The sequence below is a fragment of the Protopterus annectens genome, chromosome 5.part1 (assembly GCF_019279795.1).
Source record: "Protopterus annectens isolate FY-2018-M chromosome 5.part1, PAN1.0, whole genome shotgun sequence".
Taxonomy (NCBI): Eukaryota; Metazoa; Chordata; order Ceratodontiformes; family Protopteridae; genus Protopterus; species Protopterus annectens.
In genome coordinates, this window is record NC_056736.1 from 478,396,392 (window position 1) to 478,540,570 (window position 144,179).

The following is a 144,179-nucleotide window of genomic DNA, read 5'->3' on the forward strand; positions in this document are numbered from 1 at the left end:
TGTATTGTGGAGGTTCATTGGTGTGAGAGTTCAAATCCAGACTTGCGTAAACATTTTTTTCATGTGTACTAACATATATTTTGTAGTGTTTATTTTATAGATTTCTTTTCTATTTTTTTAATACCACTACTTGAAGGTGTGCAGCTTAATGCAAAGATGGGAAATGGATAAATACAATAAATGTCATGTAATGTACTTACCAATACAGCAACTACACTGTGAATCACCTGTGTGTGTAACACATCTGCTAAACACATTGATCCACACAGCATATACTATCTGTAGATCATGTTCAAGTCCCACCCTTGTATTTTAAGGATGAAACCTAATAAACAATGCTCACAAGGCTAAAACAAGTTTAGCTTTGCTTGTCTCATTTATGAGATGGTTACCATCATGCAAACCTGTACTAATGGCCCACAAACTTAGCAGACAGAACACTTGAAGACAGGATGGAGACATTCTCAATTTCAAGAAGGATACATTGTTGCATCTTTTGCTTTCTATCATGCTTCACTGCAGTTAGTAATCTACCCCAACACCTGCAGGTCTTGAACACCTGCAGAGAGGAAGCAGACAGTAGACAATTTGTAATGGATACATTATATCAAGTATGTTGGGCAATGTGCAAACATGGTAAGTGATGCTGCATGGCAGTTAACACACAGAAGTTAATATTGAATAGGAAAATATGAAACTGTTATTTAGCTATTTCACTGGCAGCAGATTTGAGTGTAGGGCTGCAATACAGGTGATTCTGTGTTCTAATGCATGAAAATCCAAATATTTTTACTGCTGTTCCATTTCAATTTATATTAAATATCACATAAAAGCAATTAAAGATAATCATAAATAACAATAAGTATGTATAGCAGTGGAGCTCATAGAATTATATGTTTGACTGAGGGTATACTGACTACTATGCTTCTATAATTATAATTGTGCTATCTGGCCTTGGATGGCCTTCAGACTTCAATAAGACTCATACACACATGAATGTATTAACTAAAACCTTGTCAGGTCACACACATACATGGTTAACCCCTCAATCTGTCATACATATATATATATATATATATATATATATATATATATATAAAAAATTAATAAATATGTCTGAGAAGCACGTCTGTAGCAAGGATGAAAAATCACCGCTATGGAAGAACATGTTTTATCTATTACTCATAGGTTTGAAACCCACATTGTAAAAATCAATTCTAACAGTGTATAAAGCCAAACCAAAAATGTGTCAGGTCATGACATTTTTGCCCCCAGTACCTTCCTGCAAAATTAAATCACCTAACAGTTACAGCAGCAAACAACCCTCAGTCTAATGCCAAGTTGTCACATTAACCTTCCAGTTTACAAAACCACTTTCCTCTCTGTTTTCCACTGCTACTGCTCTCCACTTAACAGTGAGAAAATGTGGTTGGCATCATTGTTTGGGTTTGTAGACTACCAGTAAACATGATAACAGGCATTGGTGGGAAATCATTCTTAGCTATTGCCATTCTCCCTGGTTGGACATGTATGGTAGTAGAAGAGAAGGCACCCAATTTAGGGTGCATATGTAGGGTGTTGAGGAGTCCAGAATTTTCACTGGACTCCTTGTAAAGTGCCACAGCCAAAGGTTTTTGCAGGGGAAACTATACCAGCTCCCAGTACAAGTCTGAGGTTTGGAATAGTCTGGCCCAGGCTCTCTCCAATATGACTGACATTCCACACACCAGGGAACAGCATAGGCATCATTTTAATGACCTGAAAAGGCATAAGAGGGATACACTCAACCAGTGACTGGATGAGTTCAGGACTGCTGACATCTTACAGTTGTGGAAGTATACTGATAAAGAGAATTTATAGTAGATAGAAAGCTGCATGTAGGCAAGACTAGTATGCATAATGCTCTTCTCTTTTTCTCTTTTGTTAATTTCACAAACAATGCAAAGATTATGGTGAATACAGAGGCCCATGCTGAGCATCTAGTCAGATTGAGGAAAGCAGGGGGTATGTATGTAGCACAAACGATGTATTATTTTACCTTTTTAATTTTTGTTTCTTTTCAATACAGTTGTAGCAAAGTAAGCATGCATATCCTAATTGTAAATTCAAGCTTACATGTTTCAGTCTGTAGCACAAGCCAACTGCAGGCATCAAGTCTAAAACTGTATTCAGACATTGTGCATTCAAATGCCACAAGTATCAAACATGAAATAGTAAAATCTTTTAAAAATATTACATAAAAATAATTTCTACACAGGTGGCATAAATGCCCTGCTGTTAACTTAATCTGTATAGTTGGACCAAGCATATGTGGAATATATGCACATTGCAAGGATTACTTTGAGCAATCCTTACTTATAGTTTGTAGTTCTTAAGTAGTATACTAAAATGTAAAAGTTCAAATAAAATTCTTTATTATTCTGATAATGCATTGTATGCCACATATGATGGTACTAATTTTATCTCTTTTATTTTTGTCTCATCCCAACTCTTATCACACTTTCTTTTTTAATATGTCATCAAAACATTTTCATGTCATCCATCTCATAAAATCACAAAATGCTTTACAGCACATGGAGGTAGATTAACCCGAGTGGCTCATCCTGCCCCCACTCCACTGGCTCCAGCACCGACTGCCCTGCACTATCTGCACTCTCAAGTAGCACTACCCCAGAAGCTGTTGCTGTGTTACCTCTGGGAGTACTGGCAGAGTTGGGGATTTTTCCACCTACAAGGAGATGTCAGGGTTGGTGCGCATGGTCATACATACCACAAGTGGTGCATGCCTGCACTGGATGGAGAAGCTGATGTCCCTTATGGTCCATAGCAAAAGACATCAAGCAGTCCATCAGCCAGCAGAGTAAGGGGGCAGTGCTGACAGTCCTGCAGGTGAGAACTAGATTTTCACTGTCCCCATGTTTGCAAACCATGGGCATCTGTTGTCACCTCCCAAACCCCAATCATGGTGTCCACAACCTTTTGTGTCCCTCACCATCCCTGTGTCTTGTCTTGTTTGTCCTATTTGTTTGCATCTGCTTCCTCACCTACCCTACGTACTTGACCCAGAAATACCTATGTCCCCTCACCAACATTCCTCTCTTATTGACATTAATAAAGTGTGTACCTGTCCTACAAAAAAAAAAAATCATCCCATACATAGCTCTCCACTTTGCACATGTCTTTTTGACACACTTGATATGGTCCAATTGGCTATACAAAAATGCTTGCACTGTTATCACCCTATTTGTTGGGGTGAGAGTTCAAATTTAACTTAAATTTTGTACCATATTTTCATGTTACACTGTTGAAGAAGTGTATAGCTGTTGTTCATTCCTACCTCCATCCTGCACATTCCTATATTTCTTTCCCTTTGTTCTTCCCCTGCTTCCCCCCTATTTCACCACTTTCCTCTCTATCCATTTTAACATCTTTAATGTGGTCAAAAAATGGAATTGCACACAACACACATAAGTAAAAAAAATAGCAATGGATCCCTTCATTTTTGTCCTCTTTGTGTGGAGTTTGACATCACTCACCAATGCCAAGCAACACTGAATGGTTCTTCAATGTTGTAGTTACCTCTGTGCAATGCACCTTAAACAGACTGTGCTACAGTAGCACACAGGGCATATATAGTAAAGAATTATTTCATTGCACTATACATACATATGTAAAACTATTACATATACCAGGATTCAAGCTCTATATCATCTGGGCTCCTAAAGAAATGTGTCAGTGCATTTACACTTGCTGCAACAGAATCAGATAAGTAGCAGGTGTGTTTCAAACACTCAGTACTCCAAACTCTCATAATTTTATCACTGAGGCTCATGTCTGCTTACTGCTTAACTATGCACAAACAGGGAAAGCAATAGAAATGTGTATCTTGCATGAGCAAATACTTTGCCTTTGATCGTGCAAACCAGCTGCTTGGTGGTATGCTATGGAAAGTGCACAATAGCATGTATTACTTATGTTTATTGTCCATTTTGTCTTCATCCCATGAAAGTACATATAGAAAATGCAAACAAAGGGAAGGTAATTTTTAAGGAAAGAAAACATATTTATCTTGGAGCTATCTGTTACCTTCACCCATGCATTTCAAACTTTATCTCTTAGTACTTGTTCACAAATAAATCAACTAAACTACAAAAATAAATAGATGATTTCTTATATACTATGCACATCTTTATAATGGAAATAACTTTCAGATTTTCCAGTACTTGTAGCAATGTGGACAGCTGTTTTCATTTTGTTTATAAAGCTGTCTCTTAAAATATACCTGCACATTGGAAACACAGCACCATATTCAGCACTTTGCACACATCAGTCTGGTGACATGCATAAGTAATATCTCGACCGCTGTACATGGCTAGATATCCTGACATCTTCCCGCAAACAGTTAATGATGATGTAATTCACTATTAACTGTCCTGCAGCCTTACAAAAGTCAGACTTGTGCCATGGCATTTGTGTTAAATGCTGTATTCTCAAATCTTTATGCTTAGGTAGTGGTTCTAATCTCACTGCAGTCAATTGGTGTGTGTGTGTGTGTGTGTGTGTGTGTGTGTGTGTGTGTGTGTGTGTGTGTGTGTGTGTGTGTGTGTGTGTGTGTGTGTGTGTGTGTGTGTGTGTGTGTGAGTGTGTGTATCTAGTCAATAGACCATAGTTGTGTATCCTGCAGTCATCACTACAATCATAAAGAGTCATCACTACAATCATAAAGAGTACTAATATTTTAACAGCTGATAAGGCCTACAGATTAATTTCATACAGGTCTCCCAACATCTTCTATCACATCCGATGATGTCAGCCACTATAAATTGTCCTGCAGCCTTGTAAAAGTTAGACTTGTGACATGGCACTTGCATTAAGTACTGAAATCTCTAGTCTATACACTTAGGTAGGGGTTCTTATATAAACTGGTGTGTGTGCGTGTGTTTGTGCACTTGCTCAAGATTAGAGTGAGCATTTTACACCAGCATATGGGATACTGCTATTACCATCTTCATCTCAGTAGACACTGCGGATGTCATCGCTTATAAAGTGTTATGTGACACTCTTCAAGTCTGGCTCATGTGTGGCACTTATGTTAAATGGTGAGTTCTTAAGTTGGTGTACTTAGATAGGTGGGGGTTTCTATTCTCACTACCATCAGCTGGTGTGTGAGTTTGTGCACTTGCTCAACATTAGACAGAGTTTTTACACCAGCATGTGGGATACTGCTATTACTTTCTTCCTCTCACCAGACTCTGCTGATGTAATCATCTATAAATTATTATTCAACACTATAAAACCTAGAATTGTGATATGGTACTTGCGTTAACTACTGTGCTCTGTAAATAAGCAGTTTTTTGAATGATATGTGAGCCCACAACTATGCCCAACATTCTGCCAAACATCTCATTGTAATATACAATGATTATGTCATCCTGTGTATTCAAGACAAACTTGTGCTGTGGCAGTAACATTAAACTACTGTGTTTGCAATCTGCTTTAACTACATATATAGGTGTTCTAATCTGACAGCAAGCTACTTGCATGTCTATACATACAACTATCACTTATGAGACAAGGTTAGTAGGCTAGCGGTTTTATAGCCCTTACAAGCCTAATTATGTTCATCCCAAGTAGCCCCAATTGTCCTTATTAGGTGGATGTAATTATCCCCAGTTGTCCTTGTTAGGTGGATGTAATTCACAGAGTGAGTCTGTGGTCAACACCAACTACCCCTGTCCATTAAGGACATGGGTTCCACCTCCAGGGTGATTTTGCAGTCTCCTATCCATTTGTTTAGGTTGTGCATGAATAGGGTCAGTGAGACACTCTGCTTCATGTGATTTGGAAGTTTATTCCAGAGGAGTGGCTGTCTCTCAAGCATGTTTTTTAATCTCACAGGATAGGCTAAGATACCAAGAGTGACTGACTCTTGTGTCATTAGATTTTCAGATGTGCAGCATTTAAATCAGAGCAGGGTCTAAGACTGCCCTGTATGCCAGGCAACAGTCACCCTCAGAAGCCAATACAATACAGAGTACAGTGATAGGACTTTCAGTCTATCCATGTACTCCATGGCATAACTTTGAGGCCCTGTATTTTATTGTTCAGAAACCCCTGTGGTCTCTTCAGCTGTTGCAGGTGTCTGGTGAGGTACATACAATAGGGAACATTGTACTGTAAAAATGTTTACCTTAGGGTCGAGTACAGTGGTGTTATATCATCCTCAGACCTGGATGCAATGCCCTTACATATGAGATGCATGATGTAGAAGGCTTTCCTTCCCACTGTGGAAACTTGGTGGTTGAAGTTCAGATTGCTATCTATCTGTGTTCCTAGGACCTGTGGGTTGGAGCTTAGGGGTGGGGTGTTGTTAATACTGCAATTAACAAGGAATTATTTCGCCAAAGGCAATAATAATGGCACTTTTTTGCATTTAGTTGTAGACCGTGGTTTTAGCACCAATCATTTGTCTGTGTTAGCCCCTCCTGTAATACGTTAACATCATTGGTAAACTCAATGATTGTATCCAATTTGCAAGCATCAGCAAATATGTTAAACCAAAGGCTGTCTACTGTAGCCTGGAATTCCAAAAAATACATTCTGAACAGTAAAGGCCACAGCACAGATCCTTGTGGTATGCCACTGGTGACGGCTTTAGTGGTAGAGGTTAATTCGTCAACTTTGACAGTGTGTGTCTGTTGGTAAGCCAATTGGCTATCCATCTAGTGACATAAGAGTTGATCCCCAGCTGGGAGAGTTCCTCAATGATACTTGAGTGGGAGATTGTGTCAAAAGCCATGGCCAGGTCAAGATAGGTATCATGTACTGTTTTACCTTCAGCCAGTTTTTTAGTGACTTTCTCAAAGAAGTCTACTAGGCTTAATAAGCATGCTTGACCCTTAGCAAAGCCAAATCAGTTTGTATCTATAATTTTAATGCCATCTACGTCTTTGTAGATAATTCCCATGATGATACTTTTTATGCCTTTGCAGATGAGACTGGTTAAACTTAGGGTACTATAGTTTCCAGGCTTGGTTGATGGCCCCCCCTTTGTGCAAGAGTATTACTGTTGCTGTTTTCCATGCAGCTGGAACAAAGGTAGTTCTCAGGCTATGGTTAAACAGGATGCTAACTGAGTCTGCTATGTCCTGTTTTAGATTGCTTAGTAAGCAACCTGGGATGTTATCTGGTACCACTGAGGCCAAAATTTTAGCCTTGGAGTGTGCAGATATGACCTGATCTCTACAGATGCTTGGCATAGGGCTGTTGTCAGGTATGCTTTGAGCTATGGACTGTGGGTCGGGGGGGTGAATTTTGCACTATATCTGTCTGTTAGCAGATTGGCAATTTCCTCCCACACAGCTTCATGTTTAGACTCCTAGCATTAAGCAGCAGAACCTTGAGTTTGCCTCCAGTGAATTTTTTTAAGTCTGAACATTTGTTGCTTTGACATTGCCTGAAAAAGGCACTATGGGAGAGGCAAGTGACTTTGTCAGTATTTGACAGCTTAGAGGACAAAGGTGCAGATAATTTCTGGCAAAGCAATGTGGCCTGTCAATCATCTCATTCCAGGCTGAGAGATACTGGATCCCAGTGGATTGATTCCAGCAGCTAAGCCAATTGTTGATGTCAGTCATTTCTTGTTTATATTGTGGCATCATCCTGGGTGACAGTACATTTTCCATATACATTCAATGTGCAGCCCATACTGTATCATGTTGATATGTCATTAGTATTCATTCTACAACTCTCTTCATTGACATGCCCTAACCTACTGTACATTATCATGTTTCACCTGTCCTATTTCCCGGTGCTCATTCCTACAATTCATCTGTATGTTCGTATTCAATATACACACTTACCCTGACTGTTTATTTATAATGTAGTCTATGCACTCTTGTATCATTTACCCAACTTTTGTTCAGTATGCCTGAAACAGGTTTCCACACAACTCTGTACTGTATACACTCTCATGTAATGTGTTGGAACTATATGCATTGCTTTATTAATAACCCTGGTAATCACTGTGGCATTTTGTGCAAATATACAGACCTAGTTTGCCCGTAGATAAACAGGTTTACATGTCTGCTGCTGTCTGTCTTGCCTTACATAATTTCCCGGTGGGCAACATTGTTACTAGCCATGAAACCACATTTATTTACATTTAAACATGGTGCACGGTATGCATATGGAATTAGCACTGCTGCAAACACCTCAAAAATGTAAACTCTGTGTAGGTTTCATGCTAAGCCTATGTGGAGTTTATTGAATACCCAGGCCTGTCTGTTTTCTTTTCTTTTCTCTGTTTTTCTTCCCATACATTTTTATATTTATTATATCATTTCTATTGGTCTTTCCTGTATGTTTCTGATAACTCAAAATGATTGCATGAATGCACCTAAATGCACCACTGTTTTTTCTTTTTTCTTTCTTTTTTTTTTTACTTCAAACCACCTTCTTTTTGTTATAAAGTACCTCTCATTGTCTCCCAGCATACAGCCTTGAATACCAAATGAATCTAGAAATGTCTAATAACTTTTTTTTTCATTGCAGTGGAACCATAACCCTCTAAATATGCTACTTTCGTAATACATAAATATTTAACGTGTCCTTTTTAGAAAAGATAACTAAAACATTTTCCACGTTCTAACACTTTTATTTATTCCAGTATTTCTCTCTGCTAAATTGTTATACCTTCATATTTACCAAATTTTGCTCCTAAAATTTGTATTTCCTTTCATGTGACATATATTACATTCATTTACTTTTTTATCTTACCAAAACCCTAGCACTTCATTTTGTTTATCTGTAGACCAAACTATAGCAGCTATTAGATCCTTTATACAATCTCACTCAGCCATCCCTTGTTTCTACCATTAGAATGAAATAATCTACATATGTCATACATATTGGTAATATAACATTTCATTCTATTTTTTATCTTACCTCCCTCATTTCATGCCTACATGTCCGTAGAACTTCTTGTATTACCAATACAAATAAGCAATGTTCTTTGGAATGGACATCACTGTTTTACTCCTCTCAAAATATTTATTTTTCCCATCCATCCATTTATCATAATGTGTGCCCATGAATTTTCATAAGATATATCTATAACAGTAATGTTTTTTATACACTATCCCTGTAAAATCTGCCACATTGTTTTATGGCTCACTTTATCAAAAGCTTTAGCTACATCACCTGCTATCAGTTCCATTTCTTTATTTTCTTTCTGTATCATTTCTACTACCTATTTCACTGTAATTGTTACCTCTCTTCCTTATATACAATAGAGCCCTTTCCCTATTCCCTCATCCAATAATTTCTTCATCTTTCTTCTATAATTTCATAAATATGTTATAGACAGTATTCCCTAGTGTTATACACCTCCATTTTTTTATGTTTTCTTTCAACCTTTTTCCATATAAATTTTATCACTGCACTACATGTATTGTCTTCTATTATACAGTAATTCAGCCATTCATTTAATATTAAAAAAAATCTCTTTCATCTTTATTAATTTCTTTAAAATACTCATAGTTTATATCATCCAATCCTGGTGTAGATTCATGCATATCTTATTTTATCACATTCTCTATTTCTTTTATTGTTTATCATTTTTTAAAGCAATGCTTTACTTTTTATATTTTTTTCGTTTTCCATCTTTCTTGCCACCCATTTCATCTTTTTTCACACATTTTCTCTACAAAATCCTCTACCGCCTCCATAATATCTTCCTGTCTGTATTTCATATCTCCTTTGATCCAAAATAACATCCATTGTTCTTACCTTCATTTTTTCTTATTTGCTAAAGAAAGGGAACCTCTTATTTCTTTCTTTGCAGAAAATAAATTATTTGCTTATATAACATAATTTTTACTTTTTCTCCTTTATTTTCAAACATGTAGTTTTCTATTTTATCACTTTTTTGTTTTAGCTCTTTCTCATTATTTTGTAAAATGTCTTTATATTTTATTGTATTCTTTTTATATTATTTTTTCCACTTCTAAATATATTTTATACCTCTTATACATTAACTACCATTGTGTCCATTTTTTTATAAAATGGTCTCATTGTCATATAATTTTCCAGTAATATTTCTTTCTCTCTTAACCATTCTTCCTCCTTGTTAATCTCTCAATCTCTTTATCAGTTTTCCATCCATTGTTATTTTTCTGCCTTTCCATACTCTAGCCAATATTTTTCCATGATCTGAAAACTCTGCTAACTCTAGTCCCTATTATTTCTTTTTTGTCTTTAGAATAAACTGTATAACCAATTTCAGTCTTAAAATGTCACCTTTTATATGTCCAGTCTCTAGGTCCTGCTTTTAAAGCTTCACATTTTATTAATTTGCTGAACTTTTTATTGTTCTGTGTTATATCCTCCTTTCTTTCCTTGGTTTACAGCTAAAATCTCCAACCATCACTACTGACATATTTAGAAACATTTTTTTTAAATTCTTCAAACAACTGTTTTCAATCTGTCATATTAGTATGTGCATAAATCAATATAAATCTTATACATTTTCGTCATTCTCATACTACTATCCTTCCTGGTACTACTGTTACACATAGTATTCTTGTTTCTTCATTTTTGTAAGAATTATTTTTCCAGGATATGTCTCATTTCCTACTACTCCCACCTCATACTGCCCATATTAGTTTCATTTTCTCTTCTTCATTAGTTCTATCTAGAACCATTTTTATTTTTTACACAATTCCACCACCACTAAACTGTTTATAACATTCTGAATGCTTTTTATAATTAATTGTAAAATTCTTATATCCTCCCTTAACTTTTTTTGTAAGTATTTTACTAATAGAACTTATCTTTTCTTTCCCTTCTCTTAGGTCTGCAACCAATTGATTTTTCACTCTCTTGTTTTTCTCCTGTCTCCATTTCTCTTTCCTATTCACCTTATAAAATTGCTAATCTGTTCCCTTTCTGTATATAAATAATACTGCTTTGAATTGTTATTCTTCTCTCTCTCCTCATTGTTTAAATTTTCTTCAGTATCACCTTCTCCTATACCACCTTCTCTTTCATCATCTTCCATAGTAATATATTGCAGTGTTTGCCTTTCTTCTGAGCTTCTCTTTTCTCTATTCTTTTATTTTCTAATAAGGGACAGTCAGAATATAATTGTCCATTTTTTTATATGTTTTACCAACAGGCTTACAGTTTTATACTATATGTATCCTCTCCCCTCATTAATCACATTCTCTTTTGATAAAGTCATGTGCTAAATTATTTTCATCCTCAGAGAAACAATATGCTTTAGGTTGCCCCAGTATCCAACAGTTTCTTACCATTCACAGTTACTATATTTGACATATGTGGAATTTTCCTATCCTAAACTTCCATTGTTACCCCATACTTCCCAACCCCCAATCCATGCATTTCTTTCATTATGTATATATATATATATATATATATATATATATATATATATTTTTTTTTTTTTTTTTACTTTGTATACTTTACTATATCATGAAAGAAAAACAGCTTTAACTCATGCTCATTCATATTTAAAATCCTAAATTGCACATTTATTTTATTTGTACTTGTAGTCCTAAGCTCTGAAATAAATAGTCATTCCATGGCACTACTGTATTTATTTTTTCAGTCTCAGTCATAATTGTTCCAGCAAGTTAAAGCTTGTAAATGTCACATAACAAAATTTTTGTCTCCCAAATGAATTAATGCTCTTATACTTTTCATGTAAAACCTTAGTGACAAAATAATACTGTCTGTAATACCATGCCAGTTGTCACTGCTGTGGTTTTAGCTTTTATTCTTACCACTGGTTGCCTTCTCTGTGGCTGTTGCAAAACTGCAACTCTTTTATCCCTGTTCATTTCCTTTGTACATTCTTCCTTCCCTTGCTTCATTTGTATGACTTCTTTCTTGTAATAAAATACTCTGCTGCAGAGGTAAACTCTTAAAACTGGCTACTTTACCAAATGGGAATACCTGCAGTGTTGTCCTGTTAACAGCTGTTGCTCCTGTTTCCATAAATTCAGTTTGTTCCTCCTGTAATACTCTCTCTACAATGTCACTCCATAACTCTTCCTCTCCTTCCTAACTTTCTGCATGGTTCATCAAATCTACTAGTTCTTGTGTTCCCAGTCCTTCATTTTCTGCAAACAGGATTACAGTATGTTGCAAAATATCCCTTCTCCCCAACAGTAACAGCCATCCAGTGTCATCTACCAGCTCTTGGGAGTGCTTCACTTTCTTTCTTCCAAAACTTAGGGGCTATTTCCTTTCTTAGTATGAATACTACTTCAGGTCTCTCCTGAAAAGAAGCCAGTTGTATGATATAACTAAGCTGGTCAACAAAGCATAAATAAATAAAATAAAAATAAATGTATGCAAAATATAAACCAAAATGCTCATTGAGCAACTTTACCTGACAGCTAATGGCAATTAAATGTTGTCCTGTTTGACTTACTTTAAATAAAAATGTGTACTTCTCAGCACCTCCAAAGTTTAGAAGATTGATAAATGGCTCTCAACAAGAACTCCTTTAACCCCCCCCAATATATATATATATATATATATATATATATAAATATACAAATTTAAAGGAATCAAACTGGAAAATCATGATGCAGTGTAAGTCTACAAGCTATAAACAAAGAAATCTGAAATTAATATACACACACCAGTTAAATATTGCCCTACTCTACTTAACTTAATTTATCTTGAATAGTTTTTTTTGATAAAATGCTACTTCTCAGCCATCCCACATTCCCACACTTCACACAGAATTTATTCTTTTGCAGTGAAAGAATGCAACATAAAGAACTGGTTATGGCCCCGATAAAAATATTTAAATGCCAAGAACAAAATAAAGTAAACCAATAACTTCCATATAAAAGAAATTACAATAAAACTATAGCAAAAATGTGAAACAATGTTAAGTTTTCAAACTATAAACCAAGAAATTCAAAATAAATACAGAGATGTTTTACCTGGCAGCTCACACAGATTAGACATTTCTCATGTGCACCTTAAATAAAAAATATACTTCTCAGGTCCTCCCACTAGTCAGTTAAAGCCACATTTTAAGGAAAATAGTGCAACTTAAACATTTACTAACTTGACCCTAACAAAACAACATTCTATCATTTTAAGAAAAAGCAAATTTAATGCAAAATAAACCATACTAAGAGAGGACCAAAAGATAAGAAACAATGTAAGTATTACAAAGTATAAACCATTGGTGGTATTCAGAAACGTTAAACATTAAACCATGAGCCTTTTTCACTAAGATTCATGGGATGACAATTCATTAAAGCTTACACAGAGCTAATCTCCATGAAAGCATAGTGTCACAGCTCGAACATAGCGTTGGGAGCCTTTGAGAGCCAGGAAACAGTGTTGGGGGCATGCTTGAGCCTCTCAGCACTGTTCAACAATGGACGTGCTCGTGGTGTGTAAATCACCTCATTTCCTGGTGAAAACCATGCAAATGAGGTGATTTACCAATCCAGGAAGCAAACAGGCATCCATGTAGTAGCCGTGTCTTCTGCATAAAAAATGTATGCGGGAACTGTCCATTTACAACACTGCAAAAAAAAAAAAAAAAAACGGGGCTATGACAGCTCAAAGTAAAACATGTATTACTTGCATCAGGCATGCCAATGGCCAAAACTATGGCCATTGGCATGTAAAACTGATGCAAAATATAAAAAGTCAAAGGTTAATTTTACGTGCACATATGCTATGTGCAAGTGGAAAGCAGGGGCGCCCAAGCATGGGATCTGACAAAATATAAAATTAAAATAATTAAAGGGGGTTATTTAAGCTAAAAGTAAATTCCCCATTATACTGGCCAGCATGCAGACTCATACTATGACTAGTAACAGTGGTTGGGAAGGACATAGGCCCTCCTGTAGTGCTGTAACTCGGGTAAAGGTAATTAGGTGTATGCAAATTAGCTAAGTTTACTGAATAGCAAAATGGGCTACTATGTCTGCAGGTACCTAACTGTGTAGGGGCTATAATGCAGTGGTGTAAGTAGAAGCAGCAACCGACATGAAAAGGTATTGTGTCATGCTTGGTGTAAACACATTGGAGTTTATAAGTCCAGACAAATGCAGTACTAAAAGTGGAGCAAAAGGCCAGAAATAGGGATAGTTTTTAAATATTGCTCTTACAAACTTAGAAAGTTGATAGAATGACAGGTTTATATATATATATATATATATATATATATATATATATATATGTATGTATATATTTAAAATGGTTGTATTTTCCCACTGCATTTGTATCATGAAAGAGTTATATAGAAATGTATAGGTGAAAATTTGGACAGCTCTGTTAGCTTAGTGGTTAGAGTTCTGGCTTTGCATACAGTAGTTCATGGTTTGAATATCAAGATAGGCCATTCAGCTTTCACATGACAAAGCATTGTTAAATAATTGTATTTTATTTAATGATGTACTAATTGATATTTGTTAACCAGGGTAGTATAGCTGGTCCAAATTTCCAGTGTCAGTGGATATATGATGTAAACTTACCCATGTAAACACAAGTGTCCCATACAGTACAGTCACAGCCCAAGCTAATGTAATCAAAGCACATAGGGAAGTCATATAATGTAAAACATATACAATTAATAATATGTCAGTTATGACTAATTAATGCCCAATTAGTACATTTCCTTAAATGAAAACTTTGCCATTTTGAGCTTTGCTTAAAAGTTTAATTCTAAGCATAATTCAGCCCAGCTAAGTGGGTTTGTGCACCGCTAAGCACTGCTCAGCATTTCTGAAACCAGCTAAGCACAGCTAAACAAGGGGGTGAGTCTGAGGCTGCTTAGCTATGCTTAGCTAGTTTCAGAAAGGCTGAGCTTGCTTGTGTTCAGGGGAGGGCCCTTTCTACTCAGCAATGCTCCCATTAGATGCAACAGTTTTAAAGGCTTAAAACTGGAGGAAATAGAGAAAAAAAGAAATAGCAGACAAAAGGCAGTCAACTATAAATGACTAATAAGGCCTCTGCCACTTGCAGTGGCCCATTCAAACCCCTCAATAATGTAGCTGGCAGGAGGAAAGTATCATAGTCAGCCATTCACACAGGCAGCATCTGTAGCACACCAGTATAATGTATGCAAACACCCTTCAATCTGATTTTCTCACATACTCAGCACCACTGGAGTACACACTTAGGAATTTTAACTGACAAAATGATAGGGGCTGCTGCTGCTTTGCTACATCTCTATGTGCTATGGACTGAGGGTGGAGATGATGATGATCCTGGCAACCAGCCCAAACTGCAGAGGAGAAGAGTGTTCAGACCCAGGGTAAGCTTTCAGGGGCTACATGAGCTGGAGATAGAGCACTACAGGGTGGACAGGGACATACTTCAGCAGCTCACAAAGCTCTGCTTCCCTCACCTCAGACCCAGAACCAACAGAGGGAACCCATCCCAGTGGAAACAAAGGTATGTGTAACCTTTAGAATACTTGCAACAGGTATTTCTCAAAGACCTACTGGGGACATCATGTGGGTGTCACAGGCATACACATCCAGGGTACTTCACCAGTTCTTGGATGTCATGCTAAGACATGACAGTGTTCACATATATTTCTCCAGCACCCCTGAGGAGAGGACCAGCAATATGCATCTCTTCCACCATGTAGTAAACTACCAAGAGGTACTGGGTGCCATAGATTGCATGCATGTCCACATCAAAGCACCACTCAGTGAAGAGGGTAGAGTCTATGTCAACCACAAGGGCTATCACTTCATCAGCTGCCAGATTGTGTACAATGCCCAGGCCATTATCATCAGTGTGTGTGCTGGCAGCCCTGGCAGTTATCATGACTCCCACATCTGGCACTCCTCACAGCTGTGCCAGCCATTTGCCAGGGGGGACATCCCATATGGCCATCTTGTGGGGGATGCTGGCTATGCACTGACACACACACACACACACACACACACACACACACACACACACACACACACACACACACACACACACACATTGAAGAATGACATGAGGCACATGCACAAACTAGGAACATCATAGAACATTTGTTTAGGATGCTCAAGTCAGGGTTACACAGTCTTGACATATCAGGTGGAGCCCTGCAGTACTCTCCAGCCACATGTGCTAACATGTTCATAGTATGTGCCATGCTACACAGTATGATCCTGCAGAAACAGCTGCAGCAGGAACCTCACAGGGAAGGGACACACAGCCCCTTACCAGTGCCAAGGTCACCACAAGTACAGGGGGACTTGGAGGAGGAACCCCCTCAACCTGTCCCTGTAGGCAGACATAGGCATGCCCAGTACTTGTATGCACAATAAAAAGGATACCACACACATCACACTATCTATACCTTACCATGTGTAGGCTGTGTAGTGTGCATCTGACAGACTCAGCCCTGAAGCATTGTCCTTGCAACTGCTACTGCTACAAGGTAAGTCACCCTTCTTAACAATAAATGAATGGTGTAGAACTATGTGGTAGCATATATATGGTATTGCTGCATGTATGCATTGGAATGGAATGGATTACTGGGATAGCAGCAAACAATGGACAGCTATGTGGGACAACAGGCATACACTGTCAGGTTCTGCCCACCACACAATATGCAGTAAGCCCTGTGCCAGCAAAATACCCTGCACTGTGTGAGGGGTTTACAAACAGCAGGGTCAAAGGACAAATGCATGGATATCAATGTTAGAGTCCCATACATAGGTACAAACCTCCAACAGCAGTAAAGCTGTACAAAGCCATCAAGAAATGTGTGGCAAAGGCTCAAAAATAGGCACATGCCATAAAGATTGCTCTTACAAACATCGAACGTTGATGCAATAACAACTGTTACAGTAACATGACTTCTCTGTAATACGGGCAAGAAGTCTGAAACTCAAATGACTGTCATAACTTTCTAACTTCAATCTTAAATGATCTCACTAATATTTGGCACACAACCATATGTGTAATGAAAAATGGAACCAAAATATGAGTCAAACATCTGGCATCTAGACAGTCAGTGAAGATGTGTACAGTTGAACTGTATGACCCCCCCCCCAACGGACCTGTGTTCACATAGAACTGCAGTAACATGTAGGTTTGTCAGGTAATAGCACCAGATCACATATTCCCAGGCCTGCCACCATCAACTTGATACCTTGTTCCAGTTCTACAATATTCAAGGGTCGATGTGCTCTGTATGTTTGTGGTTAATAGTGTCAGGAAGTACACAACACTTACTGGTGGCTGTTGAGACCTACTGGTCTAACTATCGGACTGTGTTTGTCATGGTCCATGGTTCCAGACTGACCATGGCAACAAATTTGCCTGTCAGCTACACCTACAGTAGGGGTTATACAGACTGTCCAGAAGAAATATATGTTACTGCAGGAAAGCTGGATGGTAGAAGGACAAGGGGCCACACATATGGATTGTACACAGCTCTGAGTAGCGTACATGTTGCCTAGTACAACAGTAAGGTGGGACAGGTCAGTGTACTGCCAGGATATAAAGTTTTCCACATTACTGTGTCAGTCATGACAACAAGTCAGTGGGCACCATCCATGGAGAGAGAGAGAGAGAGACAGACACTCTGAAAACCATAGAGTGATGTACTCGTAGAGACATTTGAACAAAAATTGTAAGCAGTGGCATGTGCAAGTACTTTGATGAGCTCCATTGTGTAATAGTAGTGATGTATGGGTTATAAACTCACATCACCCACCTTGTGTGTGTTTCTGTATCATTTAAACTTACATCTGTATACACACTCACCAAATAGGCCTATGTCTGTGTAATAGTCACCCATTAGTGGTTCTGATACCAGTGTCCTCCACAACAGTGACCTATCTGTCAGAGATACTGATGTCATCCACCCCAACAACAGTGGCAGACACTCTTCAAATGCATAAAGGTTGTGGAGCATGCAATAAGTATGTAGCACTATAATTCATGCAACTAGATAGGTAGGGGTTCTACTGTCAGTACTGGCAACTGTGTATCGTAGTCTGTGTGTGTTTGTAGGTTATACCATTTTGTGGCCTTTCCACCCAGCAACCCCCCCATTGCCTTACTTTACAAGGGCTGCTGATGTCATTCACCTTAGAAGCACCTTTGGACACTCCTCGGCCATCTAAGCTTTGTGGTGCTTGGAATATGTATGTAGCACTATAGTACATATAACTAGATAGATAGGGGTTCTTCTCTCAATACTGCCAACTGTGTGTATATGTGGGTGTCTGCATCTGAGTCTGTCTGTCTGTGTGTGTTTGAAGGTTATACCATTTTGAGGCTTGTTCCACCCAGTAAACCCCCCATTGCCCTACTTTACATGGGCTGCTGATGTCATTCACCTTAGAAGCACCTTCAGCCATAAAAGCGTTGTGGCATTTATGATAACTGAGTAGTGCTATAGTACATACAACTAGATAGGTAGGTTTTCAAATCTGGCAACTGTAGTACTGTATATATATATATATATATATATATATATATATATATATATATATATATATATATATATATATATATATATATATATATATTTGTGTGTGTGATGGTTATACCATTTAGTGTGTCTGTTCCACCCTGTTAACTCTCCCACTGGCAACCTATTCAGGGCCTACAGATGTCATCCACCTTAGAAGCAAACTTACACATTTTATAAATCAATACCACTGTTGGGCATGCAATACCTATATCAATATGTAGTGTAGTTAACTAGATAGGTAGGTCTTCTAAACACAAGAGTGCCCCTCTGTGTGCATGTGTGTTTCAAGTCATGTCCACATTCAGCACTGTGTGTGTGTGGGTGAGATGGTTTTAACGTTATTAGGGCCTTGCAACCCCCAGTGGCAATTCTTACACCACCTGCATATGTCGACTACCTGAATAGTAGTGGCAGACACACCTACACTATATGGGTTCTGTGGTGCTTGCGTCATGTATATAGCAGCCACATAGGTAAAACTAGCCAGCTAAGGGTTGTACTCCCAACAATGGTAGTACATGGTTGGTGTGTGTGTCTATGTATATCCCCTTGCAGTGGTGTGACTGTGTTAGAGCCACCAGCATACCTTTCAAACCATCATAGAAGGACACCTGGATAAAGCCATACAGAAGAGTTGCACAAAGGCCAAATATTAGGCTCAATCTTTACATACTGCCATGACACACATAAAAAGTAGACAGTATAGCAGCCTGTGCATTAGCAAGCATCCCATGAAGGTTATGTGTTCTGACCTGACAATATACATTATCATTCTTTATTGTTACTCTGTCATGTTTTGCCACATATGTTCCAAAAAACACAATGTCATGGGGATTGGAACAAACATATGTGGCAAACATTTTGCAACAATATATAGAGGAGAGAGGTATTGCCATGTGTCCCACCCTGCAGGTTGCAGTCCATGTTTGGCCAGGTGTCACCTGTGATGACACAAGCAATACAGAGGTCTCCAAAGTGTAGGGCAACAAACATACCCTTAACAGTGTCTACTAGTTGTATAAAGCAATTGTTTCACATCAGAAGCACCTGAATGTTATGAAAAAATAGCATATGCAAAGGTAATGTGACTCCAAGAAGCTGTCATATTAGCAAACTTAGGGATGTTCTGTCAGTTGCACTTCCTGTGGGTATGACATGTCCTAGCAACTGTCACGGTACTGCAAGTCATGTAACACAGTCCACATTTGATAAGATGGTGAACCCAATCTGTGTTGCATATGTGTGTGCAATATGTAGACCTGTGGAGGTCCTGTGATTAGTTGCTGCACCCAATGACCCATACGTGTGTAGGCATGAATGCTAACGGCCACCACTCACATATATAGGTACTGTCCAAGGCTGTGTCCATTGTATGTAGTGTCCTGTCTGTCACAGACACAAAAACTGCCTTTAACACACTGCTATGGGGTCATACAGTGGGTATGGAATGGTGCCAACATCCTGGACTTAAGCTGAATGCAGACAACAGCACCATCATAAACCTGGCCACACTATGTCTCACATCAAGGGCTACACCATTAACACACAGACAGTGTTGACAGACCTGGGTACTCAGGAGGATAACACTGTTACATTCAGGCAAGTAGTGGCAGTGGTCAGAAAAGGCTTGTACATGCTTTACACATTGGTAAAGGGACTGCATCCAGGCAAAATGTGGACATTACCTCTGTTAAGTCCTCGGTCATTTCTACAATACATAGGCTGCCCCATATATGTGAGCATAACTCTGTAGATATTACCAGCACAACAGGCCAAAATCAAATATGAGACAGCAAAATTATCTGCTGAATAAAGATGTTTGTCTACCACAGGCTGCCCTTTTTCAGGAAAGCACACCCCATTCATGTCAAACACAGTATCATGCAAACCGTACTCACCTGCATCAAGGTTGAGGCAGGTGACACACTCCACCATATTGCATATGCACAGCTGTCCATCACAAACCGGTACTGTCATGAGTCTGTCACAGTACCTGTAGGTGTTCCTGGCATGACATGTACAGTCCTGGACTATTTGTAGTGAGACAGGAGTGAGCACACTGATTATGTAGCCTAGGTAAATATGTGCCTAGCCTTAAACAGCATTCTTCTGTCACCCAGACAGATGGCATAATCCAAATCATGAAATGGTTGGCATGTTCCTGGCATGACATGCACAGTCCTGGACTATTTGCAGTGAGACAAGAGTGAGCAAGGTGCAGGGTTTGAGTCACACAAGAGATAATTGGCTAGGCTTACAATGGCTCACAAGGGCAGTTAGCCTAGTACTAACCTATGAACCTATGAACCTATGAGGTAGGTATGTGCCTAGCCTTAAATAGCATTCTACTGTCACCCAGACAGATGGCATAATCCAATCATGAAATGGTTGGCCTTAACATGTGACCCTTTCGTCATGTGATTTTCCCTGTGTACCAGTACCTATGATTGTGGGATGATATGATAACCAGACCACAATGCTCTGCAAGTGATGGCCTCCATCTGTCTTCACAGGTCTTCATGGGTCTGGCACTGGTTGTCAGCAGCCACATAGTGACCCCATTAGTAATTCTGGTGAGGTAATCAATACCAACATACAACTGTCAGTGTGGCACACATTGAAGGCCATGCTGCTAGACAGTAGAGATGTATACATGACTCAGACCTCAATGCAGGCATTCTTAACCCTGGGAACTGCAGACATCTGTGCAGTCATGCACACCATAGTTCACAGCTGCAGAGAGCACCCCAGCCTTACCTGGCCAAACATCATATCATACATTCAGAACATAAAAGGGAAGAAGGTAATGGCATGGGACATGGTGTTTCAGTAAATATGAGATGCATAAACACCTCCACGCTGTACAGCCAGTAAGATGCATTGGGAACACTGCATGGGTAGTTCACCACTGACAGAACACACCTATGCAGATGACAGCTAGCTGCGAGCCACCACATGTGACCAGTAATCCTATTCTGCCTATATGGACATCATCAACTGTATTAGGAGTCATGTCTGTACCCTGGACCTGCGTCACTTCAATTACTGTAACATGCATTGTAAGGCATGCCCATGACAGCACACAACTGCCCAGAGAGATGCCATCAGTCCCATTACAAATACCTCAGTGCAACCAGGGGCTAACCCACATGAGTTGAAGGTGTAGTGCAGTTTACAATACACAACAGAGGTTACCACTGCAGCATACGTACAATGTCATCATCTATGACAACACTAACATCAAGTGGTCACATTTGCACTCACCATCTCCTACAATACATGTCTAGCTACTGTCAGCCATGCATACACCTCCAATGTGTAGTACATCCTCCTGAAGGCTCTATACACAGCCCCAACACCTCATCAAAGACTGGCAGCAATAGGCACACATGCACACAAGTGCTATATGTGCATTTCAATTCATGGGTGAAGTATACTATACACTACAGGCATGCACCTTCATCTGCTAGGATATGTACACCTGTCTGGTAGACATCTGCAATACACACTGTCCATAACAAGGAGAATATACCACTATCTGACACAAAGTAGGTTAAGTTGCCCATTCTGAAACAATGTCTCTATAGCATGTACATGAAAATGGGATCAGTACTGCACACCTGCACCACAAACAGTGAGCTTACTTTTTCTAAATCCACTACAGACAGTCCTTCCCTCCTACTGTACATATGTCTGCGACAGCACAGGGTGCACCTGCATCTGCTCACTTGTGGTGGTCATGGACACTAGCTATACCAGTGCTGTTGGTATGGTATACTGGATGGCTGACACAGTCAGTGTAGGTGCCACCCCCTTTCTTACCCATCAGTACATCATGATGTCAACACAAACTCACCCATCACCTAAATGTGGATAACAGTTCAACACTGTTAGCTGAACGTCATGGTGTACATCTGCCATGAGACACAACCATATCACAGGGTGCATCCTACATGGGCCAAACCATAACCTTGTAACACCATAGGGTACTGTATTCAAAGGAGGGATGCCCACTGCCATTGTCCCTGCCATTTGATTGACGAGTACTGTCACCTCTCCAGAGTATGGTGTGGTGTACACCACTCAGTCACATGATACAACAAGCAGCCTATCTATGCTGTTTTGCAAGGCCATGGCACAGTTTATACTGGTCTTCATTAACCATGACATTAGTGACCTGCACACCCTCCATCACGTACAGTTAGGCATTGTCCAGGAAGGGGTCATGTCTGTTACACTCGGTTGACCTGTATGACACAGTCACTATATGCATGAATGAGGGGGTGACACTACAAACCACCTACCTTGACCTGGACAAACCTTATGATGTCATAACCCACCTACCCATTATAGATATAACACTTCCATGTATACATCACACCATATGTTATCATAGGGGTAGCACAGTGGTGCGCAGACATGACCCACCTATGCCACATAGGAGAATCCTCCCAAGCGGTTTACCCATATCTTGCAGAGTAACCTGTTGTTCTGTGTACTGCCCTCTGTTATGTGTGATGTACACACCTGAGGTGCAGGGAACACTCATTACCCCATGTAAAACCATGTCTGCAGATGACTGCATGCTGTGTGCTGTCACCAGATTCAGTAATGATGTGGATATCAGACTAGGAGGGTCTCACACAGATAGATGACTGTTAACAGACACATGGACTCAAGCCGCATACCACAACATCCATTATCAACCCCTTTGAGGAAAGTGATATCCACACATATTATCACAGTACTAAATACATCCTAGGCACCCAATCGGTCGTGAGGGATCTGTGGACTCAGGTGTATGGCACCAAGACCTATCACTACAAGGTTGCACCTGTTGTACGGTAATGCTGCTACATGACCCAAGGCATACATATGGGCATGCCATCAGGGGACATGGGGTGTAAACATCCCTGTATTCCTCCCAATAAGGCTCTGTTTTGTCTATGATTCCCTGTTCATCAATCACATTACACAGCACAAGCAGCAGCTGGGCGACATCAATGAGTTTTTCCACCAGGCAATACCAGGGCCTCAAACATCTACTATAGAATGATAACCTATAAGCCCAACAGTCTACCTGGTGTCATACATAATCCAGAGGGGTGAGTTCAGTGTGGCATGCAAGGCAATCACAGAAACCACAATGATGGGAATACTGCACAGGTGCAACTCATGCCCCAATATGTTAACACACACACATGCCATCAACCCAGTGTGTGACAGCAACTGTGCTTGTTGGCAGCTCGGATGTGTGTACCACGCACTCACCCTGCTGTGGAATGGTCACCCTGTCCATATCAGGCAGGTTAGCTGTTAACACCATTGCAGGTGGAACCTGCATCAATGGATGGTTAACTCCACATACACCCTTGGGATAGCACCTGTGTCCCTATTGGATTGGGGTAGCAGGTACTGGCATACATGTACTTGGGCTAACTGCCAGCCTAGGAATATGGGTGCTCAGGGCCCATATGCCATGTAATGTCATATGGTCCAGCGATACCAGTTATGGCCTGGTGCTGTGACAGAATTTGTTGTTATGTGTCCACACCCATCACTGCAATTGACTGTTGTGTGTCTCCTTTGGGCAACATTACAGTAGCATGTCATCGGGACTACTTCCAAGAAATATGTGAGAGCTACTACAGGTGCCCAAGAACATACCAGCAACACCTGTACTACACAATAACAGAGGCCACTGTATATCTGGTGTGGGGTATTCTCCTGGTAGGTGTCCGATATATGCTGTACCCATATGTCTGTGGAATGTTTACATGTGCCTGATAGATGTAGACCTCCTGCCAGACTAGATGTAGACCCCCTGCCAGACAAATGTGGATCTCTACACGGCAGTTGGGCAATACATGACGGTTGTCCCCAATGTTCAGGGAATGTGCGTGTGACATGCCACACCCCCAGAACATATCATTGGTACATTAATATCTGCTACTTTAATCATTCCCCTACATTGTATGGCCCCTATGTGCCCGCTGCTGCTGAGGCTGAGCCAGTGTTTCCCCAATACTACTGCCTATGACCTGCTGTCCTGCAGCAGGGAGTCACCAGGAATGCTAGTAATAGGTGTCAGGCAATGTGATACAGCTGTGGAGTACACAGGACCTAGGAAGACTACATCAGGAATGTTCATGAACATCAGGAGAATCCTTGAACTAAGCCTGTATGACATTCAGACACTGAGAGGGGCTCAGGGGCTCACTGACAGCACATGATGTGATATGCCAGCTGTATGAACCACTACTTACTGTCACTATTGTACAACAGACAATCCAGTATCAGTGATACGTGAGTTGACCATTGCTATGGTGACTCAGGGGCCAGAGGTGTGGTATATATCAATGCTGGCATAGCCGTAAGTGATGGCCATAAGTGCTGGACAGCAGAATAACAGCAACATGTCATTACATTAAATGTTGTTGAAACCTACCTTTGAGATTTCTATATCCCAAGTCTGCATCCCTCCATCAGCATTCAGTTATATGTGTAATTGTGTGACACACCTGGTATACTGCTGTACTCCTTTGTGGAAGAAGTCAAGTGGTGGTGGTCTCCCAGGAAATGGCAACCTGTGTTCAAGAAGAAGGTGTCAGTGCTGTTTACCATAGGCAGTTGCTTGCCTGTTGTAGGTAATGATCAGGAACAGGTGATTGCCTGTGCAGCAGTCAGTGACTCCCACTTGCTACTAGCATCCCAAACAGCTGGGTTGCGTTATCATTAACCAATGGCATGGGAATACAGTGCTATAATGAAGGGCTTCATGTAGGCCTCTCCACTTTTCCTGGCCTGTGAGTAGGATATTATTGAGGTGTGGGAGCTACAGCATCATAAAGGGTATGTAGTGATACTGTCCAATGTATGGATTGTTGTGTTATTTCCACAGTGCTTCACGATATGTGTTCCCATTGTTAACAGACCTTCAGATTGTGTAGTAGTGTACTGTTCAACAATGTGTGTTGGGGTCAGTGAGCTGACAGGCAGATGTGTGTGTGTCATATATCCTATCTGGATGGGCATGCTGCTGCAATTGATGCTGGTATATCAGCTGTGTATGTTTGTAGGGGAAGACTGCGACCCTTGTCTCTGTCACCTGAGAATTCCCCCACCAACACTTTATGTATGGTTGCATTGTGGATGTCCTGTTCTAGGTGTTTGGCAAGTATGTTAGATTTGTAGCTGTTAGCCAGACAGACTGCTGCATGTGTAGCAGGCCACAGCTGCTGGATTCTGGCCAGGAATCCTGTGGTGACATTGGGGTACTGCATGCTTTATATGTCAGTGAGGGGACAGTGTCAGCTCTTGTGTCACAACATGGCCAGGGTGTGTGTACCCATAACAGTCCAGGTGTGGTATGAGCTTCAGGTATGTATGTTAAGTAGTAGTCTCATTCGGTGAGTGGTAGGGGACATTTAGGACACATGTACATATTTCTGACATGTATCCCACCCTCAAGGCCTTTGATGTGCTCCTGTGGGTGGCAGTGACTATGCTGTCAGCAACCATTTCTCCTGTGTATTAGTATTTATTTCTATGTAGTATTGCAAGCATGTAAATGTTGTGCAATACACTGGACTGTGAGTGTTCTGATGTGAGACATGCTAGGAATGTAACAGACAGAGTTGCTAAGCCATTATTATGGGAGGTGTATTTGCAGGATATATGTGCATGCATACTGTGTGTTACACAGGAGTGGCATGGACATGTGTGTTTGGATGTCTATGGCATGTGATACTGACCTGCATGTCATGAGTTTGTAAGGTCAATCTGCACTGACCTGTTAGTACTTCAGCACACAGAATCGGTTTGACGACAACCATACCATAAGTAGGTGTTGACATTCTGCAACAGTCTGTGCATTTGTCAGGTGTACCTGATATCATAGGCATCCTGTACATCCATCAGCATTTATTTGACTGTTTAGTGGGTTGGTGTCTGCATCACAGGCCAAAGTAAGCTGTCATGTATGCCATTATATGTGGAAGTTGTGTCACTGGGATTGGGTTGTCTTGGTATAAACACCAGTAATTCCCCAGAGGTGTGATGTCCTACTGGTGAATTGCACTGAGCTTTGGTTCAGATGTTTCAGGTTTCTATATTTGGTGAAGGTGTATATTATCCCTATTGTTACATCACTGTGACTTATGATATATGTATAGGAATGGGGGTAATTCCCTACAGCTTAGTTGTCATAGTGGTGTGTTGCTCCGACTCTGATTCAGAGGGTCCTGGAGTTAATACCTGGTAGGGGTGTAGTTTTTCCCCTAATGCTACATCATTGTACTGCAAGTTATAATTTAAAAATGAGCACTAAATGTCCACAGCTGATTTGGCCTAGTGGTGCATTGCTCTGACTTTGATGCAGAGGGTCTTGGGTTCAATACTTGCTAGGGGTATACATTTTCCCTAATGTTACATCACTGCACACCATGATATATCTTAAAATAAACACTAAATACCCACAGGAGATTTGACATACTGGTGCAATGTTTTGACATTGGTGCAGAAGGTCCTAGGTTTGAGGCTTGCCAGGTCTGGTTATTTTGTTGCTGCGCTTAGCTTCACATAGTTAGCTAATTACTGATTAAATATATACAAAAGTATTCTAACATATTATTCAGTAATGCTACTTCATTCATAGGTGCATCTATTTTATTATATCTCCTAAACGTATGCATTTAACTACATTATCTGTTCCTGTAACTGTAATAGTTTTGGACACTTGTGTGTAACTGGGAATTTTACACTCGGGTCTCCACTGTAAATGGGCTTCTGGCGAATCTGGACCACTGCAGTTAACATACTGTAATATATACAAAACAAATTAAACATTTACAACATTTCCCTATAACGTGTAAAAAGCCGAATGGTCACTATTCGACCCTTGCACCTAATGTATAAGTGCTGGTGCCCTAATCATTCAGCCAGTGAGGATCTGCTGATAGACTGCTGTATATACCTCTTATTTCATTTAAGCATTGCTGAGCACCATGCCACGCTGTGCAAAACTGCTCAGCTATGTTTAAACTTGACCTTTTTTACAAACATTAAATGCATCCGGTTTATATTTTTGATGCCTGGCATGTGTTCCTTGCAAATGTCAGTAACTACATCGGTAAATAAAAGTAACATTAATATAAAAATGTAAAATTAACATTAATATAAACATGCTTTCAATGTAGATGCTGAATGGCCTGTCTTGTTATTAAGCTATAATGCCAACCCTCTACCCGTCATACATACTCCTCAGGGGTTATGTCACTGTGGCATGCATGGCAATCACAGACCTCATATTGCTGTCACTGCTGCACAACTGCAAGCCATGCTCCACTGTGGTAACACACACACACACACACACACACACACACACACACACACACACACACACACACACACACACACACACACACACACACACACACACACACACACACACACCCTGGGCTGCTTTGTGGAGAGCTCACATGTGTATCACACACAAGCAACCTGCAGTGGAATGGGCATCCTGTCCACATCAGGCAGGGTAGCTAACTAAACCTTTGCAGGCGTAACCTGGACAGCTGGATGGTTAAAAGCACATACGCCCTTGGACTTCCACCTGCATCACTGTTGGATGGAGACATCAGCTGCTGCCTTGCATATGCATGTGCTAACATGTGGACTAGGCATATGTATGCTCACAGCCCATAGCCTAGTAACCTGAGATGGCACCAGGACTAGCACACATGGGCTGACTGTTGTGATAGACTGTGTTGTTATGTGTCCACAGACATCACTGCCATCAACTGGTGGGTGTCCACTATGGGCAACGTTACTATAATATGTCATCCAGCTTACATCTGACAAATAGGTGAGTGATACTACAGGTGCATGTGGACATTCCAGGAACATCTGGGGTACACAATAACAGAGAGCAGTGCATATGTGCTGCAAAGTGACCTCCTCATAGTTGTCTGACATTTGCAGTACCCAGATGTTTGCAAATTGGGTACATGTGCCTGATAGATGAAGACCCCCCCCCTGCCAGACAAATGTGTATTCCTGCAAACCATGTGGACAATGCATGATGGTTGTCCACAGAGTTTGGGGAATGTGTCTGTGACATGCCAGATCCCTGGGGACACAGTAATGGTACATGAATATCTGGTACTGTATTCATTCCCTTACATTGCATGCACAGTATGTATGTATGTACTGCTGCTCAGCCAGAACCAGCATCCCCCCACTACTAGTACCTATAACCTGCTGTCCTGTTTCAGGGGCTCACCAGGTATGCTAGCCATAGGTGTCAGGCATTCAGATATAGGTGTGGGGTACACACTGACCTAGCCAGAATATGTAAGGAAGGATCAGGGAGTCCTGGACAATCTGGGAAATAATCCTGTATGACATTGGCAGATTGAGACAGGCCCAAGGATGGTACATGATGTGATTTGCCAGCTGTATCCACCAGTACATACTGTCAGTGTGATACCCCCTCACTGGCCCAGTAATCTAGGAGCCTCAATCATCACTACTATCACCAGTGAGAGACATACAGAATGGGAGGATGATGAATATACACACAGTAAAGTACAATTACCCTTTAGAGCACACAGAGATCACAGTCAGTCTGGGGCTCATTTCTCCCTCTCTCTCTAGATCCCCAATAAGACTCCCCTCTGGCACAGCTACGATGGTTAACATTCCAGCAGAGCACCTAAGCCAAAATATCCATCACCCTCTCTGTCCGACCTGTTTTTTGTGTCCCTACCCAAGTAGCTGACACACACATTTTGAAATTTGATTAATGAATTACACACACACACACACACACACACACACACACACACACACACACACACACACACACACACACACACACACACACACACACACACACACACATACACACACTCATGGGAAAGGCTGGCACAGGTTTACCAGCTATGGTCACTTTTGACCAAACTTAAACATAGTTCTGACTGCCACAATCCAGCTTTTTATCAGCTACTGTAAGGCCCTTACCAAAGGGTGATGAATCCTACTGTGTGATGTGCCTATTAGCCAAATGGTAAGTGTGACCAAGACTGAGCCTATTGGTGTGGGCTATACAGTGTTACCAAATGCACATGCAAGTACTCTAAGAGCTTACTTAGTTCTATACAGACCAGACACAATTACAAGGTTTAGCTATACTTAATACTAACTAATAAAGAAACAATACAATACTCAATCAATACAGTAACTACAGAGTTCAGACTCACAGGGAATAATTTTAGACAACATTGCAGGACAGTCTGAAATAATTACAGCAAACAAGCATCTATGGTAATAGATTCATTGGTTCATAGGATGATACTAGGCAATTGGTCCTGAGACCCTTATAGGCCTAGCCAAGACTTTTACCCATGTTCCTTCAAAGCCAGCACCTGTTTCCCCTGTCTAGCAGGGACACAGGTGTGATCCCAGGGGTGTATGTCCTGTTTCCCATCCAGTCATCCAGGTTCCTCTTTAAGAGGTCTAGAGAGGTACTCTGCATGACATGGAGAGGGACTCTATTCCACAGTGGGCCACATCTTTGGGACACAAATCTATCCCACAAACAAGTTCTATTCATGTCACAGACCAGGTTAAGTCCCTGTGTGCAGGTTACATGGGTTTAGTTTGTCTTACGGATATGCAGCAAGTCCATCAGGGCTGGGTTGGACATGGCCTTGTATGCCAGACAGAGGTCACCTCTGAGGAGTCTGTATGTCACAGAGTGGTGGGATAACGATTTTAGCTTATCTGTGTATGGTAGATTTTTGAGGGCCTGGATTCTCCTGGTGAAGAATCTCTGTGGTCTCTCCCGCTGCTGCATGTGTTTTGTGAGGTACATACTGAATGGGGCATTGCACTCAATAATGGGCCTTATAAGTGAATAATACAAGGATGTTATGACCTACTTGTCCCTGGATGAGATCACTTAATTATGAGGTGGGTCATGGAGGAAGCTTTACATACAATGGAAGCAACATGGTGATCAAAAGTCAGATTGCTACCAATCTGGGTGCCCAATTCCCTCACAGCTGACTGGAGGCTTAGGAAATTATTCATGTGATAATGTGTGGTGACACCACTTTCCCCAAAGGGGATGATGGTGCATTCTTTTGTATTCAGCTTGAGGCCATGTTTCTGGCACAAGTCATTTGTTTTGGCGAGACCCTCCATTGAGGATGTCCACATCACTAGGAGAATTGATGACAGCTACCACCTTGCAGTTATCTGCAAAGTTGCTCAGCTGTAACCCACTGGTTTTGTCCTTCACCACAGAAACGTATATCCCACATAACAGAGGCGCCAAGAACAAACCGTGGGGGAAACCACTCGATACGGGTCTCCTGCTTGAGGTGGCTTCCCCTATTTTGGCTAAGTGGATTCTATCAGTGAACCAGTTAACTACCCAGCTGGTAACATACAGATTGATGCCTAGTTGAGAGAGTTTATCTATTATTTCCAAGTGGAGACTAGTGTCAAATGCTTTAGCCAGGTCAAGGCAGGTGGTGTGCATTGTCTTCCCCTCATCCATGCCTTTGGTGACTTCTCAAAAATGTTGAGCAACTATAACAGACATGACCTCCCCTTCATGAAGCCAAACTGTGTGGGATCAAGTGTTTGGAGGTTGAGGTCCATGATAATCCATTCCATGGACTTGCAGGTCAGGCTAATTAGGCTGATGGATCTATAATTTCCAAGAACATTGGATACTCCTCCTTTGTGTAAAGGGATGACAGTGGCTGTCCTTGACTCAGCTGGGACAAAGCCGGTAGTCAGGCTTTGGTTGAATAGGGCACCTAATGCTCCTGCAATCTCCTGCCTGAGTTCATGTAGGATGCAGCCTGGAATGTTATCATGTCCCATAGAGGCTGTATATTTTGCCTTTAAGAGAGGAGTGATGGCCTGATCCCTAGATATAAGGGGAAGGGGGAGGTACTGTGAATGTCCTGATTTACTGATGGGGGGGACAGAGGGCTGAATCTGTCAGCCAGCAGGTTTGCTATATCTACAGCATTTGTGTATGTGGTGTCTTTGACCACCAGTTCTAAACAGAACTGGGTGCTACCTTTGGGATTGCAGACATATGTGAATAAGGCCTTATGATTGTCTCTAGTCGATGTGGCCAATCTAGACTCAAAGTTTGCTTTGGAGGATTTCACTAGTGCTCTTATATGCTTATTTAGTCTAAGGAGAGATTGCTTCTAATTGGAAACCTGCTCATTCTTGGTACCGGGCAGCACTTTTTTCTTTTGTTACAGAGTTTATTTATTGCAGATGTCTACCAGACATGCTTACTCTTCCTTGCAGAGGATGGTTTAGTCCTGTCAGGTATTCCTGATTCCATGCATCTATATAAATGTTCATATAGTAATTTGGTATAGTTTTGGACACTGGTGCCCGTTCCTAGCGAGGGGGAGGGGCTGTGAAGCTGTTTGTACCATCCCTCAGTAGAATATAATCAGCTTTGGAAAAGTTTTTTTGTTTGACCCTAGCTAGAGGGGGTTGAGGGAGATGGTGACTTCAAACATGACCACTTTATGGTCTGATCTTACAAGGGAGGATGATACTGCAGGGGTGCTGCAGTGTTTACTCATAGGTTCATAGGTTCATACTAGGCTATCTGCCCTAGGGCATTTATAAGCCTAGCCAGAGTGTGTTTGGCTTTCGCCACCCATTTTAAATGAATTTTGCTATGCCCTTTTTCAAGGTTAGTATACTGTGCCTCTGTCTAACAGTGACACAGAAGTGATACCCGGGGTAAAACTATGATCTCCCATCCACTCATCAAGTTTCCTCTTGAAGAGAGTCAATGAGGGACTCTGCCTAACCTGGACTGGGATTTTATTCCAGAGTGAAGGGAGCCTCTGGGTTATGAATCTGTCCCTCCAGCATGTCTTATTTATTTCAGCGCTGAGGTTCAAGTCTCTCGAGCGCATGGCTCGATGGGATTTGGATTTTCTGAGGTGCAGCATGTCATTAATTCTGGGTTGGACATGGCTTTATACATCAGGCACAGATCGCCTCTGAGCAGGCAGTATGCCACTGAGTAGAGCTGGAGTTTTTTTAACTGGGCAGCATATGGTATCTGTTTGAGCCCTTTGATCCCCTTGGTGAGGTACTTTTGGGGTCTTTCCAGTTGCTGCAGGTGTCTGGTAAGGTACATCCCAAAAGGGGCATTGTACTCAATTATGGGCCTGATGAGGGATGAGTAAAGAGGCACAATTACCTCCCCTGATCTAGATGTGAATCCCTTCATGATTAGGTGGGCTATATAAAATGTTTTTCTAACCACTTTGGCCACGTGGTTGTCAAATGAGAGATTGCTATCAACTTGGGTCCCCAGATCCCTAATTACTTCTTCTGTACTTAATGGATTACCACCTATGTGGTAATTTGTGGGCACTTTGTTTTGCCAAAGGGGATGACTATACACTTTTGGTGTTTAGCTTGAGGCCATGGCTCTGGCACCAGTTGTCTGTTTCTATGAGGCCCTTTTGGAGGATGCTTGTGTTGGCTGGAGAGTCGATTATGGCACCCAGTTTGCAGTCATCTGCGAACTTGGTCAGCCATAGTCCTTCCGTGTTGGCCTGTACCTCCGAGAAATATATACCGAACAAGAGAGGTCCCAGGACTGAGCCTTGTGGGATGCCACTTGTAACTGGTTTGGAGTCTGACATGGCTCCAGCAATTCTAACCATGTGGGTTCTGTCCTTGAGCCAGTTTGCAACCCATCTAGTGACATAGGGGTTTATATTTAAGCTGGTGAGCTTATCTATAATGCCCAAGTGGGGTATTGTATCGAAGGCTTTTGCGAGGTCCAGGTAGGCTGTGTGGACCACCTTCCCCTCGTTAATGGCCTTGGTGACTGTTTTGAAGAAATCAACCAGGTTTAAGAGGCAGAATCTTCCCTTAACAAAGCCGAACTGGGTAGGATCCAGTGTCTGTAGGTCCCCAATATCTTTATTTATGAGGTCCATGATGATCCTTTCCATAGATTTGCAGACCAAGCTAGTCAGGCTTATGGGGAAATAGTTTCCAGGATCCGTTGAGGCACCACCTTTGTGGAGAGGGACCACTGTTGCTGTACGCCACTCTTTGGGTACATATCCTGTAGTAAGGCTGAGATTGAACAGTAGTTTTATGTTTGGGTTTAGCTCTTCTTGGAGTTCATGTAGGATGCAACCCGGGTCACCGTCTGGTCCCATTAATGCTGTGTTTTTTACTTTGGAGAGGGCGGCTCTTACATGAGCATCTGAGATGGCAGGGGGGCAGCACTCTGCTGGGATAAATATTTGCCCTTTTGGTGGGGAGGGGGGAGAATTTTGCGATGAACCTGTCAGCTAGGATGTTGGCAATGCCTGTGGGTTCGGTGTATTTTTTGCCATTTTGGACTAATTCTGAGCATATCTGGGAATTCCCACCCAGGTTCCTAACATAACTAAAGAAAGCCTTGTGATTATCCTTAGTGTCCTGTGCAATTTTTCTCTCGAAGCTGGCCTTAGACTATTTTATGAGTGCCCGTAGTTTTTTGCTAATACTAATCAGAGATGCCGTCCCTTTTGGGGATTTTGCTCTATCATGTAGTAGTTTCCTCCTTCTATTGTATAGTTTGTTTATGACTGGGGTCCACCAGACAGGACATCTGCCTTTGGAGGACTGGGTCTTGGTTTTATTTGGGATTGCATGATCCATGCATTCCTGAAGGTGTTCATAGAATGCATTTATAAAGGATTCTGCAGTCTGGGCCGTATTTTCCACAGGCCCGGGGGCTTTGAAGGATTCCACATCGGTTTTCAGGAGTGTGAAATTTGCTTTAGAGAAGTTTTTCACTGTGGTTTTCTGGGCAGGGGGTGGGGTCGGGATGTGAATATCCAGTGAGATTAGTTTATGGTCTGATCTTACCAGTGAGGGATATACTTCTTGTCTGGAGCATAGAGTCCCCATGTTGGTGATGATCAGGTCCAGTATGTTTTCCCCTCTTGTGGGAGTGGTAACAAGTTGTTCCATCGCATTTGAGTTTATAAATTCTAGGAACCTTTGGGCTAGGGTGTTGGAGCTAGAGTAATGCTCCCAGTCTATGTTTGGGTAGTTGAAGTCACCCAATATAATGGTGTTTGGAGAGACCTTCATATTTTCCAGTGTTCTCAGGAAGGCCGAGTGGGGTTCCTGGGTTTGGGAGGGTGGTCTGTAGCAGGCTATAAACTGGAAGGCAGTTTTACCCACTGTTAGTTGCACATGGATAGTCTCTGATGCTTCGTGCTGTGCCACCAACCTGGAGGTGTGGGTATCTTTGATGAATATTGATACTTCCCCTCCTTTTGTGGTTCGGTCCAAGTTTTGGGGCCAAAAAGCATGGTATGAGGTATAACCTGGTAGTGCTGGGGTGCTCTCGAGAGCCTTGAACCAGGTTTCTGTTACAGCACAGATATCGGTGTTCTCCATACTAAGAAGTGTTTCGAGTGCGTGCATCTTGAGGTTTAGACTTCTGGCGTTGAGTAGCGTTACTCTTAGTTTCTTATCCCTTGTGATACCTATGGAGGTGGGTTTGTCTTCTGAGCCTTGCCTTAAAAAGGCACTATGGGGGTAGCAAGAGCCTTTGCCAATATCCAAAAGCCCAGGGGTGATAGGTGCAAGCCGTCCCTAGCGAAGCATCATGGCTTGTCGAGCATGTCATCCCAAGCTGACAGGCAATGGATCCCCTTTGAATGACACTAATACTTAAGCCAATTGTTGAAATTGATCATCTTGTCTTCATATTGTGGCATCATTCTTGGTGAGGGTAAGATGCTACTCAAGGTCAGGGTCATACCAGCCTGGGCTACATGCTCAGAGAGCTCCTCTATGTCTCTTTTCATGTAGTCCAGGGAGGTACATCTCAGGTCATTCACACCAGCATAGACAATGACTGAGTCATATTTGTACTTGCCTTGGAGTGACCTGAGTGCTTGTGTTATGTGACGGATCCTAGCGCCCGACAGGCAGCTCACCGTGACCTTCTCCTTGTTCAGCCTGGTGAGCGGGACGTTAGTGTTCCTGACGATAGAGTCACCTATTACAAGTGTATCAGGTGTGTTGTTTAGCCTTAAGGGCTGTGACTGTTCAGCACACTGGCTTTGTGAGCTATGTGTTGCACTTGTTTTGTTTTGGGGTAGCGGTCGCTTGGGTGTCTGCTTTGGAGGTCTCTGCTGCTCAGGCAGATTGTTATTTAGAGCCTCCAAGTATGTTTTTGTGTGTTTATGTGTTTGGTTTGCTGTCGTGGTAAGTTTATGTGAGACTGGAATTGTAGTGAGTGTGGTTTCCTTCTCCTCCTGACTGGTTACGCCAGTACTGAGTTGAGAGAGCTTAGCGTCTAGTTTGGCTATATGGTTGCATCTCTCACATGTGTTGGAATTTGTTGGGAGGAGGAGAGGGCTGTCCGTGTACATGGGGCAGTTGTAACATTGCCTCAAGATTCCCAGATTCACCAGCTGGACCAGAGAGGAAATTGACAACTGACCTTTGGACATACTAGAATAGTATTGGGAATTTCTTGATAATTGAAAAAAGGGCCAATGGGGAACAAGGTACTCAGGGGGAGTTTGTGAGGGCGTAGTGCTTTTAATTTTTTAGTGCTGACTTAGTGAGCAAGTGCCAGGTAACTTAAATGCAATGTGTTACAGGTATCTTAAATGCAAAAACGACAAACAGTAACTTTCTTTCAAGTGAAACAAGGAAATAAGTACAGTAAGCAATGCAGAGCTCACTAGGGATCCCCAGAAGTGCTGAAAAGCCGTGTTTTAAGTGGAATTAGCATTTCAGGGAGATAACAAGCAAACAAACAACAAACATACAAACAAAGCTAGATTCAGCAGGCCTGGATATAGTCTATGCTACAGCAAACAAGGTGTACCAATTTCAGTAAGAAACAGTTCAAATATGCAGGCACTATAAGCCTTTAACCAGAAATTCCCAGCTCAGAAGGACAGAGTCCAGCCTCTCCTCCCACAAGAGTGCAGACCATGAACCTTGTTAATGTAAAATAACTGGCCTGAAACCCAAGTGCTTAAACCAGAACTAATACACTTTTAGAGTAACAGACACTGAGCCCTCAATCAGCAGTTCCCAACTTAGAAGGATGTAAGCTACCTGTCCTGCCACCACAGTGCAGGCCACAAACCTTCCTAATGTAAAACAACTGGTCTTAAGCCCAAGTGCTTAATCCAAAAGACTTAGAATGATAGCTAAACTTTAATCAAGTTACTACCAAGCAGTAATAAATACAATTGAATACTTTAAAGAATGCCTGGATTAGTGTTCAAGTTATACAAACAAAGCTAGATTCAGCAGGCCTGGATCTAGTCTATTCTACAGCAAACAAGGTGTACCAATTTCAGTAAGAAGCAGTTCAAATATGCAAGCACTATATGCCTTTAACCAGAAATTTCCAGCTGAGAAGGGCAGAGTCCAGCCTCTCCTCCCACAAGAGTGCAGACCACGAACCCTCTTAATGTAAAATAACTGGCCTGAAGCCCATGTTGATTAATACCATGTCCAGGATAGTATCACCCCTTGCTGGGGTATTGACTAGCTGTTCCAAAGCATTTGCAGTGGCAAAATCGATGAATCTTTGGCCATTTGTGTTCTGGCATAAGTAGTACTTCCAGTCTATGTCTGGGTTATTAAAATCATCCAGTGTCAGGGTAAAGAGTTGAATCTGGATATATTCAAACAGGTCTAGATAGGCAGTTAGGACATCTTGGGTCAGGTTTGGGGCCAGTAGCTAGCTATGATTTGTATAGGGGTATTGTCAATAGTTAACTTCACCTGGAGTGTCTCATGTGCATCATACAGTTTGACCAGCCTGGAGGTGTGTATGTCTTTAATATATATTTAAACTCCACCTCCTTTGGTTTTGCTACCCACACTTTGGAGTCTGAATGTATGATAGGATGAGTAATCAGATATGGCTGGGGTGCTCTCCATAACTTTGAACCAGGTTTCTGTGACTGTGCAGATGTCAGGATTTTCCATGGTTAAGACTGTTTGCAATGAGTGCAGTTTCACATTTAGACTCCTAGCATTTAGAAGCATGACCTTTAATTTATGTTTTGTTGCAATTGTTATGTTGGTAGTTTTAACCTCATCATTTTTCTGCCAGTATTCACACCTGTGTGTGTTAAATAAGACCATATTTCTACCCTTTGTCGTCACTGGATCATTTTCAAAAATGCCGTGCCAAGCTGAGCAGTGCACAAACCCGTTAAGCTGAGTTGAGAAGTGCTTAAGGTGGCAAATGCTGAGCAGTGCTTAGCAGTGTGCAACTCCACTTAGCTGAGTTGAATACTACTTAGAATGGGACTTCTTAGCAATGCTCAAGCCAGATAAGCAGAGCTGAGCACTGCTAATTATTGCTCAGACAGGTCCTGTTTCAGCATTGCGTAGCTTGGCTTAGAAGTGCTTTGCAAAATTGAGCTAAGGGGAAACAGACATTTTCATTTAAAAAAAAAAGTCAGAATTGAATATTACACCCCCTACCCATCAGGGTGAGAGATCTGGACAAAGCCGTAAGGGACAATCGTCCCTACCAAGCCAAAAGTTGATAGAATAGCAGGTTTAGCATAAGCAAATAGTGTACACCTCCCAAGCCATCAGAGTAAGGAATATGGACAAAGCCATGAGGAATAATCATCCCTAAAAAGCAGAAAGTTGATAGAATAACAGGTTCAGCATTAGTACTAGTAATCAAAGTAGAATACCTGAACTCAAAGTCACAACCAATAAATCCAAAAAACTCCAGTTGTTGTCCAAATGTCCACCTCTGATATAGTCCAAACACTTTTATTGTACAAAAACGCACACTAGCAGCAGAAAACACATCAACGGACTTAGCACTTTCATTTCCTAACCCGGAAACATCATCAGAGTCAACTCTCTCATCCCACCTTACAACTTAAATAGACCCAATACCTTTCCCATTGGTCATAAGTTAATTGAAACTCATATTTAAAAAACACATCAACCTACTTAAATACAATTGAGCTTATTTGATTTTATATAACTTTTATAAAAATCGTTCATAAAATACTTGCATAAGTATTCCATATTAAATAAATAAATATATATATAAATATATAAAACATATAAAACATATAAAGCATATTGCACATACTTAATCACATTTTTACACAATATTAAAAATGGCTAATACATCATTGTGTTTGTATAACTGAATATTAATTATTTAGTATTTAATATCTATTTTCTCTAATTCTAAGTGCTGGCACAAGTGAAATATGGTCATTAAAGCCTGGTGGGTTGCAAGTGTCCACCTGTAATTGCCATATTAACTCCCTTAATTCCAGTTGGGCTTCCCAATCCCCACCCCTTTCATTTCTTTTGACCAGTTCAATGACCCAAAACTTAAAATCAGCTTGAGGACATGTTGCTGTATGTCTGAAAAGGGCATTAGTTTCTCTCTTTCTGTTAATGTCATACATGTGTTCATATACCCTATGTTTCAGACTCTGTTCTGTCTTCCCTATATAATATGAACCACATGTTATACATTTAGCTAAATAAATTATACCCTTAGACTGACAATTGTAATATCCCTTGGGATAAATTGACATATTAATACCCTCTAATTCTAACATCCCTTGATTATATACAAACGGACATTGCGGACACCTGCCACATTTGTACGTTCCAACCTTATTCTTACTTCCTTCTTGTTCTTTTTCAAAAATTACTTTTAAATTCCTGTTCTTCTTGTACCCAAATTTCAAGTTTCTAGGGAAAATATTTATACTATTAGGCATGGATGAAAATAATATCCAGTTTTTATATATTATATTCTTTATATCCCTTGTATCTTGGTTATAAGTTAATGTCATATACACATCCCCTGTTTTATTTGTCACATTTCCGTTGCTCTTATGTTGACTTTCTACCAATTCTCCATCATTATTCTGTCCTTTCAATAAAAGTGGTATGTATTTCTCATTCCATCCTTTCAGTACTTCTTTAATACTTTCAATAGTCTCCACAGGGTAACCCCTTTCTTCAAATAAACTTTGTATATATTCTAATTCAACCCTAGTATCCTCTATTTCAGATGTCATCCATATTGCCCTAATCATTTGGCCCTTAATAATGTTCCATTTTTGTTTAATAGGGTGGTTACTGCTATAGTATACATATGAATTTGAAAAACATTCCTTCCTATACAATTTAGACTTACATTTCTTATTAACATTGTCTTTCAAAATAGTAGTTTCTAAAAAACTCACTTGTTCATCCCATATAGTATATATAAATTCTAAAAAATCTGTAGTGTGATTAATATATCTAACAAAATTGTCTATTTCTTCTCTAGGCCCCTTCCAAACCAGACATATGTCATCCAGAAATCTAAAATATGCTTTTATAAACTGCTTATACCTTGAGTCAAAAATAAAATGTTTCTCCCAATATAATAATACTATATTAGCTACTATAGGGGCACACGCTGCCCCCATCTGTATTCCATCAATTTGGTGGTATACCTCTCCTTGGAAATATATAAAGTTATTTTTCATCATCAATTCTACACTTTCTAGTATTAAATTAAAGTCTCTACAGTCCACAAATTCAAATTCTATCATCATTTCTTCGAACCATTTTAACCACAATTGTGTGGAAGCACTGAAAATAAATCGTTAACATCCACTGTAATAAACCTGTAATCCTCGTCATACATTAATTTTCCAATCTTTGTAAGGAATTCCCACGACTCAATAAGGATATGCAGGTAAAATTTATAAAAGGGTTTAAGCTTTGTAGCCACATATATAGCCAAAGGCTCAATTTTGGACCCACCAGATGAAACAATAGGTCTCATTTGTGGATCCGTATGGTTCTTGTGTATCTTCGGTATTCCAAATATGCTTGAAATAAGTGGTTTACGTACTCTCAAAAAATAAGACAACGTTTTGTCTATAGCCCCTTGCAATAGATTATCTTCCAAAATCAAATCAATCCTATGGTAGGCTATATTAACTTCATTCCACGATACTTGGTTATATCTACCTTCAACATTTAAAATTTCAAGCATTTTTCCCATATATTCCCACTTTTGCATTATAAAAACACCTCTCCCTTTGTCCGGTTTCATAATCCTAATTTCTTTATTGCTGATAATTTCATTCATGACTGTCTTCTTCCAGACTAATATTATTAGGATACCATTTCTTTCTATTTCTATAATAACCGTTAATGTCATTACTTACAATTGATTCGAAATTAACTAAATCCGGCACCAATGTGGGATTAATAATACTTTTCTTTTTCAATGGATCAGTCCTAGTACCTCCTTCAAACATAGTAGCTAAATTCAAATTTCTAATAAACATCTTGGTGTCCAGCAGTGTATTAGCTAGATTCCTTCTCCTAGTTGGAATAAATTTAAAACCTTTTTTAAAAAGTTTAAAATGTCTTTCATCCATATCCACAACTGCATAATTATATATTATAAAATTTTCCATCTCATATACACACCCTTTCTTAACAATAACCCCTGTTCTGTATTTGTAACACTTATCTCCTTTCCCAGTGTTCCCTGGGTGGGTACATAGGCTGCGCATAATTCCTCTGGTTGTTCCAATATGGCCCCTGTTGCCCCCTCCCTTGCCTCACTACTCCCCTCAATGTTATCTGTGCATATGTCGGTTGTACTGCTAAATTCCTTATTCCATCGGATCTCCTTGGCGGGTCCACCTCTAAAGGGATTTCCCTGCCTTGTCCTTCCATCGTCTCTACATAAACATCATGTCCACTGCTTCCTTCATTAAAGTATGTTCCATTTTTTTATCAAAACTTCCTTTTATTATATATGCTTTCCCATCCCTATAGTCTTTCATATCTCTTTCTAACTTAATAACCTTCCTTTTCCAATTATTTCTTTCATACATCTCTACATCTTTAAAAATATGTGCATATTTTTTCTTTGTTTCTTCCACCCCAAAAAGTAGGTCTTTATGAATTTTATCATTCAAAACTTGAATTTCACTTGCCAGCACCTGCAAACATTTTTCATTGTTCTTCACAAGTATTTTTATAATATTCAATCCACATTCATTTAACACATTTACTAACTCTTTAAAAGGTTCCGTTCCTTCATATATGTTATTAGCGAATCCATTAACACGTAGTCCCTTTGGAACTATCTTTTGTTTTAAACATTCACATAAAAACTGTTGTCTGCCATCAATCTCCTATATGTAAACATTTTTTCTTTTAAATTTTTACATATACCTAAATACGTTTCATTACTCTGCAGAGGTGTTGGGTCTGTAACAACAAAATATTTTCTATTAAGCCAAGTGTTAAAGTCCAATTCTAAATAATGTCCCCATCCAAAATCTCGATTCTCCGAACCAGTCTCGTTCAGGCGTTCTCAGCATTCTCTGCCATTCACCCTCTTTTCTGCCATATCATCTCCAAGAACTCCATTCCAGTCATCTATTACTCCTCCTCGTTCAGCTGGAAATGACATTGCCATACCACTGTTTCCCTGACAATAGGGTATAGCTCCTTCCTGGTTAAGTGAACCATTCTGTTTGTCATTCTGTCAGGAATAAAAATTAACAAGACTAGTTAAGTCTTGAATTCATGTTCTATTACTTGACCTGGCATCTAGACTATTGTTAAAACATAAAGGAGTTTGCATGTCCAAATTAGTAACCTGTGAGGCACCTCAGCTCCTGAAAAACACAATTCCACCAACACAAACTACAACCAGTGATCAAAGTGGAACACCTAAAGTCAAAAGTCACAACCAATAAATCCAAAAAACTCCAGTTGTTGTCCAAGGTCAATAAAGGCCACCTCCGATATATTCCAAACACTTTCATTGTACAAAAACAGACACTAGCACTATAAAACACATCAATGGACTTAGCGCTTTCATTTCTTAACCCAGAAACATCATTAGAGTCAACTCTATCATCCCACCTTACAACTTAAATAGACCCATCACCTTTCCCATTGGTCATGAGTTAATTGAAACTCATATTTAAAAAACACATCAACCTACTTAAATACAATTGTGCTTATCTGATTTTATATAACTTTTATAAAAATCTTTCATAAAAATACTTGCATAAGTACTTCATATTAAATAAATAAATATATATATAAATATATAAAACATATTGCACATAATCACATTTTTTACACAATATTAAAAATGGCTAATACATCATTGTGTTTGTATGACTGAATATCAGTTATTTAATATTTAGTATTTAATATCTATTTGCTCTAATTCTAAGTGCTGGCACAAGTGAAATATGGTCATTAAGGCCCGGTGGGTTGCAAGCGTCCAACTGTAATTGCCATATTAACTTCCTTAATTCCAGTTGGGCTACCCAATCCCCACCCCTTTCATTTCTTTTGACCTGTTCAATGACCCAAAACTTAAAATCAGCTTGAGGACATGTTGCTGTATGTCTGAAAAAGGCATTAGTTTCTCTCTTTCTGTTAATGTCATACATGTGTTCATATACCCTATGTTTCAGACTCTGTTCGGTCTTCCCTATATAATATGAACCACATGTTATACATTTAGCTAAATAAATTATACCCTTAGACTGACAATTGTTATATCCCTTGGGATAAAATGACATATTAATACCCTCTAATTCGAACGTCCCTTGATTATATACAAACGGACACTGCGGACACCTGCCACATTTGTACGTTCCAACCTTATTCTTACTTCCTTCTTGTTCTTTTTCAAAAATTTCTTTTAAATTCCTGTTCTCCTTGTACCCAAATTTAAAGTTTCTAGGGAAAATGTGGATACTATTAGGCATGGATGAAAAATAATATCCTGTTTTTATATATTATATTCTTTATATCCCTTGGTTATAAGTTAACATCATATACACATCCCCTGTTTTATTTCTCACATTTTTGTTGCTTTTATGTTGACTTTCTACCAATTCTCCATCATTATTCTGTCCTTTCAATAAAAGTGGTATGTATTTCTCATTCCATCCTTTCAGTACTTCTTTATACATTCAATAGACTCCACAGGGTAACCCCTTTCTTCAAATAAACTTTGTATATATTCCAATTAAACCCTAGTATCCTCTATTTCAGATGTCATCCATATTGCCCTAATCATTTGGCCCTTAATAATGTTCTATTTTTGTTTAATAGGGTGGTTACTGCTATAGTATAAATATGAATTTGAAAAACATTCCTTCCTATACAATTTAGACTTAAATTTCTTATTAACATTGTCTTTCAAAATAGTAGTGTCTAAAAAATACACTTGTTCGTCCCATATAGTATATGTAAATTCTAAAAAATCTGTAGTGTGATTAATATATCTAACAAAATTGTCTATTTCTTCTCTAGGCTCCTTCCAAACCAGACATATGTCATCCAGAAATCTAAAATATGCTTTTATAAACTGCTTATACCTTGAGTTAAAAATAAAATGTTTCTTCCAATATAATAATACTATATTAGCTACTATAGGGGCACACACTGCCCCCATCGGTATTCCATCAATTTGGTGGTATAACTCTTCTTGGAAATATATAAAGTTATTTTTCATCACCAATTCTACACTTTCTAGTATTAAATTAAAGTCTCTACCATCCACAAATTCAAATTCTATCATCATTTCTTCGAACCATTTTAACCCCAATTCGTGTGGAAGCACTGAAAATAAATTTTTAACATCCACTGTAATAAACCTGTAATCCTCGTCATACATTAATTTTCCAATCTTTGTAAGGAAATCACACAAATTGATAAGTATATGCAGGTAAAATTTATAAAAAGGTTTAAACTTTGTATCCACATATATAGCCAAAGGCTCAATTTTATATCCTCCAGATGAAACAGTAGGTCTCATTGGTGGGTCCATGCGGTTCTTGAGTATTTTCGGTATTCCGAATATGCTTGAAATAAATGGTTTATTTGCTCTCAAAAAATCATACAATGTTTTCTCTATAGCCCCTTGCAATAGATTATCTTCCAAAATCAAATCAATCCTATGGTAGGCTATATTAACTTCATTCCGCGATACTTGGTTATATCTACCTTCCACATTTAAAATTTCAAGCATTTTCCCCATATATTCCCACTTTAGCATTATAACAACACCTCCCCCCTTGTCCGGTTAAATAATTCTAATTTCTTTATTGCTGATAATTTCATTCATGACTTACTTTTCTTCCAGACTAATACTATTAGGATACCATTTCCTTCTGTTTCTATAATAACTTTTAATGTCATTACTTACAATTGTTTCAAAATTAACTAAATCCGGTACCAATGGGGGATAAATAATACTTTTCTTTTTCAATGGATCATTCCTAGTACCTCCTTCAAACATAGTAGCTAAATTCAAATTTCTAATAAACATCTTGGTGTCCAGCAGTGTATTAGCTAGATTCCCTCTCCTAGTTGGAATAAATTTAAAACCTTTTTTAAAAAGTTTAAAATGTCTTTCATCCATATCCACCCCTGCATAATTGTATATTTAAAATTTTCCATCTCATATATACACCCTTTCTTAACAATAACCCCTGTTCTGTATTTGTAACACTTATCTCCTTTCCCAGTGTTCCCTGGGTGGGTACATAGGCTGTGCATAAATCCTCTGGTTGTTCCAATATGGCCCCTGTTGTCCCCTCCCTTGCCTCCCTACTCCCCTCAATGTCATCTGTGCATATGTAGGTTGTACTGCTAAATTCCTTATTCTCTCAGATCTCCTTGGCAGGTCCACCTCTAAAGGGATTTCCCTGCCTTGTCTTTCCATCGTCTCTACATAAACATCATGTCCACTGCTTCCTTCATTAAAGTATGTTCCATTTCTTTTATCAAAACTTCCTTTTATTATATATGCTTTCCCATCCCTATAGTCTTTCAAATCTCTTTCTAACTTACCAACCTTCTTTTTCTAATTATTTCTTTCATACATCTCTACATCTTTAAAAACATATGCATATTTTTTCTTTGTTTCTTCCACCCCAAAAAGTAGGTCTTTATGAATTTTATCATTCAAAACTTGAATTTCACTTGCCAGCACCTGTAAACATTTTCATTGTTCTTCACATTCAGCATTAGCATGGATATTCTGAATAGTACAAATAAAAAAAATCACAGCAAATACTTTTTTTTTATATATGCAATAAAGTTTAAGCATAGGTGCATCGGTGTGCCCGTTGATTAGCTACGCTTAAGCCAGCTGAAACGGCATGATAGGTTAAAAAGCAATAGACATCCAGTATAAGCATAAGTGCAATATTGTTGCTGTTAGAGTGTATGCCTTGCATGTAGTTATTCACGGTTCAAGCCTCACCAAAGCCATTTCCATTTTGTATGTGCAAACATTAAAATTTTAATTTTTTGTATATTTATGTAAGAAGTAACTGATTTGTCTCAACCAGAGTAGTGTATTAGGGCGAGATGTGAGGTGTCAGTGTAATAAAGTAGTGAAACCCCATATGAACACAAGTGCCCCATACAGAATAGTCACACAAGGATAAATTAATCACAGCACATTGGGGGATGTCAGGTAAGGTAAATAAATCTATATTATGTAATGAATGATGAATCAATCCCATACAGGTGGTAGACCAATATAATAAAACATAAGCAATGCTAAGCACTGCACAACTATGTTGACCGGGTGTAAGGATTATGTACATATGAATACTAAGCAATGACTAGCCAAGCTAAGTGGATTTGCCCACTGGTAAGCAAAGCTAAACCTGCCCCTTTAAGCACTGCCAACCTTAGCTAAGCAGGATTGCCTGTAGCTTAGCTTAGCTCAGCATTTTCAAAACCATCCAAATATGGCAAAGGGTGGGAAAGCGGCCATATTAAAACCCCACAGGTGGCAATACAGGTCATAACTGGTTGTAGCTTTCCACTGTAGGCAGTATGGCAGGTGTTGGAGACAGCATGCACTTTCAGGCACAGCGCTGGGGCATACAGGAGTCCAAGGTCATGGTAGGACTCCTGGTAAAAAGTCATGACATGAGACTGCTGCAGGACCAGTACTAGGGCTCCCAATATAAAGTGGAAGCCTGGGAAAGTCACGCCTGTGATTTCAACAGTGGCTCTCTTATCCCTCAGACTGGTGAGCAGGTCTGGCACCACTATGCTGACTTGAAATGGAGGAAGAGGGAGCTCTTGGAACATTGGGACCAAGAAGCAAGAGACAGGCGAGATGTACCAACAGTGTGCAAGTATTCATAGCAATAATTGTTTACCAAAGTTCAACCTGTCTATGTGATGGATAGGTATGGATAAATGTTTCTCTATTTTCATTACAGCTGCTACTGATAGAGCTCTGAACCAGGAAGCCCAAGCCAGCAGGTTGCAAAGGCTGCATTGTGAGGCTGGTGAGTAACATTCCTGCTTGTAGTAGTCATACCAAATAAATATAAAGGAGTAAAATGTCACCTGGCAGTATAAAAAATGTGTATGGGTTCTACTGAATAAACCAGACAACATGACAGTAATAGTCCCATATAGGTCATATGTAAGTAAAAGTGTAACTGCCTGGCAGTAAAGTTCTAAATCTTCGACTGGGTGTGTTTACTTTGGTATTGTATGGCCTCACATGTTGCATTCACCAAGATCTGATATGTGAATAGTACTGTTGTGTCAACTGTTTCTTACACTGCGCTACTTAAAAAATATGTCCATGAATGTCTGTATAAGAATGTTGTAATTACAAGTTCAGATTGTACAACCAAGAAAGACTTAGACAGAAAACTCTGAAAGAAGAAACAGCACTTTCTGAGTAGCTCACTCTGATGAAACATAAGTTGTATTTTTAGCACACACAGCAATGGTTCGAATCATGAGAGTGGTAGTAAGCTGTATGCATAATTATACCTCTGAACTGTACGGATTTCCACAGAATGTCCAGATTTTTGGCTCATATTTTTGGCCTGTTCCTCTATTTTCCTGGCAAATCACTGGGATGATCTCAAGATTGGAGTCACTAAATAATGACATACATTTGAGTTTCACACTGCAAATGCTTCAGAAAATGTATATTAAAACAAATCCTGTTACTCTAGCAACTTTCTAAGTTTATAAGAGCAATATTTTAAATATGTCCCTATTTGTACCCCCATTTTGTCAAGCTTTGTACAGATTTTTTTGCATTAAGAGGTTGAGAGGTATGTGCATAATTTTAAATAGGAATCTGGGAATATGTGTAGAAACAGTCAGATAGTGTTAACAAACATTCCCCCCACAGGTCTACCAGGTAAGAGAAGTAGAATCTAACTATAAGACAGATGAAGTATACACTGTGTACAAACATACCACTGACCAAACCAAGGCCATAGGGTATTGTAATAATACCTGTAGAGTTATGATTAGATCAATGATCATTAAAGTTGTGAGTACTGCAAGGATATACAAGTTGTTAATTGAAATCTCTATCCCTTCCCCATCATGTCTGCAAAAATAATCTAAACACACAAATCAATGGGTATGTTTTACACCAAACCTACTGTTGGGACATATGTCCTGTTGTTCAACAAATATTAAAATGTTTTCCATTAATGTTCCATGTTGAAATACTATCATTGGTGGCCTGTTGCTATCAATATAACCTGCATGCCTTTGTAATGGCCACTGTGGTTCCATATATGGATGTGTTCTGTTTGTTATGCAACTGTTCCAAATCTGTTGTTTTCGTTAATGGGAATAGCTATGCATGCTGTTATAACTAATCCTGGATTGTGTTGACTATTACAAACCCACATATGTTCTAAAACTGTAACACTACAGCATGTTTGGAACTGCAGGTCCCAGTGGACCCACCTCTCCCACCTCATCTGGCCATGGCACTGGGCCCCAGCACATCTGGGACCCACCCCAGGACCTCCTCGTCCACTGGTCCTGCACCACCTTTGGGTGGAACTGCCTCAGGGGATGGGGTTTGTCCCCCCCGGGAGTAGGTGCAGACAGGAAACTGTCACCTGAAACCAGGTCCAGGGTTTGGTGCATAGCGAGCTCGGCAATGAGTTTGGAAATCTGCTACGACAGCTTGAGGGCCACATGGTGCAATTAGTGTATCAGCCTACCCCTCCTGCTCAGCCCCCAGCACAGCCACCTTCTGGGCCATGAAGGTACAGTGGTGACTGCCCATGGTGGAGACCTCAGTCCCACTGTTTCCATTTGAGGGCTCATGGGCTTCCGATTTGCAAACACCCCTCCCCATTCAAGGTGTTTTCCCCCACATGTGTCATATACTGCCTCTGTATGCTGTTCTTGTATGTCTTGTCTGTCTTCCTACCCAACCTACCTCCCCAGATATACCTACTATCCTTCCTCAACATCCCACTCTCACCTTAAAAAGAAAAAGGGCAATCTGTTCCAAAAAAATGTTGCCCTATACATAGCTGTCCTTTTCACACACGTGTCCACTGGACACATGTAATCTGGTATAATTGGCTTCACAATACATTATTGTTGTCCTCACCTCTCTCTCAGGTGTTTGAGTGTCCAAATCTACCTCCAAATTCAGTATATATGCACAGCTGTTGCTGTAGAAGAAATGGACAGCTATGGACCTTCCCTGCACATGTCCTGCGCATTCCTAGCTACTTTCAGTATTGTCATTCCCTCTGCATGGCCCTTTTTCATCACTTTCCTATCACCCCTTTTTTTCTTTTCCTTTAAAGAAATTAGCACAGGGAAAAGTGGGAGTAAGCTCTTTTAAAAAGTAATAAGCGGGACTAAGCCTGTTTGCATGGCTCTAAGCAATGCCTACACAGATTAAGCACTTTTAAGGCTAACTGCCTGTAAATATATTTAACCAGATTAGCATGGCTTACCGCTGCACAAACCCACTTACAACTGCATAAAAGTGCCTTAATCACTCTGTATCCAGCAGCCCTTTTTCTTCCCAGCAACAAAATAATCAGCCCTTGCAAGTCTCGAACCCAGGAACCTGCACACCATAGCAATTTACCACTAAGCCATCTGAGCTGTAGATATGTTTGATGTTTTTCTCAAACATATCATGCAGCACAGTCATTCAGCAGTAGGGAAAATGTATTTATACATGTAGATATGTAGATATATATATATATATATATATATATATATATATATATATATATATATATATATATGGGTCTACCTAATTACGCCGAAAGCGGAAAACACCGACAATGAGATAACCGACACCGGAAGATCGACGACGGAGAAGACCAACAGTTGAAAAGCCAGACGCTGAGAACAATGACATGATAAGGTATGTGTACGATAGGGACATATGTTAGGGTCAGGGTGCGAGTAAGGTAAGTGTGCGATGGTGATGGACTTTAGGGTTAGGGGCGGATTAAGTGAGTTAGGGTTAGGGTGCGGTTAAGGTAAGTGTGTGATAGTGATTGACCTCAGAGTTAGGGTTTGGGTTAAGGTTAGTGCATAGATAGTTGCTTATGTAAGGTTTAGTGTAGGTTTGTAACGTTTTTGGTATGCTTATGTTGTGTGTGTGTTTTTCGGATCAGGTCTGTGTTTTGTTGGGCATGTGAAGTTTCGTGATTTTGAACTTTCGGTTTTGTGGTGTCGATTATTTTGTTGTCGGTGTTTTGGCATGTCGGTGTTATCAGGTAGACCATTACATATATATATATATATATATATATATATATATATATATATATATATATATATATATATATATACATATATATGTATGTATGTAGTGCATTCAGACATAGGATCCACACTCTCAACCTCTAACTGCAAAACATCTAACCAAAGGCACTGTAAATGGGGGTGAAGGGGCCCAAACTAGGGACCTCTTGTAATTATTGCCCTTATTTTTCCACTACAGCTGAACTGTTCTGCCTTGCAACAAGGTAACCAGCCCTTACAAGTCTTGAACCCAGGACCCTGCACAACATAGCCACAACAAGTTAGTACTAAGCCATCTGAGCTGTAAGATGTTGGGATGATTTCTCTAACATATTATGCAGAACAGTCAGTCTACCATAGGGAATGTACAATATGGAAGCACTAAACATTTTAATGATACATGCACACACACACACACACACACACACACATATATATATATATATATATATATATATATATATATAAATATATATGTGATATATATATATATATATATATATATATATATATATATATATATATATATATATATATATATATATATATATATATATATATATATATATATATATATATATATATATACTTATAGAGATATATATAAAGAGAGTATATATAAAGGGTGCACAAAATATCAAACAGCCATTATTCCTACAGTGGTCACCTTTTCAAATGGCCAGTGTCTGATTATTTCCTGCAAATGAGAATTATTGGATGAAACATATACCCACACACAATGCGAAGGACATAGCACCACACAGTTTGCATACATATAAATGTTTATTTGCATACTATTTCAGTTGTTTGTGCCATTTCTTATATCATTTAGGTGTTTGAAATAGATAATAACTGATTAATGCAACTCCCAAAGAAATCATATGATACAGTAATTTGTAAAAAATAACATACTTTGCTCTCTAGGCTAAAGCCTTCAAGTAGTGCAACAGTAAAAAACACACTTGCCTTGAAGACAAGAATCAATCAGCACTTAATTACAGTTGTAGTTCAACAGCCGCCAATTACACTCTGTAGTCAACCCCCTAGGGGAAAAGGATCAATTGTCACAATGTAAATGTATCCATTACATAACAATGCTAAACTTAAAATGTCACTATCACAATGACAAACAGAACTGTGTGCAAGACAGTAAGCTCTAGCCCACCTACAATTTTATTGTGCATACATGCACTGCTGATGATGCAATCTGCAAATCAAAGGTCAGGCATTAATTATTGACATCAGTCCTCATGTCATCCCAGGTATGTTTCAGACAAACACATAGGGGCTGTGAGCAACAGAGCAAATATAACTGCCACACATATACACATTCAGCAATGGTGTGTACACTTATGAGGTATGGTGGACAATACATGCCAGTGTGCTGTACAGGTGCACAGCAATACTGTGTATATGGGTGCAGTGTGTTCCAGAGCAAGGGGCATCACCTACTAACACAACTCATGCACCACTGAGATGTATAATGTTGGTAACAATGATTGAGTATGGCTTCAGTGCATGTTGTTGCATGCCATATGTCATGCATCTTGACTGTTGGGTAATGAGAAGTCTGTGCAATATCTTTGTGCCACCTCACCAGTAAGTGTGTGTGTGTGTGTGTGTGTGTGTGTGTGTGTGTGTGTGTGTGTGTGTGTGTGTGTGTGTGTGTGTGTGTGAGTGTGTGTGTGTGTAGAAGTAAAATATAACATACAGGTCTAATTTACCTTTCTTGTCTGCTCCTCACAGGTTGCAAGGTGGTCAGGGTCCCTCCTGCAGGCAAACTGATGTTAGTGTCCATATAGACTCTGATAATGATGATAGGCATAGTGAGGCACATGCAGGGTTGTCAGAGGCTGAATTTGTGCCATTGGTTGACATCCCACTTTTATCCACCCCATCCCCCCAGACAGTCACAGTGCCCATACATACCCCATCACCAGTGGCCATAGATGAGGGACCATTTGTGGGTGGTGGCATGGGACATGAATGTGTGGTGAGTATGGCAAGTGTGTCTGTACACAGCAGCCATAGCCGGATGACTGGTGAGGTCCCACACAGGCAGATGTACGGGGATACTCGTATGATGGCTGCTGGCCATCATGCCCATGGCAGACGTTCCACAGCCAGGTGTCACCAGATGCATGTTTTGGGCGATCATGGAGGCACAGACATGTATGGAACCTTACACCAGAGATAGTGTGAGGCTGCAGAGGGCTACTCTTTCTGCTGTACGTGACTACATCCATGATCTTGCAGGTGCCCACCGTTATTTTGCAGAGGTCATGTATAGATGGTTGGGTGAGATGGTGGGAATCCTCAACCGTATGGTGTCTGTGGTACAGCATGTGGTGGGAGTAGGGCATCGGCCACATCGGCATAGGTTAGCAATGCCAACAGGTGGAAGTCTATGTGGATGTGCAACATCTCACAACCACACCCGTAGTGGCAGTACCAACACCAGCACTGCAGGGTGTGCTGTCCACACCACAGTGTGCACGTGGTCCTGGCTAGTCCCAACAGGGACACAGATCCAGCAGACAATTGTCATCATCAGGGGAGAGTACCATATCTGGGCTTCTGCCTGGTAGTGCCCGTGCAACCCCTGGCAGGCACAGTTCACATACACCCTGCCATGTACAGTCTGCAGCTGTCCAACAAACCCCTGTATAGGGCAATCACATGGCAGAAATGTATGCATACATGCATACAAACACATCACCAATACTGTTAGGGTTCGTCCATACCTACACACACCATATCTACACAGCCCATTTAATAAAAAAACCCTAACCCACACACATTTTGTCAACCAAATGGCTCAGCCGGGGCCTCTGGCAAACCCACAAAACACCCAGTGCATATGATGATAGCTGTGCTACATCCCTGTCATCCATACCACCATCGATGCAGGGACATGTTAATATGGTTCTGATGCACAGGGTGAATGTACTAAGGTTTAGCAATGTAATGCTGTTTAATGTGTTGTTATCTGGAATGATTAATGCTTACACTTCAGGGTGTGTAGCTGTCCAGCCATGATGCATTATAGCTGTTAATTACACTGACTGATTGTGGTCTCCATAATGTATTCTGTTTGTATTCTAGGTGTCGATGTGTCAGCATGATGTTGGTCTGCTGTCCTTTCCTTCAAGGGGTGTAGCACTGTGGTGATACATTGACTGTATCATATCCCGGGTACAGCTAATCACAAGCAACAGGTCTGTATAACAGTTACTGCATGTGCCACATGGCTGATAGGTCTGAGGGGTGTATACAGGTGAGTGCATGGTGGCTGATGTAAGCAGCTTTTCTACAGGGGACAATGGTAAGGGTACTGGGTGGCACACACCAAATGTCTGTGAATAACACACACACAGAGGCTTTTGTTTTGATGCAATACACAGAGAATACTGTTCACATGGATGTACTTCCTTTTGCAGTGAAGTCATTTTGCCCTATGTAATACCACGAAGACCAAATTGCCAAACCATCACATCAGTAAATAATCAGTCCGCCAGTTTAATGCCATTGACAATGGTACTGGCAGGGTATATGTCCTCTTCCCCAATGTACTGCAATCCTGGAGTTGGTAAACATAGGTGTGATGATGTGGAGGCACAGCCCCCCACCTTGGAGGATGTAGGGTGGCGTAGAGCCACACATATATTGATTAACAACTACTTAACCTCTTAACATAAACTGTACAGTATAACAGCACACTAAGTGGGGGGATATGCACAATTACCCCAGTGTGGGTGGCTTTGCCCACAACACCACACCCACCTATATATACCAACTCCAGTATTGCTGCACAGCTATACAGTGGGGAAGAGGGCATTTACACATCCACTACTAGTTTTGATGGAATGAATTTCCCCAAGATGATTGCTTTGAAATGTTACCTTTTGCCGGTTAGTTCTCGGACAAATTATCTCCTGGGAAATATATTTTCTGCAAACTGAATTGAATCCATTCACACACACACACACACACACACACACACACACACACACACACACACACACACACACACACACACACACACACACACACACTTACTTGGCAAAACTGAGAGTAGAACCCCTTCCTAGGTATTTATTGCTACTAATGTGTTTGGACTTAATTGTACAAACCACAGAGCTTGTAGGGTGAGGTGTGTCCCAAGCTTCCTGTTAAGTGAAGAACATCACCAGGCCTTGTATAGTATGATAATGGGGAATGTACTGGGTGTTAATGAACAATACATAGTATGACATACTGTCATATACACATTGACAAATGCATACAGACATATACACATTTGAAGAGACCTGGGTTTAGCAGTCCTAACTATCTTGTCAGTGAGTCCATACTGTTACAGAGTTTTTGCACACAGCACATTGATCATTGGGCTGGATAGTGTCACCCCTTACCTGTATGGTTGATGGTGACAGCGGTCCTCATACAGTGGACCTTGGGACATGTACTGGGGGTACCATGGTATAAAGACAGTATACCTAGCACCCATACCCCACATTGGATATTGTACTCAGTGAAACCCATGATAATGCTCTGACATACCCACAATCACACATTGACCAGGACTGCAATACAAACCATTGTCTATCTCATCAGTGCTACTACAGGGATATGCATTTATTGCAAATGCCACAGGGATAGTCGGGAGATGGTTTGTCATGGCTCTCCTAATGTTAGCAACATCACCATCCCTTTTAATGTATGGCAAGGTTTAGAGTAGTTTGAGAATGTGGCCTCAGAATGGTGTCTCCTACAAATATGCATATTGACAAACAATTGCACACACATACACACACACACACACACACACACACACACACACACACACACACACACACACACACACACACACACACACACACACACACACACACACACACACACACACACATATATATTCACATTTGCCATGCCTATCTACCCATTTGTAGAACAGTGTTATGTTGGTATTGCAAGCTGCAGGTAGTCCATAGGGTGAAGAGTTTAACAAGGTATATTTAATGTGAATTAAAGCAGCAGCCATTTCTAAGTATAGCAATGGAGGTGTATTGGGTGAGAAGGCTCTCAGAGTATTTTCAACTACAAGTTTACAAACACACAGATAATGTTATTCTCAGTAATGCACACAGACACATTTGTCAGTACTGAGGTCCATAGGTGCAGGTGTTCCTATGTGTGTACCAGGCTAATGTCCATGGAGACATGAGAAGAGTAGGGCATGTGGGTACACTGGTATCATGCCAACTGACATTTGTCAGCAGGCTGTCAACTGATGTCACTTGAGTGATCCCCAAGGTGACAGTTAAATTCAACATCCAATCATCTGGTTTTCTCTTGAAGAGGGCCAGTGAGGTGCTCCAATTGACATGTATGCAACATATATTGCATAACATAGCCAGTGTCTGGGTTAGGGACCTGTACCCAAGCATGTTCTGTTGACTGTGGTAGTCTGGTTGAGGTATTCAAGGCACGTGCTGCATACAGAGTGGGGTTTTCTAGCTAAAGCATTCATAACACAGCTGGGCAGACATGTCAGTGTCAGTCAATCAGAGATTGTCTGTAAGCAGCCAAGATGGATACCTGACATCTGCACATCTGTACAGAGGACAGACAGAAATTAGCAAATAGGTTATGCATTAGGATTAATGTTTTGACAGATAGATGTCTGAAACTGATAGGTATGCCATTACTACATGACATCAGTCCTCTATGACGTCCTAAAACATAGTAGTCTACAGTTAATATCAACATATCAGATCAATATCCAATAGGAGATACTTAAAAACATACAGCTCAAACACCAAAAACACGAAAGTCAGTACTCAGAGTCCAGCTTTGCATGCAGGGGTGTATAGTTCCAGTACTACAATCTGCAATCTACTATTGCTTGGCAAAGCACTGTTAAATGTAGTAACGTAATGAAACAATACATGCAAGTGTGACTGCATATAACCTGGGATACTACCAAAGTATGAAACACATACAAAGAGAAAAGATTGTGATATTAGCCATGTATACTCAGGTGTCCCATACAATATACTTACACCCCTTGCTACTGTAATGACAGGACATAAAAGCATGTTATGTACTTATTAAAGATGTCATTACCCTGCTATTTTATCAGACTGAAATGTGATCTCTGGTTACCAGAGCTGAGCTATGCTGAGCAGGTGTAAGCATTGCTTAAATATAAATGCTAAGCAGATTTGTGCACTGGTAAGCAAAGCCTATACAGTGTAAACGGCTTTTTGTTTAACCGTACATTAGCACCAATTACCATTGTGCAAACCAGAGCAAACCCACTTAAAGCTGCTCAAAACTGCTTTAACCACTCATTATCCAACAGTCCTTTTTTCTGCCTAGCAACAAAATAAACAACCCTTGAACCCAGTACCCTCAAGACTATAGTCACAGCACTTAACCACTAAACCATCTGAGCTGTAAAAATGTCTGTTGCTTTTTTAAATATATCATTCAGTACATGTACTGAATAGTAGTGAACAACTGCTTTGACTACTAAACATATTTACTACTTAGTGAAAATAGTGTTGAATCAGTCATGTTTTTATATCTAAATATACACATATCAGATAAATATGGTGGGATACATCTGAGAAGGTATATACAACACTCATGTTTATACATAAGGATATGTATATACATATATATATATATATATATATATATATATATATATATATATATATATATATATATATATATATATATATATATATATATATATATATATATATATATATATATATACACCATAACTCTCAACCTCTTAGTGCAAAGGAACTTAATGTAAGTATTGCAGTTATAAATGTAGAATGTTGCTACAGTATTAGGGGTTGTGTCAACAGACATGCTGTGAAGGAAGGCTCTTCTGAAACTGACATGTACGCCATCAGTTACTGGCAGACATCATACATCATCATAGTGAAGTACCACACAAATCACAGTAATGATCCTGTAGAATACAGAAGAATATGAGCAATAAACTTGGACAGTCTGAAACAATGTGGTCAGTTGAGAGATATACACAGAACTCCTTAGTGCAAGAAGTGTGGACCAGGCCTGACAAAGGGGATGTTTACAGTTACAGCCATGAGAATGGGGGTATACCACAAATACTGGAGTAGATAAGCTCACACAGTTGATGCATTCACACCCTCCTGTCTGTCCAAACACATATTAACTGGAGGAGCAGAGGTACCAAGCCCACATACTTCCCACTAGTTAGTGACATACATCTTCACGGCATCCCACTGCTGTGTCAGAAATACACAACACGTATGGTGGCCAAGCAACAGTACATCTGACAAATATCTGGACATAACATCACACTAGGTAAATACACTGAGCTGCTACGCATGTCACCAAGAACTGTCTAAACTACAGGCAGACTGCCACATCACTAACTCACTTTTCCTATGGGGGAATACACATGTAATTGCAAATATAGCAGGCACTACAGGCATGTAACAGACACCAGTGTGAAAGTGCATACCCACAACCAATCTCAGCACAGTCACAGTCACATTATGATAAGCCTAATTAATAGTACAGGATATAGACTGTGTGAACAAAACCATCATCATATATTCACAATACACTGCTACACAATGCTGACACTCTATCAACAATCACCATAAGTGCACAGACCTCACTAATGTACAGACTACAACAGAATGTCCAGGTTTTGTCTTCAAATATAAGGCCTCCTATACATAATATGTCTGACAGTCTGATATTTCACTGGCTTGATATCAGGAATGATGTCAGTAAATAATGATATACTGTAGATATCTACCTCTTACTGCATGACATATGGACAAAGGCACAAACACAGGACCAATATTGACATATTGCTGTGATAAACTGAAACAATTGCTGGTGTAACAGGGTTTGTTGTGACATATCTCTACTGAGGGTTATGAAGTTAGTAACACACATGGATGTCACCATTTACTGACTGCAATTATCAGAGTATGCTACTGCATTTTTAAAGACACAAATGAGTGAGTAACACAGCACATCTAAGACTCCAAATGCTGGCGAGTCTGCAGATAGCCCTACAGGTGAGAGTTTTCTCAACCACATAACACTGTCATGCCAGACCTTAAATCATGCAGAACAGCCATATTCACACAAACCCTGTTAAACCAACATTACTTCAAATGTAGACCAGCAATACTTACATTCTGTCACCATGTCTGGAACACGCCCGTCCAGTTTGTTGGCCTGTCTCCACAGTCTTTGTTGTAAGAGGTATTTCCAAGTACCATCTGTGATGCTGTTTGTCAGACATCCACATGAATTCTTGCTCACAGTGAAGGAAAAGGACCAACACCCATATGAAGTGCTTAGTTATAGGAGTGTGTTTCCATGCAATTGGCTATAGGAATGAAACCACAGCTGTTCATGCAATTAGCAAGTGGAGGACTCCAATTCATGCGCAGGGCATCAGCTGATCATGAGCATTCCCTACAAAAGTTAAACTGCTGTCAATGCGAAACAGATGTATTTTTCCACATCTACCAGAGATGGAGAGCGAGAGACAGAGACAGGGAGAAAGTAAGAAAGGAAGAGAGAAAGAGACAAGCATGTTTGTGTATGATCCGTGGGTGGAGAGTGGTCTCTGGGTATTATAATGGTTGCCTATATTGTTCACTAATCCATACTGTCCCATACTCATTGTACATGGCAGTAGACATTTATGGCTGTGGATTGTCTACAACAACCTCTACAGTATTTGACAACTGATGGCCTTAAAATGTGGACATTGGGAAATATAAGTCCTCAATATAATAATGTAACAAACTCTGCACTGCAATGGATCTTGTTATTACATAATCACCCCAACACCCACACAGGATATTGATGACACACACACACACACACACACACACACACACACACACACACACACACACACACACACACACACACACACACACACACACACACTCTCTCTCTCTCTCACACACAAACACACACATTATTATGGTTGCCAGGACCAGGATTAGAACTCCTACCTAACTAGTTTGCTACACTACAGTATTATGCAGTTATCATGAGCACCATGGAGCTTATAGGGCTGAGAGTTGGCCAAAGGGTTATTTCAAAGTGACTGACATCAGCAGGCATGCTTAAGTAAGGCAATGGGTGGTGTAGTGAGTGTGAATGGCCTCAAAATCATTCATCTCCACACACACACACACACACACACACACACACACACACACACACACACACACACACACACACACACACACACACACACATATTTTCCAGTACCGAGATCCATAGGTTCATTGCTTCACAGGTGTGCAGTGGGTGAAGGAGCCTGAAGGCTCTACAAGGTTAGGCCAAGGGAATATCTTGGCATTAGGCCACATGACAATAGTCCCCAGTGTGGCACCGGGGTGTAGTCCCTGGAGTGGTCCCCAGGGGCGAGTATTGTATTCACATTCAACTCATCTGGGTTTATATTGTGGGTGGCCAGTGATGTGCATTGCTTGCCATGTATGTGATCTATATTCCATAACATGGACAGTGTCTGGGTTTTGCACATATCCCACATCCATGTTCTTTGACATGTGGAAGTGCACTCGAGGTCTCTGGGGCATGTTGTGTGGACAGATTGGTAACTTCTGGTGTAGCATTCCTGACCTCATTTGGTAAGACCCGGCTATGCAACTGAGGTCATGATTGCACTTACATTGACAGTATGATATTGGTATTCAGTGGAGTTAGTGGCATCTGTCCATACAGGGCATAGGTATAAGGCATGGTATTCCCTTTGTGGGGTATATTTGCAGACTTTACAGTTGTTGTAGGTGTCCAGTGAGGAACATGGCAAAAGGGCCATTGTACACATTTATTTGGCTACTGAGGGGATGGAACAGGGTGTCATGTCCTTTTACTTGCTAGATAACACACACTCAGTCAGGAGATGTAACACATCAAAGTACTTTCTGAAGTTAGTGGCACTGTTGTGGTCAACAGGCATGTAATCCATTGCTATGACCCCATGGTTTCTATCTAGGAGGCAAAATGCAGGGGAACTACCAATATAGTGGTTGTTGCCTAGCCAAGTGTGTTTGTGTATGATACATGGGTGGAGAGTGTTCTTTGAGTAATAGAAGGGCTGCCTATATTGTTCACTAATCCATACGGTCACATTTCGGGCTGTGGATTGTCTACACCAACATTTCCAGAGTTTTACATCTGTTGGCCTTGTAATGTGGACAGTGTGACATGTACTAGGTCCTCAATATAATAATTTAGCAAAACCCACCCCACAATGGATCCTGTTATTACACAATCACAGCAACCTGCACCCAGGATACTAATGACAGACACACACACACACACACACACACACACACACACACACACACACACACACACACACACACACTTTCCAGTACTGAGATCCATAGGTTCATTGCTTCACAGGTGTGCAGCAGGTGAAGGGGCCTGAAGGCTCTACAAGGCTAGGCCAAGGGAATACCTTGGCATCAGGCCACATGACAATAGTCCCCAGTGTGGCACCAGGGTGTAGTCCCTGGAGTGGTCCCCATGGGTGGGTATTTTATTCACATTACACTCATCTGGGTTTCTATTGTGGGTGGCCAGTGATGTGCACTGCTTGCCATGTATGTGATCTATATTCCATAACATGGACAGTGTCTGGGTTGTGCACATGTCCCACATCCATGTTCTTTAATGTGTGGAAGTGTACTTGAGGTCTCTGGGGCATGTTGTGTGGACAGATTGGTATCTTCTGGTGTAGCATTCCTGACCTCATTTGTCGAGACCTGGCTATGTAACTGAGGTCATGATTGCACTTACATTGACAGTATGATATGGGTATTCAGTGGAGTTAGTGGTGTCTGTCCATACAGGGCATAGGTATAAGGCATGGTATTCCCTTTGTGGGGTACATTGGCAGACTCTACAGTTGTTGCATGTGTCCAGTGGGGAACATGACAAAAGGGCCACTGTACACATTTATTTGGCTACTGAGGGGATGGAACAGGGTGTCATGTCATTTTACTTGCTGGATAACACACACTCAGGAGATGTAACACATCAAAGTACTTTCTGATGTCAGTGGCACTGTTGTGGTCAACAGGCATGTAGTCCACTGCTATCACCCCTTGGTTTCTATCTGGGAGACAATATGCAGGGGAACTACCAATATAGTGGTTGTTTCCTAGCCAAGTGTGTTTGTGTATGATACATGGGTGGAGAGTGTTCTCTTAGTAATAGAAGGGCGGCCTATATTGTTCACTAATCCATACTGTCACATTTCAGGCTGTGGATTGTCTACACCAACCTCTCCAGATTTTTACATCTGTTCACCTTGTAATGTGGACATTGTGACATGTACTAGGTCCTCAACATAATAATTTAGCAAAACCCACCCCACAATGGATCCTGTTATTACACAATCACAGCAACCCGGACCCAGGTTACCAATGACAGACACACACACACACACACACACACACACACACACACACACACACACACACACACACACACACACACACACACTTACTTGCCTGTATTGAGATTCAAACCCCTAATTGCTACTACAGTGTACCACATTTATTGCATGTGCCACAGAGCTTGTAGGATGGGTGTTGCCCCAAGGTACTTCTAAGGTAAGGAACATCACCAGCCCTAGTAAATACTGGCATTGGGTGATGCAGTAGGTGAGAAATCTCAAAAATATTTTACCCTACACACACATTTACATTTGCCAGGGGTGAGGTTCAAACCTCTATCTAACAAGCTTTTCAGACAATTATGTTACACTATTACCACATGCACCACTGACCTTACATGGTTCAGGGTTAGCAACATGTACTTCTAATGTGGATGATATCTGCAGGACTGCTAAAGTCAGGCACTGAGATGTGTACTGGGTGTAAATGGGTCCAACATCTTTGGGGTACAGACATACGTATGTAGATATATGTACACACACAATCACTTGCCACGGATGAGATTCAAACCCATACCTATGTAGTTATTGCTACAACATTGTTCCACATTTATGGCATGTGCCATGGAGGGCTGTGCCAAGGTATCTTTGAAGCTGAGTGACATCAGCAGCAGTGGTAAAGGAGGGGTAAGGGTAGTGTTGTAAGTGTGAATGACCACAAAAGCAGGTCTCTACAAGGATACACACACTCTCTCACACAAACACACATAGTTTCACAGTTGCCATGTCTGGGATTACAACTCCTACCTAGCTAGTATGCTACATTACAGTATTATGCAATTATCACAAGTGCCACAGAGCTTATATGTTGGAGAGCTGTCCAAAGGTATCGTAAAGGTGAGTAACATCAGCAGCAGTGCTAAAGGAGGGGCAAGAGGAGAGTACTAAGTGTGAATGTCCATAAAATCAGGTATCATCAAAGTCACACACACTATCTTACACAAACACACACAGTTTCACAGTTGTCAAGTCTGGGATTAGAACTCATACCTAACTAGTATGCTACACTATAGTAGTACACAGTCATCACAAGTGCCATGGAGTTTATATGCTGAAGAGCTGTCCAAAGTTATCTTTGAAGGTGAGTAACTTCAGCAGCAGTGCTAAAGGAGGGGTAAGAGGAAAGTAGTAAGTTCGAATGTCCATGAAAGCAGGTATCATCAAAGACACACACACTCTCTCACACAAACACACACAGCTTCACATTTGCCATGTCTGGAACTAGAACTGCTACCTAACTGGCAAGCTACACTATAGTATTACACAGTTAGCGTATGCACCACATAGCTTATATGTTGGAGAGCTGTCCAAAGGTATCTTTGCAGGTGAGTAACATCAGCAGCAGTGCTAAGGAAAGAGTAGTAAGTGCGAATGTCCACAAAATTAGGTATCATCAAAGACACACACACTCTCTCACACAAACACACACAGATTCAAAGTTGTCATATCTGGGATTGGAACTCCTACCTAACTAGTTTGCTACACTACAGTATTACTCAGTTATTGCAAGCAGCATGTGGTTTATAGGGCTGGGACTTGACCAAAGGGTTATTTCAAGGTGACTGACATCAGTAGGCATGCTAAAGTAGGGCAATGGGAGGTGTAGTGAGTGTGAATGGTCTCAAAATAATTCATCTCCACACACACACAAACACAAGCACACACACACACACACAGTTTAACAGTTGCCATGTCTGGGATTAGAACCCCTGCCTAGCTAGTTTGCTACAGTACAGTATTACACACACATTGCAAGTGCCACCTAGCTTATAAGGCTGAGACTTGGCCAAAGGGTTATTGCAAGGTGACTGACATCAGCAGGAGCACTAACTTGGGCAATGGGAAGTGCGGTGTGTGTGAATGGGCCATAAATCATTCCTCTGGAAATACAGCTTATTGTGCCTGCTTATTTGAACTGTTTCTTTCTGAAATTGGTGAGCCTTGGTTGCTGTAGCATAGACTACAATCAGGCATCCTGAATCTAGTTTGTTTGTATAACTTGAGCACTAATCCATGCCATCTCTTTTGGAGAAGGTTCCCATGCACCCTAGTGGCAGGAGTGTGCAGTTAGAACTTGACTGATTGAAGACTGCTGGAACAGGGCTCAATTTTGAGCTCTTTTACTGGTTAATTGGGTAATTTGTTTAAATCAGTTTGCTCGTTTTCTATTGTCATATAAAAAAATTGCACTTTATTTATCTGCTTTAACTGTATTTGTGTTTCTTTCTACTTTATTACTTTAATTTTGCATTTGCTGCTTGTTCTTTAAAGTACTAAAATGCATTTATTCTGCTGTATTTATTACTGCTTGTTAGTAGGCTGATTAAATTGAAACTGTTATCCTGAGCCTTTGGTTGAAGCACTTGGGCTTCAGACCAGTTGTTTTACATTAAGAAGGTTTGTGGTCTGCGCTGTTGTGGCAGGACAGGTAGCTTACATCTTTCTAAGTTGGTTGTTGCTGATTGAAGGCTTAGTGTCTGTTATTCTGAAAGTGTATTATTTCTGGTTTAAGCACTTAGGCTTTGGGCCAGTTATTTTACATTAAGAAGGTGTGGTGTACTCTCTTGTGGGAGGAAAGGGTAGATTCTGCCCTTTTGAGCTGGGAGTTTCTGGTTAAAGGCTTATTGTGCCTGCTTATTTAAACTGTTTCTTTCTGAAATTGATATGCCTTGTTTGCTGTAGCATAGGCTAAATTCAGACCTGCTGAATCTAGCTTTGTTTGTATAACTTGAGCATTAATCCAGACCATCTTTTTGGAGAAGGTTCCCTTGCACCCTAGTGGCAGGAGTGTGCAGTTAAAACTTGCCTGATCAATGACTGCTGGGACGGGGCTCAGTTTTTACCTTTTTATTGGTTAATTGTTTAATTTGTTTAAATCAGTTTGCTCATTTGCTACTGTTATATTAAAAAAAAATACACTTTATGTATCGCCGCTTAGCTAGGGTTAAACTATTCCTGGTGCCATAAAGTCTGCTCTTCACATTTTCCCTTAGAACTAGCCAGTTTTTTAGTTTTAGCCCTAAAATCTATTTATTTGAGCTCAGCACTTGTTTAGAACTAGTTGTAAGCACTAAATAAGCTACCAATTACTACAGCACTCAACATTCCTCACTCATTTAGAGGAAAACAGTTTTTAGTACTTAATAAAAAGCACATATCCAGGCATGTCTAAGGATCAGGTCTCTGTGTTTTCTCTTGTCTACCTGATGAATCTGGGCATCTTGGGGCAATGCAGCAATTGCCTCATGTACACAGACAACCCTATCCTCCTACCCCCCAACACTACAACCTGTGAGAGATGCAATTATATTTGCCAAACTGGAAGCAAAGCTCTCTTCATCCAAGACTGGACTAGACAGTCAAGAGGAGAAGGTAAACACTTGCACCACACCACACTCATCATATTGTCCCTCAAAACCCACACCACCAAAACACACACACAGAAATACAAAACACACACCTACATACATGGAGGCTCTAAATAAAAATCTGCTCAAGCAACAGAGACCTCCAAAGCAAAAATGCAAGAAACCTCCACCCCCAACACAACCCAAATGACACATAGCCCACAAACTTAGTCTGCCACTCAACCACAGCCCATAAGGCATAACAATGTGCCCAACACTCTAGTCATAGGTGACTCTATAGTCAGGCACACTGATGTTCTACTCACCAGGCTATGCAAAGAGAAAGTTACTGTCGGCTGCCTGTCAGGTGCCAGGGTCCGCCACATAATGCATGCACTTAGGTCACTCCACCACAAGTACAAATATGACTCTGTCATTGTCCATGTTGGTGTGAATGACCTGAGATATACCTCCTTGGACCAAATGAAAAGAGACATGGAGGAGGTCTTTGATCTTGTAGCCCAGGAAGTTATGATCCTAGCCCTGAGTAGCATCCTGCCATCACCCAGAATGTTACCACAATACAAGGACAAAATGATTGACTTCAACAATTGGCTAAGCTTCTGGTGTCATTCTAAGAGGATCCAGTGTTTGACTGCCTGGGATGACATGATCGACAGACCATAATGCTTTGCCAGAGATGGCCTGCACCTGTCTCCCTTGGGATTGTGGATACGGGATAAGACTTTTGCCACCCCTACAGTGCCTTTTATAGGCAAGGTTCAAATGACAAATTCACCACCTTAACAGGTACAAGCAAGCAAAATCTGAGAGTAATACTACTCAATGCTAGAAGTCTAAACCTCAAAATACATTCACTCGAGGCACTCCTTAAAATGGAGAACATTGACATCTGTGCAGCGACAGAGACCTGGTTCAAGACACCAGAGAGCACCCCTGCATTACCAGGCTACAATTCATACAACACCTTTCGGCCACCTAAGCTGGACCGAAACACTAAAGGCAGAGGTGTGTCCATATTCATTAAGGATATCCAAACCTCAAGGCTAGCTGCTCAGTATAATGCATCCGAGATTATCCAAGTGCAACTAACTCTGGCAAGACTGCAATCCAAATTGTAACTTGCTACAGATCCTCCACCATGCCCCAGGATTCCCACTCCTCATTTCTTGATACACTGGAAAATATTAGAGTACAACCCAACATCCTAATAATGGGCTATTTCAACTATACCACCATTAACTGGGAAAACTACTCATGTACCAACTCTTTTGCTCAACGTTTTCTGGAATTCATAAATTCCAATGCCTTGGATCAATGTATCCACACCCCCACCAAGGGCAGCATTATCCTATATCTGGTCATTACCAATATGGGCGATCAGTGTTCCACACCAGAGGTCAATTCCTCCTTGGCCAGATCTGACCAAAAGCTAATCACTCTAGACATCCACATCCCGCCCGACCCCCATTAGGGAAACCACAGTAAAAAATGTCTCTAAAGCCAACTTCATGCTTCTTAAGACAGAAGTAGCAAACTTCGTGACACCCATGCAGACAGACAATAGAGGTACAACTGCTGAATCCTACACAGATGCACTTTATAAGCACTTACATGAGTGCATGGATCATGCGATCCCTAACAGAGCAAAGATGCTATCCCCCAAAAAAAGGAAACCAATGTGGTGGTCCCCTGCCATAAACAAACTCTACAACAGAAGAAAGAAACTTTTGCAATAAAGAGCAAAATCCCATGATTGGAAGAACTCCCCGGTCAGCCTCAGTAAGAAGCTGAGATCCCTCAAAAAATCCTCCAATGCTAGTTACGAAAACTAAATTGCCACTGACTCTAAAGACAACCACAAAGCATTCTATAGCTATGTCAAGAATCTTAATGGCAGAACTCAGATCTGCTCTGAGTTACAGCACAATGGCACTAAATATACAGAAAAAACAGATATTGCCAACATCCTGGCAGATAGGTTCACCCCCTCTCACCCCCTAAAGGGCCCATCTCTATACCAGAAGAATGCAAAGTTCCTGTAATCATGGCTGCACAGGAGAAAAACACTCTCTCCAAAGCCAAGAACACAGATGGGACCTGACAACATCCCAGGCTGCATTCTACATGAACTGCAGAATAAACTGGAACCCCACCTAAGCACCATGTTCAGTCATAGCCTCACCTCAGGCTTTGTGCCCACTGAATGGCACACAGTGACGGTTATCCCAGTCCACAAAGGGGGAGCAACCATGGAATCCGGGAACTACCACCCCACTAGCCTAAAGAGCCTGGTCTGCAAGGCCATGGAATGTATCATCATGGATCTTATACACAAAGACATTGATAATCTCCAAACTCTGGATCCCAACCAGTTCAGGTTTGTAAAAGGCAGATCATGTCTCCTAAACCTGATAGACTTCTTTGAAGAAGTCAACAAAGCTGTAGACGAGGGTAAGGTGGTTCACACAGTCTATTTAGATCTCGCCAAGGCTTTTGACACCATCCCCCACTCTGGAATTATAGATAAACTCACTAAACTAGGTATAAATCCCTATGTCACAAGATGGGTTGCCAACTGGCTCACTGACAACCCCCACTGTGAAAGCACCAGACTCCAAATCCGACTTCAGACCAGTAACAAGTGGAGTACCACAGGGTTCAGTCCTGGGTCCTCTCCTGTTTGGTATCTACTTTTCTGAAGTACAGGCTGACACAGAAGGTCTTTGGCTAATGAAGTTCGCAGATGACTGCAAACTAGGACCCATAATCAAAACTTCTAATGATGTGGACATCCTACAAAGGGCCTCGCAGAAACATGTCTGGTGTCAAAGCCATGGCCTCAAGCAGAATGCCAAAAAGTGCATTGTCATCCCCTTTGGTAAAAACTCTTTACCCATGAGCTTCCACATAGGTGGTAGTCTACTTAACAGTAGTCTTTCCTTTGATAATTACATCACCACAGTAGTCAGGAAATCCTTTTACATGGCACACCTCATCACAAAATGTTTCTTATCCAGGAAAAAAGAGGCCATTGTTCCTCTCTGCTCGTCACTCATTAGACCCATTATAGAGTACAATGCCCCTTTTAGTATGTACCTCACAAGACATCTACAACAACTGGAAAGGCCGCTGAAATACCTCACATAGAGGATTACCGGCCTCAAACAGATACCCCACGCAGACCGTCTCAAACAACTCCAGCTTTACTCCATCGCATATCGCTAACTCTGAGGCGATCTCTGCCTAACATACAAAGCTATGTCAAACCCATAGCTTTTGGTCATGCTCCACTTAAAGAAATCCCAATCCCTCCGAGCTACATGCTCTAGAGACCTAAACCTTGTCACCACAATTAACAGAACATGCTGGAGGGATAGATTTGTGTCCCAGAGACTTCCCATACTCTTGAACAAACTACCTATCTATATCAAACAAAGCTCCTCATTAGCACTCTTCAAGAAAAATCTTGATGACTGGATGGGAAAAAGGAAATTCACCCCGGGGATCTCATCTGTAGCTCTGCTCGACAGAGGCACAAGAAAATACTATTCTTGGGTGGAGAAATCCAGGGTACCTTTTTGGCTAATCTTATACAGACCCCTAGAGCCAATAGCCTAGTACCTACCTATGAACCTATGGACACACACACACACAAAGCTTTACTTTTGATAGGCTGAGTATACAAATGCTAGATGAATACTAATTTGTACTATAATGTTACACAGTTATCACAAGCACCACAGACACTATAGGGCTGAGGGCTACCAAAAGGAATGTCTGCAGTGATCAACATCAGCACATCATGTGATATCCACCAATTGGATGTGTGGTTGGTGGGACAGACCAGGGCTGATATATCTGGTCAGTCACTCTTCACATTGTGATTTATGAGCAGGTTTGTAGCCACCCATTACTGGGTTTGCAGACAGGGGTAGTATTGGCACACACCAGAGTTTCAGACTTCACACACTCCATGCTTTTACACTCCCAACTCTGTTAATCTATCCTCTTCCTAACATTATGCGAGCAATATCTGAGAAGTATCCCTATAGTTGGCCCTTCATCCCAGCAGTATTTATGGATTGGTCCACAGTTCATGCAGTAGGACATGGTAGGCATGCTACTGGGATTTGACAACATGGCCTTGCATTTGTGTTGTGTTGACTGTGTTAGGTTGTTAGTTGGGACTCCATGAGATACCATACATTGGCATTACAGGTGAGGCACAGGCCATGACAGAGGACTGTAGGCCATTTGGTAGTGATGCATGCCTTCTGTAGCAGGCCAGTGCATTCTGTCACCCCTACATTCCCAGTTTATTAATCCATTGGTCTGGATGCAGGCAGGGTGCTGCTTACAGCTAGGGACACACCTGCATGGGACACCTCTTCAGCATGCTGCATTCTATGAGTATTTCCATACAGAAGTAGGGTCATACTGTACTCATTCCCAACAGCAAGGATATGATCTGTGATAAATCTGTGGCTGATGGTGGGGTGAGCTGAGTACATGTGTGACATGGAAGCTACTTGCAACTGACTTACAGATATACCTGGGACATTCCCCTTATGCTGCCTTGTGTGGGGACATAGGCAGTCTCTCATTACTTCATAACTGTGCCTTTTGTGGTCTGCCAGTGATTGGCCAGACTACATCAGTATTCCATACTACACAGACAACTGATGTGCTGCTAACCTGTATGTACAATTCCAAAGTTGTGTGCAGTTGACAGTTACATTTTATGTACTCTGTCTAGGGTACTTCCACCTGTGTACTGTGTGTATGTATGGGCACATATTCATGGCATGTCCATCTTTCAGACATTGACAGATATTGACATCTGGACAGTGAGTATGGATGACTGCTGACATGGGTATTGCTGAGAAGCATTGTTGTTGGCACTGCAGTTGTTGGAACATGGCCCTGTCAACCACAGCACTGCCCATAGCCCACTGAGGCACAACTCTCTATGCCTACATGCTGACCACTTCCAGACAATATTAAACACACAGCAACCTAACACACAGGCCCCTGCATATTGTACACATGCAACCATCTATCCTGTAGATTGGGCCAGGTTTGGAAATCTGTGCTCCACTGATATTACTCCTCAAACTTACATGTTACTGCATTTCTGCATAGGATTGTGGGAGGAGGGGGGCATACCTGATGTCTTTAAACATTTGCTATGACTGTACTGGTATTTCTGGTACTCTGTTGGCTCCCATTTCATTTTGTATTCTGACCTATCATGCAGACTTGAGGCATATCAGTAAAGCACAGATCTTAGGTTTTATTGACCTACATTTCAGTTTCAGACTTCTTACCCTTCAGAATTAACATACAGCTGCCAGACCAGTTGTAGTCTGTCTGTGTAGGTCTGCAGGGGTATTTTCACCAATGCCATAAATTGGAGGCCTTAGCCCAGGCTTTCTTTATGGTCATCTGCACCTGTCCTGCTGGCTGAGGCCGGTGGTGGATATGTGAGCCTCACTGACATGCATGTGTGTGTCCTATGGACACACATTTGGGCCACCACATGTACTCAGTGGGATTTTTCACTTTGTCTAGTACTGCTTAGCATGTTGACACCAGTATTTTTTATAGATTTCATACTGCCCATATAGGTGTCCACTATCTGCTGCCATCCCATTCAGCCACCCGATTCCCTTGCATGCGCGTGTCCATACCATAGATACAACTATGAGAACATACTACTCTGTCTAGTAATTGATAGGAAGAATGACTTACTTTATGGCTGTCCCTTTATTTAGGATGGTGCTGGAGGGCTGACTATGTCAGATGCACATAGTACACTCCTTATACATGGTAAAGCACAAGTAGTGTCATGTTTGACATCCCTTTTACTATATGTGTGAGTCAGAGAGAGGTGTCATTCCCTAGGTCCCTACCATGTCAGTGTATGTGCTATGCATTAACTCTGTGCCAAGGCCTGGGCATACCTCCTTCTGCCTACATGAGCAGGCTCAGGTAGTTCCTCCTCTGAGTCACTCTGTGCCTGTGATGGCCATGGCAGTGGTGGAGTGCTGTTTGGCCTTGCCTCATGCTGTTCCTGCTGCAACTGTGTCTGCAGGATCATATTGTGTAGCATGGCACATACTATGAACATTTGTGTACATCTAGCTGGAGAGTACTGCAAGGATCCACCGGATATGTCCAGGCAGTGGAACCGTGACTTAAGCATCCAGAAAACATGTTATGATTCTGGTTTGAGCGTGTGCCTCATTATGGAGTTCTTGTTCAGGTGTGTGTGCATTTCTGAGCGGTGTCATCAGCCATGGCTCCAGTGCGTAGCCAGCACCCCCCACTATGTGGCCATATGGTATGTCCCCACTGGCAAATGACTGATACAGCTGTGTCATATGCCAGATGTGGGAGTCGTGATAGCTTCCAGGGCTGCCAGCACACACATTCAAGATAATGCCCTGGGCATCGCACATGACCTGACAGTTGATGGAGGGGAAGCCCTTGCGGTTTATGTAGACCCTACTCCGCTCACCGGGTGGTGCTTTGATGTGTACATACATGCAGTCTATACCCTGAGGTAGTGGGTGCTGTAGACTGCATGCATGTGTACATGCATGCAGTCTATAGCACCCACTACCTCAGTGTAGTCTGCTATTTGGTGGAAGAGACGCATATTGCTGGTCAACCCCTCATGAGTGTTGAGGAAATATATGTGCTCACCGGCTTGTGATGACATGGCATCCAGGAACTGGTGGAGTACCTCGGATGCTGATGTCTGTGAGATCCCCATGATATCCCCAGTTGCCCTTTGGAAGGTACCTGTGGCTAGTATTCTTAAGCCTACACATAACTTGGTATCCACTGGGATGGGTTCCACTCCATTGGTTCTGTGTGTGAGGTGTGGCCGGCACAGCTCAACAATTTGCTGTAGAATCTCCCTGTCCAACCTATAGTGCTCCACTATCTCCAGTTCATGTACCCCCTGGTAGGTTACCCTGGGTCTGTACACTCTTCTCCTCACTGTGGGTTAGTTGTCGGCATTCACATCCTCACCACCCTCAGCCTCTTGCACATATTGATGTATGAGAGCGACAGCAGCCCCTAACATTTTGTTAGTTTTGTCAGGTAACATTTCCCCATCTGTGTACACCGGTGGTGTAGAGTTTGTTGGAAAAACTAGACTGGAAGGTGTTTGCATAGTTTATAGTAGTGTGCTAGCCTAGGCTGTTCCATGTGTAATTGACTAATTCTGATGCATTTCACCTGCCAACTATGCTAGTTCTCCTTGATTGCCTTCCTACTGCTGTTTTCCCTTCCCATTGCCTTCCCATTTAAGCTCTAAAGTGCACGGTGGATACCCAGTGCTCAGATGTGAACAGAGCTGCTATTTCCTGTTTTTTTTTTTGTTTGTTTAAAACCCGACACACACACCCATTTAGACAGTGTAAACACTGCTAGGCAGCCTCAGACACACCCTCTTCCTTAGTTGTGCTTAGCTTAGGGCAAACACGGGCCACAGAGCTCTGATAAGCTTACAGCATGCATGACACTCCCCCTTATGAGGTCATCCACCTCTTAGACTTATACAATGGTTTTGCTGCACCTACACAGTTGGGTGCAAGCTAACAATGAGAGTAAATCTGTGATTCAATATCAATCTCCTCATTTGCATAAAACAGAATGCTAATTCATAGTTACCACACTCACACTGAGCCTTCCCTCTTAGCAACCACTACCTTGTATTGTTGTCTTACGCATGCCATTGACTATTATGGCAAATGCTGATTTGGGTTTAAAAGCTTATTTCCCCCTTTTTTCTTATTTTCGAGGCGATCCCATTTGCGCACTGCTGCCCTACGGTTAAATGGCTGAGATCAGCCAAAAAAAAATAAAAATAAATAAATGAAGTTGTTTTTTATAAATTTGCAACTATTTCTCATGCCAATGGCCATATATTTGGCCATTGGCATGCCTACTACATTGAATACATGCTTTCTTTCAAGCTGTCATGCCTCCATTTTGTAATTTGCAGAAATGTGTTCAGTTAGTAACTGAATACATTTCTGCAGGTTACACTATTCCTGCACAGACACCTGCCTGCTTTCTGGATCAATACTTCACCTCATTTGCATGGTTTTCACCAGCAAATGAGGTAATTAGCATATAGCAGTGGTGTCCATGCGGGAATAGAGTAGGCGTGCTCGTGCATGGCTCAGGGGCTCGTTCCTGGATCGCTCAGCGGCCATATTGCATGCAGCAGCTCTTGCACTATTCAGCCACTCTGTGCAGAGCTTGCTGAATCCGGGGGATTGTTTTCTATATTCCCATATATTTTGTGGGAAATTTGAAATTTGTTTATGTAACATGAAATGCTGAAGAGATTTATAATATTATTTTGAGTTTTGTGAATATGAAATTTTATGTTTTTGGCTTATGTTATTAATGACATCGAGATACGTAATAAAAACCTCTACATTTTGGAACATGCATTCATTTAGTATGTCTAAGTGATAGTACCCACAATCTTCTGATTTTCTCAGCATTAAGAATAACTATGCTACCTGCAGAGGCATTGATACTAGCAAATGTTTATGTTCATCAGAGGGCACTCAGAGATGTTACATCATTTATGTTATTTTTACTCTTTTAATGAATAATTTCAAAATTATGCTGATTTGCTTTCAGCTGTTCATAGTGCTTGGCATATGCCTGATGTAGCCACCACTCATGGGTGATGACAATGCCTGTTCTGGATGATCTCAAATTGAAGGACTTCCAGCAACTGATGTGATTCTGCACAGCGATGCTTTACAGCACAACAAAGCATAGAACACCCTAGGACTCACACCCCTTTAGATCACCTTGGGAGACACAAAAAAAGAACAATGGTGGATGTTGTGTAATATCACATGGTACATAACCTGCCACACCTCATGGAGCATCCCATGAAATAGCCAATGGATGATTTTTGCACCAGTGATATTGTGTTCTTTTCAAGCCACATCTGCATGAACTGTTCCTTTTACTGTGAAGATATTTCCTGGTGTTGGGAACTGTCTCCCCTATCTCTTGTGCAAATGGTGATGGCTGGTCTGCATATCAAATTTCTGCTGACTTTGCTATGTTGCAAAGTAGATACCTAACTTAAACAAACTATACTGTACACCTCAAAGTCAGCTGCTAAGGTATCTGGCATCCTACAAAAAAAAGCTCTTCTGCTCTGTAACTGTAGCTAATCATTTGCTGTAAATATAACACATTTCTTTCTACTGTTAAAAGGCAACACAGTAGAGGGTTCAGCCATGACCACAGCTGTAGTATTGGCTTTCATTTCTAAATACCAGTACTGCACTCCTGTACTATCGGCACTCACCAGTCAGCCTGCCTAGCACCTTGTGCCCAGGGTATCCCCACACCTCCTACACCTGATAGTAGTTACACCACTGAGCTTCTGGCAACTGTCTTCAGCCATATCACATAGTCTACATCACAGATTGACACATTTCTTGTGCTAGCTTATTACAAGCTCTATGACTAGGGAGAAGGGAAGCTGCCCATCTCCATCAACATCCTGTTTGCTGCTGTCACAATTATCCCCTGGCCAAGGCAGCTTTGCTGGTGGCTGGTGTGCTATCAGTTAGGTGGACTCATCTGGTGCACACCTCTTCCTTGCAGTAGTGTTGTGCTGCATAGCATACACAGCAAAAGATCTTCCTGACATTGTCAGGTGACTTCATCCGTCCATCTCCCATGGTATCAAGACATCTGAAGTGAGCATTGAACAAGCCAAATACACATTGAGTAGCTACACAGGTCTAACCAAGGACAATATTAAAATATTTTGTCAGTGATCAGAGTGCACAGTAGTAACATCAGCCATGGTTCAGGTGGCATTGTGCATTGTATAACACATGATCTTATACATACATATTGGGTGGGGCATTACATATCTGGTACATTGAGACAAACGTATGCACTATAAGCAATAGCACCAAAACTGAATGAAGGAGTATGATACAGAAACAGTGTGAGGTGGTTGTGGTTATCCTGTTCTGTCATGGGAAACCACAGAAGCAGTTTTCCAAGTTTAATTAGTATATAAAGGTGGGGTCATCCAGAATCCTGGAAAAAGCAGATGGAAAGATACTGAGTGCAATACTGGAAAGTTCCTTTGTTCAGAATAATTGAGTCTATATCATAAGATCGAAGTTTCAAAACTTTGAATCTGATATGGTCGGCACCATATGATCGAAGTTTTGAAACTTTGAATCTTTTAACGGAGATCTCCATACAGCATGGAAAGGGAAGATTTCCCTTTTCTGCACTGTAGTGTGATCTCAGAGTTGGTATATTTAAGTAGTGGGTGTGGGGAGTGTGGCGTAGAGAGTTTAAATGGTTTCTTTGTGTAGGTTGTTGTGTTTGTATTACATTTTCAGAGTTTCAAAATTTCGATCATATGGTGCCGGCCATATCAGATTCAAAGTTTTGAAACTTTGATCATATAATACAAACCCGAATAATTAAAGAAACACATACCTTAATGTTTTAGCTGACAAATAAACCAAATGTTCCTTGAGATGCTTCATATGGTTGACACATATCACATTGTTTTCAGTAAATTATGCTTAAATCAGTAAAGATCATTGGTTTGCTTGCTAGTTACCCCATGGTATCTGATGCGCAGAGACTGTTACATATTTTGCAGCATGCATTTTTCTCTGTAATAAGTACTTGCTTCACTGCATTGTAGGGCATTGATGTAAATGAACCAGTTCTGCTGTGTCTGAATTTTTTTTTTTTTGCTGTACATACAGATATTTTCCTATATGCTAAATAATTCTATAATTACTAATCTCCCCAGTGCAGTTTTGAGACATATTACTTCTAAATTGCATCACTCCTGTTGAAATGGTTACACGGATTATTCAGAACCCCATCCCACTTTTGCAAATACATTCTGTATTACAGTAGCCAAACCTCTCTATACTACCATTGTGGTTTATGAAAATTATGAATATAGCAGAGGAAAGAGTGTATTGCCTATTAAAGTTTCCAATAAATGCATTCACTGCAAGTGCTACACAATCACTGAAGCAGCCAATTTACACAATAACATGTAGTAAAAATGTCTACATTACAGGTGTTGTACTATTACACTAAGCTTCACTTCAGTGACTCAGGTAATTGCAACATTTTTTCAGCATTATGTACTACTGTTTGAAAATAGTTATCACGATGACTCGGGTAATCATTATGTGTCTGTAGCACATTTTATTCAATATAAGAAACATCTCCAGGCAATTTGTAAAGGATGAAAAGGGACACTGTTTTCTATTCCTACATTTTTTAGGATTTTATTTTTCTGTGTAACAAGTGCCATTCTAATCTGAAAGTGTTTCAAAGTCAGCATATGAAGACATAACAAAAGAGTGGAAAATGCATTCACAAATACAAACACCTGTCACAAAATCAGTTATCCCAATAAAATATGTCATATTAAGATATATACAACTATACAAGTTGATATCATGTGCATCTTATATATTTACACAATGCATATGTTAAAGATATTCCTGAGGACACAGAATCAACCACAGGGCTGGCAGTAAGAGCAGTGGTAAAGGAATCACTTTCCATGATGTGGTAATTTGTGAGTCAGAGACATATTAGTTGCAATGAGAGAAGACCTCATTAACAGCTAATTTGCATGCCTCCATCACTTTTACCTACCACTAATGCTAAGCAGGACTTTGCTGCAATAGTTAACACTCATGGTCCATGCATCTCCTTGGTACAGGAACACCCACATTTGCTCTCCCACTCACACACATTCACACAGTCAAACACACACGCACACACACACGCACACACACACGCACACACACACACACAAACACACACACACACACACACACACACACACACACACACACACACACACACACACACACACACACACACACACACACACACACACACACACACACACACACACACACACAAAACATATACTTCTTACCTGTTCCTGAGTTGTCAGAACATTCCTAGTGTCTCTTCTTATTTATGTGTCCATGCTCTTATAAATCATTGAAACTTACATTTGGTCAGTAATAGCAGACATTATATTTTCATTCTTGTTAGTGTTCATAGACTGCATATTGATGATGAAGTTGTTGCTCTATTAACTTTTTTAAGAGAGTCACAGTAGTAGTTAAAATAAATGATCTCTCTCTGATGTCAGCATTGTACTGAAGCCTTCCCATACTGTCCCTTGTGACCCCTGGACTGTTGCAAGCACAGCTTTATACTTACTATTAATCAAACACACTAATGGATTAGCTAGTGTAGTGAGATAATGTTCTTGTCTTCTGTGTAAAGGGCTGCAGGGCATGAAAGCATTCCTCCTGTTTTCATTTTATGTATTTTTTAAGCAGACTTAAGTGATATTTTAATATATCCCTGGTATTTAGCGGTGATGCAGAAGGCTAATATCCTGTGTATGAGGTGAGAGGGTGCAACTTCATGGCATGCTACATTGAATAACCCTTGTGTCTTAGCGGCCGCCGTGACCCATTTTGTCTTTCTCTTTTTTTGTATTAAGTGCCTTTCAGGTACAATGATATTCCTGATTTCTAGTGTTCCTCCAACCCATGTCATTTTTATTATACTTTTTTATGTGCCTTTAATGCACAATATGCTGAGTATCCCTGGTTTCTAGTGCTCCCCCAGCAATGTAGCAGAGCTTGCTTGTTACTCTAGGAGAGTGTGCAGATGTGACAGCCCCACCCTCACACACATTTACACAGACACACACACCTACCTTACCACTCCCCCAGACATCCATAACTGAAACCTCCCAGGCAGACACGCACTCAGATTTAAGCTCAGACATGGATCCATGCATATACAGACACACATAAACCGCAACACTACTTTTCCAATAAGCTCCCCAACATTAACCTCAACAATAATGGGTGAACACAAGCTTTTGGCTGTGTTCATTAACACAAATGTCTGTGAACAGATGTGTTATTTTATGCATCAAAGGTATTCTCCGAATAGCTTGACTGATTCAGTGCTTTACCACTGGCATTTCCAGGAGAGACTACATGGCTAATTATTATATGCTTCTCTCATGGAGTACCTCATTAACATTTAGTATGGCTTGTGAGACAGCCCACTCTGGTGCTGTGTGTCTCCATGCTAAAGCACTGTGATAGCACAGACAATAAACACTAATTGGTTACTTAAGCAATAACAGGCAATGTGGTGTGGTTTATTGAATATTTACCCATGGTTGGTGTGGTTTAATCACGAGGGCAAAGCCTGAGTGATTAAATAAAGTCAACCGTGGGCAAATTTCAATATACCACAACCACGGAGTCGGTTATTGCTATTATACAATGACATTATTTAAGAAGAAAAAAACTTAATTTTCTTAAATAATGTCTTGGTATAATGGCGCATTACTATTCTTCCCCAGGTGGTGGTATACTGTTTCCTTGTGTTGATGTACTGCGCATGCATATGGGACTTCCGTTCCTACACATACCCAGTACATCAATGCTTTGAAACAGAAGCAATGGAGAAAAGAAAGTCTCCATTGGTCCGTTTTTTTTTCTTTTTTTATTTATTAAAAAAAAAAAGTTTTGGACACTTTATACCAACGGAAAAAAGTCCAGGTGATGGACCTTTTTCCGTTGGTATATTGTGGGATTTACAGCAGGCACGCTGGCCAATCAGCATGCACATTTTGAAATATTAATTGGGGGGCACTGTATAATGTGAGATATACAACTCATCTGCACCTCGCTATAACCTTTTTATATTCCTCGGATAACTAGGATGACTTTTTTGTTGATGATTTACTTCTACCAAATTGCAAATATATTGAAATGTACGTTTTAAACCAAGACACCTGTACCAAATATTTACCATTCCAGAAATGCAATCATTTTTGGAGTTGACAGCCATGAATCTCTCTTAGTGAACAAGTCAGAGAGTTAGTCAGCTACTTATTTCATTGTATTAACTAGATAAGACCCAGAAGGTAAAAGTGACTGCCTTCACTGGCAGAGCTGAAGCACAGATCTATTTACATGACGTGTTCACAGTATATAGCATATAGAGTATACATGTGAAAACTGTAGGAATCTGACATAGGAGTACATAATCATGCTCATAATCAGCTCACCCACTTAGCATTCTATGTTACATTAACAAATTTCATTCTCTGTATACCTTGGAAATAATTTTACGATTGACATCCACAATGGAGACTGTACTACTTATTTGTTTTTAGGTTTGACAATCCTAGAATCTATACTTTATTATATTTCTTACTGAAATCTAATTCCTAAATGCAACTCTAACAAATTATGTTTTCTATGAAGTCTGAATACTTATAATAAATGAAAGTCAGTACCATTATTCTATGAAATGAATTAGCATTGTTTAAAAAGAGTTTCCCCCTTATATTACATCAAATGAAAGGTAGCTCTGCATTGCTGAATGAAGGCATAGCCATCAGTCCTAAATAACAATAACCTTAGTCTTGCTGTTTGTTTTGGGAATGGAAATGAATAACACAAAAGGGCAAAAAATGATAACTTAAAGTAATTTATTCTGTGAGGTAGAATACAGTAAAGCTTTGTATGACTCCATTAGTCAATATAAAAGTAGCATTTGAATTAATGTCATTTTTTCCATCTGCTTCACATCATAAAAATGAAAGGAGACTAAATTACATTTCTGGTCATCCTGCTGGAGTTTCTATTGCATTTCTGCTGCAGTATTTTATTGCTAATGTACAGTAATGGGGCCGAAGGGAAGGCATATTGAAAAAATGTTTCTGATGCATTTATGCGACTTATGGCAGCTTTGTGTTTATGATTCTTCCACCGAGTTAAATACAATAGAGTGCATTGCTGCTTGTTACTTTTTTGTTTCTTTGGATGGGGAGGTCGGTATATTCACTAACATACTAATGTGGCATAACACTTGACATTAAAAATAAAATTTTTAACAGGAAGTTTAAGCATTAAAGTTTGTAATATATACATGAATAAATATGACTCAGAAAGTGAAGTGTGAGAAGATGTAACTATTCGTACATGCTGTGGAATTATAATTTTCTGGTAGTTGGCTCTACCAGGATATATCCTGTATACTAGATGGACTTTTCCAAGTTTATATATTATATATGTTTTGAAGAGAAACAGAGAAAGGAAACAAATATATTATTCATGGGTGTCTTTTGAAATTAAGATAACTGTAACTACATGTGTGTATGGGGGAAGACGTACTAATTCAGAGTTTGTTGCATCTCGGTGTCTCCCCTAACCCTTAATATAGGAGTCTGATTTAGTATGTGTAAGCAGTGTGAGGGTACAATTCACTGATTTCTGTATAAACTGTAGTTTATTTTTTGAAGTGACAAAACTTGTACTTTTGGGTCTTACTTCTTAAAGGGAACCATTTTTCTATGATATGGCTGTTATATTATGGAAGTCATCTGCATTTAGCTTCTTTGTTTTTTTCCTTCTAAGTGCATGTATTATCTGTATAAGTAATTTTATTTGAATCTGCATCTGAGGTGGTTATATGTTAGAGTGGTCATTGTATTGACTAATGTTTCAGCTTTTGCAGCCTCTAGTGAAGGTTTTCACACATGTTTGTTTTTATAACAGTATTATAATAATGTTCTTCCTACATAGATAGTACAATTCAACAAGCTCTGTTATGTGGACAAGATGGTATTACAAGTTATTACAAGTTTGTAAAGTATTTTATTTTTTTTTCATATAGCAACCACCTTTCTCATATAACAATGGTGTTATAATATTAGCATAATTAATTACACCTAAAAGAGAGAGAGACAAACAGAATCACAGCGAGAGACTGTGTAGTATGTCTTTTGACAGTGCTCGTCCACAATGAGTATTGCATTTTATTATGAAAAATAAAATTTAAGCTTCCATGCTTAAGAAAGTCAGGCAATGACAGTGACTACCTCATTATCATCACTATAAGGGACCGTCACAATGTCCGGAAGCTCTAGTGCTACAATTTCACTAGTGATCTATCCGCGGTCTAAAAAGATGCCTTCATCCCAAACTTAAAATGAATAAGCCAGAACTGAATGCTAACAGCTGAGAGATATGATTAATGATATGAGCTACTAACAAACTATGTGTGTGGTATAGGGTTTGGTTCTCTTCATGTTCCTACAGTGTAACCCTCAGCAAGTCATTTAACCAGATAGTGCTTTGTGTTAATTCGTAATTTGGGCTAAGCATACTAATGTTCGCCTGGACTGCATGCCTAATAACTACCTATAAACCCTTCAACTAAGTGACAGCATAACTCTCAAACTCTTAGCACAATAATGCTGGACAAAGTGATAAATAAGGGCAGTGGGGGGAAACAAATGTTCCAAATCTGGGACAGATTTTAAATATTTGTCTTCTAAATTTAGAAAGTTGATGCATTAGCAGGTTTTGCATTAGTATGCATTTTCTGACAGATATCATGCCTGAAGTTCAAATATCTCATTATTTAATGATGTCAATGCTTAGTAATTTACAAGAAAACCACAAATTATACGGGGAACAGACCAAAAATATAAGGTAAAAAGCTGGATATTTTGCACAAATATGAGTAGCTGAGAGGTATGGGTGACACTGAATCCATATTTAACAATACTTTCTTCAATTGTTTAAGTGTATATGCCCCTAAAAAAGAATCAAAGCAAAACCAGCTCCCTTACAGAAGTCATAAATCAGAGGAGAGAGAGAGAGAGAGAGAGAGAGAGAGAGAGAGAGAGAGAGAGAGAGAGAGAGAGACAAATCATGGGAAACCAGCAGAAAAAATAAGACAGTCTAATTTACACAAATATAAATACCTCAGCAATAGTACCAAGTAAAGAATCAAATTTGACAAAACACATATTACACAAATATCCAAACTTTAAATCAAATATTGGCTTATTACAATCACATTCATGCTCCCCCACCCCCACTATCTCTTCCACTGAAGAGCAAAAAAAAAAAAAAAACTTCACTGTGATAACCTGATCGCTACAGTTTGGTTGCTTATTCATCATAAAATTTGTGGTTTTCTGTCAGATTACTGAGGAATGAAGTGATTAAATAATGACAAACATTTGAGTTTCAGAGTTCATATTCCTCAGAAAATGCATGCTAACACAAACATTGCTATTCTAGCAATGTTTTAAGTTTATGAGAGCAATATTTAAATTTTGTCCCTGTTTTATGCCTTTTTTCCCCCATTAATTTTTTGCACTGAGAGGTTGAGATATATCTTGACCCCACCCCTCCACCTAGCTTTTCCACTGAACAGCAAAAAAGAAAAATAACAAAAAAATTACTATAATAGTTATTTGGTTATTATAGCTACTGCAGCCCCTGCTAGTTCTTCCAATGAAGAGCAAAAATAAATAAATAAGTAAACAACTTTCCTGCCCCCCCCCACTTGATCTTCCTTTGAAGAGCAAAAATCACTCTTTCTTTTAAACCGTACCAGACTGTTGCTAATGTTTAGACCACAAAAGAAGCACTGCAGCATTTGACTTCAAATGCAATATCTGCTTTTAAAAGCCGATGTTGTACTAACGAAAGAGAGGTCGTTCATTCATGATGATGAATTTTTTGTGCCTGAGGCATTGCCCCTCATTTCTGACACCATCTATGCTTCTGCACTTACCCACAATATTTCTCTATACCCATGATAACCTATCAGAATACAATAACATGGCACTAAATACACTGGTCTGCCCAGTTTCTATAATAATGACCCAGTCCATTAAAGAAAGCTATGTTTCCAACCTATGGAAAAATTTTTACACATTACCTATCCACAAGGGTGATGCATCCACAGTTCTTACTGACTGTAGACCACTCTCTATTCTATTTCCACTCTCAAACATCACTGAGAAATATATTCTAACAAAACTACTTTATTTTATGTTAGACAAAAATCTGCAAACTCCAACAGAGCATGGCTTCTGTTCTAATCATAACTCTCTTCAACTTCATAACCACTATAAATTGGGCCTATATTAAATCAGTGAATGCCTAAAAAATCGAATGCTGATTTATTGCCCCATGTAAGTGAAAACTTACAATCCCAAACACTTTGAACAGCAATTTTTTTTCCCAGGGGAAAAAAAATCACTGTTCTAAAAAAAATAAAAATAAAAATTTCAAAACATTACATAAAGTGGAGGGCTTTGACCTCCACACCCCCTGATGTTGGGGGCAGTGCCCCCAACACCCTCTCTACTTAAATATACCAACTCAGAGATCGCACTACAGTGAGGAAAACGGCAAATTAACAGAGGCGGCCAAGCAATTTCTTTCCTAGGGAAAGAAATCACTTATATGCCATTTCGCTATTTTGCTGTTTTGTGCTTTCAAGTTCGATCAAGACGCATTTGAAGAATTGCATCTTTGATTATATAATAGGAACCCTATAAATCAAAACAGAAATTGGGGAAACCCAGTCTCTGCAGTCTTCTGTGACATAACAAAGGCTTTTCACTGTTTCACACAAAACAAACTGCTAACTGCTGCAAAAACTGTCTTCCCTAAGCTTAGATAAACCCACACGCACTTGGCTCAACAGCAAAATAACGTCTTCCCTATCCTTCCTACCCAAGGACTCTATTTTTGGCCCTGTCTTGTTCAACATATTTGTGAATGATGCCACAAAGGAAGGAAACGTGCAAAAATCATTCACTGTGTGGATAATTCCACTCTTATCTATACTGTTAAATTTTATATATTTTTCCTTTGTTGACCAGGTTAGTCCCACTATGCTAGTTGCCTCTTTTTAGGGGAGACCTAAGAGGATATTTATACTCCTAGGGAAAGTTTGGCTATGGCATCAGGGAATGTCCTCTACTTCTTTTGCTAGGTGTTATGTGATCCTTTACATCATAGGATGCAAGGCTGTACCAGCCAGGTAAAGAACAAAGTTAACAAAGCCCAAAGAATAAGCCAAAAACAAATCTTCATTCATCATGACTAAATAATCAAAAATTTAATGATAAAAAACCTCAGTGTATATAACAAAAATACAAGGATTCCGTATGTATACACAAAGTGCAAAGGTAAGCTCTTTCACAGTTTGTTCAACACTTCATCAGACCTAATTCAAAAGCACTAATCAATCATTACCTTGAATATCAGCATAGGATTCCCCATCCAATCAGCAATGTATTACCTGACCAGTCACTAAACAGAATCAGTTCATTTATAAAGAGTTCCATCATTGTGACAGTAGATGTAGCTCCTTGATTCAAACAGTGAATCAGATTCAACTAAAAGCTTAAGTCTTACAGAACAACCAATCAGAGATATAGCAGCATGCTGATTTTAAAAACAATCATATAAATGACAATGTAGACTCAAACAATGTAGTAACAACATTAAAGAATGAGAGTAACATGACTGAGCATAATAATCAGACTGAGATGATAGCAGATCCAAATTCAATTTTTATGGCATCTACGAATAAACAAACAACCATTGACATACCACCATCTACTTCATCAAATATGCCACCTTTTTCCTTCATAGAGCCCCAACCCATTGCACAGGAACACAGAAAAGGTCACTCAAGAAGCAAAGTGAGAAAAGGGTGGACTCGGAATCAACCCTTAATGGATATGAACACAGGGTTTCAACCAGGAGCAAGAACGGGTTAACTTAATTTTCAATATTTCTTCTTCTGTGCTGTCTGAACAACAAGTTGACCTTCTTAATAAAGGATTATCCTTTATTCCAGCACAACACTCTGAGCTAATAGATACACTGATTAACCTGAGACTATTTACAAGCACTTAGGATTCTTTTTCCACATAACGATACACCTGTGAACACTTTAGAAAAAAAAGTACATTTATACCACCTTTGCCTCCCTCATTAGACAGCTTTATTAATCTTTGTGAGAAGCAAATCCATGATCCTACTTTTTACAATATGGCACCCAATTAATCTAGAGCACTTAGAGAATTAAAAGAGAACTCCACTTTAGAAATTCATCCTGGTGACAAAGGGGGTTGTAGTTATGAACAGACCTGACTATATTGACAAAATGTATGCCCTATTTAATGATGAAAATACTTACCAATGTTTGTTTAAATATCCATTGCAAGCTTTGATTGATCAAGATACACTTTCGTATTCATGATCTTTTACTGACTGTTGTGATATCTTATGAACTTTTTACATATTGTACACTAGAGAATTCAGTAATACTTATATGATATGCTCTACCAAAGGTCCATAATACTCCAGTAGACCTCCCCTTATGTGACCTACTGTGTCCACTCGGAGATGGCTGATGGAGCATTTGTCCATATTCATTGAAAAATGCATTCAACCCATACCAGATAATGTTCATAGTGTTTAAAAGGATTTTTAAGTGATCTTTTTTAATGGTCAAGAGACCAAGATCTTAATCACAAATTTTTGCTTGTGACTCTTGACATTACTTCACTGTTCACAGCCATCCCTAATGCTGAAGGTATTGACAATATGAGACATTTTTAGCTGGAAATACTGATTTTACTGGCTCTAACATAGAGCTTCTTTGTATATTATTAGAATTAATTCTTGAGAATAGTGCATTTGTTTTTGGAAATGAGATCTAGTTGCAAAAAACTGGTGTAGCCATGGGAATAGCCTGCTTCAATAGCTATGCCAGTTTAATGCTGGAGGACTGGGAATTTGGACAGGTTTTGAGTTCTAACCCTTTTGCTCATAATATAATCTACTACAAACATTTTGTAGAAGACGTTTTTCTCATTTTGGATGATACACCACAGAAATGAAATGAATTTATTGACTATATGCATAATACAATTACATTTTTAAGCTTCAGTAACAAGTTCTTGGATAAATGCATTGATTTCCTAGATATAACTGTCAATAGGGCTGCCATAGGTAATATGAAAGCAAGTATTTATAAAAAATGTGTGCGAAAAATAATCTGCTACGTAAGAGTGGTATGCACCCAAGACATATATCTAGGAATATATTAAGTAATCAGTTCTTGAGAGTGATGTGCCTGCATAACAATGACAATGATTTACATGGAGTCTTTGACAAAATGAAATCTGATTTTTTGACTAGTGTTTACTCTTCTGGTGATGTGGAAAGAATCATTCAGAGGGCCTAGTCCAAGAGAAATATACATGGTAGACCATTTTTGTCAGATAACATTATTTACAGACGATAATGTGAATGCTGTTTTAGCCAATAATCAACCTAGAGTTCTGTTAAAATACTCCTGTGACATAGATACCATTTGTAACATCATAAAAAAGACCTGGGGCTATACTCTGGGCAGATGATAAGGTTAAGAAAGTAGTGGGAAATATGCCAAAGTTCTCTTTTAAAAACAATTTGTCATTGAAACGACAATTTTGCTACAGAAAAGAAAGGGTTAACATTCACCTTCAGTTTGAACATAAAATCACATTTCTATGCTGCAGTTGTAGTGCCCGTAAATGTATTTCAGTTAATACTTTGTTTATTTGTAAGCCCTCGGGTCTCAGAGTTATATTTGATTTTCATACAGACTGCAGAAGCAAGAACGTTATATACCATGCAAACTGCAGCTGCTTTACATCTTTTTATGTAGGTAAGACAAATCGGCAGCTTAGAGAAAGGATCTTACAACACATGAATGACATTAGACATAAGAGATTAGATAATGCATTACATAAACATATCAGTGAAGCAGTAGGTAATCATTCTTTTAATTTTATAGTTTTACAGATGATTAATGAAGACGTTAGAGGAGGAGACATCTGCACTTTAACTGAGAAATGCGAATTAGATTGGATAATGGAAATGAAAGTGTACAAATAACACAGACTTAATAAACACATTTGTCTAAAACCCATTTTAAAGTCACACACACTTCCCCACTATTCACTAGCCACTACATAGGGTGAATGTTTGTTTATATATGTATATATATATATATATATATATATATATATATATATATATATATATATATATATATATTTGTACTGTTATTTTAGTTATTGACTATTTCATCATATTTTTTATTTGTTTTTATGTTTTGTATTTGGATGCTTACTTTTATAGAGATGCTTAGTTGTTGTAGTTATATTTATTGGGGGTAATTCAATAAGTCCTGCAAGGAGTGATTCTCCATGTAGGAATAGTGGCACGGCCCAAACACGAAGTCAGGAGGCTGAGTAATCCAGGAAATAAGGCTAGGGGTGTGTATGAGCTTCCCAGCACTGTCCAGGCATGAAGGCAACCACATAATGCAAATCATCTAATTTGCTGGTGAAAACCATGCAAATGAGGTGAATTACTGAACCAGGAAGCAGACAGGCATCCGTGTAAGAGTCATGTATGCGGTTACTAATCGTGTACTGGAATGTAAAAATAAAAAAGAGGCCATGACAACTCACATAAAGGCATGTATTAGGTGCAGTAGGCATGCCAATGGCCAAAACTATGGCCATTGACATTTAAAACTGATGCAATTAATGAGAAATCAAAGTTTTTTTTAACACATATGACACGAAGTGGTGTGCAGTGACGCAAAACAGTATAGATCATAAAATTAAAATTAAAATAGCAAAATATGAGATATAAAGCTATACTGAAGTTCCCCATTATACTGGCTAGTAGGCAGAGTCATACAATGGCAGGTTATAGTGATTGCTAAGGACATAGGCTCTGGTGTAGTGCCATAACTAGGATATACGCAATTAGGTGTATGTAAATAAGCTAAATTTACTGAATAGCAAAATGGGCCACCATGTCTACAGGTACCTAACTGTGTATGGACTACAATGTGGTAGTGTAGGCAGAAGAGGCAGCTGACATTAAAAGGGGGTGTGTCATGGTTTGTTTAAGCACGTTGGAGCTCAGCGGCTCCTGTTTGTGCTAAGCTAAGTACAGCTAAGCAGGGGGTGTCTGAGACTGCTAAGCTGTGCTTCCTTGGTTAAAGAAATGCTGAGTGTGTTCATGTACAGGTGATAGGCCTTTCTGCTCAGCAATATTTACACTTGCTCCATGGGTTTGCGTAGTGTGGGGCTTAGAAGAGGAGGAAATTGGAAAAAAAAATAAAAATAAAAGGAAATAGCTGACAAAAGTCAATCAAGTATAAATGACTAATAAGTCCTCTGCCACTCACATTGGCCCACTCTAACCCCTCAATAATGTAGCTGGCAGGTGGAATGTATCATACTCAGCCAAACACACAGACTGCATCTGCAGCAGACCACTATAAAGTATGACATCCTTCAATCTGATTTTTCCCACATACTCTGTACCATTGGAGTACAGACTTGGGAAATTTGACAGACAAAATGATAGGGGCTGCTGCTGCTTTGCTACATCTCTATGTGCTACAAGCTGATGGCAGTGATGAGGATGATGCTGACAACTGGCCCAGACTGAGAAGGAGAAGAGTGTTCAGACCCAGGGTAACCTTTCAGGGGCTCCATGAGCTGGAAATAGTAGAGCACTATAGGGTGGACAGGGACATTCTACAGCAACTCACCGAGCTCTGCCACCCTCACCTCAGACCCAGAGCCAACAGAGGGGAACCCATCCCAATAGAAACAAAGGTATGTGTAGCCTTAAGAATACTAGCAGCAGGTACTATCCAAAGACTTACTGGGGATATCATGGAGGTCTCACAGGCATCCGCATCCAGGGTACTCCACCAGTTCCTGGATGTCATGCTAACACATGCCAGTGAGCACATTTATTTCCCCAACACCCTTGAGGAGGACCACCAATATGCATCGCTTCCACTGTGTAGCACACTACCTAGAGGTACTGGGTGCCATAGACTGCACTCATATAGACATCAGAGCACCACCCAGTGAAAACTGCCAGGTTGTGTGCAATGCCAAGGGCATTATCACCAATCTGTGTGCTGGCAGTCCTGGCAGTTATCACGACTCCCATATCTGGCATGCCTCACAGCTGTACCAGGCATTTGCCAGGGGGGGACATCCCATATGGCCATCTAGTGGAGGATGCTGGTTATGCACTGGAACCGTTGATGATGACATCCATCAGAAATAGAAACAGACCCACTGAAGAATGCCATAATGAGGCACACGCACAAACTAGGAACATCATAGTGCATGTGTTTGGGCTGCTCAAGTCACGGTTCCGCTGCCTTGACATACCTGGTGGAGCCCTGCAGTACTCTCCAGCCACATGTGCACACATGATCATAGTATCTACCATGCTACACAATATGATCCTGTGGATATAGCTGCAGCAGGAACAACACCAGGAAGCCCATCATTGCCAAGCTCCCCACATGCACAGGGGGACTAGGAGGATGAACCCTCTCAGCCTGTCCCTATAGTCAGATAAAGGTGTGTCCAGTATGCCCTTACCTTGGCAAAGTGGCAATGCATAAAACATACTCTTCCACCCTAGGGGCCCAGGGACAGAGACCTCACCCCGACTCTCATACACACAGTAAAATGGATGCCAGCCACATCACAATACCTATACCTTACCATGTATAGGCCTTGTACTGCTTGCACCTGACAGTGAGCCCTGAAGCACTGTCCTCTCAACTGTTGCTGGCACAATGTAAGTCCCTTTTATTAACAATAAATGAATGGAGTAGTACACTGTGGAGGCATATGTATAGTATTGCTTTTTGTATGCCTGGGAATGGTATGGTTTACCAGGATAGCAGCATACAATGGACAGCTATGTGGGACAACAGGAACTCTCACCCAAATACTGGCTGACCCACAATATGTAGTAGGCCCTAAGCCAGCAAAATCCACTGCACTATGTGAAGGACTTACAAACAGGGTCAAAGACAAATGCATGGACATCAATGTTAGAGTCCCATACATAGCTCTAATCCTCTTACAGCAAGAAATCTGCACAAACCCATAAATAAATGTGGGGCAGAGGCCCATAAACAGGGACAAGTAATAAATATTGCACTTACAAACATAGAAATTTGATAGAATAACAGCCATTGCAGTTGCATGAAATCTCTGAAGGTCAAGAAGTCTGAAAATCAAATGTCTGTCATTACTTTCTAACTTCAGTCTTTAATGAATTTACCATTATTTGCCACACAACCACAATTTTATGAAAAATGGACCCAAAATATGAGCTAAACATCTGCACAATCTGTGAAGATGTGTACACTTGAGAGGTATGCCCCCTCCCCTCAACACACCTGTGTTCACATAGAACTACAGTAACATTCATGTCTGTAAGGTGATAGCAGCAGGCCACACATTCCCGGGGCTGTCACAATCATCTTGATGACTTGTTCCATTTCTAAAATATGCAGGGGTCAATATGCTATGTATGTTTATGTTTAATAGTGTCAGTAAGTAGACACCACTTATTGGTGGCTGTTGAGGCTTAGTGATCTAAGTACAGTACTGTAGTTAGTAGGCTCCATGGTTTGAGACGGGCAGTGGCAATTATTTTGCATGTCAGCTATGCCAGTGGTAGGAGTTGTACACACTGGCCAGAAATCAATATTTGCTACCACAGGAAAGCTGAACAATGGAGAGACAGGGGGCCACACATATGGACAGTATACAAGTCTGAGTAACCTGCACAGTGCCTACTACAACAGCAGATTGTGACAAGTCAGTCGAGTGCCAGGATATAAAGTCTGCCACGTCACTGTTTCAGTACTGACAACAAGTCAGTGGGCACCATCCATACCCGCGGAATGACAGGGTGTCACAGAATGTCCACATGTATGCCTCATATATCTGTTCTGCTTGACATAACATTGCATTTCCCTGCCAAACTATTGGCAAACCAATAAAGGCTGATGTGAAAACAACAATGACAGACAGTAGAGATGCAGATGTCATACCCATAAGTAAATTCAAGCTAATACGAAACCATTCTACTAACTGTGCACATTTGGAAGAGCACTATAAAGAGCCTGCCCCCATGTCTGGGCCTGCGTCTGACTGTTTTTATATGGGTCTGTCTAGATGTCTGTCTGTAACAGTCTGAGAGCTATGGCCAACCTGTAGCCTTACAGTAACAGTGCAACACAAAGGACCACAGCAGATGTATGGGGCACAATAATGGACAACCTGCTAAACAAGTACAGTCAGAGATGTGAGGTCTATAACCCCATGTGTGATGTTACAACTTCTACCCAACTCACACCATAAATACAAATACATAGCAGCAACTGTGGACAAAGGCTGTGACTGGACTACAGAAGAACAAAGAGACACATATAAGGGGAAGGAGAATCACTGGCCAGACAAACATAGAATGTGCACACTAGAACAATTTCTGCTTTAACATAGTTCCCTGTATGGGGTCAGTAAAAAAATGTCTGTTAGTGCTCCCTCACATTACTCTATACTAATCTACTACTCACATAACAGTAAATCACAGTGCTATGTAGAATATACCACACATATTATGGAAAACTCTGCTTAGTCCAATGCACTCTGTACCCACACCAGAATATGATTCAGTTAATAAGGATAGCACACAGCCAAGAGATTCCTCACACAATATATCACTGAGGTGCTGTACTCTTTACACAGGTTCATCAGCCCATCAGCTTTAGCACACAAAATCCTGGACTGGACTACAGCTACCTCTGGAATGAAGTCAAACTCTTAATAGTGAAGGTCTTACTGGGCATGCTGCTACACTTTGAGAATTACAGCCCATGTAAAAACCCATATCTGACTATACAACTCTGTTGTCAAGATATGTCTTCGCATACACTCAACTATGTACACCTTAACTGTGTCTCCCCTACCCCATCAGACAGGATTACCAGCAGCTATCTGGAGGTGGCACATATGTGATATATCTGCATCTGTTGAGTATGATTGATATACATTTATATAGGTAACATATACAAATATAACAATTATAGACAGGCAGAGATGGGGAGGGAGAGACAGACAGAGATGGACAGAGAGAGACAGACAGACAGAAGAGGTATAGAGAGACACAGACATCCTGAAAGGCATAGAGTGATGTCCTGGTGCAGATATTTGAACACCAATTGTAACCACCGGCACATGCCAGTACAAACGTGACCTCCAAAGAGTAACTGTAGTGAGGTAGGGGTTGTAATCTCACTTTACCTGCCTTGTGTGGTGTGGTATGTGTGTGTGTGTGTGTGTGTGTGTGTGTGTGTGTGTGTGTGTGTGTGTGTGTGTGTGTGTGTGTGTGTGTTTCTAGGTAAAGCATTGTGAGACCTTTTCCACCCAGTAAACCCCCCATTGCCCTACTTTACAAGGCCTGCTGATGTCATTCACCTTAGAAGTCCCTTTGGACACTCTTTAGTCCTATAATATCCACTGTGCATGCAAATAAATACGTAGTATTATAGTACATAGAGATAGTTAGGTAGGGGTTTCAATCTCAGTACTGGCAACTGAGTGTGTTTATAATGTTAAAGTATTTTGAGATCTTTTCCACCCAGTAAACTTCCAATTCCCCTACTTTACAAGACTTGCTGATGCCGTTCACCTTATAAGTACCTTTGGACACTGTTCAGCCCTCTAAGCTCTGTGGTGCATGCTATAAATATGTGGCACTATAGTACATGTAACTAGATAAATAGTGGTTCTAATCTCAGTATTAGTAACTGTGTTTGTAGGTTAAAGCATTTTGAAGCATTTTCCACCCAGTAAACTCCCCATTGCCCTACTTGACAAGGCTTGCTGATGTCATTCACCTTAGAAGTGCCTTTGGATGCTCTTCATTCCTATACACTCCTTGGAATACATGATAATTACATAGCACTATAGTACAGAAAACTAGATAGATAGGTATTCAAATCTCAATACTGGCAACTTGGATAATGAGTGTGTTTGAGAGCCATATTCTCTGTGTGTGCTGGTAATACCATTTTGAGGGCTTTTCCACCCTGGTGACCCCCATGTCATTACTTTACTGGGCCTGTTCATGTCAACCACCTTAGATCCACTGCTGGACACTAAGCATATAAGCTTCATGGTGCATGTAATAAGTAAGCAGCACTATAGTACATACAACTACAGAGATAGGGGGTTGAATATCAATGCAGCCAACTATACTAATGAATATGTGTGTGTGAAGCATATCTCCTGCAGCTGTTGTGTGCATTGGTTATACCATGTTAATGCCTGTTGACCCCTCCCCCATGGCATTACTTTAAAGAGCCTGTTGTCATCATCCACCTTAGATACACCATGTCAAACTCTACAGGCCATACCAGTCATCTGTACAGATGTATGCAGAATGTCCAGATACTTGCTACATATATGTAGTCTGTGCCTCATAAGGGTATTATGACAATCCATGGCAAATATGTGACAGTTGCCGTACTGACAGACATGCCAGCTTCAGACATCATACCCATCTGAAATGTCATGCTGATACAAGATCTGTTACCCTATCACTCGTCTAGGTTTGTAAGAGCAATTTGTGAGAACAGTCCCTATTTTGTGTGGTTTATCCCACTAGTCATGAAGGCATTTCCAAGATTAATTGGTGTAAGAGGTTGTGAGTTATGTCCCTGTCCTAGAATCTCCATGGTGCATGCAATATGTATGCAGCACTATGGCACATAAAAGTAGATAGGTAGGTGTTCTAATCTGACTCTTGCCAACTGTGTGAGTGTATGTGTTTCTGTATGCATATACCCTGTGTCTGTCTTATTTGTGTACAACTGGGCCATACAGTTGACATCATGTGTGTGTGTGCCTGGAGAGGTGATGTTCAGCTGGGTCACAGAGAGGAGCTGTGTGTGTCTGGTGGTGACCTGCATATGATAGTTATGTGTTAGTATGTGTATGCACACAGTCAAGCCATGTTCTAGTCTTACACAAGGGTATGTTGGACAGCTGCAGACAGTGCATGGCAGGATGTACAGTTCACCATGTCCAGCCACAAACATGAGAAATGCTCCTGCCAGAAGTGTCACTGGCATCACCTTGCCCAAGGCCAGATGCAGTACTACTTCCTAATCATGACCACTGTCTGCTGGGTCCAATTTCCTCAAAGGACTGTCCAGGACCATGTGCCATGGCCTGCTATGTTGTGGTGTGGACAGCACCCTTTTTTTGGTAGTCCTGGTGGTAAAGCTACTACAGGAGTGTGAATGTGCATGGCCATGTGGGCTCTCTCTGATGTTGTTGCTGACCTACATCCACATGTCCGACACCCTACTTCCTCCACATGTTCAAGCACAGACATTGCATGGTTAAGAGTTTTTAAGTTAAGTCCCTGGCATATAATCTCCGTGGCACATGCGATATGTATGTAGCACTTGGGTACATATAAGTAGATAAGTAGGTGTTCTAATCTGACTATTGTCAACTGTATAAGTGTATGTGTTTTTGTATGTATATTCCCTGTGGCTGTCTTGACTGTGCGTATACGATGGTCATACCATTTTGTGTGGCTGTTCCGCCCTGTTAACTTCCTCATTACCAACCTAGTCAGGGCCCCTACATATGTCATTCACCATAGAAGCACAGTTACACATTTTCTAGCACAAAGGCACTGTGGTATGTGCAATACTCATGTCAGTCTGTGTTGTACATAACAAGATAGGTAGGTGTTCTAATCAGAGAAGTGTCGACTCTGTGTTCATGTGTGCTTCAATGCATATCCCCAATCAGCTATGTGTGTGTGTGCCTGTGATGGTTCTACCATGTCAAGGGCCTCTGAACCCCCCATTGGCAATCCTAACATACTCTGCAATTGTCACCCTAGTGAATGGTTGTGGCAGACACTGCAACACTATAATAGTGGTGTGGTGCTTGTTTTATGTATATAGCAGTATCATATGTAAAACTAGGGAGGTAGAGGCTCTACTGTCAACAAAGGGAGGTCATGAGTGTGTGTGTGTGTGTGTGTGTGTGTGTGTGTGTGTGTGTGTGTGTGTGTGCATGTGCGTGTGTGTGTGCGTGTGTGTGTGTGTGTGTGTATGTATGTATATCCCCTTGCAGCAGTCTAACTGTGTTACGACCACCAGCATACCTCTCAAACCCTCACAGCCATACAGAACAGTGGGGCAAAGGCCAAACATTGAGAACAAGCTTCACATATTGCTGTGATACACATGAAAAGTAGATATCAGAACAGGTTGTGCATTTGAATGCACTTTCCAAAGGGTATGTGTTGTGACATGACAATATCTGTCATTGATCTTAAATGTTAGTCTGTCATGCTTTTCCAACAATTTGCCAGAAAACCACAATGTTATGACAAATGGAATCAAAATATGTGGCAAACATCAGGATATTCTGCAGACATATGTAGATGTCAGAGGCATGGCCACCATCTGTACCACCCTGCAGGTTCCAGTCCATATTTGGCAAGGTGTGACCTGTGATGGCAACTGAAATAATACAGAGGTCCTGAGAGTGTAGGGCAACAAACATTTCATAAAGTTGTCTACTAATTGCATAAGCAGTTATTGCACATCAGAAGCACCTTAATGTTATGACAAATAGCATAAGCTAAGGTAATGTCACACAAAGAAGGTGTCATAGTAGGACACCAAAAGAAGTCCTGTGTGTTGCACTTGCAGTGGTTATGGTATGTTCTGCCAACTGTCACGTTACTACAAGACGTGTCCCACAGTCCACATTTGATAACCCGTCAACCACAATCTGTGTCACCTATGTGTGTGCAATATGTAGACATGTGAAGGCCCTGTTTTTAGCTGCTGCACCCAATGACCCACATGTATATATGCATGAATGTTAACTGGCATCACCCACATATGTAGGTACTGCCTAAGGCTATGTCAGCTGTAAGTATTGTGCAGTCTGTCATTGAACCACAAAATGCTAATACACTACAATTGGCCATACAGTGGGTATGGAATGGTGACAAGGTCCTAGCCTCATGCTGAATGCAGACAACAGTGCCAGCATACCATACAGCAAGGACATGGCCCCAGTTATCCCCACATCAGAACCAACCCCATAAACACACAGACTGCAATGACAGATCTGGGTACTCAGGATGCAAACAATGTTGCATTCAGGCAGCAAGTAGTGGCAGTGGTCAGAAAATGTTTATATGAGGTTCACCACACAGGTAAAGGGACTGCAGTGAGACAAATGGTGGCCAGTACCTCTGAATAGTCCTCACTCAGTACAACAATACAGTACAACAATACATTTGCAGCATAGCCGGTTTGCTATGCACCTATACAGACATCTGCAGAAACTGTAAAGGCTATGTTAACACCCACAAATTTCAGCCATAGCCCTCAACCCCTGTTCCATGCAGACAGCCTGTAATCAGTACTGCCCTACTGGTTATTATTCAGGTTGTCCACAGGTGCCTGTGGCATGCCTAGATGGCAATGTTGTACTCAGCCCTTCAACAGTTGCCCCATATACGAGACTATAAATCTGTGCACATTACTGGCACGAGAGACCTGCATCGCATATGAAATAGCAAAAACACATACTGGAAAGTCAGGTTTGCCTCCCAGATGCTTCCCTGTGTCAGGACTACACTCCCCAAACATGTCAAACACAATACCATGCATACCCTCATCAACTGCATCAAGGTTGAGTGAATGAAAAAACAACATCTGTCCCTGGGGTTCAATCACTGTCCAGCAATGATATAGGCAACAGGTGCTGGTCAATGATTCTGTTGGGGATAAAGTAATGGCTAGGCTTTAAATGGGCCTAGGGCCAGTAGTCTAGTAACATCCTCTGTATCTATGACCTGTGATCCTACAGAACACCCAGGTGACATGCATGAAGACTAGCTGGTTGTGTCATGCATATGCATGCAAAGTTACACTGTCTGCTCCCATTGTCCCTCACACACTGTTGCACGCATAAGCACTTAGGTAAACATGCACATATACAGCCATACCTTAGAAATGAAAATGTCTCTGTGCTTCCACACTTCCATACTTGGCTTCGGTAATGGCAGCAGCTCCCCAGGATGTACACACACAGACACCTGGAATAGAAACAGAATAAGGTCTGTGAGACAACAGTCAGTCAGCAGTACTCACAGCAATAAAGCATCATGGCACAAAGGTGCATACACTTCGATGTGTACTCATGACAATTGGAAGCAGACAGCTCCTTACATGGCATAACAATAGTACACTACACACTGACATTACTTGTACTATATTCACCCTGTGCATCAGACATATATTAGCATGTCCCTGCATCGATGGTATGGATAACAGAGATGAGGCACAGGTGTCATCACATGGAGAGGGTGTGGTGTGGAGTTGCCAAAGGCCTAGAAGTGTGATGTCTGGAGAAGTGGTGTTTAGCTGGGCCATGGAGAGGAGCTTTGTATGCCTGATGGTGATCTGCATGTGATAGTGATGTGTGAGTGTGTGTATGGACACAGTCAAGCCATGTGCTATCCCTACACAAGGGAATGTTGGACAGCCACAGACCGTACATGGCAGGATGTACAGTTCACCATCTCTGGCCACAGACATTGGAACTGGTCCTGCCAGGAGTGTCACTGGCACCACCTTGTCCAAGTCCAGATGTGGTACTACTTCCTGACAGTGACCACTGTCTGCTGGGTCCATGTCCCTTTTGGGACCAGACAGAACCATGTGCCCATGACCTGCTGCACTGTGATGTGGACAGCATGCTCTCTTCTGTAGTGCTGGTGGTACTGCCACTTCAGGAGTGAGAATGTGCATGGCCACTTGGGATCTCAGCTGATGTTGTTGCTGACCTACGTCCATGTGTCCGATGCCCTACTCCCATCACATGTTCAAGTACAGACACTGCACAGTTAAGGACTGAGAATGTCTCACCCCACCATCTATCCACAACATCAGAAAATTGACATACAGTATCATCAATGCTGTGGAGGGTGTCTCGCATGCCAGGAAGTGTTGCATCAATGACCCTAAGTGTCTGTCTGGTTAATTGTTCACAACGTGCCTGTGCCTCCATGATAGACCGAAACATGCGTCGGGTGGCACATGCTGAGACACCTCTGACAGGGGCTGGGTGGGCAGCAGTCTTCTTTTGAGCACCCCTATCAATCTGCCTGTGTGGAACCTCGCTAGTTCTCTGGGTATGGCTATTGTCTACAGACACAAATACCATAATCATCACACTACCCTGTTCAATGCCACCACTCTTTGACTGTCCAATATCTGTGGCTGCTGGGGAATGGGTATGTGTGGGCATACTGACTGTGTGCGGAGACATTGGGGGTGGAAGTGAGATATTAACTAATGGCACAGATTCAGCCTTGAACAACCCAACCTGTGCCTCACCATGGCCACCATCATCATCAGAGTCTGATGAGACACCAACATCAGGTTGTGGGTGGGAGAGACCCCAACCCTCATGTTCACCTGTGAGGGGAAAACAACATAAGTAAATTACTTCCTGCACTATAATATTTGCTGATCCACACACACACACACACACACACACACACACACACACACACACACACACACAAACACTCAAGTGGGGTGCCACAAAGGCATCATACAGACCACACCTTCAGACTGATGCCATGCACAACACGCAATTAGACCACAACAAACACACTCTGGACAGGCCCTCAACAACATGCAGTGCAGCTGCATACAGCTAATGTGGCTACTACTATACACCTGTGAGATACGTGAGAAGTAGGAGTATGTGATGGACCTTCACCTAAAAGACAGTGCACCCGTGTACACACTACTAATGTACTCTTGTATAGCACAGTGGCTATACCTACACAAATGTATGTGCCAATATGTTACAGTTCCTGCAAATAGGCTCCTGTGATGAACAATATGATGCACTGCAGTGAACCCCACCACAAGTGAACATGCGCATATTGCAATATGGCTAAGCTTAACAGTTATGTGCATGCAAAACTGTCTGCCCTTAATATATCTAGGGTATAGGTGAGCCACAACATGACAGCTTCACACTCACTGGCTTCAGGTTGATGTTCCCTGACCACACCAGAGGGACATATGAAGTTGTGGGGGAGTGTTACTGTCAGCACACACACATGTGGCAGTGGTACAGGATAATCTGTGCATTTATAAACATGTACACTACAAGCTGTGATACTACCCAGATTGCTGACATTCACAATACATATACGCATGTGTGCATTACAAATCCCCACCCACAAATGCAGATTGTCCTGACATATGCATACAGGTATGCAAAGGCTGCCACTATGAATACTACTGTATTAATGTGATGCCCATTGGGGGCTTACCTGGAGACTCCTTGGCTGTGCAATCTGTGCCACCCACCTCCATGACATATGGAGCCATGGTTTCCTGGGAAGTGGTGGCTGAAACAAGGTTTGCAAGGAACTCCTCAGTGGCTGAGAGTGGTGTTTGAGTAGCAAGCCTGTGCCAGCATGGTCCCTGGTCACAACTGCAGACATTTGCTGTGCATTGTGTATGAGGTTTGTGGCATGGTGCCAGACCTGTTCATAGCTCCTGTCCCTGTGACCAACATTATTGACATTTGCTACCACTTCTGCCCACAGGGCAGTGCGTTGTTGCTGGTTTTGTTGGCTCCTTCCCAACAGTACCCCATGATGGAGTCTGAGGGCATCAGTGATTGCAGCAGTCTCCGCTTCTGTGAACGTCAGGTTCCATCTTGGGTACATCCCACTTGAAAGACATGAACAGGGGAACACATCACAGTACCACACACATTGGCCACCATTATGTACAGACCCTACACATCCATTTTGCCAGCACTATCCACCACTAACGTTCACATCATACCCCTGCCATCTATCAGTGCAGTCTGCGTGTGGGTATCAGCAACATACTGGCATTACAACATGAATTGGCCACCTTATCCTGATGTTTCATACCCCCCCCCATTGAGGACCATAAATGTGGATAATTCTGTTTGTCATTCACATCACACAGCACATGCAACAGCTGGGGACATCACAAAGGTATTCCACCAGGGAATAACAGGCAATCAAACATCTACCATACACCTATAGACTATAAGGCCAACCCTCTACCTGGTTTCATACATACTCCTCAGGAGTGACCTCAATCTGGCATGCCAGGCAATCACAGGCTCCACATTGTTGGGACTGCTGCATGAGTGCAAGTCATGCTCCACTCTGCTAAAACACACACACACACACACACACACACACACACACACACACACACACACACACACACACACACACACACACACAACCTCTACTTGTTGAGTGGCCTGAACTGGCCTTGTTGGCAGCTTGGATATGTGTCCCACAAAATCACCCTGTGGTGGAATGGGCACCCTATCCACATCAGGCAGGGCAGCTACTTATACATTTGCATATGTAACCTGCTCATTTGGATGGTTAACAGCACATACACCCTTGGGATACCACCTGTGTCCCTGTTGGACAGGGATATCAGCTGCTGCCTTGCATAAACATGGGCTAACATGTGGCCTAGGCATATGGCTGCTCAGGGCCCATAGCCTAGTAACCTTGCATGGTACTAGGAATACCAGAAATGGCCTGATTGTTGTGATAGCCTGTGCTGTTATGTGTCCACACACATCACTGCCATTGACTGCTGGGTGTCCTCTATGGGCAATGTTACAGTACCATGTCATCCAGCCTACATCCCACAAATAGTTGAGTGCTAATACAGGTGCATGTGGACATTGCTGAAACATCTGAGGTACACAATAACAGACAGCAGTGCCTATGTGTTGTAGGGTGACCTCCTCATAAGTGTCTGACATCTGCAGTACTCAGATGTTTGCGGAATGTGTACACATGCCTGATAGATGTAGACCCCGCCACACCCGCCAGACAAATGTGTATTTCTGGACACCAGTTGGAAAATATGTGATTGTTGTCCACAGAGTTTGGGGAATGTGTCTGTGACATGCCAGACCCCTGGGGACACCATAATGGTACATGAATATCTGGTATAGTATCCATTCCCTTACATTGTATGCTCAGTATGTATGCACTGCTTCTGCACCAGATCCAGCATTCCCCCACTACTTGTACCTATAACCTGCTGTCCTGCTTCAGGGACATACCAGGTATGCTAGCCATAGGTGTGAGGCAATCAGAAACAGGTGTGGAGTACACACTGACCTAGACAGAGTACATCAGGAATGGTCAGGGAGACCTGGGCAATCTGTGAAATAATCCTGTATGACACTGGTAAACTGAGAGAGGCTCAATGATGGTACATGATGCGATATGCCAGTGGTATCCACCAGTATGCACTGTCAGTGTGATGCCCCTGCAATGACCCAGCAATCAAGGAGCTGCAGTCCTCACCACTAGCACCAGTGAGGGATGTACACAATGGAAGGATGACAAGTACACACACAGTTCAGTACAAGTACCCTTCAGAGCACACAGAGATCAAAGTCAGTCTGGGGCTGGTTTCTCCCTCTCTCTCCAGTTCCTCAATAAGACTCCTCACTGGCACAACTATACGGTTAACATCTCAAAGAGCGGTCAAGCCAAAACCTCTAGAACCCTCTCTGTCAGGCCAGTGCTTTGTGTCCCTCCACAAGTAGCTAACACACACTTTGATATTTTATTTATAAATCACACACACATAGTCCAGAGACAGGCTGGCACAGGTTTACTGGCTATGGCCTCTTCTGCACAGACTGAAACATAGTTCTGACTGACACAATACAGCTCTGTATCAGCTACAAATAGGTTCATAGGTAGGTACTAGGCTATTGGCCCTAGGGCCTATACAAGCCTAGCCAAAAAGGTACCCTGGCTTTCACCACACAAGAAAATTATTTTCCTGTGCCCCTGTCAAGCAGAAACACAGAAGTGATCCCCAGGGTGATTTTCCTATTACCCATCCAATCATCAAAATTTTTCTTGAAGAGTGCTAATGAGGAGCTCTGTTTGACATAGATAGGTAGTCTGTTCCAGAGTATGGGAAGTTGCTGGGACAGGAATCTATCCCTCCAGCATGTTCTGTTTATTGTGGTGACAAGGTTTAGGTCTCTAGAGCATGTAGCTTGGAGGGATTAGGATTTCTTTAAGTGGAGCATGTCCAACAGCTCTGGGATTGACATAGCTTTGTATGTTAGGCAGAGATCGCCTCTGAGTAAGCGATATGCGATGGAGTAAAACTGGAGTTTTTTGAGTTGGTCTGCATAAGGTATCTGTTTAAGGCCAGTAATCCTCTTTGTGAGGTATTTTTGCAGTTGTTGTAGATGTCTTGTGAGTTAAATACCAAAAGGGGTGTTGTACTCTAGAATGGGTCTAATGAGTGATGAGTAGAGGGGAACAATGACCTATTTTTTCTGGATGAGAAACCTTTTGTGATGAGGTGTGCCACATAGAAGGATTTCCTGACCACTGTGGTGATGTGATTATCAAAGGAGAGACTACTGTCCACCTTTGTCCCAAGGTCTCTTATCACACTTTCGGTGTTAAGTAGACTACCGCCTATGTGGTAGTTCATGGGTACAGAGTTTTTACCAAAGGGGATGACAATGCACTTTTTGGCATTGAGCTTGAGACCATGGCTTTGACACCAGGCATCTGTCTCAGTGAGGCCCTTTTGTAGGATGTCCACATCGTTAGGAGTTTTGATTATGGCTCCTAGTTTGCAGTCATCTGTGAATTTAGTTAGCCAAAGACCTTCTGTGTTAGCCTGTACTTCAGAGAAGTAGATACCAAACAGAAGAGGACCTAGGACTGAACCCTGTGGTACTCCACTTGTCACCAGTCTGAAGTCTGATTTGGAGTCTGCTACTTTCACAGTGTGGGTTCTGTCAGTAAGCCAGTTAGCAACCCATCTTGTGACATAGGGATTTATACCTAGTTTAGTGAGTTTATCTATAATTCCAGAGTGGGGGATGGTGCTGGATGCCTTGCCGAGATCTATATAGGCTGTGTGAACCATCTTACCCTCATCTATGGCTTTGGTGACTGCTTCAAATAAGTCTATCAGGTTTAGGAGACATGATATGCCTTTTACAAACCCAAACTGTGTGGGGTCCAGAGTTTGGAGATCTCCAATGTCTTTGTTTATGAGTTCCATGATGATACATTCCATGGCCTTGCAGACCAGGCTCGTCAGACTAATGGGGTGGCAGTTCCCAGGGTCTGTTGTGCCCCCCCCCTTTATGGAGTGGGATAACTGTCACAGTGCACCATTCAATGGGCACAAAACCTGAGGTGAGGCTATGATTGAACATAGCACTTAGGTGGGGTACCATTTCATTCTGTAGTTCATGAGAAGGCAGCCTGGATGTTGGCAGGTCCCATGGATGCTGTGTTCTTGGCTTTGGAGAGTGGGGTTTTTACCTGTGCAGCCGTGATTACAGGAACTTTGCATTCTTCCGGCCCTTAACAGAGGGTGATGAATCCTACTGTGTGATGTGCCTATTATCCAAATGGCAAGTGTGACCAAGACCAAGGATATTGGAGAGGGCTATACAGTGTCACCAAATACATCTGCAAGTATTCTAAGAGCTTACTTAGTTCTATACAGACCAGCCACAATTACAAGGTTTAACGATATTTAATAATAACTAATAAAGGAACAAGACAATACTCAATCAACACAGTAACTACAAAGTTCAGACTCACAGGGAATATTTTAAGATAACATTGCAGGACAGTCTGAAATAAATACAGCAAACATCTAAAGTAATCATTACTATATTCCCATCTATATGTAAACAATTTTACCTTTTCCCTAGTTCCTTACTTTTAGCAAGGCAAATGCAGATGTGTGGATGTTGTCAGATACATAGACACATACAACATGCAAATGCCTTTCTCTAAGACAGGTCTGAAAGTAATAATCAACACTAGTGCTGGGTTAGCTCAGATTACATCAGTCTTTGTCACCTGCCTTCACTTCCCAGGCTAACAGTAAGTAACATACCTTTTAACATCTCTGCATCAGAAGTACATATCTGTCTGATTTTTGTGTAGAAGTGGAAGTCATAACACAGTTACACATTTTAAATTTTTAACCTAGTAATTATTTATGTTTCAAGACAATACAAAAACCTCTAGCTGTAGATATCTTTGTCTGCTTGCTGCACTGAAACTGAGATAACACATTCGTAAAACAAGTTCAGCTTATTTTCTTGAAGTTTTGCAACTTATCTCTGTATATTCGAGGCTTTGTGTATCTACTATTAATACATAGATTTACACAGGTAATACTTTATATACATTTCTGTTCTTTTCCAATATGGTACACTGTGGTTACACTCTTGAAGCTCAGTCTTACCTCACAACCTCTTAGAGCAAGACATCTGGACAAAGGCACAAATAAAGGGGACAAAGGGCCAAAAATAGTGATACTTTTTAAATATTGCTCTTACAAACTGACAGTTGATAGAATAACAGATTTTGCATTCACATGACTTTTCTGAAGGATATGATGTCTTATATTCAAATTTGTGCTATTACTTTATGACTTTAGTCTTTAATGATTTGCCAAAAAACACAACTGTATGAGAATATGACTAAAAATATGAGGCAAACGTGGCCATTCTACAGAAACCTGGACAGCTGAGAGGTATGAGCTCAGTACATAACATACAGTTCAACACACACTTCTGCACCAGTTGTTTAATATCCATGACATATATAGTTCTCTTACATTTGTAAGACAGGCATATGTATCATATTAATATTCACAAATGACATATGATTATTTACATCCCAGTTAGCTGGGCTGGCAGTGTTACAGTCAGTATTGTACAACAGACAATCCAGTAGTAGTCATATGTGAGCTGACCCTTGTTGGGGTGACTTAGGGGCCAGAGCTGTGATCTGTGTCACTGCAGACAGAGCCATCAGGGATGACCGTAGGTGCTGTATAGCAGACTAAGAGCAACATGTCAGTTCAAGGAGTGTTGTTGAGACCTACTGTTTAAATTCATATTTCCCATGACTGCATCCACCCATATGCATTCCATTACATACTTAATTGTATGACATACCTGGTATAGTGCTGCACTCCTTTGTCAGAAGAAATCCACTTGTAATGCTGCAAAGAATCGCAGTCTGTCTTCATGAAGAAAGTGTTAGACCTGTTTACCATAAGCATCAGCTGGCCTTTTGTAAGCAATCCTCACGAACAGGTGATGGCCTGTGCACCAATCTGTGGCTCCCACTTGCTAATTTCATGCAGAACAGCTGGGTTGCCTTTCAATTAGCCAATGGCATAGCAGCACAGTTCTATAATTAAAGCCTTCATGTAGGCCTTGCCCCTTTTCCTGGCCTGTGAGGAGGACATTATTGAGGTGTGGGTACTACAGCATCACAGAGGGTAGGTGGAAATACTGTCCCCTGTTCGGATTGATGTGTTATGTCCACAGTTTTGCATGTTATGTCTGGCCATTGTTAACAGACTTTCATATTCTGTAGCAGTGTACTGTGTAAATGTGTGTTGGGGTGAGTAAGGAGACAGGTGGATGTGAGCGTCATACATCCTTTTCTATCTGACTGTGCATGCTGCTACATGTGATGCTGGTCTATCAGCTGTGTATGTTTGTAGGGGGAGCTTGGCAGTTGTGTGGATGCCGTGTTCCAGGTGTTTAGCAATGTTAGGCCTGTAGCAGAAAGCTGGACATAACTGCTGCATGTGTAGTAGGCCACAGGTGCTGCATTCTGGCCATGAGTCAGACTAGAGATTTTGAAAACCTTGGGGGAGAGCAAGCTGTTACTGTTAGTGAGGGTGCTGTGTCAGCTGTTGTGTCACAGCATGGCCTTGTTGAGGGTACCAACAACAGTGCAGGTGAGGCATGTGCCTGCGATGCATATGTAATGTAATAGTGCCATCCAGAGAGTGTTAGGCAACATTTAGTACACATATTTATAATTGTGAAATGTGTCCCACCCTGCAGACTTTTACGTGCTACTGTGGGTAGCAGTGACTGCAATAGTAGCAACCAGTTTTACTGGACATTGCAGGGCTCAATTATTCCTATGTTGTATTGCCATGCATGTATTTGTCATGCCATAGACTGGGCTGTGGCCCAAGACTGTGGGTATCTAGATGTGACAGATGCTAGAACTGTAACAGATGGGGCTACCAAGTCATTATTATGGCAGTTGTATTTGTAAGACATACGTGCATGGATACAGTGTGTAACACAGGATTATCATTGACATGTGTGCTCTGATGGGTATGATGTGTGACACTGAGTTGTATGTCATGCTTTTGTAACCCCAATCTGCACTGCCTTGGCAGCATGTGGCACACAGAGTAAGTTTTATGATGACCCTTCCATAAATAGTGGGCACAACTGTGGATATTTAGCAACAGTCTGTGCAGTTGTCAGCTCTACTTGATATTGTAGGCCTCCCATACATCCAGCAGGATTTATTTCTCTGTGTACTTGCTCTGTGTTTGAGTTAGAGGCCCAAGTACACTGTGATTTGAGCCACTGTAAATAGGAGTAGTGTGTGACTGGCAATCAGGATATGTTTTATAAAAACAGGTGCTGTACTTCAGAGGTCATTTGGCTTACTGGTATGTTTCTCTGACTGTAGTTCAATTCTTGGTTCAGAACTTGGCAGTGATGTTTTTTTTCCCTAAATGTACATCCCTGTAGTGCATGATATATTTACAAATGCATCAATAGTTCTTCAGAGCTGATTTGGTGCAGTGGTGTGTTACTTTGACTCTAGTTCAGGAGGTCCTGGTTTCAAGGATTGGCAGCTTTGTCTTTTTTCTCTAATGTTACATGACTGCACTGCATGATATATTTACAAAAGCAGTGCTAATTGCCCACTACTGGCTTAACTTAGAGGTGCATTGCTTTGTATCTAATGCACAGGGTCCTGGTTTTGAGACTTAGCAGGGATGTCTTTTTTCCCTAATGTTAAATGACTGTAATGCATGACATATTCACAAAAGCAGTACTAATCCCTCATAGCTGGCTTGGCTTAGTGGTGCTTGCTCTCAGTCTAGTGTGTAGGTTCTTGGGTTTGAGACTTGACAAGGATGTCTTTTTTTCCCTTACTGTTAAATGACTGTAATGTATGATATATTTACAAAAGCATCCCAAATTCTCACAGCTGTTTTGGCATAGTGATATGTTTCTATAACTCTAGTGCAGATGGTTCTGAGTTTGTGACTTAGCAGGGCTAGTTATTTTGTTTCTGGACAGAACAGTGGCTGAATTAGAGTGATTAAAGTGATTTTATGCAGGTTTGCATTTTTTTTGTGACACAAAGTGATGCCGAGCGGAACTTAGTCCTGATTAGCTTCGCTTAGTGGCACTTATTCCCACTTAAACCCACACTAATTCCAAAAAAAGAAAGAAAAAATGAGTGATAGGAAAGTGGTGAAATAGGGGCAAGCAGGGGGAAAACATTATGAAAGGCAGCTAGGGATGTGCTGGATTGGTGTAGAAAGGACCATGGCTCTCCATTTCTTGTCCAGCAACAGCTGTGATTGATGTGGACAATTTGGAATGTAGAGCATCACACCACACAGGGAGGTGGTGTGGGCAACATACATTTGTTGAGTAATTCAAGGGCAAATTGAGTAACATCAGTGGAGGTGAGGGTGAAATGGAGAGCTTTGTATGGGACGAGATTTTTTTTATGGGGACAGATGCACCTTTTTTTTAAGGTGATAGTGGGATGTTGAGGAAGGGTTGTAGGTACATTTGGGGAGGTAAGTTGGGTAGGAGAGGCTGGTTTTGCAGACAGACAAGACAGGCAAGACAGCAGGCAGGGGCGGTGTATGACACATGAGGTGGTAAACACCTTGGGTGTGGAGGGTGGTTGGGAATTAGAGGCAAATGTGCACCCAGATGGAAACAGTGAGACTGAGGTCCCCAACCATGGGCAGTCATCACAGCCCCTTCATGGTCCCAAAGGTGGCTGTGCTGGGGGCTAGATGATAGGGCCAACCTGCCCCTCAAGGTGCACCAGTCTTCCCGCAATCTGGCGCAGGCAGACATCCAAGTCTCTCTGGATGACCCTGCGAAGCATCCATCTAAACTGGTGTTGCGTGACAGGGTCCTCTCCATGTCCGCACCCGGGGGGGACGGGCCCCATCCCTGACATGGTTCCACCTGAGGGTGGTGCACGACCAACAGAGGAGGCAGCTCGAGGTTGGGTCCCAGATGTGCTGTGATGCAGTGCCATGGCCAGATGAGTCAGGACAGGTGGATCCGCTGGGATCTGCCTACCTAAACATGCTATGGTGTTGAGGTTTTTCAAAATATATTGGTTAGTCATGAATAAAACATTTCAACATTAGTTATAACAGCATGCATGGGTGTTCCAATTAACCCAGAACAATAGAATTGGAAAAATCGCATGGCAAACAGAACACATGCATCAACGGAATAAATGTTATTATTGTAAAAGTATGCCAGTAACAGTTATGGCAACAGGCTGCCAGCAATGGAATTTGAATAAGGTATGTTAGTATGCAACCATTTAAATATATCAATAATAATATAGCACAAGTCCCAACATTAGGTTTTGAGAACAACATACCCATAGTATATGAATAATAATTATTGATGCAGATAAGGGATGGAGTAGAGAAAAACGGGTCTATAGTAGTAACTCGAACACTTATCTTATTGAATCTATAAACATCGACCCGTCCTTATCAAAACATAAAAATATCGAACGTCCAGAAGAGCGAAACTGGAAACATCGAATCGTCATGGTTGGCCTTCTGCAGTACAGCTCTGTAAGGTAAGTGTGAGATAGTTACGGACCTTAGGGTTAGGGTGCAGGTTAAGGTAAGTGCATGGATGGTAATGTATGTTAGATTTAGTATAGGGTTTTGTTAAGTGTATGTGTGTGGATTATTTAGTTTATTTGGGTTTAGCTTTTTAAGGTAAGTGTGCGATATTTACGGACCTTAGGGTTAGGGTGCGGGTTAAGTTAAGTGCATACTTGGTGGTATATGTAAGACTTAGTGTAGGGTTAGAATTAGGGTTTAGTTTAGGGTTAGATGTAGGGTTTTGGTTAGTGTATGTATGTATGTGGTTTATTTAGTTTGTTTGTGTAGGTAGTATGTAGCGGGCGGTGGGGTGGGACAAGTATGATAGTTTGATGTTTTGAATTTTGCAGTTTAGGGCATTCGGTGTTTATGTGGTTCGATGAGGACAGGTCGATGTTTAGGGATTCGATAAGGTAAGCATTCATGTTTATAATTTAAACCCAAGAAAAACAGTTCATTACCAACTGTATAGGTTTATATTTTTCACAACAGTACTGCTGAATACTCTACAGGTCTATCCTCACTTTACATCTACCTGAGCCCTATAGCTACTGTAGCACATACATGCCTGTTAATCTGTCAATCTGGAATGCTATGGGGCAAGCTGTGACAACTCTAGGTATATGAGTAGAGGGAACTTGTACATGTCAATATTATATATATGACTAACAAGGTGTACCCTGCACTGATGTTGTGTGAGTGTGCTAATGGCATACTTCTACTAGAATTATATGTGTGTGCAAGGTTACTGGCAACAGTGGTCACTACCCATGACAGCATGACACTTGAGAGATATGTATCGGGAAGAATGCATAGTGAATAAAACTATCCTGTTGTCATTTGTAGACATGGAGCTGGGCAGTGTAAACATTTTAACACTGTTTATTAGTATACCCTTCATACAGTTAATACAAACATTATTTTACCTGTGAGCCCTGTGGAGAAAATATCTGTTAACAACCTGACAGTTTCTACAAATATTCAGGATTACTTGTATATCACTATGAACACATCTTCGTACCAGTCCCTGGATTCAAACCATTCTCTGTGTGTGCAAAAATTAACAACAGATATAGCTATTTATTATCACACTGAGATACCATGCCACTGCTGTCTACTTCTTGACTGATTTTTGCCTAAAACTTACTTGGTTACACATTCTCACCTTGTAATTTAAGTGGACTTTCACAGTGTCATGTATGATACATAGCGAACTGTGTATTAATACTTTGAATGCAGGTGTACACACTTAACCCCTAGTGGATGTGATTATGTGTGATCTGTACAGGCCATAGCAGGTTGCTGGATTGCATACCCAACCCATATACATTTGCACATCATATATTTGCAGTCTCCACCTATTACAGTTTTACACTTGCTTGCATCAGCATACCTACATTTAGGAATACATGTAGTTGAAATGTAAAGGTTAACACAAGATAATGCTGCAGGGAATACATTATAATACATTGCACATTACTATTCAAGGTTCAGCTATTAGTGCAGAACATATATCAATTTTCATTGTATGTTGTTTTACAGTTCCACATCTACAGTTTGGCATAACAGCTGCTTAGCAGACAGACCACAGTGAATTCATACTCTCATAGCCATATTTGCTGTGTAGGACCTGTACACTCATATTTCTTCAACAACAGACCAGATTAAACACATCAGTTTGTGGGAATAAGCTTTATTTAGGGTAACATGATACAGTGGATTATTACATTCTAACTTCTAAAGGCAGTTGTGCTGCATACCCTGTAGACTATGAATGTATGCCAGTTTTTACTTTCACAGTAGCAAGCACAGTATATTAACAGATTCATTCCTGCAAAGTATCATTACAGTATTGGCTTCCTTTCATCAATAGTAGCTTATTTGCTGCCTTCATCTGTAATACACAGTACCTAGCATTAGTCACTTATATCAATGTTGGTCTAATAACACATTTATTCAGTACACTTAGAACACACTATACCTATTGGCAGTAAACAATTACACTTTCTTATTTGTTGGACTATATATATATATTGCAAGTTATATCTATACTCACCACACTGTTGGTACAGCATCACCAGTCGTCCTGCATGGGCCTCCACATTACAAGTCATCTCCTCTGCAGCTGTGGGGGAAACATACCATTATGCATACCTGTCTATCAGATATTCATATTATAATTTGATAAATCACCAGTTGTTATACTTACAAACTTCTGGGGCATTTCAGGCCCAAGCATCTTGGATGCATTGGGCCAAGAGCACCCTCTTCCTCTGTTTCAGGTCATTATAATGATGATGGATCTGCTCACCAGTGTGGGGGATGCCAGTGGCATTGGTGAGCTCACATGTCAGGTGGTCCCAGGCCTCAGACTTGAGTTGTGTGCCCTGGTACAAGCCCTGCAGCAGTCTGCCATCATAGTTCTTTATGAGAAGCCCATCCATTAACCTGGACTCCAACCTGCCCTAGCTCTGCACCTGAAAGCACGCTCCCTCTCCTACACCTGCCATAGTTCCTACAGGGATCAAACTCTAACAGGTTCTGCCTGTATTCCCATCTGTGCAGTTTAAATAAGGCCATATTCCCACCCTTTGCCATCATTGGACCTTTTTTAAAAATGCTGAGCAAAGCTCAGCAGTAAGCAAACCCGCTAAGCTGAGTTGAGAAAATGCTAAAAGTGGCAAATGCTGAGCAGTGCTAGCAGTGCACAAATCTGCTTAGCTGAACTGAATACTGCTTAGAATGGGACTTCTTAGCAATGCTCAAACCAGCTAAAAGAGTTAAGCATTGCTAAGTATTGCTCAGACAGGTCCTGTTTAAGCATTGCTTAGCATGATTTAGCACTGCTTAACAGAACTGAGTGAAGGGCAAACAAAAGGTTTCATTTCAAGAAGAATTAGATTTGGATATCGATTACTCATTACTGATACATTATTATTAAATATATATATTTTACTTTACATGACGCCCCCCTATGTGCTTTCATTTCATTACCCTGGGGTGTGACTGTACTGTATTGGACACTTGTGTTTAAATGGGGGTTTTCACCTCATGTCTCCACTGACACTGGGATTCTGGACCAGCTACACTACCCTGGTTAACAAATATCAATTACTATATCAATAAATATATAAATAAATAAATAATATAAAGGCTTTCCCATATAAAAGCTGAATGGCCTGTCTTAGTATTTGAATTGCTTACCTACTGCACACAAAGCCATGACTCTAACCACTCAGTTAACTCAGCTGTGAAGATTTCAGCTATACATGTCTATATAGCTTTTCATCCAAGAGAAAAGGGAAAGCCCAGCTGATAAAATATAACTTAAAAAATATATATACCAGTGCCATGAACCAAATCTCCTAATAACAGCAGTAAAATTTATTGATCACAAGTATAACTTTCACAGTTTAGCTGCTTCTTCAGGTGAAAACAATTTCATTCACATACAAACATCTGTTATATAATAAAATCTTAATTGAAACAATTAATTAACATAGTAAGACATCTTATCTTCAAATCATCTTAATAAGGAATTAAAGCTACACCATTCTATTTGATACGATTATGTAAAAACTTAAGTTCTGGTTTCAAATTGAAAGTATTATTCCAACCCGGTGGGTAAAATGCTCAGAAATATAAAATCCATTTATTTTCACATTGTTCTGTGGCATTAAATATATCAGCACCTCTGTCATTGACTAAAGTATTCTGTAATATTAAAAACTTAAAAGAAAGTGTAGTATCTTTTGGAATTATGCTCATACAGCGAATGTTTTCAACTTTTCTCCTTATTTCTGAAATATGACTTGATATAAGGTCCTTGAGGCACTGATTTGTTTTACCCACATAAAATGAAGAACATTTAGTACATCTTGCCATGTATACAATGTATTTCGTATTACAGTTACCATAAACATTAACATAAAGATGGCACTTCCTAATAGGATGTATGAAATTATGTTCTGTGTAAATATATTTGCAAAAAGAGCAACCATTACACTTGTAAGTTCTTTTTTGGCACAGATAATATTTTTTCCATCTTGTTCTTTATCACATAAGGATGATGGTATTATACTAATCTCTCTTAATTCTGGTATCTGTGCTAATAAAGGCCAATATTTCTTAATTATATTTTTAACTTTATTTGTATTTTGATCATACGTTAAAATACATCTACAGCCTGCTTTAGCTTTATTTTTTTATTCATGTCATCTTTATTATTCCTCAACATCTGATGTAAATCTGAAAATACCAGAGGGTATTTCTTTTGTCTATCTCTAAGTACCTCATCTTTGGTACATTGAACTTGTTGGATATGCTAACCCCTTTTTACAGAATAATCTGTCATTTCATTCAGTTGTTTTATAAGGACAACATCTTCTGTATTAAGCCGACTAACTCTAGCCATTTGATTTTCAAGTATATTACTAAATATATGCTGCAGATGCGTACTATCCCTTATTAAATACTGTATGTGCTTTTCTTAGTTTCTTTCTTGTGTAAACTTGTTTCAAGTTGGCCTTTAATATTCTTCCTTATTAAGACATCCAAAAACCCAATGCATCTATATTGAACATTTTTTATTGAATTGTAAAAAGGTCATGGAGGAATGCAAATATGCAACAAAATTATTAAAGCCATTTAATGACCCATCCCATATTAAAAAGAAATCGTCCACGAGCCTCTTATAAAAGACCACTTATTTCTGCAACGGGTTGTTAAGGCAATCCAAGATTACTTCTGTTTCCCAATGATTCATGACTATGTTTGCATATGTATTAGCCACTGGTGTGCCTATAGCAATGCCAGTGGCTTATTTGTAATGTTGATTTTGAAATAAGAAAACATTATTTTCTAAAACAGTATTCAATAGATCACATATTAACTCTATATCTAGATGCTGAATACTCATATGCTGTGTAATGTATCTGTTAACCATAGAAATGCCTACATCATTAAGAATACAAGTAAAAACAGAGTGAACATCCAGTGTAACTAAACTTGTGAGGGTATTATGAGAAATGGATCATTGCCATAATTGTTCCAAAAAGTGTGAGGTATCTTTATCAATAGTAGTAGATGTTTGTAACACACATATAAGTTGATTTTCTAAATATTTTGAAAGAGGTTCAGTCACCCACCCTATATCTGACATGATAGGCTGAAGGGGAGGGTTAGCCAAAGTCTTATGGATTTTAGGAATGCAGTAAATTACAGGTGTAACAGGTGTGTGCACACATTTATTCAGTACACTTAGAACACACTATACCTATTGGCAGTAAACAATTACACTTTCTTATTTGTTGGACTATATATATATATTGCAAGTTATATCTATACTCACCACACTGTTGGTACAGCATCACCAGTCGTCCTGCATGGGCCTCCACATTACGAGTCATCTCCTCTGCAGCTGTGGGGAAAACACACCATTATGCATACCTGTCTATCAGATATTCATATTATAATTTGATAAATCACCAGTTGTTATACTTACAAACTTCTGGGGCATTTCAGGCCCAAGCATCTTGGATGCATTGGGCCAAGAGCACCCTCTTCCTCTGTTTCAGATCATTATAATGATGATGGATCTGCTCACCAGTGTGGGGGATGCCAGTATTGGTGAGCTCACATGTCAGGTGGTCCCAGGCCTCAGACTTGAGTTGTGTGCCCTGGTACAAGCCCTGCAGCAGTCTGCCATTATAGTTCTTTATGAGAAGCCCATCCATGAACCTGGACTCCAACCTGCCCTAGCTCTGCACCTGAAAGCATGCTCCCTCTCCTACACCTGCCATAGTTCCTACAGGGATCAAACTCTAACAGGTTCTGCCTGTATTCCCATGTGTGCAGTTTAAATAAGGCCATATCCCCACCCTTTGCCATCACTGGACCTTTTTTAAAAATGCTGAGCAAAGCTCAGCAATAAGCAAACCCACTAAGCTGAGTTGAGAAAATGCTAAAAGTGGCAAATGTTGAGCAGTGCTAGCAGTGCACAAATCTGCTTAGCTGAACTGAATACTGCTTAGAATGGGACTTCTTAGCAATGCTCAAACCAGCTAAAAAGAGTTAAGCATTGCTAAGTATTGCTCAGACAGGTCCTGTTTAAGCATTGCTTAGCTTGATTTAGCACTGCTTAACAGAACTGAGTGAAGGGCAAACAAAAGGTTTCATTTCAAGAAGAATTAGATTTGGATATTGATTACTCATTACTGATACATTATTATTAAGTATATATATATTACTTTACATAACGCCCCCCTATGTGCTTTCATTTCATTACCCTGGGGTGTGACTGTACTGTATTGGACACTTGTGTTTAAATGGGGGTTTTCACCTCATGTTTCCACTGACACTGGGATTCTGGACCAGCTACACTACCCTGGTTGACAAATATCAATTACTATATCAATAAATATATAAATAAATAAATAATATAAAGGCTTTCCCATATAAAAGCTGAATGGCCTGTCTTAGTATTTGAATTGCTTACCTACTGCACACAAAGTCATGACTCTAACCACTCAGCTAACTCAGCTGTGAAGATTTCAGCTATACATGTCTATATAGCTTTTCATCCAAGAGAAAAAGGAAAGCCCAGCTGATAAACCTGGTATATCAAACATAGCAAATATAACTTAAAAAATATATATACCAGTGCCATGAACCAAATCTCCTAATAACAGCAGTAAAATTTATTGATCACAAGTATAACTTTCACAGTTTAGCTGCTTCTTCAGGTGAAAACAATTTCATTCACATACAAACATCTGTTATATAATAAAATCTTAATTGAAACAATTAATTAACATAGTAAGACATCTTATCTTCAAATCATCTTAATAAGGAATTAAAGCTACACCATTCTATTTGATATGATTATGTAAAAACTTAAGTTCTGGTTTCAAATTGAAAGTATTATTCCAACCCAGTGGGTAAAATGCTCAGAAATATAAAATCAATTTATTTTCACATTGTTCTGTGACATTAAATATATCAGCACCTCTGTCATTGACTAAAGTATTCTGTAATATTAAAAACTTAAAAGAAAGTGTAGTATCTTTTGGAATTAAGCTCATACAGAGAATATTTTCAACTTTTCTCCTTATTTCTGACATATGACTTGATATAAGGTCCTTGAGGCACTGATTTGTTTTACCCACATAAAATGAAGAACATTTAGTACATCTTGCCATGTATACAATGTTTTTCGTATTACAGTTACCATAAACATTAACATAAAAATGGCACTTCCTAATAGGATGTATGAAATTATGTTCTGTGTAAATATATTTGCAAAAAGAGCAACCATTACACTTGTAAGTTCCTTTTTGGCACAGATAATATTTTTTCCATCTTGTTCTTTATCACATAAGGATGGTGGTATTATACTAATCTCTCTTAATTCTGGTATCTGTGCTAATAAAGACCAATATTTTTTAATTATATTTTTAACTTTATTTGTATTTTGATCATACGTTAAAATACATCTACAGCCTGCTTTAGCTTTATTTTTTTATTCATGTCATCTTTATTATTCCTCAACATCTGATGTAAATCTAAAAATACCAGAGGGTATTTCTTTTGTCTATCTCTAAGTACCTCATCTTTGGTACATTGAACTTGTTGGATATGATAACCCCTTTTTACAGAATAATCTGTCATTTCATTCAGTTGTTTTATAAGGACAACATCTTCTGTATTAAGCTGACTAACTCTAGCCATTTGATTTTCAAGTATATTACTAAATATATGCTGTAGATGCATACTATCCCTTATTAAATACTGTATGTGCTTTTCTTAGTTTCTTTCTTGTGTAAACTTGTTTCAAGTTGGCCTTTAATATTCTTCCTTATTAAGACATCCAAATACCCAATGCATCTATATTGAACATTTTTTATTGAATTGTAAAAAGGTCATGGAGGAATGCAAATATGCAACAAAATTATTAAAGCCATTTAATGACCCATGCCATATTAAAAAGAAATCATCCACGAGCCTCTTATAAAAGACCACTTATTTGTGCAAGGGGTTGTTAAGGCAATCCAAGATTACTTCTGTTTCCCAATGATTCATGACTATGTTTGCATATGTATTAGCCACTGTTGTGCCCATAGCAATGCCAGTGGCTTATTTGTAATGTTGATTTTGAAATAAGAAAACATTATTTTCTAAAACAGTATTCAATAGATCACATATTAACTCTATATCTAGATGCTGAATACTCATATGCTGTGTAATGTATCTGTTAACCATAGAAATGCACCAAATAACCAAAAAACCACAGGCAACTCCCAGTAAGAAAAAACAAATGTAAACCAAATAAAAGCAGCTCTGGGAGAAACAGATAAATATATATAAACAGATTAATATTTAGCTAATCACATAACAGATTTAAACTTAACAACCAATAATCAGCAGTTTGCATAGCCATACACACCAATAACTAAAAAGAGGTGAATATAGCTTACATACCATGACCAAACACTTGATATTTATATTCAACCAATAGAATTTCATAAAGACACATGATACCCAATCACATTAACTTCAACCAAAAGCTATAAATGTAAAATACACAAAACTGGAGAGTGTACATCTCCACGGGACCTCACTTCTAACTGGTCCATATTTAACCAGTTATCTGGCATAGTTAACCTTAACAACCAATAGCTTAAAAGATATGTACCAGAAATGAAGCATATGCATCTCCTCAAAGCTCTGTTTTCAACAGGTTAATATTTGGTTAATCACGTAACAGATTTAGGCTAAACAACCAATAATTTACAGTTTGCATAGCCCTACACATAATACATTCCACAGGCAATATTCTTCCTATCTAATCAATAAAAACCCGGGGATCAGCAATATGTTTGTTATTACATTCAGCAAATTCCTAAGAACACAATAACAATATATAACATATTATATTTACCAATAACACTGAACTGAAGATGACAGTCATCGTAACTGGGTCATATAAGCCTCCTAAAAACTACACTTTTTATTGGTTCCTGTTTAACCACTACCGTGACAAATTTAAGTTAAGCCACCAATAACTGACAAGTTACATAGCCCTACAAAATACATAAAATAAATTATACACTGCCAACTAGATTGCATAGAAGGACACGATCATAGGCATCTTTATTGTTTCATTCATTTGGTAATAGATTTAACTATATCCAATACATAAACAACTTTTTACTAGGACTATGCAATTCTTCAAACTCAATTCTTGGGTAGTTAATATTTCACCAGCATTCCTGCAAGTTTGAATCTATTATTAATAACACGAGTATGTAAGCATACTCGCAAATCCAAATAAGAACAAAATCAAATAATGGATCGCGCTTACAATAAAAATACATAGAAACAATTAATGTTAATCAATAAAAAAAACAATTATAACATAGTAGCCATGTCATCCGATGTATAATAGTAATATGACCACTTATTGCAACACATATCTGCCAAAAGTTATAAATGTACCAATAACATCCTATGTTGCAACTCGCTGGCCAATGGTACCCCAGAAAATGTAATAACTGAAGATAGCAACTATCAAAACTTTAATGTGGCAATAGTTCTACATACATTTCATATTCACTGTTAGAAAAAAGGGGGCAGAGGGAACAGGATAACTTACTTGCCTCAAAGGAAATATATAATATAATATTATATTATTAATCTTACATCCAATAATAAAATTTAAATATTCAATCTTTAAATTTTAAACAAAATATTACCTAGAAATTGCTTTCAATTTGAGCAAACCTATAACTGAAGCTGCTTCATTTAATCCTGGTCAAAAATGTGCAGAAAGCCGCAACTGCCAAGATAATTTAGCTTTTTCATGTAGCAATGGCCAGGCACCCCCTTTATCTGATTCTAAAACAGTTTGTAGCACAATGAATTTAAAACAGTGACTACTATTTTCTGAAATATACCTATATAGAGCATTAGTAGTTTTTTTAGAACGGATATCTGTTTTTTAATTTCCATTCAGTATTGCCCACATAAAAACATGGGCAAGTTGAACATACCTTCTTGGTATTACAAAATGGTTTACCACTGATGTATATAGTTTGATGATTAATAATGACTTGGCTTGTTATGAGAATATGCTTACAAAAAACAAAACTCCCACATTTGGTCATAGACCCCTTATTAAACAGCCCTTTAGAGTATTCAAAAATATTTTTCAGGTTAAGCCCTCTCTTAAAGACAATAGTAGGTTTATCACCTAATCGGCTTCTGAAGTTAGAATCATTCATCAGGGCATCCCAGTTTTTCATAAAAATATGCCTAATAGCATTAGTATCATCACTAAAAACTGTAATAAAAGTGGTAGTATAGGCATTTTTCGTATATCACAAGATTTATCAATAATCTTAGATTAATTATTGAGCAAGTCACCTTTACTTGAATCCAAACTAATTACATTCATTGGTCCTAAAATATAAGGCCTGTGTTCAACAAAGGTTGAAAATAGCCCTTAATTCTTTTTTCTTTAACTTCTGATATAAGTTCAAAAATGAAAAACTTGGGATATCCTCGATTCAAGAACATATCTTTTAACCATTCACATTCTTCAACAAAGTCTGACCAGTCTGTAACCATAACGAGCAGCTCTAATTGTCCTTAGACAATAGCTCTTTTTTTGAAATGTAGGGTGATAACTTTGAAAATGAAGAAACGAGTTTGAATAGAAGGGCTTACAATATATTTTTGCTAATAACTTATGATTTATATTGTTTTCTTCAATAATACATCCAGGTAGCAATTTGCACATAATCAAGTACATGAGTGAATTGAAGAAAACTAGTCATATTGTTAATGTAGGAAATAAAGGAACCAATTTCACTATTGTCACCAGACTATAGAATATAAATATCAACTTGGTACCTCAAATACAAATCACAATAGAAAAAATAAAGAGAATTTAGTAAATACTTATATTCTCACATTATCATTATGATATTAGCGTATAGCCCACCACAAGCAGAGCCCATAGCAATACCATCTTGTAAGTATATTTCCTTTTCATATAAAATAAAATTAGATTTTAATACCAAGTCTAACAGAATTTCATATGTATTAATGTGATCTTGTGATAGTTCCTTCTGACCTAGGAATTCTCTAAACTGTTCTTCCCCAATAGAATGTGAAATGGTGGTATACAAATCCTTAATATCAATCGTAATAAAAGTCCAATTACTATTATAGGGGAGACCATTTAACCCTTTAAAGGAAGTCCCATGAATCAATACAGACATATGGTTCAGTATAGATGATGTTCTTAAGTTTTGAATCCAACAGTTTTGCTATAGGTTGAGTAATAGATCCCCTAGCGTCCACTATAGGGTGCATCGGGGGTTGATATATATCCTTATGTAATTTCAGAAGACCGAAAATAGTGGGTGTAATAGGAAAATCAACATTTAAATAATTATATTGATGAATATCAATTGCTCCTTCAAGAAATAGATCATATATGTAACTGCGAATTCTACCATATACAATATTCATTTCATCAATTGAACTTTTTTTGTGTGTATCAGAATTAAGGAGATTTTTCATTTTTGTCACGCACATCTATCTATAGCAACAAGACCCCCATCTTTATCTGGCTTAATAAACCATACTTATGGATTATCTCTCAAAAATTCCAAAACAGCACGTTCTTTCATACTAAGATTATCATGAGAACACTTAACAGTATGTATACCTCTAATATCCAACTCACACATATTTTGAAACAACATCAGAGTGGAATGCAGTGGGGGATTGTATATGCTAGCTACTCTTAAATGATTATTGACATATACATCATTCAAAAACATCGAACGTAAATTTAACTTAAGAACATATAGTCTCAAGTCCATCAAAGTTTGTACATAATTCATACGTTTAGAAGGAACAAAAGTCCATCCTTTGGAAAAAAAGATTACACATGTCTGTAGAAATTTCTAAGGAAGAGAAATTGTAAACTTTAAAGTCCCCTTTAGTGTTTGTAAAAATCTGTAATGCTGGCAATCTGAATTTGTCATTTATGGGTTCAGAAACTAATCAATCTAGTTCTACCTCCTCCTGTTCTGAGGACCTTTTCCTCTCTGGTTCTTCCATGACCCTCTGTTCGACACTGCACCTCTTATTGGATATGTTTACCACCCAACATTTTGGCGATTCTGGTTCTTCAGGTGCTCCGAACACCTCGGAACAGTGGTTTGTTGATTTCCTAAAAAATCTTTAGTGTCATCCAGATCATTATTATGCCAACCATTGTTAATTTCATTGATATTATGCCCATCCGATGTGTCTCTTGGGTTATTGAACCATATTTGTGAGCCAGGAAGGGCTGGATAAGCAGTATTATTACTATAGGCTTCCATATCTCTTGTTAATTTTTTCATCTTCCTTGTTTTTATCACACTCATCTGTTCTTCTACGGACCTAAGAATCAGAGTATACTCATATTGATTATCAGAGAAACCAAGATCCTGAATGATGCAATTATTCAACACCAAAATGTCTTTAGTAAGCATTTCAATAGTAGTATTGTTAAACTTTATAACCAAGTCCATATAGTCAAATCCGTGTTTTTCAAAACGCTGAAGAAGTTATTTTCGAAATGGTGAATTCTCAGCCAGTCCTGCAGGGAAATGCCATAAACACAAGCTTTTTGGCACAATCTTTCTTTTAATGCACTCTCTGAAATAATCTGAATCCATCTGTAATTTTTTGATTTTTAACAGGGATCAATCAAATTCAGATAACTTGTCACATACATTTTGGCTGACATTAATAGGTTCTTGACTAAACGTGGTCGGACACTTCAAAAATTCTTTAAAGTTAACAATCTGAAAATTGTTGGACTGATTGGAACAGTTTGTTCCAGACTTCCTACTCAAGTCAGTATCTGCATCTAATATTTGCGATAATTGGTTACCTGACTGAGTACATGTTCCATTTCCTATTTGCAATGAAGAACCTGGAATGCTGTATGTAGAAAGCTGGGAAAGATGCAAAGTTTGTGATGTCTCCTGAAAAACCGGTAACTGTTCAAGTTTATCCATCCTTGGATTAAGTTACTGTATTTAAGTCGTCAATTCACCCAACGAAGTTTCCAGGGGTGACTGCATCACTGGAGAAGGAGAATTCATGCTGGCAAATGAAAAAAAAAACAACAAACCAAACAAAACTGTAGACCACGAATTAAACCATAATTGCAAGCATGGTAAATTCCTCCAGGAACAAGGCAGAAAAACACCAAAAACAAGCTTGAGGTATAAAAGTCACAAACAGCTGGTAGAGCCAACAAATATCCTTTTATTTGCACACATAGGATTTCGTCCCGTAAATAATGGAACTTCATCAGATAATGCATTTTTTTTAAATCCTTTTTAAAAAAAACTTTAACCAATGAATATACATCAATTAATAGACACCTTCATAAAATAACCAATAAGAACATTGGTTTAAACATACAGCATAAGCTGTATCATCCATCCCTCATCCAATCAGCATTCAGCAACATTATCAAACCAGAATACAGATCGTCATACAACCAGATAAGTTCATCCACTAATTTTCTTGAACACATCACCCATTTAAAAATATATACAGGCTATACATTATAGAAAGACCTGAATAAGCACACAGTTAAGTAGCAAGGTATATGGTAGTTCTTACTGGTTATTTTATGAAGGTGTGTAGTAATTGATGTATATCCATTCAGACAACTTGGCTAAGTCCAGGGGGGGGTTGTATGCCCTGATGTCCCCTCACCCAGGTCCTTGGTGACTTCCTTGGAAATGTCCACTACATTTAACAGTCATGATCCCCCTGTCAGACAGCTATGCAAAGTCAACTGTGTGTAGATCACATATATATACTTGCTGATCCGCTCCATGGTGATTGGCCCTATGGACATACAGATAAGGACACTCAGGCAAAGAGGTCTATAGTTCTGGAGTTACTGGATGCAACACCTTTGTGCAATACTATAACAGTTGCTGTTGTCCAGTCAGCCGGGGTATAGCTAGTGGTTTCCATATGATTAGAAGTTTTTCCCAATTGTGTTAGCAATCCTCATCAGATCTGATGCAGGACGCAGCCTGGGATGTTAGCATGTCCAATAGATGCTGTGTATCCCCCATAGAGAGGCAAGTTGCTACCTGCTCTGTAGATATGGAAGGTATAGGACAGGTTGTAGGAATGTCATGTGGCACATGTGGTGGGAACAAGGGAGTGAAGTTGATGCAGAACCTGAGGGACTACAAGTTACCTATGAGGACAGACTCATTATATGTGTTATCATTACATATGAGTTCACCGACAATCTGGGCCTGTCCTCTGAGGTTACAGATGTAACTACACTGTGTGTTGTGGTTCTGTTTGTGTAGGTGGTTAATTTTGTCACTTACCATGTCTACACAACATCACAGCACTATGTGCTTGTTTTAGCTGAGGAGGTTGTGCTTGCATTTTAAGGGGGCACCTTCACCACAACTATCACACAGCAATGTCTACCTCTTATTGTACAGCCTGCTAATGGCAGTTGTCTATGAGGCAGATTTGCTGTGCCATGAGGAGCCTGTGTTCCTCCTGTCAGGTACAGCTGAGTCCATGCAGTTGTAATGCTGCTTGCATAATGCATGGGTGTAGAGCTCTGAATACTTGTCTGTCCCATCTGTGGGGAGATGTGCAGTCATGTTATATAAAATATCCCAGAAGAAGTAATAGATTGCTTTGTTGAAATATGTCTGTATTGTCTGCAAGGGGAGGTTAGTTCTGGTAGTTTTCATGAAACTGATCTGCGGTCAGATCCCACCAGGAAGGACCTCACATCTGGGGCTGCAGTGGCCACCCATATTGGTAAACAAATTATACATCACATTGGTTCCCCTTGTGGGGATGTCACGGCACTGCTCCAGGGCATCAGGACACGGACTAACCTTTGGGTAAGTGAGCTGCAGCATGACTAAACAACACAGCTGGTGGTCAGTTGATGCCACCCCAAACCATGGTGTAATGAAATATCTTGACAGATACATGTTTATCCAAATACTCACAATGGGTATCTGGATTCATGGAGTTGCTCCTGTAGTGGGCAAATGCTTGATTATGTGCCCTTCCAGTAGTGATTGGCACCTGAAGTGTCTCTGGGAAATCACAATGTTGCAATAAATCTGGATGTGTAGCTATCCTTAATGATTATGTATACACCACCTGTACTACCTTGCACATTGTCATCTTGAGGTCTGAACATGTGGAAGAACATGTACTTTGGTATGGCTGTGGTATGCGGTCTGCAGCCTTGAACCAGCTGTCCTTGACTGCACACATCTGCATATTCCAAGGTGTAGACATGTTCCACAGAGTGAGGTTTAGTGTTGCCATTCCCAGTGTGTAGCAGCATAACTATGGTGTTGTATAAAGATATGGTGTTCTCATTGCAAAGTTTCTCTCTAGACAGTTTATATAAGATGCATTGTAGGGGTGTCAGCAGCTCTTGCCAGTACTCTTAAATCTCAGGGGTGAGAGATGAAGACCATCACAGGTGAAGCAATGATGTCTGTTGAGCAAGGTATCCCAGGCACACATGTAGTAGATTCCCCTTACAAGGACATCACATGCTAAGGCAATTATTGACTTCCATCAATTTCCGTGTCTATCGAGCTATCATCCTAGGTGAGGGTCAACTGCAGCTGAATGGTATGTGCATACCTGTGAGAGACACAGAGTGACTAAGCTCATTCCTATGTCTGCATACAGTCCAGTGATGTATATCTCTAGTCATACACACCTGCAGGAACTATGATATCAATATAATGTTAAGTTATGTTCCTTGATTTGCGGTAATGTATGACCAGGCATATTGTGTCAACCCAAAGACAGCTAGCTGTAATCTTTCCCAGATGTAGCCTGTTAACACCAACATCAATGTGTCTCACAATGTAATCACCTGTGATGAAAAAGGTGTGATTTTGTGTTTTGCATCATGTGTTTGACCAGTGAGAGAGTGGTGCATGCAGTATTATGTGTGCTGTGCTCTCCAGAGGCAGGCTTTTCTGAGGTGTCAGCTGTTTGGGAATTTGTCTGTTAAGGAACTGTACAAGTGCAGATGTGTGTGATGTGGGTATAGGTGGTGCAGGATGTGAGCTGTGTATGTTGGCAAAATGCTCATTGACATTGGTAATGACTGCTGTTATAAACACCATGGCAGCAAGGTTTGAAATGCAGTCACATCTGTCACATATTGTGTTTGTGTGTCATAGGAGTAGATGGGTGAGGACACTTTTCACATCTCATCAGCAGGCCCTGCAAAGTTAGGGTAATGGTGCCACACACTTGGGGTTCACTGTTTGATATACAGTGTTTGTAGGAACTCCTTGCAGTGAAGATGTGGATGCTCATGCATGCATAGAGGATTTGTTCAACTTTGCTGGCATTATGTTGGCCTTGCAAGCGTACAATGCCTGTCAAGCAACCAGACAGCACACTGATTATTGTGTGACATGATGTGGGAACACAGACATGTGTTGTGGGTGCATAAATGTCCAGTATGACATGCCTGGAACATGTAGCAGGTGAACATACATTGGTCAAAGTTTGCCAGTCCACTTCAGTAGGCCTCACAGCCATGTCATGCAGATAGACACCATTAATCTGTTGAAGGACAGGATGCTTGACTTGTTGTGAAATTGTCACTTATGATGGATTATCACCACTGTGCTGCTTGTTTCACCAAGCTTGACATCTATGTCAATGGACATTGCACATTATATTGTGAAACTGCAGCAGTATTCCTAATCACCATTGTGTCAGTTCCATAGTGATATACCACCAACCCTGGAACAGAATGCATAATACATGCAAAAGCCAACTGTGTGCCCAGGTTGCTAATCACGGCATCTACCTGGAGAAGGGTATGTACAGCCTACAAAGTTTTTCATGATATGGGACAGCTATGTGGATGAACAAACAGGCTGTGTGCTGCTTTTCATCATGAGTACCATAGTAACATTTTGCATATGATGACAGAAAATGTATCAGAGCACGGTATCCTATGAGAGTGCTTTTGGTGAGACCAACATTAGTAGTTGCCAGACACTGGCAATTCTGTGGACTCCCCTGCTTTCCACAGTCTTTACAAGGTAATTGTGTCCTTCTAGTACACACCACTTGGGTAGTACTCAACTGCAGGATACCTGTGTAAAACCCCCACGTTACCTTCACAGGGTACACATACTACACTTCCTAGATATATTTGTCTGTGCTCTGTATAGACACCTTAGATGACTCTCTTCTTGGAACATGATGGAAGTAACTGCAATACTTATTTGCACAAAGGACAACTAGGATGCAGTGCCAAGCAGTGTCCCCAGATATCTGAGTCGTGTGATATAAAATGCCATGAAAAGAGTTAGCATGGAAATGAGCAGTAACAATGTCATACACCTACTGACACTGGACAGCACAGTTTGTTTTGCTCAAGGCCAGATCATGTCCACCTATCCTAACTGCTGGACCTCAGTGATTACCAAACTATGCAATAGATGAGGGGAATATGACTTACTCCACTCCATCTACCATGGCCTGACAAGGTGTTTGATGATATTAGGAAAGCAGGCCTTGCTGAAAACTGTGTAGGTTATTTACAGAGTGGTATGTCAGCTGGTAGGTAGGCAAGTGTCTGATGACCATATTCTGGGAAGATGGTATTGAGAGACCTACACTACAATGATGCCAGTCATCAGTGAATTTTCCCAGACATCATTAATGGAGTACTGCTTCTAGCCATTCCCTTCTCTGCAGTCATGCCACTGTCAGTGACTTCTGACAGACTACATTAACAAGTGATTGCATTTTAGGAGCTGTCACTGAATCCCATAAAGAAAAAAACAGTTATCCAGGATGACCTGAGACACACATTCAGTTGTCAGAGCCACTGACAAATAGCAAATGTCAATAAATGCACAATACTATACTTTGGAAGTCATCCACCCCTGGAAAATATGGCAGTGTCCACACACCACACACAGTTGATCCATTACTTGTGGAGTTATGGACAGAGAGAGTAATGTAGCCTTTGACTTCAGATGATGCAGGGATCCATTAAATTTTGTACAACCTATACAGAAAGGTATGGCATGTAAATCCCACACTGTCACTGTTATACCAACTTTGACACTCATCACACCTATCACTAAGTGCAATGGCTCCTTTGATATGTCAATACACAGATATATCTTGCAACTGTAGCAGCCACACAGGCTCCATGGTAAGCCAATATACATTGTAGGTAACATGTACTATGCAGTTCATGTCAAGACTGTGCATGTGTAGTCTGTGTCCTATACGCTTTGTAGGGGATGCATATGGTTGCCATACATGGAATTGTTGGATCCCACTGTGCACCTCCCATGTACCTAGGACAGTACTAACACATGTCTTACTTGTTCTACACACCTACACCATCAGTGTGGTATAAATAGTACATGGTAGAGAGACAGGTATATAACACAGACTCTACACCCTATATGTAACAGGGCCCCATGCATGTGAAGTCCACATCTGCTGTAGCACACATCATGTGCAAGTTACACAATGGGATGCAGAACAAGATATTCATAACTGGTGTAGGACAAATGTCTGTAATGGACACAGGAAATTTGTAGATGGGTCATCTCCATCACCACAGCTTGGAGATGTGTCAGTTCCTGTAACCCTGGTGACACTTATCAAGGGTATCAGACCTTTTTATAGATAAGGCATTCATAAGTAGGCTGGATGACACCTTTGACCTTGTTAGCTTGTTATACACATATAAACCTTTGGAGCCATGCACCTATAGTGCTATACTTTGCTGAAGACGTATTTCTTCTGTGCTGACATTCCATCCTATGTTGTAACGTCTATGGATTTATTGCTGCTGTGTATCCATAGGTGTCCCCTACAGACTCTGGAAACTGAAACATAAACAAGTCCATGACACATCTTTCATTTATTAAGTATACAGCCATTACAACATAATACAACATAAGGTGTACAACATTATATGGCTTACTCATAATAAATGTCATCAAACAGTCTCTGTCAGTGACCAGTACAAGAGGCATGGCAAAGCAACACTGCATTATACATTTACATACTAATTTATATAGTCACCCTGTACACCAGACACACAGCTTCATTTCCCTGCATTGATGATGAGGATGACAGGGATGTGGCACAGGTAACATCCCTTGCACAGAGTGTTGTGTGGAGGTGCAGGAGGCCTAGGCAGACCCAGTAGGTTGAAAGTATGTGTGTGAGTCAGGAAGTGAAGCAGGCAAGAAGGACCATGGGAAAGTGCAGTGTGTGTCTGTAGGTGACTTGAATTTGACAGTGGTGTGTCACTGTGTGCATGAACACAGTCAAGCTCAGTGATAGCCCTACATGTGCATATGTTGGACAGCTTTGAACCATGCATGGTAGATCTGACAGTTCACCATCTCTGCCCACAAACATGGGAAATGGCTCTGCCAGGAGTTGCAGTGGCACCTCCATGGCCAAAGTCAGATGCGGTGCTAGTACCTGACAGTCACTGCTGTCTGCTGGGAATGTGCCTTCCAAGGGAAGACCCAGGGCCATGAGCCCTTGGCCTGCCATGTTTTGTGTGGACAAAACACTCCCCTCTGTAGTGATGGATGTTCTGCCACTATGGGAGTGTGATTGTGCATGGCCACAAGGGCTCTCAGCAGATGAGGTTGCTGACCTACATCCAGGAGAGTGACACTCAGCTCCAACCAGACATTCCAGCACAGACAATGTGGGTTCCAAGACAGATATTCTGCGATCTGCCTCAGACCACCTTCTTTCCACTGCATCAGTGAACCAATCCGGGGTATCACCATTGCGGTGGAGGCAGTCAAAGATGTCAGACTGTGCTGCATCCATAATTCTGAGCATATGTCTGGCGGTCCTTTCAGAATGTGTCTGTGCCTCCATGATATCTGAAACATACATCAAGTGACCCGTGATGTGACACATATAACAGGTGGTGGAAGGACAACAGGCTTCCTATGAGCACCCCTATCAATCCACCAGTGTGGAACCTCACCAGCTCTCTGGCTGTGGCCACTGTCTACACTCAATAGAGCCATGGCTGCCACACTTTCCTGTTCAATGTCCACACCCTATAACTGTCCAATATCTGTGGCCTCAGGGGAATGGGTATGCATAGGCATACTGACTGTGTGTGGTGTCAATGAGAGCAGAAGAGGGATGTCAACCTCTGGGAAAAATTCAGCCCTTGAAGCCCCCACCTGTGCCTCACTCTGGCCACCATCATCATCAGACTCAGAAGAGACACTGACATCAGGTTGTGTTGTGGACAGAGACCAACCCCCTAGTCACCTGTGATAAGAAAGGGAAAAGAAGTACATTAATACCTACACTGTTACACTCTCCAGTACTATGTTGCAATATATGTAAAACTCTAGACACTGTTGTCACTAATACAGATGTGTTTAACACCCAGTCTCATATAGTAGAACACAAATGCACTACGTTTCTCACAAACAGCTGTAGATACTTGTAAATAAAAGCTGTTTACACAGCAATTTCATCAGCAACAGTGAGTTACACTGTTGACATTTGTGAAGACTCTGCAGAGTTGCCAAATATGACAATCTGTAATGTCCTGGCAATAATGTCACATCTATTGGTGTGGTCATATGTACAAGGCATAGGTATGACTCTAACGTGTGTACTGTCAGAAAATATCTGTGCAGTTGGCAATCATGCTGACAGTACATAAATCTAGGCAGCAGGCCTGGGATGACACACTTTAAGGGATACACTACTGCACATCTACATATCTAACAAAACAGAGTCATGCTTACCAGGAGTAGGACTACAGCCTTGTCCAATACCTGAAGGACCTGTGAAAAGCTGAGGGGAGGTAATGTAAGTACGACTGCATGTTGCACTATAACAAGGTAATACATCCATATAGCTCACATTTACAGTAGCTACTGTGTTACTTGGTATTTTTATCAAAATCTGAGTATGTAATTCAAACTGCAGTTAAGCCCCTCCCCTAAGAAAAAAAAACTGACACCCATGTAACAATATGTACACCATGACACACTGAATGCTACTGTATTCCAATGCTGATCAAATTGAGCATACCTGGGCACTCTTCTGCCATGGTAACTGTAGCACACACATCCATGGTGTATGATGTGACGGATGCCTGTGACCTGTTGTGTGTTCCTAAGTTCACCAGGAATTCCTCATTGGCTAAAAGTGGTAGTTCTGCTACAGGCTCTCCAACAGTGACACTACAACCCTGGCTATATCTGCTGCCCTTCTACGTGCAGTATTAATCATATCTGTTGCACGGTGTCAAACCTGCTCATATGTCCTGCTCTGATAACCTATGGCATTCACATCACGGACAAGGTCAGCCCACAATGCTGCCCTTCTGTTCCCTGTTTTGCCTCCCCCTGGATATTAGGAGTTCATGTTGTTGACAGAGGCCTTCCAGTATTATATCATTCTCAGCATTCATGAAAGGGAGATGGCATCTGGGATACATGTTTCCTGAAAGACAACAAAATGGGAACATAGGTCAGGATCACACAAGTAGAAGTACACAATATAGAGATACAACATGAACATAATGGCTGGCAGTATCTAATGCTTGATCAAACATGTTATATTCTACAGTGTGCAAACATACTAAGCATGTGTATACAACTAAGGTACTAGTGATAGTCAGCTATTCCCATGAGTGCCATGACAGATACTGCTGTATGATCATATACCCAACACTGGGGTCCAATGTAGTGTGTCCCCTAGGGGCAACCCCCTGATAATATTTCAACACAACAGTGACAAACAAATAGCGGTGTGCAATTACAACTACTATAAAGGGACAGTCCCACAAGACCAGTGTGCCATATTGACAAAAAAATTCCACCCTTAATGTATTGTATATCCTCTGTAAATGTTACAAATGTGGAGATAAATGACATGCCATTATCACAGTTCTAAGAAAGGCTTAATGCTGTAATCCCCATTTCCCCTAGGTATATTCACACATATGCATCATGTTGTAAACGATAAGTTTACGTACCTAATGGAGTACAATACTCATCTGTTGATATGTGCAGATAGATAAAGTTTTTGGCAAAGCATTTAGTGTGTGAAGAAAATCTCATACAGACTGGATGCCCATAGCCAGCTGTTTACCGTTTTAACATGCTTCTCATTACTGGGTGATTGCCTCTTAACCAGTCTGTGGTTCTGAAATGCTAATTGCAGCCAACACAGGTGATTTGCAGTATCATCAGCCAATGGCATGCAATGACTGTACAAGATATAAGGGCTTCATGCAGATTAGAAGCCCTTTCTGATATGTTGTGCTGGACATTACTGGGGTGAGGAGACTATGTCATCACAGAGGGTAGGTCTGAAGCAGCTACTTTTACATACAAATGAATATGCTACAGGCTGCAGCTGCTGCTGCAGGCAATAGGCATAGGCAGAGAGTGTGAATACTTTGGAGGACAGCAAGCTGCAAGAATAACTGTGGGAGCTGTCTCAGCCTTGTTGTAAAGGCAGAGCTGGAATAAGGGTACCCCTTCCACTCAAATTAACGCATATGCTTAAGGTAAGTATGTTATGCAATGGTATCACTAACAGAGTACTAGGCAACATGTTTGTTATGTCCTTGAGCTAACATAGGGATTAAATATAACAATAAGTGGACCATTTAGGCAACTGTTAGGCCATATGTTACAGTCTGGTACCCATTTGGAATGTGTTTGCTGGCTGTCGTTGTTACTAGCAGGGGCTTCATATGTGTATGTCAGTTGTGCAGCTGTGCTAATCTGTAATGTGATTATGAAAGGAGTGTATGTTGCACTCTGATATTAGTGGGCCTCATTTGCATTACGTGGCTTTAAATCCTCTGTGAATACATATTAATGCACAACCTAACACTTTATACACTAATAGTGTTGCTATGGGGGATATGTGAAATGTGTTCCTATTTGCAGGACTGTGACATCCATGAGTGAAATGCAGACATTTAATTTGGAACGCATTGTGTGGATAAAGAGTGCAGGACACAGTCATTGATTGCTGGCTTCACAATAATGTAATTTAAATGCTACACACCACTGGATATGAACCCAGGACTGTGTGTGGCAAAATTTAACTATTGCACAGCATTTAACAGACTGAGCTACTGAGTCATTGTTACAGGAGGTGTATTTGTCATAACATAAGTGTATACACATACTGGCTATGACATACATTTTTTACATGTATCATTATGTGAATGGCTTTATACAGATGTATTTTTCCACCAGAGTCCCAGCTGAACATGTATGTTGCCATTAATGTTTTAGCAGGTGCATTTGTAAATGTCCCTGATAAACATGCACATTTACCTGCTATTAGAAACCTCACTTACGTCCATTATACTGTGTCTGGCTTTCTACAGGTGTAATCTTGGACCAGACTCCAAGTTACACTACCATTTTTTCCATTACTCTTTCAGCAAGTTTACACGATGCAGCACAATGTGCAGCTCTGCTTCAACTTGCTTAATGACTGTAAGTTGCAGTTATTATATTTTGTTAAAAGCACCTGATTTAAATAGCACCTGTGTGGTGTGGCAGGTTAATGCAGTGGTCTGCAGGTGCGATGGTATTGGGTTTGAAATAGGGGACATGTGTTTATTCTGTACGTGTTTATTATCATTTAAAACACATATATCAATATAGCTCCATTTAGCTGAGCTTAGCAATGCTCCACAATGCGACGCTTCACGTAGTGTTACACAAAAAGTCTTTAGGCAGGTAGGTATGTGCAGGAAGGGTGTAGGAAAGGACCATAGCTATCCATTTCTTGTACAGCAACAACTGTGCACTTTGACAGTATTTGTAGATAAGTTTGGACTCTCACTCCCAGAGAGAGAGGGGTGAGGACAACATAACTGCATTGTCAATCCAATTGGACCAAATTACATGCGTCCAATGGACGCGTATGTGAAATAGAGAGCTATGCATAGGATGATATTTATTTTGGAGACAGGTTCCCATTTTTTTAAGGTGAGAGTGGAATGTTGGGGAAGGACCCAGGTCTGTGTGGGGAGGTAAGTTGGGTAGGTGAGGAAGCTTTTGCAGACAGACAAGACAGGAGACAGGAGTGGTGTGTGACACAAGAGGGGGTGAACACCTTGGATGGGGAGAGTGTTGTGGATCACAGTTCTATGTGCCTCCAGAAGGTAGCAGCATGACTTATGTTCCAACCTATGGGACTGCTGGCACTGCTTCTTCACTGCTCCAGGGGTGGCAGTAGTGGAGGTTGGGATCAGGGGTGAGCCTGCCCCAACAGGATAGCCAGCATGCTCTCTATATCACATGGGCATTATTCAAACCCACCGTACATGATCCAGTGCACCAAAACTGGCAGTTCATCATGGATGACAGCTCCCCATCCACCAATGCTCCCAGTATGGGCATCCCTGTCTAATGGGGTGGCACTACCCAATGCCATGGGTAGTACAGGGGCAACTGAAGGGGTATCACCTTTCTGGGTCCCAGACATGCTGGGACCCAGTGCCACAGCCAGAGGAGGCAAGGTAGGTGGATCACTGGGAATCAGCCTACCTTGAAGCGCTGTAGTAATTTAGCTAAAACAATAAGTTAAGGTTAGTAATCACCTAACCATTCATAATGGGACATAATATTGATTAATCCAAATACATATTAAGATATATTATATGGAACACAACATTAAGTAACATAATAGTAAGCCTGTTAACAGCAAGCCAGTGTGAAATAACCCATAAGGCCAACAAAACAGTTAAACAAAATATATTCATATTAAATCATAATAATAAATAGTAATATCAAATTAAAGTTTAACAACATATAGTTAGTTTAACAAAATATATTAATATTAAATCATAATAATAAATAATAGTAAATTATATAAGATAAGGAGTGGGGGGGGGGAGAGAGAGAGAGAGAGAGAGAGAGACATACCAATAGTGACGTTGCTGATGATATCCCTAAAAAGACCCCTAATGCATAGTTCTACAGGTGTGCAGTATTAGTTGTGAGTGACTACAATTCCTCTATAGATAGTGTAACACATATACCTCTCAAGCTGTTAGCATGGGATAGTGTGGGCCAAGCACTAAGAAATGCAGGTGCACAACTACATGGGACTGTGTCAAATAATTTGTACGTACATGACTACCAAGGTGTTCAGTAAATTGATTTGACAATACTGTGCATTCCAGATAATCAATTATCTGATAATCATGGACCAGACAGACTGGACATTTGTAATTGCATTACAAAAAATCATGACAGTTGAGAGGTATGTTTGTGTACATTAAGTAGACTAGACAGCCAGCATATCTTAGTTGGCAGGCATGGGTGTAGAACCCAAAAGCTGTGACTGGAGAGGACATCTAGAAATAATACAACAACTGACTGCAGCAACTTAGAATAGACATGTAATGGATACAGCCCTACTGCAAGTATTAAGACACATTTAGTTATGAAACCACAGTCATGCTTTACACTTTATTGGTATTGATGCTAAGTGTCTGTGAAGTATACACGTGTTACCTGCCCATAAAGTGGGCAACCTCACCCTTATACTTTCTGTTCATGGAGTTGGAGGAAAAGAGAGCATTATGTGACTGAAAGTTGCCTGGAGACATCCTTGAACTGTACTGTGTGTTGTGCAATACATTTATCAAGCAATTACTTTTGCATTCTACAGTTATTACAGTTTTATAGTTTACTGCAGTGGCATTAGAACAGATATGCAATGAATACAGCCCTACTGCAAGTATTTGGACACATTATGTGATGAAACCACAATCCTGCTTTACAGTTTACTGGTATTACTGCTAAATGTCTGTAAAGTACACAAACGATATCTGCCCATAAAGTGGGCTAGCTCCCCCATATACTTTCTGTTCCTGGAGAGGGAGGAAAAGAGAGCATTATGTGACTCAAAGTGGCCTGGAGACAGCCTTGAACCATACCGTGGGTTGTGCATACAGCTGTACTGACATTATGTTATGACACCACAATTCTGCTTTACACCTTATTGCTTACTGTTGCTGATATGGTTTATTGATTATTGCACTACAGCTTTTAGTGTTTATTTATTGCACAACGGTTTATATGGTTTATTCTTTATTGCACTGCAGTTATCATACTATATCTGTACTTACCACACTCATGGGACATCCTGGCCAGGTGCCCAGCATGGGACTGCATGTTGCGAGTTCTCTCAGCTGCAGCTGTTGGAGGAGAAGGACACCATTATGCATACCAATTTTGCACAGATTCAGCTTGTACTTTAGTAAAGTATTGGCAGAAATACTTACATTATGTCTGGGGCATGCCCATCCCTGGTCTCTTGGACCCAGGTGTCTAACGTTCACCTCTTTCTATGCTTCAGATCATCATAATGGTGACAACACTGCTCACCAGTGTAGGGGATACCAGTAGCACTGCTAAGTTCCTGGTCAATCAATCCCAGGCCTCAGTCTTAAATTATGTGCCCTGGTAACCACCCGGCAACAACTTAAGTTCATAATTGCATATCAGGAGCCCATCAAAAACCCTGGACTCCAGCACACCCCATCTCTGAAAGGGAAAGGGGAGTAGGACAAACCCAGAGTCATACAGACCCATAAGTCTACTTTCATGTTGTAGAAAAATAATGGAGAAGGTAATATTGGATAAGTTATTGTCAGAACTGGATAGGTTGGGACTTGAAACCATATATCAACATGCATATGTTGAACACAGATCTATTACCACCTGTAACATGATGTTCTATAACAATATAATATCTATGAATGAAAAAATTGTGCTGTGATTTAATTTATATAGATTTAACATCAGCATTTGACAGGGTCATACACATAGCACTGACCAATAAATTAGTACAACTAGGTATTGATGTACTCTTGATAAGATGGACAGCTGCATGGCTTATAAATAGGACATGGCAAGTATTATCAGCAACTGGACATGCAAAATATTTGGTTACAGCCAGGGTGTCCCAGAGGGCTCTTTCCTAGGCCCTTACTTGTTTAGATTGTATCTTTCATCCAAACATTTTCATTTGAGGTGTTCTACAGTCTATATGCAGATGACCTGAAATTGGATAAACTGATTATGTGTGTTACAGATAAGGCATGTCTACAAAATAACTTGACTAAATTGACCATTTGGGCACAGGAGAATCATATGCTGATAAATACATCAAAAACTAAGCATATGGGATTTGGTAGGCATAAATTGAAAGGTGAATATTTAATACAGCATGCAGTGAATGAAACTGTAGACTCATTTAAGGACCTGGGTATATGGGTAGATTCAACTATGAGTTTTTCTAATCATATCAACCAATTGGTTAATGATAGTTATAGAACTATAGGTTGTATAAAAGGATATATAAAGTCTAGGAAATCAAAAATAATGAAGTCATTGTTTGTTAGTTACATTAGACCCAAACTTGAGTATGGGATAACAATATGGAAACTGTATAAGAAAAAAAGCATGAGTAAACTGGAAAGAGTACAACGGAAAGATACCAAGGGTATCCATGGATGTGAAAATTTAAGTGTCTCTTACAGATTTCTAAGACGAGATCTTATTCAAGTATATAGGGCATTTAGTGAAAACTACCTCTTGGAATGCTTGGGGTTAATAAAAAGTACTAGAGAATCATCAGACAAGCTATGTAGCAGATTCAATAGGAATGAGAAGATTGCTAATTGGTTCTCTGACAGCGTAGGTGATACATGGAACAGAATACCCAATTACATTTAAAAAAGTACTAGTTTAGATGTTTTTAAGAACAGCATTGGATACTTATTATGGGAAAACGTGTTTTGGTATATTGGCAAGCTTGAAGGGCATTATTGCCTATGCTTAAAGTACTTGTATGTATGTATGTATCTCTGTACCCAAAAGAGCCTCCCTCTCCAACACCACCTGGCATACCAACAGTTAGACAGACTCCAACAAATGATGTAGAATTCGTGCCTATTGCCCATAATATAGGCTGTTTTCTCACCCTTACACATCATACTGCAACATTCAAAAAAGTGCAGCATTGGTTAGAATCACACAAACCTGCTTAGTGGAGCTGATCATCATGTAAACTCTCACAACCGTGTTATAGCTAAGCTTAGCAATGTGCAAACAGGAATAGCCATTGGCCATGTTTAAGCAGTGCTTAACACTGTGCAGCTTTTCCAAATGTAACAATTTTGTCTTTTAAAGTACACAAAAAATTAACTTACATTGAAAAAATGGTATGAGTGCTACGGACTCGAGTCCAGGACTTAGGACATGCACCAATCCTGACTAGTAATTGTTCTTTTACCTCCCCTAGCCACCATGCCTCACACCATCTGATCATTCCATTCCTTCTTCTGCAGGCTCTGGCTCACCCTTTACCTTCCCCTTCCCTCCTCACTCAATCTCTCAGACCTGTTATAACATGCTTAACTACCTCACTTCATCTCATCTCCAAATACATATCTAACTGACTTACACCTAGCTTCTTCTTACTACCACGAATGCTACTCACTCAGTTTCCTCTCTTACTTCTCTATCTTCCTCTTCCATCCCATTAGCCCTTCTAGCTTGTTCCACCTTCATGTGGATCTAACGCTTTATATCTGCTTGAGTTTAGTGCAATATTTGTATATAAGATTTAGGTATATGAGTTTAGAACAGTATCTGTTAGAGCTTAGTACTGTCTGTATATACATCCTGCCTTTATTCCTAGCCTTTAGCTAGATATTGGTATATCTGTTCTTTACTATGTTTCATATTGCATGTATAGCTAATGTTTGCTGCAGTATGTATAGGTTCATAGGTTCATAGGTAGGTACTAGGCTATTGGCCATGGGGCCTATACAAGCCCAGCCAAAAAGGTACCCTGGCTTTTGCCACCCAAGAAAATGATTTTCCTGTGCCACTGTCGAGCAGTATTATTTGCTATTGTATGTATATTCAATTGTTCTTCATGTACTCCGCTGCTCATTTATTGTTCTGTGGAGCTTTTCTCCCCAGGCTTCCACTGAAAAAGGACCTGTGTCCAGCTGGAATTTCCTGGCAAACGAATGTAAATAAATGAATAAATAAATATATAAAATTGTGCACGTGCAGCTGGCAAGGCTGTGCATTTTTGTGCAGTATCAGTTATACTTAAAATTTGCATTGGGCACCAATTCAGACATATTTTATTAGCTTGAGTTTTGCAGACATGACTGGTGAGGGAGAGAATGGTGCTAAATTTGGAGCAGAAAGGTAGAGTGTTGGGAACTCTAGGATACTTGTAGCACTCCTTGTAAAGTCTGACCGCTGCGGACTGCTGCGGGAAAATTATAAATGGGTTTCAGTATAGGTCAGAGGCTTTGAATAGCTTAGCTAAGGCTGTGTCCAATGTAACAGGTATTGCATACACTGGCAAATAATGTCATTATTTGCCAGTGTATGCAATACCTGTTGCATTGGACATTATTTGCCAGTGTATGCAATACCTGTTGCATTGGACTCAGCCTTAGCTAAGCTATTCAAAGCAACAGGTATTGCATACACTGGCAAATAATGCCATTACCATTATAATAGTCAGAGGCTTTGAATAGCTTAGCTAAGGCTGTGTCTAATGCAACAGGTATTGCATACACTGGCAAATAATGTCATTACCATTCAAATGACCTTAAACATCAAAAACAGGACCTACTATGCCAATGGGAGACTGAATTTAGGGTTGTGGACACCCCCAGTTGTGTATGTATACCAACCCATAGTCTGTCTATGGTGTGACCTTAATAGTCTATCTAGCCAACACAGATGCTCATTATACCTTCTTATATATTTATTTATTTTTTTGCACTTTACAGCTCCAGAGGAGATAGCTGCAAACCATGAGTTGCACTGTGAGAGATTAATTGGCTGCAGAGAGACATATGAACTAGTAATGAGTACACATACCTCAGCCTTCATCTCAAGCATGAATGCCTTCCCCAGTAACTCTTGCTTCTTGCATTAGGCAATGAGAACATCAGCTTAACTGTATGTGGCGTCAGTAGCAATAAGCAGCAATTACTTGTTATTATTGGATAAGTATTTATAAAATATGAAAAGCAATAATACGTCATAAAGAATTAAAGCATTTTAATTTAAATAATTAAGTTAGAATGCATATTTCATATCCATCATAGGGAAATAAAGGATGCTCTTTGTTATATCACAGCAGTGAGGTTTGTTTACTTTATGACACAGAAATTATTTTCCATCATATATGGATGTGGGCTAGATGCAAGATAGTAAATTATCATAATTGTTTAGGTATTGCCAAATAAAGTTTATTTAAAAATGCAGAACTGTGAGTTTACTTGTATCTAATGATCTTTTTTGTTTGTCCATCCACTCTTTATTTTCTTTTTTTTTGTGGGGAGTGGATTGTAATTTATTAGCAACTTGCAGTTTCTATAACTTGCAGTTAAAAATAAATGATCAACAGCAGAGCGAGGTACACAGACCACTGCAGCTTGGTCCACCATACCTCCACAGATGGCTGCACAGACACCCAGCACTTTGGGGTCACAACCTTTCCATGTTGTCTCCACCACCTCTGCCCTACCTGTTCCAGCTGTGTCAGGTAGCTCTGCCATGGCTGCTATTGCAGTGGTACCCTCTGTGAGCAGTAGCAGTAGTGGATGTGGCAATTTTGACATCTGGCAGGAGTTAAGAGGACTAGTGGAGGATATAATGGAGAGGGGCCTCAGTGCATGTATTGGCAGGGTTAAAAAGGTCCTGCATCATACTGCAAAAACAATACCACATCCAGCCTCAATCCAGTGAGCTGCTACAGAGACAATGATGACAATTCTGAGGGTGAGGACTAGATTCTCACTGTTCTTAAGCTGGAAGTGGGTGCACCTTTGATGTTCCCTACCTGTCTCCAATCAAGGTGTCCCCCAACCTATTGTCTCCATCACCATCCCTGTCTTGCATGTCCTGTATGTCTGTGCATGCTTCCTAACCTACCCTACCTACCTGACTCTCTCATTCCTAAACACAATATGCCTCTCTGTCCCAAATTAAAAAAAACGGGTGCCTTTCCCAGCAAAATATTTATGTCCCATACATAGCTCTCCTCTCCTCTTCATCTATGTGACATCTTGACACAACTGATTTAGTCTAATTGGCCATACAACATTATTCTGTTGTTGTTACTCATCACTGGTGTGGTGACTCTGCAAAGTCATGAAACTGTGTGTAAAATTTTACATTAAAGTTGTGAAGAAGGGAATGACTATGGTGCGCTCCCCCAACCCTCCTGCAAATTCCTGTATTCTTTCCCCTGTGTCCTGCTCTCTGCTTGCCAGTGCCATTTTTACCAGTTTCCTACCCATCCCTTTTTCAAATATTTAATCTGGTCAAAAATTAGAGTCACATAGTACAAACATGACCAGAAATAGTTCATGGAAAGGCCTTCACATAATGTTCTGGGGATTTGCACAGAGCTTAGCATAGCACAGAAGTGCTGAGTGACAGTGAATACTGTTTCACTTCTTATTGCTGAGGATATCAGTGTAATCTGCAGTGGTCTGGTTACATTTACACAAATGTGCTTAAATTCACTGTGCTTGGGGAGTGCAGAGTTAAGGCGGTACTGTGGAACAGTTAACATAGCAGTTCTTAGGCTGATAGATGTTTTGATGAAGGAGGCCTTATGTGGCATATCTTTACACTGTGTCATGGATTCAATTACATCTGTAGATCAATTTATTCCTTCATGACATTTTATATTCCAGTCATATATTTAACTACAAACATCTGTGTTTTTCTCCATATACAACATTTCCTTAAAATACCATTTGAATAGTGTAGCAAGACATCACTTGCAAAAACACTGTGGCCAGAACAGGGAGGCTTATTAAGTCAAACTTATCCTACTTATGTAGTCATGTTTATTGCACTCTCCTAACCCTTATTTGTTGAATTTGTAGTAAGCACTGTATTTTACAGAGTGTGACAGATTAATGATGATTTAACAAGTAAGAGTAACACACCATACAGATGTTCCTTCGTGTCCCATAAAACATTGTTACCATTCCTCTTTGCATCTGTCTTGATCTTCCTCTGCTCACCCATTCTTTTTCAGTAAGATGTCACTATGCTTCAGTTGTGCTATTTTAATGTTGTGACATAGCAAATCCTCTGTGGCATAATGAGCTAATGATAACATGTACAGAAATATTTTTCACTAATTTCAAGGGTTGTAATTCAGCCATTAGTTAAGTGTTACTGGCTGTTTTGGGTACATTCATTTGTGTGTACCTGCTGGCTACTTATTGTTCTGAGCAACCATTATCATTTTTCAGTCATAATCTACTTTGTCACTGCCTCCATGCCACCCTGCCAATGCATCTTCTCCCTTCTGTATCATTAATCCTCCACCTCTGCATTTGTGCAATGTCTGGCCCAAGGCAACAACTGCAACTAAGGTTAAATTAAAGCACACATCATATTGCAATATCTTGTGATTTGATTGCCTTTGTCTGCATTACTCTGTTGCACTTTGCACCACTGTGCTTTATCAGTTTAATACACTTTTCAAAACAGTAGAGACCTGGATGTACAGATTACAGTGATCGATAGAGTAATGAAGATGAATATATGTATTCATGTTTGCCGTAATGTGGTGTCAACTGATAACTGTCAGAAGTATGACTTCCCATGTAATGTGCTTAGATAATACTCCAGTATAAATGCTTTTTTCTTGGAATTCTCTAAAGTTTCAAATATAGGTGGATGAAAAAATGTTTCAGGATTTGTTTTCTGACTCCTGTGGATGCAAATGTTGGCTACACCTTTACTTAACACACCATTATCCTGCTGCTATTTTAGTGTGCCTGCTACTTATTGTGAAGCCTGTCTTGTACAAATCTTTGAGTGTAATTTGGCACAGAGCAACATAGACTACTGCTAATTCACATTGTAGGTTCAAAACTTGGAGGTATCATTACACAGGCACTAACACTTTACCATCAACGGCACAATTCAGCTTGGCAGCACTGAACTCAAAGAGTGAAAAAAAACAATAAAGAATCAAAAAAATCTTGTTTTAGGCACAATGTATGTCTCCATTACTTTTGTCAACAGGTGATCTTGAATTCAGAATGATATTGACTCAATTAATTTAGTCATTTAATGTATGTTTGTTATACAGAGCTTACAACTGTAACTGCAATATATGTTGGGTTAACTTATTTTCACACAATCCATCATTGTTATTAGTGCACTGTCCTATGTATGACTTGATTGTCTGTCTTGACAATGTACATAGTGCATATATGAGACAATACAGGGGTGCAATCATCAAGCCATGAAGTCACAAGAAATTTGGTTGATAATCAAGTGGTGTACAACAGAGAATGTCTCTGTCATCCCTAATAGGAAATATTCCAATGTCTCTCACAGTAATGCAACATACATTAAGGAGAGTATCTGAATTTTAGGAGAGAAGTCTGTCATTACATGTAACAATCATAGCAATGTTACATTGTCCTGTGATCACATATGGATTTCTTGCAAAACCTATGATGTACAGTACCATCTCTTCCAAAGAGTGGATTTTAAACAAAGTTCAAATGTCCTATTTCAGTATTAATGATGGCCTTATCTAGTTATTTCAGTGTTAATGATGGCCTTATCTAGTAGTGCTTCTGGCTAATACAGTGCTCTCTAGCTTGTGTAAGAAGACAGGTAAGAGATTTGATGCCCACCATGTGAAACTATGTGTGTGTGTGTGTGTGTGTGTGTGTGTGTGTGTGTGTGTGTGTGTGTGTGTGTGTGTGTGTGTGTGTGTGTCAGAGACAGTGTATGTAAAAGTTCTATATCCACTTCCACTAAGAAGAATACATTTAACTGTTCACTCATCTCTCTTATACCAGTTTTTACTGAAGCATCCTCTATGAAACACACTGAAGAGGTCGTCCTGACAAAAGTGCACTTTCTACCCTTAAGAATCAAACTAATACTGTGGCACTTGTGACTAATACAGTGCTCTCTAGAGTGTACATCTAGGTAGGTAGGAAGTTTAATGTCCAGCATGGATGACTACTATTTGTAACTGTACCTGATGTATCCACTTCACCTGAGAGAAATACATTTAACTGTTCAGACAACTCCCTTACCTTACTTTCTACTGAAACATCCTTACTACCTCTATGAAACACACTGATGAGGTCATCCTGACAAAAGTATACCCCCTACCCTTAACGGTCAAACTTATCCTGTGGTGCTTGTGACTAAAACAGTGCTCCCTAATGTAACTATATAGGTAGGAGATTCATGGCGCAACTAAGACAACTGGTAGATGTGAAAATATGTTTATGGGCAGCAGACTGCATGTAGCAGTTGCTTTTTTATCCACTTCCTCTGAGAAGAACACACTTAACTGTTCAAATAGCTCCATTATCCCACATTTTACTCAAGCATGCTGTATGAAACACACTGATGAGGTCATCCTGACAAACGTGCACTCTGTCCCCTTAAGAGATCAAATTTTTTCTGTGGTGCTTACAAGTAGTGCAGTGCTTTTTGCATTGTATAACTAGTTAGGTGAGAGGTTTGATGGTCAACATGGGAAGTTTGTGTGTGCATCTAATGTTTGGTGTTGTATCCTCTTTCTCTGAAAATAATGCATTTAAATGTTCACACTGCTCCCTTATCCCACTTTTTACTGAAACTGATGAGATCATCCTGACAAAAGTGCACTATCTCTCCACTTAAGAGTCAGACTTATCCTGTGGTGCTTGTGATTAATACAGTGCTTTCTATATTGTGGAATGAGATAAGTAGGAGAGTCATTATTTAATATAGGAAATGCATGTGTGTGTGTGTGTGTGTGTGTGTGTGTGTGTGTGTGTGTGTGTGTGGGTGTGAGGGGGGGGATACAGTTAGGTGAACATATGCTCAATCACCTTCTACTGTGGATAAACGTTTTATGGCACCACAATCCCCTAAGCCCACTTGTCACAAACACAAGTTCTTTGCAACACAAGGGTGTAGCTAGACATATTGTTTGTGCTTTACTGCATACAACTTTCCATTTGATAATTAAAGAAACCATGGTTTTTTAAGGTCATACTGTGTCCACAACTTTCTAAATTAATGCTTACAGTAAGAGTCTCATAGATTGAAAAAAACTCTATTTAATGTTTTCAGAGGGAAAGTGATGCAATATTTATTAACTAGGAGGGATATTTTCCTTTTTCAAA